The 107,184-nt window shown below is 40.0% G+C and overlaps 1 protein-coding gene across 1 annotated transcript; it reads left to right on the top strand.

Moving 5' to 3' along the window:
• The first annotated feature begins 13,180 nt into the window (after nucleotides 1-13,180).
• On the top strand, nucleotides 13,181-67,456 carry aldh7a1 (aldehyde dehydrogenase 7 family, member A1). Its single transcript, XM_073069664.1, has 18 exons — nucleotides 13,181-13,366; nucleotides 21,588-21,641; nucleotides 21,757-21,822; nucleotides 27,412-27,492; nucleotides 30,348-30,471; nucleotides 34,256-34,388; nucleotides 46,742-46,786; nucleotides 47,682-47,759; nucleotides 51,519-51,616; nucleotides 51,738-51,779; nucleotides 55,732-55,826; nucleotides 56,526-56,610; nucleotides 58,200-58,306; nucleotides 59,103-59,219; nucleotides 59,483-59,580; nucleotides 60,103-60,176; nucleotides 62,590-62,665; nucleotides 67,098-67,456. The coding sequence occupies exons 1-18, from the start codon at nucleotides 13,181-13,183 to the stop codon at nucleotides 67,150-67,152; spliced, it is 1,614 nt and encodes a 537-aa protein (XP_072925765.1). The 3' UTR covers nucleotides 67,153-67,456.
• Nucleotides 67,457-107,184: the final 39,728 nt, after the last annotated feature.

The raw sequence follows: 107,184 nt of genomic DNA, 5'->3' as shown, positions 1-107,184 counted from the left end.
TTGTAGAGCAGTGAAGGCCGTCACTCCAGCCTGGATGGGAGTGAACCTAAATGAGATGTGCCCTTTCAGTGGTTGCACTAGTGAATGTAAGGACACTCCAGGAGAAGTCTTTGGGGTGATATCCTTACCGCTACTCAAACTGAGACCACCCCCAAACCATCTTGTAGACACATCAGTAGACTGTGAGACTTGTGATTATTCTGACAATTTTCTATCATGGCATGGAAAATGTTGACAAAATAAGTTACCTGGCTCGTACCCTTGGTCACACAACAATTACTGACAGCCAGACTGTCTGATAGTTTCAGTTATACAGAGACTAAGTGGGCAAAGATTGTGATGTATACTGTGATGGCAAGGAAACAGCAAGGAATGTGTTAAGAGAGACTGCATTCTAAAGACTGATTAAAGTTATCAAGGAAAAATGTATTCAAGAAAAAGATGTGATCAAAGATCTGGAATGTTTTTATTGCAATCACTACTAGAGTCTTCAACATAGCCAGTTAGGGAAGATGGAATGTGCAGATGTAGATCCACCGAGAGACATGTTAGTCGAGTAATTGGAAATTAGATTCTAAGCAAAGAGCATTTTTGCTACCCCTACTTAATTATATCCTCCTTGAAATTTGGCATTCTGGGGACAGATTTCTTTCCAGGGGTCAAGAATGGGATATATAGTAGGAATTCTGCAAAAATAATAGCTATTAATTCAAACAGGAAACAATGTTCTTAATGTAAATTGCCAAACAGATTGAAGTCGGAAAGGTTTATGAAGAAACAGTACTGTCTATAGAGACTGTTGGCCCACAGCAGGGAACTGGATGTTCAGGGGACATAGTTGCAAAGCAAAGTGACCATGAGACATCCTTGTATGTATTAGTCAAATATTAGACAATGGGGTCATGTTAATTGCTCTACACCAAAGCAGGCAATATAGGCTATGTTATTTTGCACCACTGTGACCAAATTCAAGGAAGCTTGCAGACCACATCAGACATGGTCACAGGTATATTTGATCTAACAACGGTTGGGATACTTGTGTACTCAGAGAGTCAGCACTCACATTAATTTTGGGTATCTGGGTTCTCAGCCTTCAGAAGCTTTAAGACCATTCTTGTGAATTATTTTGTCCCAGCAAAGATGTTTGAACATTCAGAGGTGTCTTCCATTACAGATATGTAACTCAGACTCAAAATATTGAAGTAAGTAATCATTGTAACTATGGAAATTATATTGAATTATTTGCATTTACCTTCGATCTTAAGGGTATAAAATGTGGTGCTCATTTTATACTTTTTCTACCAAGAGATTCTCTGACTGTTTGCCTACTTATTGTGACGAATAAAGACTTTTCTATCACCTGTTTCAATGCCTCTTCAGTGACTTAAGATCACAGTCACAACGATAACTATCTTGGCTGTCTATGACACCACCTATTTTAGTGTCATCTGCAAACTTAATAACCACATCTTGTGCATTCTCATCCAAATCATTCATATAGATGAAAAACAATAATGGGCTCAACCTGACCCCTGAGGCACACCACTAGTCATGGACATCCAGCCCAAGAAACAATCTTCCACCATCAGCGTCTGCTTCCTAGCATCAAAGTCATTGTATACACTGTTAGCTAGCTCACTCTGGATCCCAAGCAATTCCAAGTCTGTTATGTGAAAGCTTTATCCGTGTCCTTACTGAAGTCCATATAGATTAAATCTACTACCATGCCCTCATCCATCTTCTTGGTTACTTCTTCAAAAAATTCTATCAAATTCATGAAATACTATCTCCCTCACACAATGCTGTGCTGACTATTCCTAATCAACCCCTGTCTTTCCGAGGGCATGCATATCTAATTGTTCAGATTCCCCTCCAGTAGCTAACACAGATGTTGGGCTAGCTGGTCTACACTTCCCAGGTTTTTCTTTTCATTTTAAGAATCTTTTTATTGATACATAATCTTCTACAACTATAGAGTAATACAAAACTTCAACAAATTGAAATGTATACAATTAGTAAAGCTGAAGAAAAAAACTAATCATAATATATAAAAATGAAAAAAAATTATACAGAAAAAAGGGGGGGAAACCCATTAACTACAAAAAACCCCATTAGGAATCAACCCCCGGAAGCAATACATTTAGCGATCATCTAAATATATTTTAAAAAGTCATCAACTGCCAATTCACATTTTTTTTTTAAAAAAGATAATAAAATTGAAAGGAAACCATATAGAATAATTCAAATTAAATGGTAATAATTGGCAAAAGAACCCCATCTTCTCTTGTTACGTACCCCATAACTGGGTGTCTTGCCAGCAAAGATAGAAGTGTCCGTTGGAGTCCGGTGATGCTATTTTCAACAGTATTTATTAGCAAAAATATACAAAACAATATCAATGCAAATATACAGATAATATACGTTAGCAATACTAAACCTAAAAGTGCGGGGTATAATAATAATCAATAATAAAACAAGATCTATCGTTGCCGAGGGGATAATGAATTGTCAGATGGGAATATAAAGTTCAGTTCAGTTCATGCAGGCTGCGGTAGTTGTCGGTCGATGTGTTGCAATTGTTGGAGAGAGAGAGAGAGACGAGAGAAAGAGAGCGCGCAAATAGTAACAGCTATGGTCTTTGCCAACCTTCCTTTACGATTTCGATCCGTCGATGTGTCGTTGTTGTGGCCATTCAAGTGTGACCCCTCCGTCCTTTAGCTAGACCGTTCTTCCGTGGTGGACTCGTCACCCAGGCAAGGGTGGACGCACACACAAGCCCCCACCGGTCTCGCTATAAACACTGTGAGTTAAAATTTACCGACCCTTCGTTTGGTCTCCGATGTCCCACACTGTCTCATGGGTTTCTGCTGCTCACTAGCGTTTCTCCTGGTGCGTCTGAGGGGTGTTTACCCCAGACCTCACTTTTATCCCCACTCACGGGGTCTCAGGTGTCAATCAGGTTGGGATGATGTAACCCATCAAACCAGCCCACTCTGGTTGTCCCGAGGGGTTTCAATGAATAGAACAGTACCAAGTAAACAATCCTTCTCCAAAAGAGAATAGCAGTAAATCTCCTCTTTTGTCACTAGGATACGATCCACCCTGGGTAACTCTTAGCTGTGTCTCTCGCCCATTAACTTTCATGAGCTGTTATCAATAACAACTGCCCTGGCAGATGTCCTTTGTCTCTCTTACTTCCTTGATAACAGCATCGAAATAGTAGCAATTTGCGATTCTCCAAAAGTGGAGGGCATGGGTGACTCTGCACCCTTCTGCCCATCAGAGTTGTTCATCCTTCGTAACACTCTCAAAATCAAATCGAAGTTCAAGAGTTCTACTTCTAATTTTTTCCAAACTGAGACATAACATTACTTGAGAAAACCATTCAATTAATGTAGGGGAAGAGACATCTTTCCGTTTTAATAAAATAACCCTTCTTGCCAACAATGTAACAAATGCAATTACATGTTGATCTGAAGATGAAATACCCTGAATATGATGTGGAACTATTCCAAATAGAACAGTTAGTCTATGAGATAGATAGATAGATAGATAGATAGACAGATACTTTATTCATCCCCATGGGGAAATTCAACATTTTTTCCAATGTCCCATACACTTGTTTGTAGCAAAACTAATTACATACAATACTTAACTCAGTAAAAATATGATATGCATCTAAATCACTCTCTCAAAAAGCATTAATAATAGCTTTTAAAAAGTTCTTAAGTAGTTTACTTAAATACATTAAATACAATCAACCCTGGCACTTTAACATATCTTACTCCTGGCGGTTGAATTGTAAAGCCTAATGGCATTGGGGAGTATTGACCTCTTCATCCTGTCTGAGGAGCATTGCATCGATAGCAACCTGTCACTGAAACTGCTTCTCTGTCTCTGGATGGTGCTATGTAGAGGATGTTCAGGGTTTTCCATAATTGACCGTAGCCTACTCAGCGCCCTTCGCTCAGCTACCGATGTTATACTCTCCAGTACTTTGCCCACGACAGAGCCCGCCTTCCTTACCAGCTTATTAAGACGTGAGGCGTCCCTCTTCTTAATGCTGCCTCCCCAACACGCCACCACAAAGAAGAGGGCGCTCTCCACAACTGACCTATAGAACATCTTCAGCATCTCACTGCAGACATTGAATGATGCCAACCTTCTAAGGAAGTACAGTCGACTCTGTGCCTTCCTGCACAAGGCATCTGTGTTGGCAGTCCAGTCTAGCTTCTCATCTAACTGTACTCCCAGATACTTGTAGGTCTTAACCTGCTCCACACATTCTCCATTAATGATCACTGGCTCCATATGAGGCCTAGATCTCCTAAAGTCCACCACCATCTCCTTGGTCTTGGTGATATTGAGACGCAGGTAGTTTGAGTTGCACCATATCACAAAGTCCTGTATCAGTTTCCTATACTCCTCCTCCTGTCCATTCCTGACACACCCCACTATGGCTGTGTCGTCAGCGAACTTCTGCACATGGCAGGACTCCGAGTTACATTGGAAGTCTGATGTGTACAGGGTGAACAGGACCGGAGAGAGCACGGTCCCCTGCGGCGCTCCTGTGCTGCTGACCACCGTGTCAGACCTACAGTCTCCCAACCGCACATACTGAGGTCTATCTGTCAAGTAGTCCACTATCCAATCCACCATGTGAGAGTCTACTCCCATCTCCGTTAGTTTGTGCCTTAAGATCTTGGGCTGGATGGTGTTAAAGGCACTAGAGAAGTCCAGGAATGTAATCCTCACAGCACCACTGACCCCATCTAGGTGAGAGAGGGATTTGTGCAGTAAATACGTGATAGCATCCTCCACTCCCACCTTCTCCTTATACGCAAACTGAAGAGGATCTCGGGCGTGCCTGGTTTGTGGCCTCAGATTCTGTATTATCAGCCGCTCCATGGTCTTCATCACGTGCGACGTCAAGGCAACAGGTCTGAAGTCATTCAACTCCTTTGGTTGTGGTTTCTTCGGTACCGGGACAATACAAGATGTTTTCCACTGTCTGGGTACTCTTCTCTGCTCCAGGCTCATGTTGAAGATGCGCTGTAGTGGTTCTCCCAGCTCAGTCGCACAGGCCCAAAATTAATTTTCAAAGCTTTAGAGATTGTAGAAAATAAAGATTTCCAAAACAGTTTTAATGAAGAACATGACCAGGACATATGTGACAAAGTAGCTACTTCAGTTTTACATCTATCACAGTGATTATCTACACTAGGAAATATTTTAGATAGTCTCTCCTTTGTTAAATAATAACGACAGACAATTTTAAATTGAATTAAACAGTGATTGGCACATATAGAAGAACAATTTACGTTTTTTCAAAATTCAAACCCAATCTTCATTCACAAAGGTCATATTGAGTTCTCTCTCCCAATCTTGTTTAACCTTTAGTGATAGGTTCTCTTTTTGTAACAAAATTAAATTATAATTTCTACTAATGGAACCTTTCACTAAGGGATTCAATTTCAAAATGGTATTCAACAAATCTGATTCTTGTAAATATGGAAACTCAGGTAAATATTGTTGTAAAAAATGTCTAACCTGAAAATATTGCAAAAAATATGTATGAGGGAGAGAGTATTTATTAATTAACTCTTCAAAAATCATCAATCGACCATCACAGAATAAATCTGTAAAAAAAACGGATCCCTTTATTTTTCCATAGGAAAAAAATGGGGTCGATTATTAAGGTTTAAATGAAAAGTTTCGATATATAAAACTAGACAACTTAAATTGTTTAAAATTTAAAAAGTTATGAAACTGAATCCAAATCTGTAAAGATTGTTTAATAACTGGGTAAAACTTTAAATTTGGAATTTTAGAGAGCTGTAAAGGTAACGGAGCTCCTAATATTGAAGTTAAATAACATTGTTTAACAGCTTTTAATTCCAAATCAACCCAAAGTGATTTTTGGTTCTTATCGAGCCAGTATAACCAAAAACATAATTGTCTAATATTCACAGCCCAATAATACAGTCTTAAATTAGGAAGTGCAAGTCCACCATCTTTTTTGGGTTTTTGTAAATGATACTTGTTGATTCTTGGTCTCTTATTGTTCCAAATAAAGGAAGAAATAAGAGAGTCAATTTGATCAAAACATTTTTTAGTTAAAAAGATAGGTATATTTTGGAAAATATATAAAAATCTAGGTAAAAACATCATTTTAACAGCATGGATATGACGTATTAAAGAAAGAGTAAGTGGATTCCATCTAGAAAATAGTAATTTCATGGAGTCTACTAGAGGAACTATATTAGCTTTATAAAGATCTTTATATTTTTTAGTAATTATAGTACCTAAATATCTAAATGTATTAATAATTTTAAAAGGAATATCATTATATGTACTAACAGGAGCATTTAATGGAAATAATTCACTTTTATTCAAATTAAGTTTATATCCTGAAAATTTTCAAAAATCTCTAAGTGTTTCCAAAAGATTAGGAATTGATTCCTCAAGACTTGAAATAAAAATCAAAAGATCATCTGCATAAAGAGAAATCTTATGTATGGTTCCATTTATAGAAATACCATGAATGTTTTTGGCCTCCCATGATGTTATAGCTAAAGGTTCCAATACAAGATGAAATAATAAAGGGCTTAATGGACATCCCTGTCTAGTACCACGAGAAAGTGAAAAGAAAGAAGACCTGTAATTGTTAATAATGACTGTGGCAATAGGGTTCTTATAGATAATTTGAATCCATCTATTAAAATTATTACCAAAACCAAATTTTTCAAATACTTTGAACAGGTATGGTTACTCAACTCTATTGAATACCTTTTCTGCATCAAGAGAGATAACACATTGAGGTTGCTTAGATAATGGTGAATAAATAATGTTCATCAATCTCCGAACATTAGAGAAAGAGCCTTTAATAAAGCCCGTTTGATCCATAGAGATGATTTTAATTAAAATATTTTCCAAGTGGTTAGCCATTATTTTAGAGAGAATTTTTGCATCCACATTTAATAGCAAAATAGGTCTATATGATGAGCATTCAACAGGGTCTTTATCTTTTTTAAGAATTAAGGAAATAGATGCTTCATAAAAAGAAGGTAAATTACCCTTCTCAAAGGACTCATGAAATATTTCCAAAAGATACAGAGAAAGTAATCTTTCAAATTTTTTGAAAAATCCCACCAAATAACCATCAAGTCCGGGAGCTTTACCTGATTGCATTGATGAAATAGCTTTCTGAATTTTATGCTCGGTAATTGGAGTATCAAGCATCTGTTGATCTTCACCAGAAATTTGTAGAAATTTAATCTTATGTAAAAAAGCTTCCATTTTGGAGGAATCTGCAGAAAATTGAGATCTATAAAGATCAGAGTAAAAATCTTGAAAAGTATTATTAATATCCTCATAGTTACTTATTATATCTCCATTGTTTTTATGAATCTTTAAAAGTTGTCTTTTAGCTCTGACTGCTCTTAGTTGGGAAGCTAAGGGCTTATTATTTTATAGCCAGAAATATAAAACCATAATCAATTAAAAAAGAATTAATAAGTGATGCAGAACAGTTAGGAAGTTGATATTTGGATGATGACTTATCCATTAAAGGATTTAAGCAAGTATTAAAATCACCAGCCATTAATAACATATATTCATTTAAATCAGGTAGTAGAGCAAAAATGGCTTTAAAAAATGAGGAATCATCAACATTTAGTCCATAAATATTAACCAAAACCATTTTCTTATTACAAATTATTCCTTTAACAATTAAAAATCTACCATTAATATCAGCTATAATATCTTCCTGATTAAAAGGAATATTAGAATTGATAAAAATAAAGACACCTCTAGTTTTGCTCTGGGAATTTGCATGAAATAGAGGGCCCTTCCAAAATTAAAAAAATCGATTTTTATCACATAACCTGATATGCGTCTCTTGAACAAAAATTATATCAGGCTGGAATCAATTTATAACTTTAAATGTTTTCTTGAATGAAGTGATTCTAACCACGAACATTCCAAGTTAAAACATTTAACTGTTTTGATGTCATCATGAAACGTTGTATCTAAAAAAAGTAGATTGACGCATGTCAGGATAAAGTGATTGAAAATGGCGGAGATGAACAACAATAAAAATAATTAATGTGTGCTCTGGGATTCCATAATGGGGATAAAAAAAAGAAAAAAAAAACATCCAAACTACAAAGCCCAGAAACAAGTCGATGTCAATCGACGCAAGCCCCAAGAAAAGTATAGACGCAAATTCAACTCCACCTAGCTGAATAAACAAAATTTTAAAAAGTAATTTCTATCTCCCTCTACCGAGTACAAATCTCATTACAGTCAGCATATATCTCAGTATAATTAACTCAGAAGGAGAGTGTTTTTCTTGTAAAACCAAATTACCTTCAGTTTGCAAGTAACCTTTATAATATTACATAAGGGAAGAAAAACACATCCAAAACAATTTTTGAAATATTTGCACAAAAAAACAATCACCATTTTTAAATTGTCCAATCTGTCTTTAAAACACAGGGAAATCCAAATAATTACTTTAAAAAAATCTTCAATAAAGCCTACGGAATAAAAAAAGACAAATAATTCATTTAAATGCAGCAAAAAAAAGTTCTAGATGGTTCGAACTTAACTACAGCCTATCAACAGTTCTTGCACTATGTCTTCTAAGGTTAAAACCCTCCAAACCAGTCTTTTCCAAAAATAGAAATATATTTTAAAATAAAGACTTTCTGTGACCATCAAATCTTCCAATTTTATCAATCTTTACACCGCGAGACAGTCAAACTATTGTAAGTCATTCAACTTCAGGCTTCAAATTCGTCATCATTGAAATATTTGCACAGAAGAAAAAACAATCGCCATCTTTAAATTGTCCAGTCTTTCTTTAAAATGTAAGAAAAACCAGATAATGACTTAACAGAAACTTTACAAAAGCATACGGAAGAAAAAAAAACAGTTGGTACATTTAGATGCTACAGAAAAAAAAAGTCTAAATGATTCAGAATTATCTGCAGTCTTTCAACAGTTCTCCCGCTATATCTTCAGAGGTTAAACTCCCCCCCAACCAGACTTTTTCGGATAAAAATACATTTTAAGATAAAAACTTTTATAACCATCAGATCTTCCAATTTCTTCACTTTACACCACGAGACAATCAAACTATTATAAATCATTCAATCTTCAAACTTCAGATTCACCATCAGACTCGTCAGACAAAGAGTTAATAAAACGCAATGCTTCAGCTGGATCATGGAAAATACGAATTCCAGAATTTTTAATAATGATCCTTAATTTTGCTGGATACTGCAATATTGGAAAAAGCTTCTTTTCATAGGCTAGTTTCAAAGAATGACCAAAGGCAGCGTGTTGTTTTACAATTTTGCGTGGAAAACCTTAAAAGAAATGGACTTCTGAGCTTTGAAATGAAAATATTCTTTGTTTTCTTGCAAGCTTAATAATACGATCCTTATCTCTAAAATGGAGAAAATGTACAACTATATGCCTGTTTTTACCTTCATCCAAAGATTTTAAAACACTGGTTCTGTGAGCCGATTCAATCTCCGGGAGTTGCGGACAAACCTCTGGAAATAAAGACTGAAACATTTTAGCAAAATAATCCAGTGTGTCGGCAGATTCTGATTTTTCTTTTAATCCAACAATTTGAATATTATTCCGACGTGATCAAGCTTCCTAATCCACGATTCTTTTTTGAGCCTTTTCCAGGCGAGAAGAGAGATCAGCCGCATTTCGATTAACTTCTTTAAGATCGAGGCTCAAAGAGTCAATTTTTTCTTCAAATTTCACTTTTAGTTGTGTTATTTCAGTGCAGATACTGCTGATTCGAGATTCTAATCTCTTGACCCAAGGGGGTTCTTCTGCGTACTCGTCGGTCTTCTTAAATTTCCCATTAGACAGGTCCGGATTTCGTCTGGTGGTTTTCGAAGTAGCCATAACTATTGCTGTACAAATTCGACAGAATAAAGTTGAAATTTCAAAGTTTAAATCGGAAAAGGGAGAGATTAAAGGCGGACAGTAAGTAACTGAGTCTTACATGTCCGAAAGCGGGAGGCGGAGTTCAGCTTTTTCTTTACAACCCTTCTTAAATAAAAGCATAACCTTAGCCACCCAGCAATCCTGTGGTCAACAACTGGTGTCCTTCAATTCCTTGTCTTGCTTCTCGCAGTGTTCTGAGCAGGCCATGGAGATCTATTTAACTTTGTACATTTTCAGATGTCCAGAACTTTCTCTTTTGTAATCAGGATCATCCGTAAGCCATTCCCATCGACTGTTTCAAGTTCTGATGTTTTCTTCCACTGTAAAATCAGAAGAGAAATATTCATTAAGGACCTCACCCATCTCCTGTGACTCCACACACAAATGTCCACTTAGTTATTTAATTACTTTTTTTTCTAAATATACTGATAATTTTTCTTTTGGATTCTCTTAATCTTCTCTGCCTATACTTCACCAGCTGCCTGTACCTGACCTTTTCTTGACCAGAGCCTCAGTATCCCTCACCATCTTAGGTTCTCTGCTTCCACCAGCCTTGCCCTTTACTCTAACGGGAACATGCAAGCCTTGTACTCTTGTTATTTCACTTTTAAAAGCCTCTCACTTGCTGATCTTGTCCCTTTGCCTACAAACACCCTACTCCAATCAACATTTGCAAGTTCCTGTCTAATCTCTTCAAAAATTTTCCTTGCTCCAATTTAGAACTTTAACTTGTGGTCCAGATTTCTTTCTTTCCATTACTAATTTATAACTAATAGAACTATGATCACAGGTTTTAAAGTACTTCCACATTAACACCCCAGGCACTTGTCCTTCCCTATTTCTCAAGAGTAGACCAAACTTTGCTTTTTTCCCCTCTTAAGACCTTCTATAAATTGCCTGAGGAAACTTTCCTGAACATGCTTAACAAAGTCCACCCTATCTAAGCCCTTAGCACTATGGCAATCTCAGTCTATCTTGCTTCCAGCATGCTGCTGCCTGTCTTTAGCCACACATTTATGCACTATATCCTTCTATGCTTACACACACTAGTAAATGGCACTGGGAGTTATCCAGAGATTACCACACTTTAGGTCTTGCTTTTTAACCTATTTCCTAACTCTAATATTGACTCCACAGTCCTTCATCGATACAGCAATACAACACAGAAACAGGCCCTTTGACCGGTCTAGTCCATGCTGACCTGTATTTCTGCTTAGTACCGTTACCCACACCCGGACCATAATCTAATACGCTCCTATCATTCATGTACCTATCCTAACTTCCTTTATATATTGCAGTTGAACCCACAACCACCACTTCTACTGGCAGTTTGTTCCATACATCCTCTTTCACCCTATGATCTGTAATTCTAGTCTTGCTCAACCTTAGGGGAAAAAGTACATGCGTTTACCCCTCCATATCTCCATAAGATCTCCCCCCCCCCATTCTCTTACACTGCAGGGAATAAAGTCTAACCTATTCAACCTTTCCGTGTAACTCAGATCAAGTCCCAGCTATGTCCTTATATTTGTTTTCATTTTTCCACCCGTCATCCGTGCCAACGTGTGCGATGACTGCTGGCTGCTCACCCTCTCTTTCGTGAATGTTCTGCAACTGCTCAGAAAAAAAAACACCCTCAATCCTGGAGGCTTCAGGAGGGCAAGTTGTTATGCTGGAGTTCCTAAGCCACCATAAAATCTCCTATCTGCTCTCCCCAAATTGTGCTGCCCCATCCTGCCAATCAAATCTCCCACCACTGCAGTCCTGAGGTAGTTCACCTTTCCCTGCCGCGCCTCAGAGCCACTCTTGGTTTAAAGTACTTGGATACAGGGGCTGCTCCTTTTTTCTGAAGCGTTATTGATGCACCATCAATAACTCTCGGAGACTGGAAGTGAACGATAGGCTTTTTTTTAAACAGCGAAAAGGGAGCACGACATGTCTAAGACTGGGGGGAGGGGTGGAGGAAGCAGTGCCCCAATTGCCTTTATACAGGGGTCTGTAGGAGGAGCCACAGGAGCAGTCAGCAGAGGGGCGTGTCCAGACATAGTTTAGTTATACATAGTTTACCACAGTTATCCCTCCCCCATCAGTGTTCACAATAGTATTCTCGTTTTCAAGGTGAAAGGCCACGTGAGAATCCTGCACTACTTGCCTCGCCTCTCTACCTTTCTTGCTCGACTTGCAGCTAACTGCAGCCTGAACCTTAGGCATGACTTATTAAAACTGCAATGCTCCCTGGGTCGAGCTCCTGGACGCGCTCAGCCGGGTGTACTTTCCACAGACACTCGAAGATTCCCCGATCTCCCATATCATGCAGTCCTTCCCTCTGTGATTTAAGGTGTCAGATTCATTTGGTCAAATTCCTATTATTTTTTTAAAACAAAATATACTTTATTCCAAAATAAAATTATATACAATAACCATTCAAAGACTTTCAATTCTTTACAGTTGGTACCATTACTGTCTTTACATTTTCAAAGTTCTAATGTTTTGCCACCCACGTGGCACTTTATTCTTTCATATTTACATTCAGGGGGTATACCCCCAACCCCTCACACCTCAACTCCCACGGGAGAAGGACCCTAGACTGTGGTCCTTCCCCACCGGGCCCTTGCGGTGGCTGCACCGAGTTTGATTGCGTCCCTCAGCATTGTATTCCTGCAGCCGAGAATATGCCAGTCGGCAGCATTCCCCCACGGACATCTCCGTGTGCTGGTAGACCAAGTTTCGGGCCGACCAGAGAGCGTCTTTCACCGAGTTGATGATCTGCCAGCAGCACCGGATGTTGGTCTCGGTGTGGGTCCCCGGGAACAGCCCGTAGATCAGAGATTCCTATTATGTCTCTAATGAAGCAGTGTCTAGGAATTGACTAGTGTTGGAGTGAGGAGAATTTTGTGCAGGAAATGAGTTGTCCGAACGCACTTTAGTAATGGCCAATGAGCCGGGGGGGGGTGCAATTGAAAACAAATTTATGTTTATTAATGTAACTCCCCAGTACAGAGAAGTTATGCAAATTATATGGAGCTGAAGTATCATATTTTCACTCGAGCTACTGTTACCAAGTTCCGGCCCCTTTCAGAATCACGTCTTCCCTGTGGATGGGTGGTACTCGCCTCTACCAATCACAGATTCAGGGCTAGGATTTTTTTCGGCTTTACTACTAGCGAGTCCTCTGCCGTTTTCCTTGCGTGGGTCTGCCATAACGATGCAGAGGGTGACGCTGTCCTTAGCCTGGCCTCTGCTGCGAAGAAAGGCTTTCTGGGACTGGAGATCGTCTGCGGCCATGTCTAGCCTTCTCATTCAGCAGCCCAACTACGGCTGGCTGAAAGAACTGGGCCTGAAGGAAGACAACCTCGGCGTGTTCAACGGGAGCTGGGGCGGGAGAGGCGAGGTAAGCAGGGCAGCCAGCTTGCGCTGCGACGTGCACAAACCGACTGGCTCGGCTATTATTAGAAAGAGCACACGGCAGTCTCAGAACGACTAACTAGTTTGCTGATTTGGAACGGTATTTCTCTCCCGCTTTGTGCAATCTCCCACGAAACTTGAATAATGTGATTTATGGACCAACCCGCCGCCGCCTTCTCCAAAAATCCAATTAATAGAGCGAGTAAACAACATTTCGAAGCGCAAATTTTAGTTGACTTCAAATCAAGTTAGCTTTATATTAGTGGTGAGCTTTAGTTTGCAGCCAATTAATGTCTGCTGTCAACATGAGTGTTTTGTCTAAAAATCTTAATAGGATACTGTGCGATACTGTACCGATGTGTTGCTGTAAGTGTGAAAGTCAGCTAACCCTTGCGTTTAAACATTGCCAAATGCCATAAATGCTCAGATTAATGGTTAGAGTTACAGAATTCTTTGAATGTGTACCTGCTGGTAAAGTCAGTAACATTTTTGGTTTATGAATAGGAGAATGGAATCACTTAGAACTATTCGATGCTCATGGATAAAGCACATTAAAGTATAGGTTTGTCATTAAAATGTTAACATATCCATTATATTTACAGCATTCTCAACTTAGCAGTTACAAGTATACTTCAAACTAAAATACAATAATTCTTATTCAGGATTGATTGCAGACCCTCAGGCACTCACCTGGGGAGCCACTGCTCTCTGTTCAGGGACATCCAAGCATGACTGCAGCCTCAAGGAGGGGTAAGCGTTTGGTTGGGGCAGTGTTCTCCTTGGCCTGCAGCCTGGACTTGTGATGGCCAGTGTGAGCCAGAATCAGGGGCATCTGACAAGCAGGTCCCTTGATAGGCCTGGCCTCCTCCGTGCACTTGTCAGGGGAGTGCTGTGATGCAGTGGAAAAGAGGAGCAATCCCTTCATCTACTCGGAAAGGGGCCGCACCCTTACGTAATTGGACTCCTCCGTGCCCCACGCAGCCTTGGGAATCTGTGAATCAGCTTAACAACTATTGCCTGGCATTGCTCTGTGCAGCTGTCTTCACCCCAGACCTCTGATGTAAAGTGGGGGGAGGGGGGGCAGCGGAGGAGGAGAAAGGATTGCCTTGTAGAGAGACTTCCACTGGGGGACTGGGATACCCTGTCTGGTAGGCAGATGAGGCAAGGAAGTCCAGAAGCAGCCTCTACACAAAAAAATAAGCCTGTATGTGACATGAAATGAAACAGTGAACGTATCCGAGATACCCTCCTGTTAAGGACTGGCTCCTGAGGAGGGTTTTAAGATCTGGCTGGTGGCACGCAGTTCATTCCTATACCTTGTGGTTCGTCCCTTCATCTGATCTCCCTGGCAAGCCAGATCACCCCACTCTCCCTGGCAAGCCAGATCACCCCACTCTCCCCTGGCAAGCCAGATCACCCCACTCTCCCTGGCAAGCCAGATCACCCCACTCTCCCCTGGCAAGCCAGATCACCCCACTCTCTCCTGGCAAGCCAGATCACCCCACTCTCCCTGGCAAGCCAGATCACCCCACTCTCCCCTGGCAAGCCAGAGCACCCCACTCTCCCCTGGCAAGCCAGAGCACCCCACTCTCCCCTGGCAAGCCAGAGCACCCCACTCTCTCCTGGCAAGCCAGATCACCCCACTCTCCCCTGGCAAGCCAGAGCACCACTCTCCCCTGGCAAGCCAGATCACCCCACTCTCCCCTGGCAAGCCAGAGCACCCCACTCTCTCCTGGCAAGCCAGAGCACCCCACTCTCTCCTGGCAAGCCAGATCACCCCACTCTCCCCTGGCAAGCCAGAGCACCCCACTCTCCCCTGGCAAGCCAGAGCACCCCACTCTCCCTGGCAAGCCAGAGCACCCCACTCTCCCCTGGCAAGCCAGAGCACCACTCTCCCCTGGCAAGCCAGATGACCCCACTCTCCCCTGGCAAGCCAGAGCACCCCACTCTCCCCTGGCAAGCCAGAGCACCACTCTCCCCTGGCAAGGAGGTATTCGGACTGGAGACGACCACAGCCCAGACTCTGTAACGGTCCTCAAAAAGACAGGCAGCTCCTGCAGTGCAGTGCTGCAGATGCTTGCCACCAGAAGTTATCCTGAAGGCATTGCCAGGGAGAGAGAGAAAAAAATTATTGCCGTGCACACTCTCATGGAGGATATTGTTTGCTCTGTAGAGTACAAAGGCTTGGAATCTCCACCTGGGTGGGGATGCATACCAGTGACTTTATAATACCTCCATACTACTTGCATGTTGGTGAGATTTTTGGGTTTACTTTTATGTTAACTGCTATTCTATTCTTGCATACTGTAGTTACCAGCTCTATTTTCTTCCTTAGTCACCTTGCTGATTAGACTGGTTCTGGCTTGAAGGATTTGCTTGTCATCCATCTGACACGCCCTTTTTTGTTTCTTCCTATTTTCCATCTCCCTCATCAGTCAAGCATCCCTGGCTGTAGTTGTTGCCTTAACTTTCCCTCTTGTAGGATTGTGCTGAACTGGTAATATGTAACTAAACTATATCATTAAAGATCTCCCACTGATGATTTGTTAGATGTCTCTGTCAATCTTTGATTTGCTGTAAACTTAGTTAGGTCACTTCTCAGCTTATTGAAGTTAATAAGCTTGTTTTTACAATGTTCCTAATTCTCCTCAATTACTAATTTATAGTATGCAGATAATTTTTGCCGAAGTGCCCTTGTGCTGACCTTTTCTTTGACCAACCCCATTCCTGAATGACATTCCTGGCAATCCCTTCTTGCTAGTATGCAAAAAAAATCTACTAATCAAGGAAATTCTCCTAAAAAAGTTTCAGAAATTTCTCCCCCCCCATCTTTCTCTCCACTGTAACATGACCCCAGGCAATATCTGGTTAACTAAAGTACTCAAAATCACCACTTTGTACTTCTTGTACCTTATCTGCAATTCTGCAGATTTGTTTTTCTATTTCCCTCTCTTGCGGGTGTTTGGAATAAGCTGGGAAGTGGTCCTGCCCTTTTTACTTTTCGGCTCTAACCTAGTGGATGCTGTCCTTGTCCTTTTGCATAAATTCTTTCTTTTAACGTGACAATGTTTTTAACCAAACTCCCACCGCACTTCAGTTTTTTTCCCCTTTTTCTTGCATCCCTGAATACTGAGCTCCCCTGTCTTCTCCACTTTCAAGCCTTATTTCCACTACCTCACATTTCCATGGGGCTGTTTGTGTTTGTGGCCTACCAATATTAATTGCCCCATTTTGTGCTTACATGATAATTATGATCTTGTCTTTATGTTCCTCATGGTCCTGTTGATAGATTGTTACTTAATTCTCTATTATTATGTAGCCTTCATATATCTTATTCCTTTTTTCTACTTTTGCATGATCATCCCCATTCTTCTACCAATATAAGTTAAAGTTTCACAAACCCTGTTGATGAACCTTGAAGTTCTGCTTGCCCCTTATTGATTATGTACTTCTTGCCCCAGTTGGGTTGCAAAACCCTGTCGTGGTTTCTTGAAATAACCAGGAGACGCAGAAGATTCTTCGAGAAGTTTAAGCCTTTATTTGCAAACAAAAGCTGAGACAATTAATGAGCGAGTCACTAATTGTCCGCCGAACCCTAGTTCACAGTATTCTTTATAGTAATTTCTTATCTTAGTCGAATTAGCATACCCCGTCTCCTATCTCAGTTACATTATCATACCCGGTCCCCTATCTCAGTTACATTAGCATACCCTATCCGCTTGCAACGCTTATCACCAGCACATTAGCTTCTCCGTTCGCCACCAGTATTTCTGCTCAGTAGCCCATACTTGCTCTAGTCTACTCCTTGGAACACGTGTCCCCCTTCCTGGCTTTGACTGGTCCCCATACCATCACACCACTCCGCGATCCCGTCTACCACCGTTATCTCTACATTGCTTACTTTCACTGTTAGCTACATTCTCAAGGCATTGATTTGTTCAATAGTACAGAGACAATACAGAGATTTCATTCTCCTACTAAATTGGATACATACATAGCAAATAGCAAACACAAAGCTGGTTACATAGTTTTGGTTACACAGCAAACAATGCAACTTTATTCTCCAATAACCCCAAGGACCTACAGTCCTTGCTCCTATGCTATACCTCAAGCTATGCATTGATGCTACAATGCTCTTTATCAAGAGCAATCCTGTTTTAGATATCCTAAAACAACTGCATTTCAGTGCTTTACCTTGTGGCATTTGTTGTATATGAGTGGCATGGTTTGGAATTGGAATTGATTTATTATTGTCACATACACTGAGTTACCATGAATAAACATAGTTTTGCAAGCTGTTGTGTACTGTTCAGCTGGGTCTTTTAATGTACTGTAATAAACTACAACAACATTCAGTGTGTATCAAATTATAAGTCAATTTATTACTTGCAAGGGCAAGTCTATCTCCATACATTAAGTCGTTGGAAAGTAGCTTCAATCTTACCGCTCAAACCATTTTTATACATTTATAAAGTCCAGTAATTCATCAACTTCATGTCTTTGAGGTTGTTCCATCCCATAAATGCATTCCTTTCTTATCTACATCTGTTGCATCTGTCTTTAATGTCCATTTGTCCTATTTATGGCTTCTTCTAATACCCCCCCCCCCCGTGACACCTGTCTTCTCTGTTGTCAGAACACTCCCTTCCATTTACTCTGCTGTAAATCACATACACACTGCTATAAATGACACCTCCCACATGCAAGCCTTCCATCCAAATAAATCAACAAACCGGCAAAGCACTCTGGGATCACACGAGTTCCGTTTTGTCACATTACGTTGTACAAAAGTTAAATACTCATAAAGACTTCAAGGTTGCAGATACATTTACACAAAGCAATGCAGATTATATCAAAACATAAAGACATTGAGGTAGAACAATGTAAAAACAATAGCAGAATGCAGAAAATATTATCACAGTTACAGAGAGAGTACAGTGCAGGTAGGCAAGCAGGTGGAAGGGCCAAGACTTGGTAGATTATGAAGTCAAGAGTAGAGCCAGAGGAGCCAACACACTTGACAACTGTTATACAGGTTGAGTACCCCTTATCCAAAATGCTTGGGGCTGGAAGTGTTTTGGATTTTTTGATTTTTTTTTTGGGAATTTTTAAATATATAATGATATAGCTTGGGGATCGCCATTATTTCCAAATGAATTTATGTGCTACCAGTAAGCAGTCTTTGTCTTATATTGTTCATCACACGTATGCAGTTGACAGTAAAAATTATTACATACCATTAATATGCCAATGTGGTGTGTGCAGGGTAAAAAAGCACAGCAGCATCGGGAGAAAATTCCTGAATCAGCTGTTGAACAACAAGAAACTTTCAGTCTCCATCTACAATGCCATGTTTTGATTAAAAGGTTATAGTTCACCGTATTTGTATTTCACTTTTTTTTAAAGTTTCAAGTAAGATATAATAATAAGCGTTGTAGACTTGTTCTGGTTCTAGATTTTCATGTTCAGATGCTTTAAAAAAATTTAATGCCGTACCTTTTCTTAAATTTCTGCGACCTGCTTGCTGAATATTCACAATTTGTTGTGATAGATCTTTGCTTGTTTCATGATCAGCATACAGCTAAGCAGAATATGTTCACTCTGACACTGAGGATACATAACTAGGATCTTCATGCTTTGCTTTATGCAGTTTTTTTCTATTTTTCTTTAACTTCTGTTCATTACATATATGAGGTCACTTGTCAGAAATGTCTGTGGCGCGCAGAGACCTGTGCATCACCTGAGAACCTTCCCAGGGTTTTGTGGAATTTTCCATTTCTGACGTCATGTCAGCAATCAAGTATAATTAGGATTTCGGAGGTTTTTGGATTTTGAAATTTCAGATAAGGGGTACTCAACCTGTACCACCATCAAGAATGCTTACCTTGCCATCACACACCCAGTTTGGAAAGTCCGATCACCTGGCTTTACTTCTACTCCCAATTCACTGGCACAGTCTAAAGGCCATACCACGAGTGGTGAGGACAAAGAATGTATGGTCAAGGGAGGTGGAGGAGGGCTTTCAGGCCTGCTTTGCGTTGGTAGACTGGACAGTATTCAGGGATTCATCTTTGAGTCTGAATGAGTATGCCACAATTGTTACTGACTTTTCAAAGCCTGTGTAGATGAGTGTGTGCCTTTGAGAACATATTCAGACCAAAAGCCGTGGATGAACCAGGCGATTCATAGCCTGCTGAGAACTCAATCTATGGAATTCAAGACTGGTGATCCAGAACTATACAAGAAGTGTAGGTACAACCAATGGAAGGCAAAGTACTGGAGAGTTTAACATCGGTAGCTGAGCGAAGGGCGCTGAGTAGGCTACGGTCAATTATGGATAACTCTGAACATCCTCTACATAGCACCATCCAGAGACAGAGAAGCAGTTTCAGCGACAGGTTACTATCGATGCAATGCTCCTCAGACAGGATGAAGAGGTCAATACTCCCCAATGCCATTAGGCTTTACAATTCTACCGCCAGGACTTAAGAACTTTTTAAAAGCTATTATTAATGCTTTTGAGATAGTGATTTAGATGCATATCATATTTTTTACTGAGTTAAGTATTGTATGTAATTAGTTTTGCTACAACAAGTGTATGGGACATTGGAAAAAGTTGGAATTTCCCCATGGGGATGAATAAAGTATCTATCTATCTATCTATTTTAAGGGCAAAATATCAATTCTGATTGAGGTTAGACATGGAATCGTTTGCACACCATCTCTGGCAGGGTTTGAAGGCCGTTACTTCCTGCAAAGCAAAACATAATGAATGGCTGTGATGCTTTATCACTGAACCATTCCCACATATTGCGGACTCAGTTTCAAGGACTTTTCATCTCACTTTCTCAATATTCGTTGCTTAGTAATTTTTTTTCACTTTTTTTAATTGCACAGTTTTCTTTGCATATTGGTTGTTGTCCCATCTGGTAAAATTGCTGTCTCCTACACCAGGATGCTGTTTGCGATTTCAGCTCAGTGTTTAATAGGATCACCCCTCCAAAGCTGGTGGGTAAACTGGCCTCACGTGTCAACACCTCTGTCTGTAACTGAATCTTGTTTTCCTTGATAGAAAGACCACAGTCTGTCCGTGTTGGCAGCAACATCTCTAGCTTCTTCAAGCTAAGCACCAGCTTGGCCCCCCTGGGTATGCGTGCTCGGCTCGCTGCTGTTCACACTGCTGACACGTGATTGTACAGCTAGAACCATTTCAAATCAAATCAAGTTCGCTGATGACACAACAATGGTTGGCCTCATCAGCAATGATTATCAGACGGTGTGCAGGGTGGAGGTAGACTGGCTGGTAACATAACCTGAGTCTCAACATAGACAAGACTAAAGAGATAATTGTGGACTTTGGGAAGGTGCAGACTGGCCCCCCCTCACTGTACATAAGCAGTTCATCCATGGAGAGAGAACAAGATTCAGGGAGTGCGCATAACAGTCAGTCTCACCTTTTATTCAAGAAAATACAGCAGCATCTCCACTTCCTGAAGAGACTGAGGCCCCATTCTAACCAGTTTTTACAGAAGCACCACTGAATGTGTTGAACAGCTGCAACACAGTCTTGTACAGGAATGACAAGGCTTCTGACTGTAAGACCCTTCAAAGGATTGTGAAGAGGGGATCATTGGGTGGGGTTTTTCTTCCACCTATTTGAGATATTTATCAGGAGTGCTCCGTACACTGGGCCCTTAGCATTGCCGATGAACCCTCCCATCCATCCAACAAACTTTTTGCCCTGCCCCTCCCCTCCTCCCGACCATTGGGCAGGTGGCATCGTAGCATGATGGCGAGGATTGTTCAGATGGAAGACAGCTGCTGCTTCCATGCTGTGAGGCTACTGAACTCCCTGCCTGCACCCAGGTATCATCACATATGAAGTGTAATACTGTTTACTTTTTAAACTTGAGTTGTAAATGCACCTTCTTGTCTGTTAAATGATGTGTGGTGATATTACTTTGTGTTATGTACTGTGATGTGCACCTTAGTCCTGAGGAACGTTATTTCATTTGGCGGTAAACACCTGCATGGTTGAATGACAATAAACTTGAAATTGAAAGATGCATGAAAGCCTTTGCCTTTACTCCATCGTTATTTTTGTGCCTTTTTTTCTGAAATTGTTTCCAGCGAGTACATTAAAGGTGAAATGTATTTGGATTATGTTGATTCTGAGAGTGTAATGAAATGACTCTGCTTTACCACAGGTTGTCACTTCCTATTGTCCAGCAAATAATGAACCAATAGCCAGAGTAAGGCAGGTAATTACTTTTTATATATTTGGACTTGAAACTTATTTGATAACCTATTCCTATGCATTTGCTGGACAGTGATGACATCATTTTGTTCTTGGCTTTAACTTGTGTTATATTCTAGGCCACTTTGGAGGATTATGAAGAAACAGTACAAAAAGCGAAAGAAGCATGGGAAATTTGGGCGGACGTAAGTGTTCTGAACCAATACTTTGCAAGAAAAGTTTAACATAAAGTAGAAGAGGCCGTTTGTAATCTACGGCTCCATAGCTCTATGTATTAGTTTCTGACTGTCAATGTCCTGGGTATAAATATTATCCCTAAGCTTGGATAAGACATTTCCTGGTTTGATTTTTGTTAAAAAGATTCTTCAGTATAATCCTAAAATCCATCCTACATTCAATGCCAGTTCATCCAGAACTCTGTTTGCCTGCACTTATTTATTTCTTTCCCTAATTTGGATCCATGAGACAGGTCCTCCCCAGTTTCCATTCCTGCAGACTGATTGTACATTGATAATGGGGCCACAGAGAGCTCCCTGCAGCACCGCAGCAGCTGCTAACTCCGTACCACTGGTCTCTCAAGCGCTTGTTTATATGTATGGGCTGTGCATAAGTTGGGTGTTTGTAAATTGTCAACCTGAAATTATTAACCTGCTCAGTTGAGGAAAAACACCAGAGACACGAAATTACCTCTGAAACGGTTTTTATTTAGAGAGGAGTTCGCAGCCCCACGCACTTCGGGCGTAAGGCAGCCAACTCCCAATTTGTCGGTTTACGAAGGTCATACTTATACCCAAAAGCAGGGTACTACATTCGCAAATATGGTTACCGATTCGAATTCATCGATTGATTGGCTATTGCATAGCTAAGCATGCGAAATACTCAGAATTAGCAAAGGTTCAAGCGTAATTCTTGGAATTAATACAGACGCACTTCAAATTACCTTGAAATAGGTAATGCTCAAAATACTTTGCCAAACACATTGTCTTGTGGTCGCAGGTTCCCTTTTCCTTGTGGTCTCCATGTCTGGCCTGGCACCTTATTTTAGCTACCTCTCCTTACTTCCCCAATGACGTACCTCTCTCTTGTCCTGTCTACATATTTTGCTACACTTACCCCTCGCCCACCCCCTCTACACGTACCCCTTACCCTTTTCACAATCTCAGTAAGCTGGGGAGGACCTGTTGTGCCTGACTTTGAAACCTAAATCCTTGTTTACAAATACATCATCAGTCTCGCTACATCCTTTCTTTGTATTTTACTTCTGTTTGGCAAACTAACTGTGGGGCGGGGGGGAATAACATTGTGTATATACTTTAGAAACAAATTTGGACATTGCAAAGTCAATCCCTGTCAACTAAACTTGTGCAGTCCACATTTCAAAAATGTGGGAATTGACACTTAACAGCCTGACATGGTTAAAGTTCCACGTGACAACATCTGGAACCAGGGGTCAGTGTTTTAAAAATAAGTAGTGTTCTATTTACGTGACTTGTATTTTGTTATTCCAAAATATTTCCACCATCTCTAAGACGTGTAATATTTTACTCTCTACTTGAACAGCTGCAACCTCCTGTTACTTCCACTGCCATTTACAATAGCTATTCTGTTTGTCATCTTCATCAGTGGTCTCCAACTACCGGGCTGTGGACTGGTACCAGGCTGCGAGGAAACGACTCACATCATTTCATACCGCCAAATCATATTGTTTCCTTGCGGCTCGGTGGTTGGGGACCACTGATCTAGAATATCTCTTCCATTAAATACCAGAACAACATCACATAAACCCACTGTCTCTAATATTACAAAGGCCAGAGGGTATAGATGCATAGGTCACTACCACCACAGGCTCTTTTTCAAATTACATTCTGTGAATACTTGGAAAAATATTGCTTTTCCTTTCACATTGCTGCATCTGAATTATGGAATCTCATTCTACAAAGCATTTTGGGAGTACCATTCCTTGAAAGACTATGCAGATTTACGAGGTCTCTAATCAGTTCTTTCTCATTTTGGGATAAGCAGAGATGACTGTCTTTCCCTGTGATGTCTTTTACCCCAACAAATGAATTCTTATTTTTGAAAGGAAATGTATTTTAAATGTTTTAAAGATTTCTTTTGATATTTCAACTTCTACCTTATGTATGCATTTTTTATTTTGCAGTGAATATGACCTCTTAAAAAAATACACATTTTTGAGATTGAGTTAATTTGATTGATGACTTTGATTGGATGGTTTTGATCACTAAGATGTTACGGAAGTTTTCAAATCATTGTGTAAACAGCATGGAAAACAACTACCGTAGATTCCGGACTACAGAGCGCACCTGATTTTTAGCCGCTGGCACTAATTTTAGAAATAAAATCATTTTTTTAAATGTAAAGGCCGCACCGGATTTTAGGCCGCACCGGATTTTCGGCCGCAGGTGTCCCACGTTGTAATATGAGATATTTACACAGAAAGATATTACACGTGAGGATTTTTTTAACTTTTAATTAAATCCATATGGTAACAAAAACAAATACATATTGCAAATGCTTTTTTTCGAACCGTGCCCGTACGCGGCTACTTTTAAATATACGTTGCGTATACTTCTTTACTGAACAACATTCCAATATCTCCTAACGACTGGTAAAAAATATATATACTGCAGCCTACCAGGAAAAGTTATTGATACCTTTAACTTAAAAGCAGAGTTCGCTCGGATCCAAAGCCGCTCGCGTAATGCCGCTCCCCCCCCTCCTTTCCGTTTCATCGCAAACGGCATTTAAAAGCAGATTTCGCTTGGATCCAAAGCCGCTCCGCCGCTCGACCCCCTCCTTTCCGTTTCATCGCAAACGGCATTTTCCCACAAGACGCCGCGAAACCGGGTGTGTCGTCATAGCATCCCGCGATGTAGTACAGAAAACAAATATAGTTTAAACTAAGAGGGTAGGTAGCACAATGCTTCGAGTGTTTTCCATGTTGATGAGGGTGAGTACAAATGACTGATTTACAATAATTTAATTGTGAAAGTGCGCTTGATTTATCGTACAATTTCATTGGACCTCTGTGAACTACTCATCAATTTTATTGGTCTACTGTTACGAGGCAAAATGTTTACGAGGCGGCATGAAAAAAAAATGCATTAGCCGCTCCGGATTATTGGCCGCAAAGTTCAAAGCTGTTCAAAATGTGGGAAAAAAGTAGCGGCTTAAAATCCGGAATCTACGGTAACTCCTTCCCTACCCAATAGTTGCACTTTTAACTTGCCCTTTTACTTCTGAAATTAAGGTGTAAATCCAGTGTTAATGTAAAGGAAATTGGCTGCAGTGTTACTGGATTTTGAAAAGGCAATGAATAATTTAACGTTTTGCAACAGAAATTTTGTCTCTGAATTGGCGGTTATGCATTATTACAGAAAATTGGCTGAAGGACAGAAGGTGGGAAGCAGGAACAAATCAAGCTACTTTGGATGATGGTGGGGTGCAGTGATGATCATAACTGAACACTCAGCTGGTTATGTTGTTGTGTGCTGTCGAGTCGCTGTCGTCTCGTGGTGACCCTATGGATATTGTGGTTGCCTGTAGAGTTTTCCTGGCAAGATACAGAAGTAGATTGCCAGGCCTTTCTTCTGTGCAGATACCACTGCTGCCCAGGTTGGGACCCAGTCAGATTCAAACTCGGGAAAATCCACCTCGAAGTCCAGTGCTGATGCCACTACATTACCAACCGGCCCAGCTATATTAATGGAATTTAAAAAAACTAAGTGCAAGGTATCCCAGATTGTTAACAATATAAACAGGAATAGTAAGTTGCAAGGAGAGTCGATAAACCTGCAAAGAAATATGGATAGGTTAAACAGAAGAGAAATATTCACAGATCAGGCATAACGTGGAGGAGGCTGAGGTTATGACCCTCGGTCATAAGAACAGAAGCAGTATTTTTTTTTAATAACATCCTTGTAAGTTTTGATCTGCAGAGCAATTTAATTCACAAAGTTAGCCTGCAGGCAAAATGAACAATTCAGAAGGTGAATTGTATGTTGACATTTCTCTTAATGAAGTAGATGTAGAGGCAAAACAACATCATGTTATACTTAAGTGGAATTTTAGTGAGATCGCATTTGAGGACTTCATCCAATTTTAGTTGCAACACCTGAGGAAGGGTATGCTAGCCATGGCAGCAAAGCATGGTAGCTACATAAATTATTTTGCACTGAATGTGAGTTCCTAGGGGAGCACGAATGTTCCGTTGATGGGCAGGCCATGCGTGAAATATAGATGGATAGATTTCGAGAAACTGAGTTGAAGGACATGTGAATTAGGTAGGAATGGATTGGTGAATTTGACCTCTGCAAGATACAGCAAAGAGAACAAAAGATTTTAAATGGATTGTTGACATTACGATCTTCAGGTTAACATACGACCTAGGATAAATGCAAGTTAGCATTTCCTAGCTGAAGGTGTTATGGATACCTTTACAAGAAATACTCGCTTTTGCCACTTTCAGAGAACCCATTTTAGAAATCTTTATCACAGAACCAGCATGGTGAGGTGAAATGGCTACAGAGAAATGCAGTCTCGGGGGAGGGGGGTTGGAGAGACAGAACAGAGCTCTAAAACTATGTTTGCTGCCAATTTTGCTTTTACAGTCTAGTTCCTACAGAAATCAACCTTTTTTCCCCCACATATAAATTTTGAATGAATGTGTTTTTAGTAAATTGCCAGTAAAACAAAATTCAAGAAAAAAATAGTCTGAATTTGTTTGGTTTGGTCCAAACAAATACAGGCAGGCTCTGAGTTACGAATGTCTGACTTACGAACAGCTTGTACTTACAAATGGAGGAAGGAGAACGCCTTCCACCATTTTAAGATGGATCACGACGCAGTTCGCCATTTTAAGTCGTTGCCGTTGACACTGTGTTGAGTGTGTAACTTCGTATTTGGCTTAAATTTTTCTTAGCAAGATTCACCTTTTCCAGTCAGCACCGCCCCTACTTGTCCCATTTAACCTGTCTCGGTGTGGTGGATTTATAGGACCCAGGGAATTCAGTGCGGTGGACTTTAGGACCTGGCTCAGGGTCAGGACCCACCACCCGCTGCTGCTGCTGAATCCGCAGAGTTTCTGTTCCATCGACGGAAAACGGCCATGATTGAAAATAAAGTGGAAATAATAAAGTGATCGGAAAGAGGTGAAATGCCATTGGTCATTGGAAAAGCATTAAGCTACAGTTGGTCAACGATTGGAACAATTTTAAAGGATAAAGTGAGAATAATGGAGCATGTGAAAGGCCCTGCCCCAATGGAAGCTATAATTATTATTAAGCAACGCACTGATTTAATTATTGAAATACATACGTTTCTTAAGTGTTTTTTATGCATAGAAAGGTAAAATATATACTAAGATAAACGTTTGACTAACTGACGCTAAATAATACTGGATATACCTGTCCTGACTTACGTACAAATCTGACTTAAAGACGGACTCAGGAACGGAACTTGTTTGTAACACGGGGACTGCCTGTATGTAATGAACACAATCAAACACTGCATAAGTATATAATTTTTAATACCAGGCACAATTATACTTCCAGTAACTTTGAGTACAGAATCTGTCTTTATAAATGCAACAGATGATGGCATGTAGTTTATCTTTTTAACTGCTATTTTGATTCAGTGTCTTAAAATTGTTTCAAATTAAAATCATTCAGTGTTTTCAGTGAGCCAGTCAGTTAACATTTGAAATACAGGCCTAAGAGAATGAAATAGAATTTATGTTTTTGTATCTTGTTCAGATTCCAGCACCGAAACGAGGAGAGATCGTGAGACAAATTGGTGATGCTCTGAGAAAGAAGCTTAAAGTTCTAGGCAACCTAGTAAGTGTCATTTAGTAAAAATTTTTATATTTTCCTTTTAGGAAAAATGTAATTTGTAATTCACCATTTCAAGTAATTAACATTTTTAGTAGCCTTGTATCATTCAGCTTTATCATCTTGCATAAAAGATCAGCTAGAACAAGCAAGGAAAGTATGTAAAAAAAACTTAGAGCTCTTTTTTAAAAACCTTAGAAAGCTTTTGTCACAAAAGCTTTTACAAAAGGGTTTTGTGCGGGGGAGAGGCATTTTGGGGTCAATGATCTTGTTGAGTTTTGTGCAGGTTGAGGCGCTTGGGGGTTGATGATCGTGTTGCCATTTGTTTTTGTGCGGGGTTGGATTTGCTGTTGCTCTTTGACCTGGCTTCCATGTTTCATGGCTATCTGGAGCATACATACTTTGATAATAAATGAACCTTTTGAGCCTTTGAACCTTCGAGTAGCTGGCAATGTAAAGCAGACCAGTCAATAGAATTGACCTAAATTCCTTACATCTTATTACAGGGAGGAAAAGAAAACTTTTATAAAGGAGAGGGAAGCAAGTACAGCATATAAAAATATTAGATTACACTTCCATACTTTAGTTATTCTGTGTTCATTCAAGGTCGAATTTCCAAGGAAGCAAAAGTTTGACGTGATCAATTCAGGACTTTAAAAAAAACTCTTGTTTTTTTCAATCCCAGCATCCACAGTTTTCTTTTGAATTTTACTTAACAACTTTCCCGACAATAAGCTGAGGTGAGAAATCTCAGGGAATGAAATCTAGAACTCCAAACATAATGAAATGATCTGAATGTTATTTGTTATCAATTGCCTTTTTACGTATGCCAAATGTTTGTTAGCCATTTCTGCTTGTAGTTTTGTATTTTCAAAATGAAGATAAAACTAATTTTTGGGGCCAGTGGAAGTAACTGTACCTCTTATTAAGCAAATGTAGATCGACATGTGCAAGGTACTGTTTAGCAACAAAATGAAAGCTTGTGCTTGTGTTTTTTTTAACCTTAACATTTTGTTATAAATTACAAATGTTACACTTTTATGTGTTTAATGCTGAATCCAAAAGCTGAACAGTAACAAATGTAAAATTGGAATTTCTGGAATGGCTTTACCAATATTTACATTTGAGTAAGAGGTTTTAAACAAAAGACACAAATTTAAACACATCTGTCTATTAGTATCATAGAATGTTAATGAGTTACTAGTTAAAGTTTCCATTGAGGATATCTTATCAGAATATAGTAGCAACATCATCCTCTGCAGTAGCATAAATAACTGTGTAATTTTGTCTGAGTGTTTTCCTTGATGTCATAGAAAAAAGGAGGATCCTTAGAAATTGCTGTTGCTTTATTAAAGATGCATTTAATTTCTTTTCCTGTACAAGTTACACCAACCTTCAATAGATAAACTGTTGAGGTAAATAGCTACTCCTCTCTGTTACAGATTAATTATGGTAACAACAAATTTATCTAAGTGGAGATAAGATCTCATTGTAACAATTCCATTGTAACAAATACTAGTTATTTTGCTCCACACTTATTTAATTGCTGTAACTGGATTTAAATGTGAGATTTGTACACTTAACTTCTGGACCTTTAGTTCATCTCAGTGGATTATTGAGGTAACAAAAACTGATATCTTCTAAATTAGAGAAAGGCAGTGTTAGTGAAATGGTGAATACAAGGTTGGAAGCACGGGTTAGCATCATGTTGGCTGCTGAGAATGCACATAAAATTGCTTGATCCGAGATAGAGCTTTGGGGGGGGGGGGGGGGAGAGACGAAATGAATTACTATGATAAAGTTATGATAGGAAATAGATCGTTTTCAAAGTAGTAAGTGGCTGATATACCAGTTCAGACTTTTGAGTCAAATACATTCTTATGCAGTTGACTAGTTAGAATTGAGACTACAAAAGATTATTATAGACATTGTAGGTGTTTAGAATTTATATCTGAGAGGATAAAAATGTTCAGTTTCTGGGATATGCCATCTATATCATCTAAATACAGATTATAATCAAGAATTTAAAATTGTATAGAATCCAATAAAGAGTTGTTGCTGTTGGTGAACAAATGCTCACTTTAATTAGTATAAGGAATGCAGAGAACAAGTAAAAGACTGCAGAAGCCAGAAAGCTGAAATGGAAACAGAAACCAGGTTCTGATGCAACTAGACACTGTACTCTCCATCGTACATCTGTAGAAACTTGTCAGAGTTTTACAATACGTGCTGTATCTTTGCAAACCTTTCAGAAAATAGAGGCACTGCCTTGCCTTCTTTCTAATGGCACTTGCATGCTGGACCCCGGACAGATCCTCTGAAATGATAATGCCAAGGAATGTAAAGTTTCTGACTGTTTATCTGCTTAATGCAAACAAGCTATCACCTTTTCTTTATTAAAGCAATGACTGCATTTCAGAAAGTACGTTGACTGTAAAGCATTTTGGATTCTGCCTGATGTCCTGATGAAGGGTCTCGGCTCGAAACATCGACAGTGCTTCTCCTTATAGATGCTGCCTGGCCTGCTGTGTTCCACCAGCATTTTGTGTGTGTTGTTTGGATTCTGCCTTTTAGGAGATCAAGTTGGAATTGCATATTTCTAACTGAAATACAAGTTTGTGTGAAAATTGAAAAGGAAAATTGGCTTTGCAATGGTTACAAGAGCTAAGGATTTTAAGGATTTAATTGAAGTATCTATGGAGGCTGGTTTGTAACATAGTAAGGGAATTGCTTTACTTTTATTAATGTATTGTTGCATAATATTCAGATTAGATATCTCAACATTCATGACTGAGAGCTTGATATAGCAGCCACAAATAATTAAATTTCCTTCTAATTTTTTCTTCTGTTGACTTTTTTAGCTTTCGTTGGAGATGGGGAAAATTTCCGTTGAAGGCGTAGGAGAAGTCCAGGAATATATAGATATTTGTGACTATGCAGTTGGACTATCACGAATGTTCGGAGGACCTGTACTACCATCTGAACGTAAGTGACTCCCTATGTTTGAATGTGTTCATGTTGTTGTGAATGCCCATTGTATTGCTCTGTTGTTTTCCACCTGTTAAATGCAGTCGAACAGAAGCTGCAGTTAAGATGTAAAAATGGAAAGAACCCTAAATAAATTATCCAGATTTGGGTAATGCCTGTTCCACCACTGATGCCAGGATTCTGCTGTCTGACAAGAGTCTAGTTTCTTACAAGGGAATGTTTTTCACTTTGCAATGACCATCAGATTGTTGTCAACAACATTTTCTTGTAATTGTTTAAAGGTATTAATTGTTTAAAAGCAAGTAGCCAACTTGGTTTATAAGCAACAAATTGTAAAATTATTTTTTGCTTCTATCTTACTGTGTGGTACATGATCATTGGTAATTGTCAGCTGCAGAATATTTCAGATTAGATGAATTAATTCTATATTTATTAAAACTTTGGTATATTATTGTAAATTGTAACAATTTATAATTGTCTTAATAAACACCCTAATGATAATAATCCTTTTAACTGTACACATTTATCCATACTATTGCTATCATAGACATTAAATTTGGAAACTATTTATAGTTTTCATGTTTGGGGATGTAGGCATCACTACCCGTCTCTAATTGACTTCAAAAGGAGCTACTGAGCTGCTGCCTTGATATAGAGCAATAATCCTGGTGAAGAAACTTACTGAACCATAATAAAAAGCTGACAACATTCAGCGTGTCAGGCAGTATTGTGGGGCGGCACAGTAGCATAGTGGTTAGCACAACACTTTTACAGTACAGGCGACCTGGGTTCAATTCATGCTGCTGTTTGTGAGGAGTTTGTACTTTCTCTCCATGACCACATGGGTTCCTCCCACAGTCCAGAGATGTACCTGTTGGTAAGTTAATTGCTGATTGTAAATCGTCCTGTGATTGGGCTAGGATTAAATCGAGGGCCGGACGAGTCTTCTCCTAGTTGTACCTTAATAGATTAAAAATAGAAACAGTTAACATTTCATTTGAAGAACCTTCATTTGAACCAGAAAAGATTGAAAATGAGTTATTTTTAAGTTGAAGAAAATGTGGGGGTATGGGCCATGAGGATAAGTTGCTGAGATCATCTAAATGTTAATGGTGCAGTTAAGTGAGTGGGAAAAAAGAATTGAGCAGTATCTCTGACATGAAGGTAGTTAGAGAGTGAAAGTCAAACAAAAGAATGTGAAATGCAGGAGTATAGGACATCCTGGCATGGCATGCTGTGAAAGGAGAAAAAGTGACCCAATTTTATAGAGTTTGACTTGCATCAAAAGCTCATTTATGATACCAAAAGTAAGCTAATGAAGCTGTAGAATCTGGAGGGCCACAACATGCTCAGACAGAAGATGTATTATTCCTCTTTTACATATAGTAGGGACTCATTACAACAGTTCAGAAGACCACAGTTATCAGAATGGGTGTGGGATAAAAAGTGGTAGGGAGCATGGAGCTCCAGTCTCCCATCACGATAATCTAATTTGTGTTTGAATGTAGAATATCGAACAGTACAGCACAAAATAGTTCCTTCAGCTAAACAATTGAACCAGTGAGTGCTAGTTAATTGAATCCCTCTTGCCCGTGCATTGACCATATCCTTCCTTTCTTTGCATATCCATGTTACTATCTAAGAGTCTCTTAAACACTCCTATGCTATCTGCCTCTACTGTAACCCCTGGCAGTGCATTCCAGGCCACCACTGCTCCCTCTGTGTAAAACCAAAAACTATCCTTGTCTCAGATTTGTGCTCCCTAGTACTAGATATTTCAATCCTGGGAAAAAGGTACCAGTTGCTTCGCATAATTTTTTAAACCTCTAATAAATCTCCTCTCAGCCTTTACTGCTCTGGAAAAATAGACCCAGCAGTCCAAATTCTCCACATAGTACAGCTGAGTATGTGTTAAACATACTCTGTGCCCTTTCAAAAGTCTTCACATCCTTCCTATGATGAATTGACCAGAATTAAATGCAATACCCTATATGTGGAGTAATCAGAGCTTTACAAAACTCAAATGCAACTTCCTGGCTCTTGAACTTAATGCCTTGCCACCTTTTCTATCCTGTCAACCTGTACAGCCACTTTAAGGGAGCTATGTATACTTGCCTGGATTAAACTTCACCTGTCACTTCTCTGCCCAGGTCGCAGGCAGTTTATTTATATCCTTCTGTAACCTTTGGCAATCCTCCTTACAATCCACAAACTGGCAATCATTGTGTCATCTGCAAACATGCCCATCCAAAGCTTATATAAGACAACCATAGAGGTCCCAGTAGAGATCCCTACAGAACACTAATCACAGACCTTTTCACTTTGTTCATTGTTTACTGAAGGCAGTGCATTAGAATGGGCACGCAAGTGAATTGCTGTTTCACTAGGATAGATTATTTTGGACACGGGATTATAGGAAGTGAAAAAGCAAAAGGCGGGTGTGGCATCTCCTATAGCAAGGTGCCTTAAGGAAGTCGGTAGCTGCTGGAGGTGGAAGAGCACACTAGGGAGTCAGCTTTCAGAATGTTGAGAGGGGAGATGAAGATTTATTTATTTACTTATTTTATTTAACAATACAGAGCAGAATTGGCCACGCAACCCCACCAAACTTGATTTTAACCCTAGCCTAATCACGGGACAATTTACAATGATCAATTAACCTATGCGGTCTATCTTTGGACTGTGGGAGGGAACTGGAGCATCTGGGGGAAAACCCATGCACTCCGCTGGAGTTCGTACAGACTCCTTACACGTGACAGCAGAATTGAGCTCCAGACTGACGCCCCGATCTATTAAAGCATTGCACTAACCATTACACTACCGTGGTGCCCTAATGATGCGGTCGAATGTTGTCAAAGCTGTCAGAAACTGTGAAGACTGGACTGTTAAACCCAGAGACTGCTGAGATGTAAGGTGTGGACTGTCAGAACACTATCCTCCTTCCATTTAGAAGGAGGGTCGAGCATTTTGTCAACCAGGCATTTCTGTGGAAAGTCTCAATGGATCAAATAAAATGAAGGGACTAAAAGAATAGTTTGGAGTCCTTGCAAGAGGTAGAGTTGTAGGAAGTTCATAGCCTGTCCATTCACTTATCCTGTACCTTAATCAGATGACTGTTTAACTGCGATTTAATTCTTCATGGACAACCTGTTTTAATCTATTCTTAAACAAGTAGTCTTCAATTTGGGGTTTGTATTATAGAACTAGTAAGTTAAAAGGAAGATAAACTCATGGTGCAGTAAATTAGAATAACTGAATTAGAACATATTTCAGAGCAGGGATAGAATTTCTGTGTGGTTTCTCCCATTCACACACCAGAGCTTCAGTGGACTTGCCCCTGCTAAAACCACTACCACCACTCCTTCAAATTATGTAATATCTGGAAAATTTCAATGACATTGTACCTCTATAGGCTTCTCTTTATTTAGTTAGAGATACAGCCCTTCTGGCCCGACAAGCCATGCTGCCCAGCAACCCACCTATTTAATCCTAGCCTAATTGCAGGACAATTTATAATCAATTAACCTATTAACCAGTGAGTCTTGTGGGAATGTGGGAAGAAACTGGTGCACCAGGAGGAAACTCGTGTGCTCACTGGAAAGACGTACAGATGGACAGCAGTGGATTTGAACTCTGAACTCTGACACCCCAAGATGTAATAGTGTCGTGCTAACTGCTATGCTACTGCGGTGCCCCCAAATCACTGAAACAGAATCAATCATCACCTGTCTCCACTCATGATGGGGAATATTTTATTTCTTTTCCATTAAATCTTTTCAAGGTCCTGGACATGCTCTCATTGAACAATGGAATCCACTTGGTCTAGTAGGAATCATCACTGCGTTTAACTTTCCAGTGGCAGTATATGGCTGGAATAACGCTATTGCACTTATCTGTGGAAACTGTTGCTTATGGTAAGTTATGTTGACAGTGATCATCTTGAGCTGCATTCATCGTGCTTCTTTCTTGATGCATTTTAACTAACACTAACATTTTTTATGACCGTCTTACGTAGTTCATGAACATTCAAGAGGATGGGGTCATTCTTGACTTTTCCGAGAGATGGGCTTATTGGCTGATTACTTTCCTCTCCCTCTCTCCACTTTTTCAGGCTAAAAAATTCTGTGGAGTGCAGTGTCTTAATAAAATGGATTCCATGTTAATGCCTGGTCTATTGATCAGATAGGGTGAGATAAGATTTGATAAAGCTATTTATGTGCTTAACTGTAGAACGGAATTGGAAATACTTGATAGCCGATGAAGGGGTGAGACTGAAGTCTTGATGATACTTTGGAAGGATTGGGGAAAATGCATTCTTCAGTACAGTATACCTCATTAAAAATAATGTTCTTGGAATCCATTTCATATGCAGAATTTTGTCTTGTATGACAATTATGCAACAGTATTATTTATTAACACTACAATATGAATAAGGTACTGCTCAATTTTTAGCAAAACAAAAGGGAAAATTAAGATTGAGTCCTGTTGTTCTATGACTGGAATTGCACGTGAACAATTCCATAATTGTTTCCTGATACTAATCTACAAATAACTATTTATTCTCAGATCTGACAACAGACATTTACTACTTGGCTCTAACTGTCAGAACGACCGATTGTGTAATGGCCAATGTTTTGTTAGCCTTAAATGACCAACCTTACAATATTCAGTTATTAACTTGAATCTCTCAATTTGCATAGTTACTGTAGCTGTGATTATGCACTTTAATTAATGTGGATATCTTATCATATTTTGAGTTCTACATTTAAACTAGGGACCATTTTTTTCACTTGCTCCTGTTTGCACCACCATTTTGCAATTAAAATATTTAGCTTTTGTCTTATCCCTGTCTCTTGTAGTATGATGAAGTGTCTTCCTTGTCAGACTTTGATGTTGATTCCTCTAGCACTACGGCTCGATCGTTCACTCTTTTAACTCTAGCTGTTCTCTTTTATTTTAATCCTGCTAACAGTGACACAACAATGAGAATAAAATACTGAGATAAAGTAATAGAAACACAATAATTTTATACAGCTAGTTTACAGATTTTGGTGCAAAATCAGATCTGGGTACAAAATTAGCTTGGTATTGTTATTTTATTTGAAAGAGTGCTCACTTGAGGGCCTGAATAACTTTTTTTTTACAGTACGATTTCCTAGTAGTGGGTGGATACTGGAAACTTCAAGTGTATAGAACTGTCAAAGGGGTGTAAAGTCATTCAGCAAAATCTGTATTCAGTTTCTTCTGGGAGTTAAAATTCTGCGTGTGTTGTGTTGTGCAACACAAATAAAAACAAGATGGGTTGGAGGTTTGTTGTGTTGATCTGCAATTAAGGTTAGGTTGAGCAGTAAACTCCTGACATCAGTCATTTCCTGATTTTGGAATTGATTAGCTTTGTAAAGAGAAAGCTGCTCAGTTGTGTAGATTTGACCTATGAAGAGTATCAAGTGTTGGAAAACATTTAGAAAGTAGGTTAGAAAGGCAAAGGGAGATCACAAAATATCACAAGTGCTGGATTAAGAAAATTCAGAAGATGATTTATAAGAACATTGAGGGCCGAAGAATAATCAGGAGTAGAGTCCATTGGGGGCAACCTGTGTGTGGATCCAGAGGTATAGGTGAGGTTCGAAATGAATGCTTTATTGGTATTCACAAAGAAAACAGAAAACTTTTGGTGAAGGGGAAGGCAAATTCTAGCACAAACCTCCATGAATAAAGAGGAGGTACTCCATGTCATTGAGGGTTTAAAACTGGATAAATACTGTCGTGGTTACTTGAAATGACTTGGAGACACAGACAATTCTTCAAGAAAATTAAACCTTTATTTGCAAACAAAGGCTGAGGCAATCAATGAACTTGTCACCGAAAGTCCACCGAGCTCCGGTGTACAGCATTCTTTATAGTAATTTCTTATCTCAGTTACATTTTGGTTTCATCAGCATACCCAATCAATTTTTAGTTGCATATCGTCTATATATGAATTAATTAATCGCTTTTGCCTAGCCCGCGGTACGTCACCATTGTTTTTCACCCGTTCGCATTGGGGCCTTATTCGTGGCCAAGATTATGTTTTTCAGACAACCTCCCTCACATTACATTCCTGCTCGCAGCATCCTGTCCGCCACCGTTATCTCGTACTAAACAAAGGCTGAGTGTAATACATGGGATACATCGCAGCTAATAGTGTTGCAAAACAAGCAGGTGTACTGTAAGTGCCATAATATGCAGCTAAGAGAGTACAAAGTATCTAGTGAAAACAACACATAACAAAATGTGCCTAGTAAAATAATACATATTAATATTCGGTACCTAGAAGTGATTACATAGTATAGTAAATAGCTAATACATAGTGATTATAGTTCAGGTATATATAATGATTATATCAGGTATATTTCTCAATATAATCCCCCTTTTGAGACCCACAGGGTCTCACACAGAAAGAGAACACTCAGAGGCCGTGCACCAAAGCCAAAATAAAGTCCAGCATTTTAATCCCAAATTTGGGTCAACTACAATTTCCATACTCGGAGCTCAAAATGATCTCTCTCTGTTATCCTAGGCTGTTGAGCCAAAAACCTGTCCCTCCGTAGCTGAGACAGGAAAAAAGACTCAGACACCCTTACAGACTAGTGTCCACATTATTAACACCTTCCAGTCCGCTTGATGCATCGTGCAGACTGTAACAGTACATCATCGGCTTTTCTCCTTGTCTAGGGTCAGATTCAACAATTTCCAGGAGCATCGGGAATTGTTTTGCTGTCGCACGCATTATCAAAGTCTTGAGACATGGAAAAAAACAGCACAGAATAAATGCACAACTTATCAGCACAATGCCTGCAGTCATTGCCAATTTAATCAGCCACGCACCCCATCCCCCTAGTTTGCTTTCTAACCAGTCAAACCACTGATGCCCAAATCCTGCATTCTGTTTGACCTCCTTCCGCAGATCCTTTAATCTATTCATTGCTCTGGTGAAAGACCCTTCTGGGCTAGTATTGTTCGGTATGAAAGTGCAGCATTGATCTCCAAACATCACACACACACACCCTTTTTCTGCCAAAAGCCAATCCAGTACCTGTCTGTTTTGCCACGCCATCCTGCTAGTTGCATCCAGCTGTTACCCTAAGGCCTCCAGCGCATCGTCAGTGTAGTTGATGAACCTCTGTTGATTGTAGTATATATAATTTATCCATTCAACATTTTTGCTTACCCCATCACAGGTATGATAGCTTCCCAGTGAGCATCTCATGCGGTGTCAGGCATGTCACTCGATTAGTTTGCATGCGGTAACTCATCAATGCTAACGGTAAAACATCGACCCAATTAAGTTTAGTGTCTGCACAAATTTTGTTTAGTTTGGCCTTCAGAGTGCCATTGATTCTTTCCACCATGCCCTGTGACTGTGGGTGGTACACTCATCCAAACCTTTGTTTTATTCTCAGTACTTGTAATACCAATTTGACCACCTTTTGGATGAAGGCCGAACCGTTGTCCGAGCTAATCTCTGAAGGTATTCCAAACCTTGGGATCACTTCATTTGTCAGGAACCTTACCACTGTTCCTGCCCCTTGATCCTTCGAGGGTATTGCCTCTACCCATCTGCTGAACCTGTCAATTACCACCAGAATGTATCTTTTCCCTCTTACCGTCTTTATCATACCTACGTAGTCGATCACCAGATGTCAAAATGGTCCTTCAGGCACGGGTATGTGACCTATTGGGGTTGCAATCCCCCTTCGAACATTATTCTGTGCACAAACCTCACACTGTGCTAAAATATAGTCTACTGAAGCCTGTAAATAAGGCGACCAGAAACCATCCTTTTTTATTTTCCGTATTACTTCCCCCCTTGCACAATGGTCCACTCCATGTGCTTCTGAAATTAGGATAGTCAACAAAGGAGTAGGAGCTACCCACAAACCATCCTCTGTGCTCCACAGGCCTTCTAAGTTCTGCTTGGCCCCCCCGTCGCCTCCACATTGTCTGTTCTGCCAACGTTGCCCTACCTTGCATTTCAACCAGGTCCTCTATCATGGGTTCCGGCTCTAGGCTTACCTGGGGTGCAATAATAACTGATGTACACCCAGACGCTTTCCTGGCTGCTTTGCTTTTCCTGTGCCTGTCTCTTGTGTTAGAACCGCTGTGACATAACCCTCCTGTTGGTTGGATACATACAAATGAAAAACCTTCTCATAGTCAGGCAAAGCTAATGCTGGTGCTGACTGCAATTCTTGCTTAATAGTATTGAAAGCTATCTCCGCCTCTCCATTCCACTGTAAGCCGTTCTTCAAATTTGTATGTCCTGCTTCTTTCATTATCTTTCTCAAAGGTGCCACAATCTCAGCATATTCTCCTATCCAATCTGATCTATATCCTGTCATTCCCAGAAACGTCATCATCTGCCCTACTGTTTGGGGCTTTGGAGCCTTCGTTATCGCCTCAATCTGACTCGGCGCTACTGCCTTTACGCCTTTAGATACCATCCTTCCTAAATATTTCACCTGCTGCTTACAAAATTGCAGCTTTTTCTTAGATACTTTATGCCCTCCATACGCCAGTTTCTCTAAAAGTATCACAGTATCCCGTTCACACTGCTCTTCACTTTCAGAGCAAATTAACAAATCATCCACATACTGTATCAGTGTACTTTCCAACGAAATGCCATCCAAATCTTCCTTCAATACTTTATTAAAAACATGTGGTGAATGCTTAAATCCTTGTGGCATTCTAGTGTAGGTGTACTGGTTGCCTCTGTATGTAAATGCAAACAAATACTGACACTGTTCGGCTAGGGGAATGCTGAAGAAAGCCGAACACAAATCAATTACTGAAAAGTAGCTTGCTTCTGGCGGGATATTAGTCAGGAGTGTGTGTGGATTTGGGACCACTGCTGCCAAATCCTCCACTACCTCATTCACTGCTCGTAAGTCATGCACCAGTCTCCATTTAGACCTGTCCGCTTTTGGGACAGGCAACAGCGGAGTATTGCAGGGGCTGTTTACTCTCTTAAGAACTCCTGCCGCTATCAGTCCCTGTATTGTCGGCGCTATACCTTCCTCTGCTTCCGGTCTTAAGGGATATTGTGGTCTCCTAGGTGGAACTGCTCCTTTCTTTAACCTTACCTACACCGGACTGGCTGTTTCTATTTTCCCCACGTCCGTGTCATGTTGCGACCACAGAATAGATGGCAACTTATCCAATATTTTATTTTTCTGCCGACCCCTTGCCTGCCCCAACAACAGCATGTGTGGCTGAGGAGTTTCCAACAACAGCATGTGTGGCTGAGGAGTTACTTCAACTTCCTTCATAGTTCCTGTCACATCTATGTTTACCCCTATCTTAATGTAGTTGTTGTCTCCGGATATCCTTACCTCAGGCATAACCTTTCTCCAAACCGTTACGGTGCTTACCTGCTTTACCGGGGGTCCTAAGTCTTTAGACTGGTATCCCTCATTTACCAGCAAGGTTATGTGGGGTACAGCTTCCGGTATCCTGTACCATTCTTTCAAGAAGGTATTCCACCTGACTTGCAGGGCTGCCCCCTGCTTCCCAATTACAATGGCTTCCCCTTTTAGGTGTTATCGAATATCTGTCCTCATGTTCCATCTCCTCTCTACCTCCTTATTCTGAGTCTCATCGAAAATTACAGTGCAATGTAACTCAGATTTGGGCGCTATAGCCTCGGGTAATATGGCCTGCACGCCCTGATTCCACTTTTCTCAGGTATCCCAGATCTGGTCTTCTATGTCCCCTATCCAAAAAACATTGGCTCTTTTATCTTCTCGCACTATCAATTGAGCCCCTGCTCTTTCCACACTTAACCCATTTCTGGTGCATTCTAATTTTAATTCCAGTTTCAATAAAGCATCTCTGCCTAACAAATTAATCGGAGTTCCTTTAGATACTAGTACTGGTAAGACAATTCCTTTATTTCTCATTTTCAAATGCACTGGAGCCGTGCACTGTGTCAACTGTGTTTTCCCCGAGAACCCTACCGTCTTAATAAACTTTCCTGACATGGGAAGGTGAAGGGCATACTGTGGCTGTACGCAAGTGTACGTGGCTCCAGTATCTATCATCATTGGTGTCAGTTGCCCTTCTAACATAACCTGAACCATAGGTTCCTCCTCTGCCTCCCTCGTTATCATTGGGTAATGTCCCTTCCCACTCGAGTTCTTGGGGCACCCCTAATACCTCGCATAGGGATTTACAGGTCCGCTCGGACCCCCAGGAGCCGGCATGTGGCCAAACTGTGGCTCCCTTGCCATCGGCTCCTGCTGATATGAGGCAGGCCATGGTTTAAATGGGCAGTCTTTCTTCATGTGTCCAGGCTGGCTGCATCCCCAGCACAATCTTTCTGTCTCTCTTTTCCCTCTGTCTCCTCTCTAATCCTCTTTGCCCATAACTCCTCTGCCCCCCTCCTTGGGAGTTCCAGTCCTGTCTGGGCTGTTGCTTAACTCTACTCTGTCCCCAATAGGGCATCTGTGGAAATGTTCTGCCGGAGACATTCATTATTGGCATGGGGTTTTCTGGCCCTTGACTGACAGAATGACCGGTTCCTCCATCTAATGGTGTAATGGCTGTACTCACACTAGTGATGGCTGGCAGCATCTTTTTGCTTTTGTCTTTGTCCTTCTTTTTCAGTTCTTTGAGCTGGATTTGCAATAGCTTTCGCTGCACCTCTTCTTGCTGCTCAGCCAGTTTTCGTTTGTCTCTCCGATATTTCTCCACTGAGTGGACTACGTGATCACTGAATGCTTGTGGGGTCAGTGACGACAGCTCAACCACCTCCTCCAATTTAGACTTGACCTGCGGAGGCATTGCATCCAAAATGCTCTGTCGGAACAGTGAGTTCAGAAACAAGTTATTTTCCACCTCTTGCTCAGTCTCCAGTCTCCACTTTTTCAACTGGTTTTCTACATAGGCTGCTGGGTTTTCAGTGTCTCCCAGTAGTTCCCCCTTTAAGGCTTTGGGGTCTACTCTGGGTGGATAAAGCTTCCTGAGGGCCTGCCATACCCTCTGTCTCACTGGATCAAAATTGGCCCCATCAGTCTGTGGACTGTCCACATTCTGTAAGCCAGCCATCTCCATCAGTTCTTTCAACTTGGAAGTTCCCATCAATCTTATCAGCAGTGCCTTCAAATCTCCCATAGCCAACAATCGTCCCGTTGTTTCCTCCTCAAAGGCTCTAATCCACTTTCCTGCCCCCTCGTGCAGACTAGGCAGAGTATTTTTCAGCCCTTCCAGGTCCTGGGATCCCCAAGGGATATACTGTACTTGTCCTGATCCCTTTACCAGCAGTGGCAGCATTTCCTTCTCCCCATTCCATGTAATCAAGCTTCCTTCCTCACTTGGTTCTTTATCTATTGCTGGCCCTAGTACTACTGGCTGCCACTCATACCTTCCTGGGGTATACCTTCTTCCTTGCTCCTTCTCCACTCTAGTCCCCTCTTCCATCTCCAATATCTGCTTCTCCGTCCTCTCTCGTATTTCCTCCAAACTCTCGTCTCCTACCTTCCTCCAACTTCCTCTCAACTCACTCCATTCTAGCTGTCTAGATGATTCCTGTTCTCTTCTAGTCTGTCTGTCTCTACAGTATAACCGATACTCCTCATAATCCCTCTTCTCTCTCAGCTGCTGTAGCCTTTCCACTACTCTTTCCATCTCCCTTCTTTCCTGTTCTATCTTATCTTTTCTCCCTCTATCTCATTCTATATCGCCTCTTTTTTCCTTCTCGTATTGTTTTATTTCCTCCTCATCCCAAACTTGGACTTCTCCCTGCATGTTTACTGTTCCCGTCAGCAGGGGGCACTGCTTAGGGGTTCCTTCCTCATTATCGGGAGGGGGTTTTTCTGTTTCTTTCGCATCCGGGTACGGATCTGAAGCCAGCTTCTCACCGTACCCTCCTCTCTCTCTAACAGGCTGTTTTTCCAGCACCTTAGTGTCTTCCTCGTTTGTAATCAATATTCTACCTGTCCTCCTCAGCCGTTCTCCCTCCGTTCTGAAGAGTTTTAGCACTTCCATTTCTCGTTCTCTTTTTTGCCCTCTTTTCTTAGATTTATCTTTTGGTTTGTAATTTTTTAATTAGTCCCTCCATTTCTTCGCACAAACTTACATCAAACGTTCCTTCTCTTGGCCACTTTGTGACCAGGTTTTTGGTTCTTTTTTCCCATTTTTCTGAAGTTTTTGTGATCTCATATTTAATTAACGGGAATTTTTTGCTCAGAATCTCTACTGCCGTTCCTTCACCTGTCGTGTTATTCTCTCTTTTTAAGGTATTTCAGAGATTCACAGTTCGTTTACTGGATAATATTATTTACTCTAATTCTATGCCTAGTCTATTCTGTTCTGCCCGAGCAGACCTCTATTCAGAGCGGTACCCACAGAACTTGCTCTTTGCACCTCGTCTGTTCAGACCCTTATCTCTTAAGGCGGTATCCACGAGGATTTTCTACTTTAATTCTATTCTATTTTTCCTTACCCTGCCCGTGCAGCCCTTCGCTCTGTGCGAAGCGGTATCCACAGGGATTTACTCTATTTTTCCTTACCCTGCCCGTGCAGCCCTTCGCTCTGTGCGAAGCGGTATCCACAGGGATTTACTCTATTTTTCCTTACCCTGCCCGTGCAGCCCTTCGCTCTGTGCGAAGCGGTATCCACAGGGATTTACTCTACTTTTCCTTACCCTGCCCGTGCAGCCCTTCGCTCTGTGCGAAGCGGTATCCACAGGGATTTACTCTATTTTTCCTTACCCTGCCCGTGCAGCCCTTCGCTCTGTGCGAAGTGGTATCCACAGGGATTTACTCAATTTTCCTTACCCTGCCCGTTCAGCCCTTCGCTCTGTGTGAAGCGGTATCCACAGGGATTTACTCTACTTTTCCTTACCCTGCCTGTGCAGCCCTTCGCTCTGTGCGAAGCGGTATCCACAGGGATTTACTCTATTTTTCCTTACCCTGCCCGTGCAGCCCTTCGCTCTGTGCGAAGCGGTATCCACAGGGATTTACTCAATTTTCCTTACCCTGCCCGTTCAGCCCTTCGCTCTGTGTGAAGCGGTATCCACAGGGATTTACTCTACTTTTCCTTACCCTGCCCGTACAGCCCTTCGCTCTGTGCGAAGCGGTATCCACAGGGATTTACTCTACTTTTCCTTACCCTGCCCGTGCAGCCCTTCGCTCTGTGCGAAGCGGTATCCACAGGGATTTACTCAATTTTCCTTACCCTGCCCGTTCAGCCCTTCGCTCTGTGTGAAGCGGTATCCACAGGGATTTACTCTACTTTTCCTTACCCTGCCCGTGCAGCCCTTCGCTCTGTGCGAAGCGGTATCCACAGGGATTTACTCTACTTTTCCTTACCCTGCCCGTGCAGCCCTTCGCTCTGTGCGAAGCGGTATCCACAGGGATTTACCAACACCACGTGGAATTTTTCTTAATTTAACTTCTTGTTAACTTATTTGTACTTACCCTCACTGCAGTGTTCTTGATCAATCCTCTGAGCTTCCTCTGTTAACCCCCAATTCTGCCAGATTCTTTGGACCGGAGAGACCCTTCGGCAGTGGTTCCACACTTCTGAGACTCCAAGACCTCCCCAAAGCCAACAGAATTCTTAGTCCAAATTGTCGCAAAAAGCGCTTACCTTTTGTTTGGGTGCACCCTTAATTCTGTTAGCCTTATGGGGGTCCCTAGAGGACTGGGAAGCATCCACAATCTGCCGTTTCTTTTCCGCGGGTCTCTTTCCGACCCTGCTCGCGGTCGCCAATTTTGTCGTGGTTACTTGAAATGACTTGGAGACACAGACAATTCTTCAAGAAAATTAAACCTTTATTTGCAAACAAAGGCTGAGGCAATCAATGAACTTGTCACCGAAAGCCCACCGAGCTCCGGGGTACAGCATTCTTTATAGTAATTTCTTATCTCAGTTACATTTCGGTTTTATTAGCATGCCCAATCAATTTTTAGTTGCATATCATCTATATATGAATTAATTAATCGCTCTTGCCTAGCCCGCGGTACGTCACCATTGTTTTTCACCCGTTCGCATTGGGGCCTTATTCGTGGCCAAGATGATGTTTTTCAGACAACCTCCCTCACATTACATTCCTGCTCGCAGCATCCTGTCCGCCACCGTTATCTCGTACTAAACAAAGGCTGAGTGTAATACATGGGATACATCGCAGCTAATAGTGTTGCAAAACAAGCAGGTGTACTGTAAGTGCCATAATATGCAGCTAAGAGAGTACAAAGTATCTAGTGAAAACAACACATAGCAAAATGTGTCTAGTAAAATAATACATATTAATATTCGGTACCTAGAAGAGATTACATAGTATAGTAAATAGCTAATACATAGTGATTATAGTTCAGGTATATATAATGATTATATCAGGTATATTTCTCAATAATACCAGGGCTGGATGAGAATTATCCCAGGCTAATATGGGAGATGAGGGAAGAACCTGTTGAGGCTCTGTCAGATTTGTTTAGATCTTTGCTAGTGAGGTACTGGGAGAACAGAAAGACAGCAAATATGGTCCCCCTTTTCAAGAGGCATCAGTGAAAAGCCTGTGAGCCTGGCAATAGTAGCAGAGAAACTATTGGGGAGAAAAGGATTAATGATAACTGGGGAGGGCAGGGACTAATCGGAGATGACAAACATGATCTAGTCAAGGATCGATTCTGTCCGACCAATCTGACTGGATTCTTTTGAAAAGGTAGTGAAGAGCATTGAAAGATTCCCTGCAATAGATATAGTTTCAGTAAGGCCTTTGATCATTTCTGCATGGGAAACTGGTTCAAAATGTTAGGGCTTATTAGATGCAGGGCATGTTGGTAAAGTAAGATGGAGGGCTGTGTGGGAGGGAAGGGTTAGATTGATTTTGGAGTAAGTTAAAAGGTCGGCAGGCACAACCTTGTGGGCCGAAGAACCTATACTGTGCTGTGCTGTCCTGTCCTGTGAATCTAAAATTGGTTTGGCAATAAACCAAGGATGATGGAGACGGTTGCTTTTATAGTGGATGCCTGTGACCTGTGACATTCCACAGAGACAATGTGCTCAGACCCTTGCTGTTTGCATTATACACTAATTAATTGGATATGGATGTAGGAGGCACGATCAACATATTTGCTGGTGGAGTTGTTAATCATGCAGAAGGTAATCTCGGATAACAAGAGTGAAAATCAATGTGCTGATAAAATAGTCTGCAAAATGCCAGATTCACTTTAATCTTGATAAATGCGAGGTGTTGCTCCTCCAGAGTACTGATGAGGCCATGATATACACAATGGCCCTACGGAGTATTGAGAACATGTGGAATCTGATGTATGTCCGTGTATTCTTCAAGGTGACAGCACAGTTAAATGCCACAGTTATTCAAGTTATATTGGATATTGTCTTCATTAGTCCTGGCTTTGAATACAAGAGCAGAGAGGTTATGCTGACACTTAATAAAAATTTAGTCAGACCTCAGCTGGTGTACTGCTTGCAGTTCTGGTAGGAAACATTAAATACCACTGGAGAGATCGCAGAGGAGATTCACCAGAATGTTGCTCAGAGCAAAGTGTTTCACTTATGAGGAGAAATTGTGCCTGTTTTCCCTGAAATGAAGGAGGCATAATTGAGGGTATGTAAAATTGAGGTGTGTAGGAGAGACTACAGAAAATTGTTCCCCGAACCAGTGGTAGATAAGGCTGGAGGACATAGATTAAGGATAATAGATTTAGAGTGGATCTATAAAATTATAGACATAGGAGCAGAATTGGGCCATTTGGCCCATCAGGTCTCCTCTGCAATTCCATCATGGGTGATATATTATCCCTCTCAACTTCATTTTCCTGCCTTCTCCCCATAACCGTTGACGCTGTGACTATTCAAGAACCTATCAACTTCTGCTTTTAATATATATATATATATAATGACTAGGCCTCCACAGCTGCCTTTGGTATTGAATTCCACAGATTCAAAAGATATTCCTCCTTGTTTGTCTTCTAAAGAGATGTCCTTAAATTCTGAGGCTGTGCCCTCTCGGCCCTAGACTTCCCAGTGTAAGATACATGCTCTCTATATCCACTCTGACTAGGTCTTTCAATATTCGATAGGATTCAGTGAGATCGACCCTCATTCTTCTAAACTGTAGCAACTACAGGCCCAGAGCCATCAAACACTCCTCATCCCACTGATGTAATTTTCCACCTTTATCCATGATTTTCCCCCTAGTGGCTTTTTCTTGACAGTATAAGTGCATTGAGGATTTTTATACATTTATTTTATGTTGTAGGAAAGGAGCTCCGACCACACCACTCACGAGTGTAGCTGTAACAAAGTAAGTATTTTATACAGACATTGTTTTGCTCTTCTTCATGTAGTATAAGTTCTGTGTTCTAAAATAGTTTAATGTGTAATGTGATCTTCATGCATATTTTATTCTTTGTTAAAATTAAATATAAACAGAACACAGGAGGAATTCAGTGGGTCTGATCTGTAACTTCTCACCTTTTTAAACAAAACTGGTTTAAACATATTGATCAGTTGTGTCCGAAGGTCTAATTTATTGAGGTTTAAATATTAAGCTTAAACTATGTTTTCAGGTTAGTTTTAATGAAGTTTTGTGTATCAGTGAATTCCTGTTCTGCTCAAATTCCCATTTTAAAGTCCAAACTCTGTCCTCAGATAGCTCCGTTAGCATCTTGCAGTTAGCAGTGTTCTGATCCAGTTTCTGATCCAAAGTTATATGAAATTGATTGAATTTTCTAAGGTTAATTTTTTAAATCAAGTGTCTTTCTATTTTGTTATTACAGTGCACTGTGAGTTCCTTATGTGGCTTGTTTCTATCAATTTTGCAAAGCTTCAGAAAAATTCACATTTTAAGGCAACTAAAATAATCTTTTTGTGAACTTAATATACTGCACGGTCCCATGCTAGCTCCCAACAGAACAATCATCTGTCTTCCATTGCCCTGTTATTTCCCTGTAGCTCTAAGACTGAACTTGCCACCATGTTTTAGAGCTGGGGGAGGGTGCTGGAGCATCCAGGGGAACTCCTCACTTGGAGAACATACAAACTGCACAAACACAGTGCTTGACATTGGGATCATACCTGTACTGCTAGAACTATGAGGCAGCAACACTGAATGGTATACTGTGCATTCTTTAATTATTTTACACTACCTCATATTAAAATTAGACTTCATTTACAAGATGCTCTTTCTTTTTTTTTAGAATTATTGCACAAGTTTTAGAAGATAATAAATTACCTGGAGCTATTTGTTCCCTAACCTGCGGCGGTGCTGACATTGGGTAAGTGAAGTGTGAATACTAACTATGTGCCAACTCTAAAGTTCATTCTCTTGAAATGTATTGGGTTGTTTTCTATGTGAATAGTGTTCGACACAGCAGAGTAAAAGTACCTAAAGAAAACAGTATTCTTAAATACATCTCTTGATCTCTCATGGGTACCCTGGATGTTTGTAGATGCAGGGTGTAAATAATCATTTTGCTCCAAACTTAAGTTAGAAAAGGTTGCCTGCTCCTCCATTTAGAAATGCCTTTAAAGTGGCTGGCAGTTCAACCAAGGTGGGAAAGGACATTAAGGTCCTGACATGGATAGTTAGATATGAAGTAGGACAGGAGTGAGAAGGAGTAAAGGTAACCAACAGAAATCAGATAGGGGAAGGCTAACAACTGGGATTGATTTGATGGGTAAAATTTCCAAAGCAGTTGATTTGACAAAGTTTCTTAAAAGAATAATAATATGGGTATAATAAATTAATCAAAATATGCAACTTTTGAATGTAAAATGCAAACATTACTGTGGATTCAGTTAATTGGAACACATCGGAACCAGTACGTTTTGGCCCAAATAAGCAACTGCCTCAATTAGCCGGTTTCTTGGAAATAGTTAAAAAGGTTTAAAAAAAGACAAACTAAGTAACAAATTATGTATTTACATGAAATACAGAAAAAATTAGAACACTACCAATACTAATGCTACTATAAAACTGTGTATTAGTTCCTCATACTTATCGACGGAGGAATTCATCTGCATCATGCTCTTTTGACTGTAAATGAAAAGTGCAGTCACCAAATGCAAATAATCGGCTACCTTCATGTAATGCCTTCAACGATTGCGTCTGAGCTGAGCGAAGGGCGCTGAGTAGGCTACGGTCAATTATGGAAAACCCTGAACATCCTCTACATAGCACCATCCAGAGACAGAGAAGCAGTTTCAGCGACAGGTTGCTATCGATGCAATGCTCCTCAGACAGGATGAAGAGGTCAATACTCCCCAATGCCATTAGGCTTTACAATTCAACCGCCAGGAGTAAGATACGTTAAAGTGCCGGGGTTGATTGTATTTAATGTATCTAAGTAAACTACTTAAGAACTTTTTAAAAGCTATTATTAATGCTTTTTGAGAGAGTGATTTAGATGCATATCATATTTTTACTGAGTAATTTTATGTAATTAGTTTTGCTAAAACAAGTGTATGGGACATTGGAAAAAATGTTGAATTTCCCCATGGGGATGAATAAAGTATCTATCTATCTATCTATCTATTTGAACTGAATTTTCATTGTAATGTTTAAGATGGTTGTCGACACCTTCAAATTCTTCATAGTTTGTAACTTGCTGAAGTAGTGAAATTGTTTCATTTTCGCTCTCGGCTGTTTCTGGCATCTCCAAGTCCAAAAGCTTGAAACCATGGTGAGCAAAACGGTTCTGAATTGCCTTACTGCTTATTTCTCACCAACTATCAGTGACAAAAATCACTGCTTCTTGAACACAAACACAAGCAACTGATGCTATTTGAAAACCGATCGCTCGAAGCATGGTGTTGTGTCTAACGCCGTGCAAGCACATGTGACTGATGCTAGTCAGAAATCATTCGGCAACCGTGTCCTGCCCTAATGTCCCAAGTAAATTAAAGGAATCTGGCTATTTTCTCAATTAGTTTTTGTTCTTTTAAGAGTTGTCCCAAATACATCTTGGTGAATTGTTGGCCCAATTAACCAGAATCTAATGTATTGTGGGGAAAAATGTATTGGTGTTCACCTGGCGGAGAATCTCACCTGGTCCTTCAACGCCAGCTCCATAGCAAAGAAAGCCCAGCAGTGTTTCTACTTTCTGCGAAGGCTGAGGAAAGTCCATCTCCCACCCCCTCATCCTCATCACATTCTACAGGGGTTGTATTGAGAGCATCCTGAGCAGCTGCATCACTGCCTGGTTCGGAAATTGCACCATCTCGGATCACAAGCCCCTGCAGCAGATGGTGAAGTCAGCTGAGAAGATCATCGGGGTCTCTCTTCCTGCCATCATGGACATTTACACTACACATTGCATCCGCAAAGCAAACAGCATTATGAAGGACCCCACACACCCCTCATACAAACTCTTCTCCCTCCTGCCATCTGGGTAAAGGTACCAAGCATTCGGGCTCTGACGACCAGACTATTTAACAGTTTCTTCCCCCAAGCTATCAGACTCCTCAATACCCGAAGCCTGGACTGACACCTTACTTGCCCTATTGACTTGTTTATTATTTATTGTAATGCCTGCACTGTTTTGTGCACTTTATGCAGTCCTGGGTAGGTCTGTAGCCTAATGTAGTTGTTTTTTTCTCTCTCTCTGTTGTTCTTTACGTAGTTCTGTCTAGTTTTTGAACTGTGTCATGTAACACCATGGTCCTGAAAAACGTCTTGTTTTTACTATGTACTGTACCAGCAGTTATGGTCGAAATGACAATAAAAGTGACCTGACTTGACTTGAAATGCTACAACCCAAAGGAAAGTCTGTGCAGTATGTGTCATGGACGTATTGCCAATTCGAAGGAAGTCCACAATGTCATAGTTACTGCCTCTATTGATATATTGTCAAATTTCCTTTACCAAATTGCATAGATGTCTTCATCATTTCTGGTCAAAAGTGATTCATTTGATTGCATATCTCCTCTCTTCCTGTCTCCAGCTGGAATCAAAATCTAATTTGCTTTTTATTTTGAGTAGTTTATCTGGCATCATTCCCCAATCCCCCTCCAATTCCCTGCTCCAAAGTCGAGTAGGTTCATAACCTACTCTTTCTTATTAAGTTGTATTTTTGCTTCTTTTCTCACTGTCTTCCCTGCAGCTTCTCTCCAAATCTTGTCGCCATCCACACCCCACAAAAGCACTGCTTCCTAATTTGAATCAGCCACGATTTCCTGTATGCAGTGCTACGTGACATTATACATTCAAAAACAACCACGCTGTAGATAAGGGAGAACCAGTGTTCACAACAGGTGTTTATGTACTGTATCAATATATCCCAAAGCACTGCGGGGGGGGGGGGGGTTTAAACAAAATTTGACATTCAACATTAATAGAGGATAATAGTACATCCGATTGTAACTCTGGTCTGAGACCTTTATGAGATGCAGTTAAAGCATATTGATGGGTCGAGAGGTTTTTGGAGGGAATATTTGATGAATATAATTGGCAGTAGTGGTAGAGTAGTTAAATTCACATATGATTGCTTACGAGACTATAATTGGTTGAGGGTGGATATATCAGTGGTGTGCTTCACTGCTTGTGGAAACTTAGCAAGATGGAAAAGGATAAAGATTCTAAAACCCAGTATTGCTTAATCTGGACTCGTTGTTGGTCTTGTTCAGGCATGGACAAAATTATGATCTCAGTACTATCCCTGGAAATATAAGAGAATTAAAGCAGACAGTATGGTGCTGGAGAAGGCAGTGGTGATTAAAGAGAAGGGCATTTATTATAAAGGGTATTTATTATAAAGTACATTTAGGATGGCCTTGTGACATTAAAAGTTGATTTGGTACTGTGAGTGGAATCTGAAATGACTTTGCAAGGGTTTTTTGGGTACGATTGGCACTACTCTGGGAAGTGACAGAATGTTCCAGGGATCTTGAGAGCAAAGGCAGATTGGAGATTTGGAGAGAGTTGCTCATTGGATTAATTAAACTTGCCAGGTGCCAACTAGGTAAACTGTTTATGAATTCATAACTGAGTATTCTGGAAGGTGATTGACGTTCTAAATTTCTCTTATTACTTTCAGTACTGCAATGAGTAAAGATGAGCGAGTAGACCTCCTGTCCTTTACTGGAAGCACAAATGTTGGAAAACAAGTATCCTTAGTAGTTCAAGAACGATTTGGTAAGAGATTATGACAGCAGCCCTAAGGAAGCCTGTTTTTTTTTAATTGAAGCTGGCAATTTTAGTTCATGATTTAACAGTTTTGTGAAAAAATAATTGTATTTTATTCTTTCCCTTTCAGGGCGTAAGCTTCTGGAGCTTGGGGGCAATAATGCTATCATTGGTAAAGTATTGAAGTATTTGGTGGTTTGTAATACTTTAGTCCAAAGCCACAAAGTCATGTTGGAAATTCAGTGGATTCTGGTTAATTGGGACAGCTGCTTATTTGGGACAACTCTTAAAGAGCAAAAACAAATCTAGAAAATAGCTGGGATTCCCTTTGTGTATTTGGGACATGTTGCTGCTTAATTGGGACAGGAGAATGTTGCCGAGCAATTTCCTGGATGAATTTGGCTAGGCTTATGTCCTTTGGAACACTGGAATGCATTCCTCTGTCTGTAACTATTATGAACTAATACACAATTTTATAGCAGTATTGCTAATGTTATAATTTGTTTTGCATGTAATTTTGTTATTCAACTAAATGGTAGTTTGTCTCTTTATACCTTTTTATTTACTTCCATTAAACTTCAGCTAATTGGGCAGCTGCTTAATTTGGCCAAAATATACTAGGCCCACTGTGTTCCAATTAACTGGAATCCACTGTATTTTTAAAATTATTTCCAGTTCCTCTGTTTGCTAGACCATTGTCAGACTGTCAAAGGAAAGATTAATTGTGAATCCATAATGCTGAGAATGAAACCATCCTTAAAGAAGGGGGTGAATGAAGAGACGTTGCCCGGGTTGGAATGTTTCAGTTGTGAGGAGAGACTGGGATAGGCTGCATTTGTTTCCCTCGGAAGAGCAGAGGCTAAGTGCAGAAACCAGAAGAGGTGTATAACATTGTGAGAGGCATATGCCTGGTGAGGCAATTTTCATTGACACAGTGACTGCAATCTGGAACACACTGTCTGAGAAGGTGCTTGCAAGGAGATGGTTTCACGAGATTTAAGAAGCATCAAAGTGAGGTACTTGAATTGCCAGGGCAAAGTAGGTGATGGTCGAATTGCTGGTAAATGGAATTAGTAGATGTGGACTTGATGGTTGGCCTGGACGTGGGGCTGAAGTGTCTGTGTCTGTTCTATATGACTCTCAAAGGTGGAATTAATGTTAGTTACTGTATCATCAGATAGTCCTTCAAACACTCTGTTAACAAGGATCATGTGCTCACTGAAGATTCATTGCCAGATTGGCCTTTTAGTTTGCTTGTTAACTTTTTTGGACTTTAATCTAACTTACAAGAAGTTAATTATAACTTTGGGAAAGGGTACTTGTGATGCTTTTGTCTGCCTGCCAGACGTTTTTACTACAGCTGTGGGAGATCTGGCAGGGTGACTCTGGGCCCATGACGGGGGAATAAAAGGGAGCAGTAGCAGGGACAAGAGGGAAGAGACAAAGTGTGGTTGTGCAGAAAGTCAGACTCTCCGTGAGTCTTCATTGGGAATAATTGACCTGAAGAGTCTCCGCTCACGAGGGAGGCTATCAGAGCTATTTGGCATGCAGCTCTCTAACTTGAACCGACAACCAGGCAGGTTCAGCAGCAACTTTGCTTGTCAAGGCCGTCATTACACCTAACCTTAATGCCCTGCACACCTTCCAGTTTGTACCAGATAACTCAAGTGACTTGGAGTCATGGTCATGAGTGCTACAGTGCAGAAATAGGCCCTTCAGCCCATCTAGTCCATACTGACCCAATCTGCCTATTCCCTCCATTAGCACCCACAATATTCTTTTGCACTGTTTATTTTATTTTTATCACATCATAGCAATGTTTTGTACCTTGCACTCTACTGTTACCAACAAATTTCGTGACTTGTCAGTGAGAATGAATCTGATTCTCCAAACCCCTCTCATACATGTGCTTATCCAAACTTCTCTTAAATGTTACCACTTTTACTGACAGCTCGATCCACACTGATACTACCCTCTGAGTGAAGAACTTTCTTCTCAGATTCCCCTTAAGTATTTTACCATACACCCTAAAACTATGACTTCTAGTTCTAGTCTTAGCCAACCTGAGGCTGAAAAAGCCTCAATTGCTCTAATTAAATATAGAATGTTTAATACGTATGGACAGTTTTATTTAATTACGTACCAGCAATTTGGGAAAAAAATGTCTCTATCTACCACACAGTGGAAAGATCAACTGCTGGGTTGGGCGAGCCCCTATATTTTATTTAAATGTCTAATGTCATATTGGAAAGGTAGTTGCCTAACTGTCAGAGTTACCATCTTTTGTACAGTTTTTTACAGCAAAGTTGTGTGTGCTCTCCCAGGTGGATGTATATCATCTCATTGTACTCATTTGAATGGGAGCTGGAGTATTATCTCTCGGTTTATAAACAATAGGTATTCCTTAACCAAGACTATCATTACCTTGATCATTCTTGACCTTTTTTAAGCAAATTGGCTTTAGGATTTCCCTATATGAAAGTAGTAACTATCGTTTAAGAATGCGCTAACTCTGCATTCTGTGGCACGGCACAGTAGTATAGCATTGCTTTACAATGCCAGTGACCCACGTTCAATTCTGTCACTGTCTCCAAGGAGTTTGTACGTTCTCCTCATGACTGTGTGAGTTTTCTTCAGGCGCTCCAGTTTTCCCGCACACTCCGAAGACGTGCAAGTTGGTTGGTTAATTGGTCACGGGGTGTAATTGGGTGGTGTTGGCTCGATGAGCCAGAAGGGCCTGTTGTAGTGGAGCATCTCTAAATGAATAACTAACTTGAATAACGTCGAGGGCAACTTCTTCATACAGAAGGTTTGCATTAAAGGAACAAGCTACTAGAGGAGCTGATTGAAGCTGTTACAGTAACAAACAAGTAAAAGATAAAGGCTAAACAGAGGCAAATGGGACTGGCTTTGTTGGCATGAGCCAGTGGGCCAAAGGGCTTGTTTCTGTGCGGTATTAATCTGACTTTAGGGCTCTAATACTTGATCATCATGTAGATTATTTTGAGATGCATAATACATTAAGGTATTAGGAATTCTATACAACTTTGTTTCCACTGCTGCTCTATCTCCTGGTGGTGTAAAAGGAATTCTGATTTTTTTGGAGATGGAAGCATTTCAAGGAGCCTGTGTGCCACCTTCTGGTCACGATAATGAATTGCAAGACTTCTAAATTGAAATTGGAATTGAAGCTTTTGTCAATTTGTTCTGTTTTGGAAATGCTGATGAGAATAATTCAATAAATCCTGTATCTCCCACTTTGTTGGAAATGAATGCAATTTATTACATTTTCAATAGTCTTTACAATTTTTAAAATTTCTTCCAGAATGTGAACAGCATACAAAGTTTGGATCTATTAGATATTGTGCAAGCTTTTATAAATAGAAGCATTACAAAACATTACACAAAAATTACCATATGTCACGTGTGGGTTGTACTGTAATTCTGAACTCTAGAACTGGTGTGGTTTAATGTTCTCAGCTTTCTGTTTAATTATAGTCAGTATTTTAAATAAGAAGAGCCAGTTAACATACTCTAGGAGAATATTTCACCTTGTATTTTTAAGTGCAATTGTGATTGTCTGCAAAGTTTGATAATTCAGAGAATATGTATGCAATTGGCTAATCAACTTCATAATAATTCATCATCATTAGGAACCCAAATATGATGTTAACTGTAAAACAAATATGCACACAGAAGAGAAATATACACTAATTATTTAAATATTGAAATGAAAGCAAGATTGTGCAGTTGGTGTTGTAATTTATTGTTTTTCTAAATAGTTTTATTCCTAAATGCATGATTTAAAACGTTTAATTAATTCTCTGTAGGTCTCAGCATTAAAGCATCTGAGTTCAAATATGTTCATGGGTCATCCTTTAGGACAGGGCTTCCTAACCTTTGTTATGCTATGGACCCCACTGAGGGGTCTGGAGGCCCCAGGTTGGGAACCCCTGCTTTAGGTTATCAAGTTAGTCTTCAGGTGCATTGTCTGGAGACCAAATATCTGCTGGAAAACTTTGACGTGCATCAGAATGTGTTGGTTCCTGATTACTTTGGTGATGTTTGTTCTCTCATTGTATTTCTTTATGGGATTTAACTGGTTATTGTCTCTTTCCTGGCAGTGTTTGATGATGCTGATCTAAATATGGTGATTCCATCTGTTCTGTTTGCTGCTGTGGGAACTGCAGGGCAGAGGTGCACAACAACCAGACGTCTGGTGAGTTGTTACACCGCAGTTGGTACATGTTTCCTAGTAAATATTTTCTGGACCAAACCATCAGTCATTTTTAATGTAGTTTTACAGGGATGACAGTGCCAATTGGCACAAGTTTAAGTTTAACTATTGCAAGTTAGTAACAGTGGAGTGCAGTCTAACTGGCTGCATCAACGTCTGGTACAGGGGTGGGGGATGTACTGCACAAGATCGAAGTAAGTTGCAGAAACTTGTAAAACTAGTCAGCCCCATCGTGGGTACTAGCCTCTGTAGTATCCTGGACACCTTTAGGGAGTGGTGCCTTAGGAAGGCAATGTGCATCATTAAGGGCCCCCACCACCCAGGACATGCCCTCTTCTCATTGTTACTGTCAGGAAGGAGGTACAGAGGCCTGAAGGCACACACTCAGTGACTAAGGAACAGCTTCTTCCCCTCTGCCACCCAACTTCTAAATGAACACCGAAGTGCATGAACACTACCTCACTACTTTTTTATATTTCTTTTTTTTTGCACTACTTATTTTAACTTCACTATTTAAAAGAGGTGATTATAATTAATGTAATTTAAAAGTTTTTTTTCTCTATATTTATCATGTATTGCTTTGTAGTACTGCTGTAAAGTTATCAAACTTCATGACATATGCCAGTGATATTAAACCTGATAATGATTCTGAAGTTACCTTTTTGGGTTTTTTTCTTACAGTTTTTACATGAAAGTGTTCACGACGAGGTGGTGGAAAGACTTACCAAAGCTTATAAACAGATCCGAATTGGAGACCCATTGGACCGTAAGTTTAAAGGAATTTTGTTGCTCAGATTGAAAGCCATCGTGACCAATAATTTGTTTAAGTACTAACTTTATAACTATGATTTGTCTGAAATTGAGAACATGTTTTATGAGGAAAGGTAAAATGAGCTCAGGCTCTTGAGGAGACTTGATAGAGATGCAGAAGATGATAGGAGACGTGGAGTGAACAGCAGGGTGGCAAAAGCTGATACCAGAGGACATCTGTTTGAGTTGAGTGGCGAAAGGTTTAGGGGTAATGGTTTAAATGTAGGAGCCTGGAATGCATTGTTGGGGGCGGTGGTAGAGGCTGATAGATTACAGATATTTAAGAGACTCTGAGATACGCACATGGATGAAAGAAAGATGGAAAGTTATGGGCTGTGTAGGAAGGAAGGGTTAGATTGATCTCAAGAACAGGCTAACTGGTTAGCACAGCGACGTGGGCCAAAGGACCCATTCTGTGCTGAGCTGTTCTTTGTTCTGTGTCTCTGGTCAAGCTGCTCAGGGAATGCACTGAATCACTAGCTTTAAAAATGAAGTGATGAAACCAAGCCTACCATGCAAGAAACTTACAAACCAGAATCTCCATTGAAGGCAGAAAGCTACCATGTTCAGAATTTAGCAGGCACTTACATGGGCCTGGAGGAAAGGCTCCACTCTCTACAATAAATAGTTACTAAAATTATTTAAATTCTTCTGGCCATCTGTGATTAAGGTCATTGGCAATATATTAGTTTCTTTTAAAATTCTTCTACTTACCTCTTGTCAGGACTGTTTCTAATTGTTGTAAAAGTAATAAAATTTTGTTAAGATTAGATACTGAAATGTTAACTCTTGCTTTCATAACTATTTGAAAGATAAGCCTGTAATTTCTGCCGTTTGGTCTTCCCGTCAGAGGTGATGTGAATCAGCCAGTCACAGTAAACTACCAGCTCGCTTGCCTTGCCCCTGACAAACTGTTTCTCGTTGCTCGTACTTTCCTGCTTCCTATCCTTGGCCACACAGCTCCCTACCTCCTTGGCTGTCTCTGCCACCGTCGAGTGGCTGTCAGTACTCTTATCACCTCTTGTGTCTTAGTCAAAAGCAGGAGCAGGTGGAGGTTATCAGCGGTAATAATAGGTGCTGTAAATGTGTGCCAGCTGCCATTTTTTTTGGTCACATTTCCTATCTCTCAGCTTTTGTCCAATATGGCAGCATGCCAACTCTGACACTATGCAATCTGATCCCAGACCTCAACAATCTATAACTACATAGAGCTTAAGAGAGCACCAACTGATTGCCCAGATTTACAGGATAGAGCACTTCATACGCACATAGCATTAACATTAGTTGAAACACATACCAGGTAAGCTAAGATCACGTGTGTTCAGGAACAAAATTAAGGGGAGATAAGTATGCAGATATTACAAAGATGTTTATTTTATATCTCAGGTTTTTAAAATAATTATAGCACCATATGCAGCAAAGTAATTATTGATTGGTGATAGTTATCTGTTGAAAAATGAGATAGTGTTATAACAAGATGTATTCTGCACTTTAGACTACTTTCTTCCCAAGTCGAGTAAATATTATGCTTTTCTCCCCTTTTAGCTAATACCTTGTATGGCCCCCTTCACACTAAGCAAGCAGTGGATATGTACAAGAATGCAGTGGATCAGGCCAAACAGCAAGGTGGCAAGGTAGTTTACGGTGGAAAGGTAAGGCGTTTGCTACTAGAAAACGAGTATTTAAGGCGAGAGGGGAAAAGTTTTAAAGAGATATGCAGGGTGGATTCTTACACTCAGAGTGACAGGTGACTGGAACAGGCTGCCAAAGGTTTGGTCGGAGCAGATATGGGGGCTTTAAAGAGGCTGTTAGACACATTAATATGCAGGGAAAAGAGAGCTATGGATCACGTGCAGGCAGAAGAGATTTAGTTTAATTCAGCATTGTGTGTTTGACACGGACATTACGGTAGCTGTGATTTGAACAAGTAGTTTACAGTGTGAACTGAGGAAGAGGAGCTTAGGGATAATTGGCTGCTGATGAAGGATTTTGGCATCCAAGAGAGTGAAGTAAAAGCAGAAATGAGCAGTTCTGGGGAGGAAGTAATGAGCATGCTTTGTGAGGAATGAAGAATTTTGACAGGTCTTCAAATTGTTCAACTGAAGAATGTATAGTCGAAGTCAGACAGGTAATCTGACAGTAAGAGGAGTATTGGTTTTCACTCATTGTTCAGTGTGTTCAATTATAAGCACACTGCCTTTGTGCTGTTTCTTATTAACTGGGCTGTCTTGTCCTGTAACTAAATTCAAATTCCATATTGCTGCTTCAGGAGGACAGTATACCAATCACTCAGTTTGTTAAAACATTGTCCAATTGACTTGGACTGCATTGGCAAACTCCTTCTGCAGGAGAAGCCAAGGAGAGGAATATGTTTTCTTTGCATTTTGTCGTCTGTTTTAGCAGAAGCAAACTATGTGTACTAATATTGATTTTGTTGTTTTGTGATAGGCCATTGATCGTCCAGGAAACTATGTAGAACCAACTATTGTAACTGGACTGCCCCACGATGCAGCAATTGTTCATACTGAGACATTTGCACCCATTTTGTATGTTCTCAAATTTAAGGTAAAGTGAGTTCATTATTGCAAAGAGAGCATTTTAAAATGCGGTAAAATGGAGCATTGAACTCTTGAAAGTTCTAATTTATTTGCATGTAATCATATGGCTCTATTTGAATAAAATACTGAGTCACCGTTAGTTACAGTTTTTACAAATGAGCATAATTAAGCTTACTTATTATAGTGTATGCAAAAACAGGGTTATCTTATAGTACCTAATTCCAACAATAATGTCATGATTTATTTTTCTTTCTTTCTTTTATCTTTCAGTCTGAGAAAGAAGCATTTACATGGAACAACGAGGTCAAACAGGGTCTTTCCAGTAGCATCTTCACCAAGGATGTAGGTCGAATGTTCCGTTGGCTGGGGTAAGCTCTTTAAATTTATTTTTGCACAAATAATTTGCAGTGATTTACTTCCAGACTCAGAAGCACAGCGCTAACTCAATAGTTCTATAAGCATTCATTAAAAAGGCACATACTGATACCTTCACCCAATACTGATTATTTATTTTAACAACCCCTCCCCCACGAAGAACGTAAAGGATTAGAGTGTAATCTGCTCTTAACTGATCTTTTTGCTGTTTTTACATCTGTTGCTGCAATGTTGTGAAATAAAAAGATGGAAACCCTTCAGGCCATTCAGTACCTTTTTGCTTTAGTTGACTTCTTGTTGCATGATTTTATTTTTTTCTTTACAGGTTTTCTTTCAAACCTTGATTATTTTGTTTTGCATTTGCTCTGATGTTGTATTCAGTAACTCTAGAGATTCAACTCAGTGTAGAAAGTACAGTGAAAAGTGGATGATTTTTAAAAATAATCTCTGTGATAAAGTTTTTACTTATTATTTGTTTCCCGTTCCTGATAATGTTTTTTACCTCTTCTGCTCAGACCCAAAGGTTCAGATTGCGGAGTTGTGAACATCAACATTCCAACCAGTGGTGCCGAAATCGGAGGAGCCTTTGGTAATTTTAAAATTACATTTGTAACAGGAACTTTCTTAATTTACAGTTTTAAAATCGGTTTACTCGTAAATTTTTAATGCACTGATGGGAAGTGTGTTGCAAGATTAATAATGAGCGGATCAGTCAGACACAGAATTGTTCTTTGTCATTGAAGTATTCATGGCAGAAAAAACACATCTGAATTGAATGGTTTAGTAAGAAAATGCAGAATGTACAAGACTATGGAAACAAGTCTCTGGTCCAACTAATTTGTTTCAAAATATCCTGTGCCTTGCTGAACAATGATTCCTTGTTACTCTTAACGTGATATTAAACAAGATGATTTCCTACATATGTGGCAATTATTGCATCGCATGGCTTTTCACAATTTGACGGCAAATAATTGTACAGAAATGAAATCAAATTTGTTACCTTAATTTTAAAAATTGCATTCAACAATGTACACAGAAACAAAGGAAAGTTTTCTTGATTTATCCTTTGCATAATTTTTAACTCTGCCTTTACATTTTATAATAATGAATTCTAAATGACTGAGATCTTGCTTCTACTTTATTCTATCCTTTCTTAATAGAATGGCTCACTGTTCTTCACTCTGCATGCAGAGTTGGGTGGGAAAATCAGTCACAGATTAGCGATAGTGCTCATTTTACACTCCACTCTCAGGTGGTTATTACTTATTGAATGCTTTGAGGCCTTGTTTAAATAATTAATCCTTTGATAGTCAGCATCTTCCTGGTTTTAGATTTTGGTCACATTGAAATTCAATAATTCCTGAGGAAATCATAGGAAATCTTCTTTGATACAAAGATGGATGAATTTGTACCCGACACTTACAGATTTTGAGAAATGGCTTCCAAAGCTGCTTTTAAACTTTGATTCTGGCACAGTCCTGATCTAAGCAATCAGGTGGTGATTTGGTGACACTGCGACCTTGTTAGAGATGATACCTCTGTCTCACAATGGATGTAGAGTGAAACTGCTAATCCACTATCTCACTTTCTGTAAATCCTAAAGATTCAGCATCTGACCTGTCAATTTCTTTTTTTTCCAATGTTGCCTTTATACATCGTAAAATTTGCTCTTTATACTGGCTCGGGCCCTCATTTCTTGTGCTCCTTTTAAATTCATTTGGTGCAGTGGAAAGGTGTTTCTAATATTGTAGCCACCCTTTTTAATTCTCCTTTCCATTCCCGTTCTAACGTGACAGTTCATGACCTCCTCTACTGCAATGATGTGGCCGTTCTCACGCTGGAGAAGCAACACCTCATGTTCTGTCTTGGTAGTCTCCAACTTGATGGCATAAACATTGATTTCTCTAACTTCTGGTAATTTCTCTCCCCTCTCCCTTCCCTGTTTTTTTTCTTTTCCCCCTTTCTGGTTCTGTTCTTACATCTTTTCTCCTCCTCTGCCTATCTTTGGTGCCTCTCCTCCTTCCTGTTCTCACGTGGTCCACTCTCCTCACTTATCAGATTTCTTCTTCAGCCCTTTACTTCTTACACTTAACCCCTTCCAGCTTCTCACTTCATTCCCTCCACCCCCACCCACCTAGCTTCCCCCTCACCTATCACCTGCCAGCTTGTACTCCTTCACTCGCCCACCACCTCATTCCCCCTTCCTTTCCAGTCCTGATGAAAGGTCAATAGTTCATTCCCCTCCACTGGTGCTGCTTGACCACCTGAGTTCCTCCAGCAATTTGTGTTTGTTAATTAAAATTATATTTGTGTATTAGTAGGAGTACTGTGCATCCTAAAACATCTGCTAGTCCAGTGCCACTAAAGTCCCATGTTGATACGTTATTGGAGAGTTACTGAATTGTTGACATCTCCAGAAGTTACTGATGCAAAGCCCTGCTGCCTGTTTTTTTTTCCTTTTATAACCTAAGAGAGTTGTAAGCTTAGTCAGCTCCATCTTGGGCACCAGCCTCTGTAGCGTCCGGGACATCTTCAAGGAGCGATGCCTCAAAAAGGCAGCATCCATCATTAAAGACCCAGATCAGCCAGGGCGTGCCCTGTTCTCTTTGCTACCATCAGGAAGGAGGTACAGAAACCTGAAGGCACACACTCAACGACTGAGGAACAGCATCTTTCCCTCTGACAACCGATTTCTAAATGGACATTGAACTCATGAACACTACCTCACTATTTCTTTAAAAAAATATTTATTTGCATTATTTATTTAATTTAACTACTCTGTGTGTGTGTGTGTGTGTGTGTGTGTGTGTGTGTGTGTGTGTGTGTGTGTGTGTGTATATATATATATATATTATATACACACATACAGTACTTACTGCAATTCATTGTTTTTTTATCTCTCTGATGTATTGCATTGTACTGCTGCCACAAAGGTGACAGATATCTTGACACAAGCCGGGGATATTAAACCGATGCTGATTCTGAAACGTGAATGTTTTTAGGTGGAGAGAAACATACGGGTGGAGGCAGAGAATCCGGCAGTGATGCATGGAAGCATTACATGAGGAGGTCTACCTGGTAGGTAAAGGGACAATTGGGTCACTCTGAATGACTAGAATATGAATGGGAGGAATGGATTAAATAAAAATTAAAAACGTCTACAGCTTTAAGTTTAATTTTCAGACACGAGAAAGAGGAGCAGGATTACTTGAGCATGCTCTGTGATTCAGAAAGATCATGGGTGATTTGATCATTGACCTCAATTTAGTAAATGTAACATGTTTCAGGATTGAAGTCCTGAATGTTAATGTCTACATTTGTAGCTGGAAATCTTCTCATAATCTGTCAAATCATGAATTTAAAAAAAAACAACTAGCAGATATCCCATGGAACTTGTCACTGTCTACATAATGCTACGCTTCTAAGAACTGGGTAGCCACACCATTTCAGTTCCAATGTACTATTGTGCTGAGGGAAAATGCCTGCTTGTAACTTGGTATATCGTTGGGAGCCCATGAGGTGTAGCCATAACTCCCATGGAAGGGTATAGATGGGTAGGCAGATGTTCAATTCAAATAGAGGTCAGGCTGAGATACAAGGTCATTTGGAATATCGAGCAACATGCACAAATTTCTGGAGGAACTCAGCAGGTCAGGCAGAGCTTTGGACGGAAATGAATAGTCGATGTTTCGGTCTGAGATGCTGCCTGACCAGCTGAGTTCCTCCAGCATCTAGTGTACATTGTTTCAGATTTTGCAGCATCTGCAGTCCCTCTTACGTTGTCTATTAGAATATCTTTTTATAACAGTGTGTCCTTCCTTATAGAATGTTTCTTTGATGTGTTGCAGTTTGTGTTCTTCCTTATGTCCTTTACTTCATAGTGCTTTAAAAATAAAATACCAAGAAGTGCTCTGACATAGGTTGGCCTGATGTGGTCAGAGCAGAGTGAGTTCCCACATGCTGAGGCGGATAATCCTGCATTGTCTGTACTTTCCGACGTACACTCGTCCTGTGTGCAGAGCTCAGCATTATGCAGTACCTGGAATGAGCGCAGTAAGTTGTATAAGACATTGATGAGGCCAAATTTGGAATATTATGTGGCAGTTCAGGTCAGCCACCTACCTACAGGAAAGATATCAATAAGCCTGATAGAGAGCAGAGAAAACTTACATGAATGTTGCTGGGACTTGGGACTTACAGGGATAGGGTAAATAGGGTAGGACTTTATTCCCTGGAGAACAGGGGAACGACGGGAGATCTTGCAGCAGTATGTGAAATTAAGAGGGGTATGGACAGGAGCAGGTGTGGACTGTAGTAGCATCCATACCGGACTTCAAAGGGAATGGTCCCGGGTTCGAATCCGCAGGCTCCTTGCACACTTTCTGTCCGTGCTGGGTTGAGCATCAAGCTAGCAACTTGGCCTCGTTTTTAAAAAAAAAACACCAAACATATGCTAAAGGTTGCCACCCAGTGCGCAGAGGGGAACACAAAAGGGTGAGTGCATGCAGGCTTTTTTCCCCTCGTGTTGGGCAAAACCAAGAATAAGAACGTAGCTCTAGGGTGAAAGGTGGTGCCAATGTGGAATGAGCAACTTGTAGAAATGGTAGGTGTGAGTTGAGTTGTAACATTTAAGAGAAGTTTGGATAGCTACGTGGATGAGAGAGGTATGGAGGGTGCAGGGAGATGGGACTAGGGAGAAAACCAGATGGGCCAAAGGGCCTGTTTCTCTGCTGTAGTGCTCTATCACTTTATGACTCTAAAGCAGCCAGTGCTGAGTGGGTATCATGCCATTTTATATGCAGAGATTCTGACAGCACAGTAGCGCTGGCAACCTGGACGTGCCCCTACCACTTCTTGGCTCGTCCAGCAATCAGTTGGCCGTGGCGGGCAGGACAAGGCCGCTCACGGTAATGTTGGTGGACAAGGTGTGTGGGTAGAAGGGTCTGCAACAACATCGGCATGGTGAATCGGGCCTTTGCTGTGGACTGTTAGCAGCCCTTCTATGTGTTGATACAGCCGTCTCTCTCATCGCTGCCTTTTGGGTGTGGTGGAAGCGGCCCAGTGTTGAGCATGTTGCTGAGGAGAATTGCAGAGTGGTGGGGAAGGACACACCCTTCCCATCACATTCGACTGAAGGTGATGAGAAAAGCTGTAAGCATTGTGGATTGTAAACACAGGAAAGAAACGACTGTTGTCTGCTGCACTCCTGAGTTCTCCTCTTGGCAGCCCCCGCCGGACCCTCCTTTCGGCCGACCCGACTGTGAGACTCTCATTATAGGTTCCCAGCTCACTAGATGGTGGTCCAGGATGATGACTTTTTGTTAAGTATAAATGAGTGGCTACCTGTGGGTGTTGAGACTAGAGCACCAAAAGTGCTAAAGTGAAGCAAGGTAGTGCCATGCCGGATACACTAATGCCCCATATTTTGTGAAACAGCAGTTATATCATGTGGAACGGACTGACAACGTTGCCTTGGAGCCTGGGACACTTTGATTGAAAAACATGTTTTTTCTTGCAGATTCCTTCAAACCTGCTTTTTCCAGCTGCAGCTTCCCACCACAGTGGACCCCACCCCTCCCCCCTGCTTGTGTGCACTCCTCCCCTGCTCACTCCTGTTTACTGTGGTTGTTCCTTCAGCTTCTAGCCTCCATGCTCTGGGGATGACTAGAGTAACACCACTGAAGTGACCTGGGTTCAGTACAAAGGTTGTATGGGCTCCCCATGTCTGTGTGAGTCTCCTCCCACATTCCAAAGATAGGTGGGTGGCAGGGGCCTGTGGTGCCTGAAGATCCTGTTACTGTGCTGAATCTCTAGATAAATAAAATAAATAAAAAAATATCTCTTAAGGTACCCTCCATACACTTTCCCCTTGTCTTTTAAGATCATCCTTAAAATCTAGTCTTGACCTACCTGCAGTTCTGGCAGTGACTTTGACCATAAGTGTCAGCTAGCTCCATGTCTCATTCCACAGATGTGCACAACCTGCTGTGTGTTCACAGCATTCTCTGTGTTATTTTCTAATTTTTTTCAGCTTTAGCTCACCCCTCCTGATAACAATTTAAATGACTTGGTGTCTACTTCTTTCTCATTATGCTATGTGAAATGCCTTGGACATTTTTCTGCATTAAAAGAACTTCAAGAAACCAATGTATGTTTCGTGTTGAAGTTTGCAAATACCAACCTAACCTGTAGGTGTCAGCAAAACAGTAGGAAATTTTCCTGATTTGGTGGGTTTTTTTGGGGTTAGGATTTTTTTGTGTAATTTCAGAAGAAAATTTTTTCAGCAAACTTGCCCAATCATCAAGTATGTAAAATTGAGTGGGTGTGGCTGAAATCAGGCCAATGAGCCAAACACTCGGAAATCTTACCAATCTGAGGAAAATTGTTAGTTCTGAAACGTCCTTAATCTACAGAACATTTATTTCCCTTTAGGACTGAAGAATCTGAACTTGGATGGAGCTCTTCATGATGTTAAAATTTGTATTGTTCGGTGTTTTGAACTCTCTAATTCTTTATATATCATATTGGTTACTCTTCCCACTTTTTAAATCAATTTTCCAAATTGGGTATGTCAGAATAGCACCAGTGTTCTGTGAGCACAAATGGAGTTTCTAACTTACCAAATTACTAATAGCTGTTGCGGATTTCTCAGATGCTGCATAATAAATCAGAGGCCAATGTTAAACAGTTCCTTTCTTCTGAATTACGATTTCATCAGTTACTGTTTCTGCAAATAGTTGTTTTGAGGGTGTTATCACAAATGTTTGGCTCCAGTACTTGTTAAACTTTTCATGCAATATCTTGATTCTGATATAAAAACAGAAAATGCTGACAGTGCTTAGTAGGTCGGGCAGCATCTGTGAAGAAGAAAGTACAAGCTAGGTCCTGGTCCACAGAAATCTGTCATTAGCAACTATTGAAGCTGAGCTCAGTGCAACGGGAGGGGACAACAGTGTTTCTGCAGTGTACTTGTCCGACTGGTACAGGCAACAGGTCTTAAGCAATCAACCTCAAAAAAAGGGTTTAGCTTAGCTTCTGGTTTTGCTTCCTTCTATTAATAACCTGCCTTTACAATGGTTTAACCTGTTTTAAAGTCATTATTTTAAAATGTTTTAATGTTAATCCATTCAATTGTTTCAATTGCCCCTGAATGGTATCCGAGGAGAGGATGTGGCTGCTGCTTCCATCACCTGATGTCTAGTTGCCACTTGTGGCCTGTTACACTTTAAGGAAGGGTTATAACCACAGCCAATGGATGAAGAGTATCTGGACCAAGAACGGGTTGATGAACTATGACCATGCGTAATGAAAAGTTATCAACTTTCCAGCATTTTCTGTATATGTTTTCATATTCCTAGCCTCTGCAGAATTTTGCTCTTGATCTTGATAAGTAATCCCAAGACAGCAAAGGCATAAATCATAAATTTAGTTGTTGTTTTCATACAGTTTCTCAGCCCAGATCATTTATTCTATAGACTGAAACTAACTCTCTTTCTCCCCATTGTTTTAGCACCATCAACTATAGCAAGGAACTTCCTTTGGCTCAAGGGATCAAGTTTGAATAAAGATAATTTGTGATATTATATCAACTATCAAGACTTTGAATGAGTGAGGATGAAAGATTAGAATAATTTTCATAAGAGGAATTAAATCATGTTGTGCAAACTCTAAAATCTGAAATGATTTTACCTATGAACTACCAGACTTGGATATTTGGGATTTTGCTTTTCTTCAGACTTTCAGAGATGGAACTGTGATGTAACACATCTGCTTTTCATTACTAACAGGATAACCTCTGTATAGAACATTGGATTAGTTTCCCTCCAATGGCAAGTAAAATGAAAATAAATCCTCACACTTTGAAATGAATTTGAGCCAGTCCTTTATTTTCTTTGTTTAACTGATTTTTATAATGATCACTTGAGCACTTTACAGTAATAATTACTATTATAGCATCTATATTTGTGTAGAACTAATCTGTATTTGGGGTCTTCTATTTTTGGATGCAGTGTTAATTTGGAAGCATTTGTGTAATATAGCGTCTTTGAAGTATCAAGCAGTACAGTCACAAATGTATAAAACGATACATTGTGGAGGGAAACAATGAGAAAGAAAGGGGCCTCTATCCTCCAGGAATATTCTTGATAAAAATAACCCAGTGGTTATTATTAAGTTTAACAAGTAATTTGATCAATAAAATTGTTAAGTTCTTACTGGTTTCTTTGGTTGAATCTCTGCCCTGTGTAATTGATCTTGTATCATTTCTGCATTTCTCCAGCCCTAGAAAAGGTTGGTATGATGATTGTGGGTAGAGAAAGCATAAATAATCTGGACTACTAATATTGCTAAACATCGCAGGATCTGTAACATCCTCTGGGGTGGGAGGAAGCAAGGTTAGAGGTGTTGAATGAGCCCATGAAACAGCAGAAAGGTAATTGCCAACCACTGAGGTCAGGCAGCCTAGGTTATTTTAAAGAGCAGCTCTTGGCGCAGAAGCTGTTGCTACAAAAGTTTAGCAAGCCAGGTTCAGTCCTGATGTTGATTGGTGTCTGTCTGAAATTAGCAACTTCTGTTCTGGATTAAAAAGAGAATATGCATCGATCTGTTGAATTCATTGGAACAGTATGAATATAATATTCATGTAAATCAAACTGCATTCAAAATCTATTGATGGTGTCTATAATTTGCAGTGGTTTAAAATGAAGTCCATTTCCTATTATTTAGCTGCAGTTATTTGATGTTATTGATGCAAGTGCACTGTCATCTTGACTACATTCCAGCTTGTGGACTGGTTAACTGTACTAAGGTGGGTAGTGAGAGGGAAGATGCTGGGGTTTTAGAACTTGTATATTGAAGTCTACAAGGAGGAAATTTGGGTGGACTGCAAAATAGATAAATAGGATACCACTTGTTTAAATGATCTCATCTCTCTCCTTGACCCTTCAGCCAAGACCAATTAAATTATAATGAGTGTTCTTTTACGTTATTCCCATATTGGAAAAATAGCCACTGTTTGGAAAATGCAATAAAAGTGATTACCTTGTGCATGAAGTGCTGTACGGTGTCTGACATTTCTGTAGTGCTGCTGTTTCAATGGAAAACTGGAAGTTTGAACCACCTTCTCCCTCGTCTGGTTTCACCTGTCGGCTGTACTCCTTCCCCTTCCCCCACCTTCTTATTCGGGGGTCTTCGATTTTCCTTTCCAGTCCTGATGAAGGGTCTCAGCCTGAAATGGCGACTCTTTATTCCCCTCCATTGTTGCTGCCTGTGACTTGCTAAATTCCAGCAGTATTTTACATCTGCACAATCTCTTGTATTTAAATTTGAATTAGTTTTGTTCTTCATTCTATTGGGATGTAATGGTAAAGATTCATTTAGTTGGTTAATCTGTGCAAGAGAATCTTTGGAGATTCTAACTTCGAGAATCATTTAATTAAGGGAGCAATATAAAATGAAATCTCTCTTTGAGATGACACAGAGACGTGTGTGTGTGTGTGTGTGTGTGTATGTATGCACGCACGCACACTCAAAAATTTGGGCACCCCTGGTCAAAATTTCTGTAACTGTAAATAGCTAAGTGAGTAAAAGATGAGCTGATTTCCACAAGGCATAGTTAAAGATGACACATTTCTTTAATATTTTAAGCAAGGTAACTATTATTTCCATTTTCAAAAAAGGAAAAGGGCCGGAAGCAAAAGTTTGGGCACCCTGCATAGCCAGTATTAGTAACACCCCCTTTGGCAAGTATTACAGCTTGTAAACACTCTCTGTAGCGAGCTACGAGTCTTTCAAAGGCAACACGAGTGAATCTGCAGATGCTGGAAATAAATAAAAACACAAAATGCTGGCAGAACTCAGCAGGCCAGACAGCATCTATGGGAGGAGGTAGTGACGACATTTCGGGCCGAAACCCTTTATCAGGAGTGAAGTAACATGGGATGGTCGAGGGAGGATAAGAAGTGGGGGGAGAGATGAAGTAGAGAGCTGGGAAGTGATAGGCTGGAGGGAAATGGGCTGGGGGGAAGGTGGAGAATTATGGGAAATAAAAGAGAAAGAAAGGTAGGGCTGGGGGGAGATTATAGTGAGGGGGGAAAGAGAGAAAGAAAGAGAACCATACTAAAATTATAGATAGGGATGGGGTAAGGGGTGGGCAGGGGTATCAATGGAGGTCTGTGAGTTGGATGTTCATGCCGGCGGGTAGGAGGCTACCTAGGCGGGAGATAAGGTATTGCTCCATCAACCTGCGTGTGGCCTCATCTTGACAGTAGAGGAGGCCATGGACAGACATGTCGGAGTGGGAGTGGTCTGTGGAATTAAGTGTGTGGCCACAGGGAGATCCCGCCACTGCTGGAGGACCGAGCGCCGGTGTTCAGCGAAACGGTCTCCCAGTCTGCGGCGGGTCTCCCCTATGTGTAAATGGCCACATCAGGAGCACCGGATACAGTATATCACCCCAGTTGACTCGCAGGTGAAGTGGTGCCTCACCTGAAAGGACTGTCTGGGGCCTAGGATGGTGGTGAGGGAAGAAGTGTGGGGGCAGGTGTAGCACTTGTTCCGTTTGTTCTTTCAATTCTTGTTTGGGAGATTTTCGCCCATTCTTCCTTGCAAAAGGCTTCTAGTTCTGTGAGATTCTTGGGCCGTCTAGCATGCACTGTTCTTTTGAGGTCTATCCACAGATTTTCGATGATGTTTAGGACGGGGGACTGTGAGGACCATGGCAAAACCTTTAGCTTGTGCCTCTTGAGGTAGTCCATTGTGGATTTTGAGGTGTGTTTAGGATCATTATCCTGTTGTGGAAGCCATCCTCTTTTTATCTTCAGGTTTTTTACAGACAGTGTGATGTTTTTTTCCAGAATTTGCTGGTATTTCATTGAATTCATTCTTCGCTCTACCAGTGAAATGTTCCCTGTGCCACTGGCTGCAACACAAGCCCAAAGCATGATCGATCCACCCCTGTGCTTAACAGTTGGAGAGGTGTTCTTTGCATGAAATTCTGCACCCTTTTTTCTACAAACATACCTTTGCTCATTGCGGCCAAAAATTTCTATTTTAACTTCATCAGTCCACAGGACTTGTTTCCAAAATGCATCAGGCTTGTTTAGATGTTCCTTTGCAAACTTCTGACTCTGAATTTTGTGGTGAGGACGCAGGAAAAGTTTTCTTCTGATGACTCTTCCATGAAGGTCATATTTGTGCAGGCGTCGCTACACAGTCGAACAGTGCACCACCACTCCAGAGTCTGCTAAATCTTCCTGAAGGACTTTTGCAGTCAAACAGGGGTTTTGATTTGCCTTTCTAGCAATCCTATGAGCAGTTCTCTCAGAAAGCTTTCATGGTCTTCCAGACCTCAACTTGACCTCCACCATTCCTGTTAACTGCCATTTCTTAATTACATTACGAACTGAGGAAGCAGCTACCCGAAAACGCTTTACTATCTTCTTATAGCCTTCTCCTGCTTTGTGGGCATCATTTATTTTAATTTTCAGAGTGCTAGGCAGCTGCTTAGAGGAGCCCATGACTGCTGATTGTTGGGACAACGTTTTGAAATTTGCATCACCTGACCTTTCCTAACAATGACTGTGAACAAGCCATAGCCCTAACAAGCTAATTAAGGTCTGAGACCTTGGTAAAAGTTATCTGAGAGCTCAGATCTCTTGGGGTGCCCAAACTTTTGCATGGTGCTCCTTTCCTTTTTTCACTCTAAAATTGTACAAAACAAAAATAATACACTAATCTTGCTTAAAATATTGAAAAGAATATTTCATCTTTAACTTTATGACTTTTGGAGATCAGTTCATCTTCCACTCACTTAACTATTCACAGTAACAGAAATTTTGACCAGGGGTGCCCAAACTGTTGCATGCCACTGTGTGTGTGTGTATGTGTGTGTGTATATATATATATATATATATATGCATTTTGTGTGTTACAGTGGAAACACATTCATCTTTAAATGATACTTGTGCATTATGCAAGACGGCATAACGTACATCATTTTGTAAATGTATAACTTAATTATAAAATGTAAACTTAGCAGGTCAGGCATCATCTATGAAAAGAGATCTTAAGTGCGTACTCTGTGTCCTTATTTGTTTTATAAAAGTGAGTTTATAAAATTTAGTGATTAAGGAATATGGACCCCAAGCTGTTTATAGTAAGCCAAGGATCAGAATGGATATGTGATATATCTTAAAATGCACATCAATTTTCCTAGTGTAGATTGTTTATTGTTATACATTGTTAAATCCTGGTGGAGTACTTGGTTCTTTGCCATTTGTCAAATTGCCATACTAAAAGGTTTAAAGTTAATTCCTTTATTATACTTGGGCATTGACTGTCAGTAGATATGTTTACTTGCATTAGAATCAAAACAATACTACATCTGAGTCAGAAAATGTGGATTTAAATTCAACCCCAGAGATATAGACTCGAGTTTATATGCACTTGAAATAGCATTAGAAACATTGGTGTAGAAATACTATTACAGTGCTGTGATGTTATGGGCTTTATGGCATTTTTATCTGAATCTAACTATGATTGACATGCCATGTACTCCTACTGTTTTTCTCCATTTGTGGACTTAAAAATGTAGCACATGTGGATGATATGCCCATGTGCAAAGTTGTCTGAACATAAGCAGTGTGCAATATACAATTCATACTGCTGTGATTTTAAGTGAGCAACATCATAAACAGAGCTGTAGAAGTAACAGATCTTTATTTGGCACAAGCAGGTCTGCAGAGAAACTTGGTGGAAGAATCTTCCTGATCTTGAATACGTTGCATCCTTCTGCCCTTAAAGTACGAAGACAACAGCTCCATGATTTAATACAATTTCAATAGTAACTACGGCATAGCTTACTTCAGTATTTTGGATGTCGATAAGTGGTTCTGTAGAGTTATACATTTACAATGGGACCATTCCTTAATTGACAAGACCAACTCTAAATACTGCCACTATCTGTAAGGAGTTTGTATGTTCTCCCCACGGCAGTGTGGGTTTCTGCAGAGTGCACCGTTTACTCCCGCATTCCAAAGATGTATGGGTTTGTAGGGTTAATTGGTCACATGGGTGTATTTGGGTGCAGCAGGCTCATTATGCAGAAGGGTCATTTACAGTGCTGTTTTACAAGAGCACAACTTGGTCGTGGTTTGGAGACTTGCATGTCTCAATGCCCTGGACAGCTATGTTGGCTGGAGTCAGGGCTTTATCTCTTTGGAGGGTCACCCATGCCAAACAGGCCAAAGAGTAAAGGCCAGACGAAGAGTGGCCCACTAGTCCACCAGGTTTGGAGGTTCAGCTCAGGGCTAACAACCCTGACGGGTAAGAAACAGCAATGAAAGAACCTTCTACATCTGACTCCTACGGTATTCCCGAGTCTCCACCTGCATGACCGACAGTGGTGAAAACCAAGAGGAAGCTACTGATACGATAAAGGAAGCAATGAATGCTGTCAGAGGTGGAGGACTTTCATCGATGCCCTAAAAGCCAGTGGTATAACAGGCCGTAAGTAAACAATACAGGAATCCCTTGATATGGATCCCTCTTCAAGAAAAGTTTAGACACCGTTATGTCATTGAATGGGCTCACTAATGGGAACTTAGTCTAGAGCATTGAGACTTTTTTTAATGAAGACTTCTACAATAGACAGATACCTTGTGGCACTTTCCCTTTAAGCCAACAAGTATATGAATATTAAGGTATCCATTAGAGTATTAATGGATTTGTGGCTAAATTTGCCAATGATACAAAGATAGGTGGAGGAGTGGGCAGTGTTGAGGAAACAGAGAGCCTGCAGAGAGACTTAGGGGAATGGACAAAGAAGTGGCAAATGAAATACAATGTTGGAAAGTGTATGGTCATGCACTTTGGTGGAAGAAATAAACGGGCAGACTATTATTTAGATGGGGAGAGAATTCAAAATGCAGAGATGCAAATAGACTTGGGAGTCCTTGTGCAAGATGTTCTAAAGGTTAACCTCCAGGTTGAGTCAGTTGTGAAGAAGACGGATGCAATGTTGGCATTCATTTCTAGAGGTTTAGAATATAAGAGCAGGGATGTAATGTTGAAGCTGTGTAAAGCACTTGTGATACCACATTTGGAGTATTGTGTGCAGTTTTGGGCTGCTTATTTTAGAAAGGGTATACTGACATTGGAAAGGGTTCAGAAAAGATTCATGAGAATGATTCCAGGAATGAAAGGGTTACTGTATGAGGAATGTCTGGCAGCTCTTGGGCTGTATGACCTGGAGTTCAGGAGAATGAGGGGGGAATCTCATAGAAACATTCTGAATATTAAAGAGCCTGAACAGATTAGATGCGGCAAAGTTATTTCCCATGGTAGAGGAGTCTAAGACAAGAGGGCACAACTTCAGGATTGAAGGACGTCCTTTTAGAACAGAGATGCGGAGAAATTATTTTAGTCAGAGGATGGTAAATCTGGAATTTGTTGCCCAGAGCGACTGTAGAGGCCAAGTCATTGGGTGTATTTAAGGCAGAAATAGATTGGTTCTTGATTAGCCAAGGCATCCAAGGGTATGGGGTGAATGCAGGGGAGTGGGGATAACTGGAAGAATTGGATCAGCCCATGATTGAATGGCAGAGCAGACTTGATGGGCTGAATGGCCTACTGCTGCTATATCTAATGGTCTAACATACTTACTACAAAGATGTTAGACGTTGCCATTTCTCCAATTATGGCCACTATTCCACTCCATTGTTAAATGTCATGTTAACATGACAATTTTCTGCATTTCTGGGTTAAGTTCTAAATGGTTAGCGAAACCTGAGTGCCAGAACAGTTGGTGGAGAGGTTGTGGAGACAGATGTTGGAGGGACCTGACAGATGTCAGGAATCAAATGATTGAGCATGGGCAACTAGTGTCCTGAGCTGTGTATATTTCAATGCAAGAAGTATCATAGGAAAGACAATGAGCTCAGGACATGGATCAACACTTGGAATTATGATGTTGTAGCCATTAGTGAGACTTGGTTGTAAGAGGGGCAGGACTGGCAGCTTAATATTCTGGGGTTTTGGTGTTTTAGATTTGATAGAGTGGGAGGGATTAAAGGAGGAGAGCTGGCATTACTAGTCAGAATATGTCACTGCAGTACTCCATCAGTACAGACTGGAGAACTCGATTAGAGAGGTGTTATGGGTGGAACTGAGAAATAAAGGTATGACCACGTCAATGGGGCTGTATTAAAAACCGCCCAACAGTCCGTGGGTTTTAGAGGCACAAATTTGTAAAGAGATTGCAGACTGTTGCAAGAAACATAAGGTTGTTATTTAAGGTGATTTTTTTTAACTCTCCACGTATTGACTAGGAACCCATACTGTGAAAGGACTAGATGTGATAGAGTTTGTCAAATGTATTGGGGAAAGCTTCCTTCATTAGTAAGTCGAAGTCCTGAAGAAAGAGCATGTGATACTTGATCTGCTGTTAGGGAATGAGACAGGGGAGGTGATAGAGGTTTGTGCAGAAGAACACTTTGCATCCAGTGACCATAATGCCATTAGTTTCAAAGTAAATATGCAAAAAGATAGGTCTAGTCTGCGGGTTGACCAAAATTGGATCTAAATTGGAGAAAGGCTAACTTTGATGGTATCAGAAATGATCTGGTAAGTGTGGATTGGGACAGGCTGTTTTCTGGCAAAGGTGTACTTGGTAGGTGGGAGGCTTTCAAAAATGAAATGTTGAGAGTACGAAGCTTCTGAGAATAAAAAGTAAAAGGTAACAAGTGTAAGGACCTTTGGTTTTCAAGATATTTTGGGGTCCTTGTTAAGAGAAAAATTGAGGTGCATATCAGGTATAGGCAAGTAAGAACAAATGAGGTGTTTATGGAGTATAAGAAATGCAACAGAACACATAAAGAAATTAGGAAGGCTAAAGTAAGGCATGAGGTTGCCCTAGCAAGCAAGGTGAAGGAGAATCCTTGGGTATTTTACAGAAATGTTAAGAGCAAAAGGATTGCAAAGGACAAAATTTCTCTTCTGGAAGACCAGAATTGTAATCCATGTGTGGAACCAAAACAGATGGGAAGATCTTAAATGAATTCTTTGCATCTGTATTAACTTGGGAGACGGACACAGAGTCTATAGAATTGAGGCAAAGTAGTATCAACTTCATGGACCCTGTACAGATTACAGAGCAGGAGGTGTTTGCTACTCTGAGGTAAATCAGGGCAGACAAATCTCCAGGGCATATCAAGGTGTTCCTTCAGACCCTGTGGGAGGCAAATGCAGAAGTTACTAGGGTATTAGTAGAGATATTGATATCAGTCTTAGTGACAGGAGAGGTACCAGAAGATTGAAGGATAGTCAATGTTGTTCCACTATTTAAAAAACGGCTCTAAGCATAAGTCAAGAAATTATAGGCCAGTGAGTCGGACATCAGTTGTGGGGAAAGTTATGGAAGGTATTCTAAGGGACTGGACTGATTAAGGATAGTCAGTATGGCTTTGTGCATGGTGGGTCATGTCTAACCAATCTTAGAGTTTTTCGAAGAAGTTACCAGGAAAGTAGATGAAGGCAAGGCTTTAGTAAGATATTTGACACGGTCTCACATGGGTGACTGGTCAAGAAAGTTTAGTTGCTTGGCATTCAGGATGAGGTAGTAAATTCAGTTTGACATTGGCTTTTTGAGAGAACACAGAGAGGGATAGTAGAGGGTTGTCTCTCTGCATGAGGCCTGTGACCAATGGTGTGCCGCAGGGATTGGTGTCGAGTGCTTTATTGTTTGTCATCTATATCAATGATCTGATTAATAATGTGGATAACTGGATCAGCAAGTTTGTTTTTGACACCAAGATTGGTGAGTGTAGTGGACAGCGAGGAAAGTTATTTTGGCTTGCAGAGGGGATCAACGTCATCTGGAAAAATGGGCTGAAAAATGGCAGATGAAATTTAATGCAGACAAGTGTGATGTTTTGCATTTCAGTAGGACCAGCCAGGGTAGGTCTTACACAGTGAACTCTGTAGGGCACTGAGGAAAGTGGTAGAACAAAGAGATCTGGGAATACAGGTCCACAATTCATTGAAAGTCGTGCCACTGGTAGATGGGGGTAGAAAGCGTTGGGCACATTGGCCTTCATAAATCAATGTATTGAGTGCAGGAAATGGGATGTTGTATTGAAGTTGTATAAGATGTTCGTGAAGCCTAATGTGCAGTTTTGGTCACTTGCTACAGGAAGGATGTAAGCAAGGGTGAAAGAATACAGAGAAAAGTTACAAGGTTGTTGCCGGCTCTGGAGGACCTGAGTTACAGGGAAAGATTGAATAGGTTAGGACTATTTTTTTTAGAACATAGAAGATTGAGAGGAGATTTGATAGAAGTATACAAAATTATGAGGGGTATGTATAGGGTAAATGCAAGCAGGCTTTTTCCATTGAGGTTGGGTATGTCTACAACCAGAGGTCATAGGTTAATGGTGAAAGGTGAGAAGTTTAAGGGAAACATGAGGGGAGACTTTTTCACTTAGAGGTTTGCAAAAGTGTGGAATGAGTTGCCAGCAAAAGTGGTGCATGCAAGCTTGATTTCAATATTTAGGAAATGTTTAGATAGGTACATAGATAGTAAGGATATGGAGGGCTATGGTCCTGGTGTAGATTGATGAGAGCAGGCAGTTTCTTTTCTTTTTACAATATTTTTATTCAGAAGAAAAAAAACAAGATTTACAGAGTGCAACACATAGATACATCTCAACATAACTTGTGTACATTCATATATTGTAATAAAATTGATCAAAATGTTATAGCATAACACATAAAGGTATACCACTCTGTAATCAAAAATTTAAAGATGTCATACATCATAAAATAAATTTTTTATATAAAAAAAGTTAACCCCCTACCAACTACCAAAGAAAAAAGCTGATGGATAACAATGGATAATTAGAAAAAAAACATTTACTTAAGAAGAGAAGATAAAAATATACATAAAAGTCTGTGCACTGTTAAACTTTATAAATTGGAAAAGTAATTTAGGAAAGGTCCCCAAATATCATAAAAAGATTGTTTCGAATTTAAGACTGAGCAGCGGATCTTTTCTAAATTTAAATAAGACATAATATCACGTAGCCATTGAAGATGTGTAGGAGGGGTAGACTCCTTCCATTTAAGCAAGGTTAAAAACTAGGTAAAAACTAAAACCTGTAGGTTAGGAGTATTTAAAGTTATATCTTCATTTGCAATAATACCAAACAAGGCAGTAAGGGGATTTGGGTTTAAATTGTTTTGGCATTTAGATGGGCCAAAAGGCCTGTTTCTGTTCTGTACTTCTCTATGACTTTAAATCAAATCTTCCATATGTTTTCTGCTGATGGACTTGGAAGCTGTGTCAATACTATGACCCCTACCTGCTGTTTTCTCCTTCAGTGACACAATGTTCCATTATCCTTTGTGTGGTTCCTTTCCCCATTAATCAGTTAACACTCAAAGGCAAATCAGACTCAAGCTAGCACCACCAGTTCAGGTGGCAGTTAAGATCTCACCTCCGGATGGGAGATTGTAGAGGAAGGTTGAAAGTTTTAGAACAACCATGCATGGCTAAATGCACAAGGATCAGGATTTGTAATTAACTCATCTTTTTCATTGCCATTTGATGGCATATGCGTTCAAAGTTTAGCTTCTAGTGTCCATTCCTAATACAGTACTGTCCTTGCATGTTGAGGTGTTCCTAGCATTTGTCTTTTAAACAGACTTCAAAATAAACCTGCTCTTCCAGCCTATTAAATAGATATACAGTAGAAGAAAACCTAGTGTTACTGGCAAAAAGGATGTTCTTCTCAAACAGCAGCATTTAAGTAAAACTGATTTAATTATCTTCCTGTTATTGACATGGATTCAATAGGCCAAACCTACTCCTTTGAGCTATAATGGGATTGGCTGCAGTATGTTACTTCATTAGTTATATATTAACCGTACTTCATTAGCCCCAGGTAATGAAAACAATTAAAATTCATTTCTGTGTGTAAATAATATAAAAATAGCAAAGAGTGCTGATGAAGCAAAAGGAACTAAATTAAAATCAACCAACAGAGCAATGACTTTTCTCCAATCTGCCAATTAATGGCCAGAAGTAACCACAAAATTGACAAACCAAATGAATCTTTTTATTGTATTATTGTGGTATTTGCCACATAAAGCTTAAAGATAAAATTGTATCATGGATAACTATCATAAAAAGAATCATGTTGCCCAAAATGCATTTGTTTCCATGCTTGAGGTCTTTACAACAGCAGTTTGCTTGAGCCAGTCCCAGTGTTAAAGGTCTGTGATTTGAGTTTTGGTGCTCATCTGCTGTTTGATTTCCTGGTTGGACCAAGTTGGCGTCCCTTTATTTTATTTTTAATTTGAATCTTACTGTCTTGCCTTCAGTTATTTGTGGCTAATTTTGTTTTCGCAGATATACATGTGCCCTTGACTGTTTCAATGTGGTTTGAATGCATTTTTTAGAAAATTAATCTATGCTTTGTGTATGCCAAGTGATCTTTCACCTGACCTTATGTAAAGGTCATCCTCTGAAACATTTTAATACAGAGTTCAAATGGAGATTTCCTCCTGATTCATTTGCCCGCTCTATAAAGCCTGTGGCTAAAAACTTCCAGCAATGTTTCACTTGATATCATTATTGTTTCACTTTGTATTACAGGAATACTTAATATAACATAAAACATAAACATAACATTTTAAATCTATTTTAACCTAATAACTAAACTAGAGTTTTATTTGAAAAAACCCCCCACTAAATTTGCATTTCATACTAGGGTGGGATAATGCAGGAAGGAGAACTGATCATAAAAAAATTAATATGTGTTCAGAATTTTGAAGCAGAAACTGTAGGACTCCTTTTCAGCCACCAGCCAGACACTCAGTAAGCTTTCTCTGATTACAATATCGAGGCCAAGACAATTAGTGTCATTGTTTTTGAATTGGACCAGTTTATGCCTGAACCTAATGTTTTAATGTACCACGCATTTTTTGTTTTGCCTACGTAAGGTTTATTTAATATTTAATCATCTCTGTTTATTACCATTTCAAGTATCAAGTAGAAAGCTATCCAAAAAGTAATATGTAATGGGATCAACCTGTGCTTTGTTTCCTGTTAGGTTGTATTTTGCTGCTGTACTAGACAACTTCTTGATGATTGACTAGTTTTTTTTTGTGTATTGGTTAATACCTTAGTCACCTGGATGTTCTCCAACAGTTGATTTTATTTATGTGTACTGAATAATGGGACATTGGGTCAGAATATTTGTTACTTTAGCTGATAGTAACAGTATATTTTTGCCTTTTATTCAAAAACCTGTATTCAGTACAATAAATATGCTCGTTGCAAAATATCATCACCTTGGTTGAAGAGCATACATCATATTCTCATATTCAAATGCCTGATTATAAATCAACTGCAGGCACAACTGGAGATGCTCATTGCTAATTTGTGCAATCCTAATTTCTGACTGAAATCAGATTGTGACACAATCTGAAAATTATTAAATTGCCAATGTCTTTACTCTCATTCTGAGGGCATTGAAGCAATAGGTATCAGCGAAGTTTGCTTTAAGAAATCAGAGCGAATTCACTTTATTACAAGTATTGTTTCTACCCTGAGCCCTATGTATTGAAGGGGGTAAAAGGCTTGATCTCCAATATGTGCAGTGACAGAAGTGCAATAGAACATTGTTATTTATTGCTGAGCATGTAAACGGTGGACACAGAGGTTAAATAGTAGTAATAACAGTAAGAATAGAAAATTCCTTATTGACAGAGAATGTGTGTGAAGCTGTTTGAGGATGGCCTTGATCTTTTTTCCTACAGATGGAATTTCAAAGTTTGCAGAAGTACCTTGTCTTTAACTATTTTTATCGATTTTTATCTGCCATCGTCTCCTTTACTGATACATTTACAGCTTCCTTTCCTCCAGTAAAGGTAATTGCAGGGTATTCAGCTGGGATCTAATCCACCACAAGGATATATCATTATGGTCCTTAATTATTCCATCTTTATTTTAGACTAACCTTGTACTATTGACAGGCCGTTGCCGGGTAACAGATGGTTTCCATTTTTGCAGACGTCTTTAAGTCAACATTTGTCCAACCAGTTCTAGAATTAGTAAATAGCTGTCCACAGGAACAAATATATGTATATACGTCTGACTTTAAACCTAGTACCATCTAATTTTAACCCTGTATATCCAGGGTTGCCCTTCTGTTGCCCAGATCTATCTGAACCATCAATCTAAATTCTAAATGTTTTGATCACTGTTTGCCAAATGTTCTGGATGAAACGTTTCCCATGTATGCCAACCCATTCCCAAAATTTGGATACAAAATTTTTCAATGGTATTGACAAGACACCAATCAATAAATATCTCTTGCATACACTTTAGGAATTAGACCTTTCCTTGCTCTTTTACATCATTACAATTCCAATCCACATCCAGGTAATTATCACGGTGAATTCTGCAGATGCTGAAAATCCAAAGCACATATACAAAATCCTGGAGGAACTCAGCAAGTCAGACAGCATCCATGGAAATGAACAAACATTCAACGCTTTGGGCCGAGACCCTTCGGGATTGGAAAGGAAGAGTGAAGATGCCAGAATAAAAAGGTGGGAGGGGTGGAGGGGAAGACTTATAGCTAGAAGGTGATAGATGGAGCCAGGTGGGTGGGGAAGGTAAAGGGCTGGAGAGGAAGGAATCTGAGGGGAGAGGAGAGAGGATAATAGCACAAGAAGAAAGAGGAGAGGTACTGGGTGGAGCTGAAAGGCAAGTAAGACAAGCCAAGAGGCCAGAATGGCAAATAGAAGAAAAGGGGAGGGGGTAGGATTTTTTTTTTGTTTGGAAGGAGAAATAAATAATTTTGCCATTAGGTTGGTGGCTACCTAGACAGAGTATAAGGTGTTGCTCCTCCACCTTGAGGGTGGCCCCAAAGAAGAGGAGGTCATGGACAGGCATGTTGGAATGGAAACTGGAATAATTAAAAATCTTATCTGACGAACTGCTCCTTTCCATTCTTCTCACTCTTGGGTAGCCTATACTATAGTCTCATATCTCTATATTTTTATATATATATATTCATATATCTCTATATTTACCTTATCTAAAAATCACACAATGAAACTATTTTTCTGCAACACCTTTATCAATCAATGGGCAGAATGCCTGATACTGATTAATTAAAAACATTCCAACTTCTTAAAAAATTGCATGGCCATTTGGAACTCTGATTGTCTCAAATATAGCTTTCAGTAGAATGCACAACCATGTGAAATAGGATGAAACATGTACTCCCTCTGGTACTGATGATCTGAGCTCACCTTTGTTTTCAGCGATGTTACAGGTGAAGCCTCGTGGTTAATATTGTTTTAATATGTAAGTTTACACCTGTGTCCTTAGCATTAGTTTTCAATATCTTCACTCCTTACTCTGCTGAGTACTTAATTCCTGAAAATTGAGTAAATCTCTTTTGCGTCAACCACGCCTCCAGATTAACATTGACAATGGGGGACATATTGTTAAATTGTTTCCAACTGAGAGATGGTAGAATAACTTAAGCTATTTAGAGACAGTTGCTTTTAAATTTTTCTTAATACAGTACTCAATTCCAAAATACTGCACTTAAAGCAGCTGGTTTAGTGTTGATTGGATGCCATGGAGCAGACAGAAATGCACTATTCTGCAGCAGCAGTACTATGATAACATTCCAATTATACATGGTAATTTACATATGTAAATTGGTTACAATGAATTCACATCCATCTTCCTCACTGCTATAATTTGAATATCTTTGAACCGTTGGCTACTTGAATATGTGAGAACAACTGGGGGAAATTACTTTCAATAATTTTACCTGGCGCTTCTGTCAGTCTCTGATGCATGCATATTTTAAAATCATATTTCTGAGGGTTCTAAATTTAATTGTGAAAGTTACAGCAGAATAATCTTTCCCCAACTGAGTATATTTATTCAAAACATTTAGAATATATTATTATTTGAGGAGGAAAAGAGCTAAGAAATATTAAGTGCATGTTACATGCGTTCTTTTTCTCTGTCAATCTTAAAGCTAAAATTGATCACAGAGCTTTTGAACCATATGCATTGCTATACATCTAACTATATGCTGTACATTCCTAGTTTGGGGTAATTCTCCAGTTAGTGTTGGTGTAATATAGCTGTTTGCTCTGTATGTGATCTAGAGCAGATATTGTAAAGAAAGTGATAGTATTGTTTACTTCAAGTTCAACCTTATAAAAGAATAGAAACCACAATCTTAGGCGCACAAAGAAAAAAATAAGCTTTATTTTGTCACCTGTACATTATGATATTGAAGCGTGTCCTTTGCAGCAATGACGAACACAGTCCAAATATGTTGTGGAAGAGCCCACAAGTGTCTCCATGCTTCTGGCACCAACATAGGATGGCCACGACTTACTAACACTAACCTGAATGAAACCACTTCACAGGTGTACTTTATTAAACAAAATGATTAAAATCTTTCTCCACTATTGCTTGTAAAATGTCCAACAGAGGTTTCCATTTCATTATCATGGATAGGACCAAAAACATCCAAACACATTTGAATTAGGAGTTAAAACAAAAAAATAGCTGAGAAAACTCATCATATTAGGAGCAACTGTGAAAAGAGAAGCAGCTGACATTTTCAGATCCAGGAGCCTTCAGCAAATTACAGTTTTGATGGAGCACCCCAGACCTGAAATGTTTACAGTGTTTCTGTTCACATATACTGCCTGACCTGAGTAATTCAGTTTTTTTTGTTTGTTTTATTTTCTATTTCCAACATCTGTAGAATTCTTAAAATTTATGTGTAGATTAGGAACTGACTTATTTTCAGAACTGACCTACATTGAATGCCTTGGGCTAGTTTTGAATTCTAATAATTGTGCTTCAAAAGTCATTCTAAATTTTTGCTTCGCTGATCATTAAGCAAGATCCAATGTACAATTAAGGGTATCTAGGTCCTCAATTTAGTAGTTGTTACTTACCGGTAATTTATGCAACTTTATAAATAAAGTCACTTGACTCCTCACTAATTAACTGTATCCACATGGCTAAATTCTCATACAATTGCTATAAAAACAGGTTTTTAATTGACATTAAAATTGTAAACATTTGGTACAGTTTATTATGTTAATGTCTTTTTCTGTACCACTTTTTAAGTAATTTAAATCAGTCTATATAAAATTATAATTGCATATCTTGACTCGTAGACAAAAACAATTACACAGGAATGACTTACAAATGAATTAATAACAAATCCATTCATCCAAGGACATAACTCAAGATTTCTAATTATGAAACAAAAGAGAGCAATGAAAATTGACATTTCCTGTACAAAACATAATTATCATCCTACAGCCAAGAGATTAAATTGCTAAAAAGAGAATTAGTCTGTATGAAGCTGGAGATAGGATGTCACTCCAAGCTTCATGATGATTATACAAACCCAGAAAGGTAGTAATCTTCTTCAACACCGAGAGAGTCAAGAATACAGCTGAGTGACTTTATAAGAAGCTGGAAGGAAACACTAATATGCCTTTCATGACTTAAGCATGTCCAATAGCTTTATGGCAAGGGAAGTATGACTATACTGTGGATACTGTTGTGCTGACAAGTTACAATATCTTTTAAATGGGATTAGAAGTGAGAATGTTTTGAGATGCAATTGTCCATATATCAGACAGAAAATTGGGAAATAGATACATATCAGACATAATATGTACTTAATGGTAACCCGCTACCTTGGGTGACTTTCATGCTAAAGAGCAAGCAAATTAAAGCTTTGCTGTGGCAATTGTCACTAATGGGCACTAATGGGGTACGTGATTGGTAAAGGGTATCAGAGCAGTGTGTCTTCTGGCTGAAATGCAGTTCTGGTATTTCTAGAACTTATTTTCTGAGAATGACAAATGAAAATTTTCAGAGGAATCTGTGACTCTGATCATGATGAAGGAGGACAAAAGACCCATGATAAGACTTCCAAGTGAGAATTGAACTGGATTCAAAATCAAGCCCTCTGTGGTCCAAACAAAAATGGGCCCTGTTCCATTAAAATTTAGTTTGGTCATTGAAGCCAGATACCCGATTAAACAGAACTGATTCGGGTTGCAGGGGAACAAAACAAAAGTATTATTGTTCGTCTTACAGTTTCTAGACACATCTTTGTGCAGTCTCCTCGCGCCCCCCCCCCCCCCCAACCCACCCACACCACACTGCATTTGCTATGTATTGGCACACTCAATACATTTCACAAAACAATCTCGAAGACTCTTTGCGTCCTCCTTGCAGTCTCACTGAGTTTCATATCATCATAAAACTTAGAAATATTATATCCAGTTTCCTCATCCCAGTCATTGCTACATAATGTCAATAGCTATGGCCAAACACTGGTCCTGCAGTACTCTGCCAGTCTGAATATGATGGGTTGAGCCAATCACGGGAAGGATGATGGATGGGGATGGGGGGGTGAAGGGTTAAGTGTGTGGGTGATGGGCAGGTGAAAACATGTGAGGGAGAGGAAAGAAACGGAGAAACGTGGTTGGGGGAAGTGGGCTAGAAAGAAAGAGGGCATGAGAGAATGTGGATGGATCAAAAGGGGAGAGAGAAAGGAGCACAGGTACCTAAAACTTCTTTTTTCCTTTTTATAGTTCCACTCATTACCTTCTTGACTTCTCAAGATTCTTTGCACACTCCACATCACCTACAGCCTCTGTCCCTATTTCCCCCCATTCATATCCCCTTGTTGATGAAATAATATTGAACTTTGGTGACATCCTTTTTCTACTTCTGTATCCTCTGTAGTCATTTAATAATTCTTGCATATTGTCTTCACACCACCCTCAGATGAGGGTCAAAATGCATCTGGCATTGTTTGATAAATGATAGTGCAAAACTGCGAGGATTTCCTAGAATACCAATGTGGTAACACAGGAAGTAACTGTATAAACAGGCACTCAGATAATCCTTGAGCTCGGCCTCCAAAAATAGTTTGGATATTGAGTGGATGTGGCACACTGATACTAAAGCTTTGTCCTTCCAAACCAAAGTCAAGGAGTTTTGCTGAGATGAAACAAAGTTAGTTCTGTTAAAAAATGCCATCCTTTGTATTGTTTCAGGTTTTCATTTTAATATTCCTGTTGATTTTACTGCATTCAAATCTGAAGTATGGTCAGGAAGAAATTTGTATTAATACACAGAGCAAATGCATAAAACTATTGCACATCGCAATTCAAATTTGTAATATATTTCAATGTGTTTTCAAGATACTTGATGTGGTATTCTATAATTTGAAATAAGAAGTGTAATCATTGCTTAGACATTTAAAATGGAAATCAACACCAATCATTTGTTTACCTAGGAAAAATATCTATTTATCTTTGAGATGGCGATTTCCCAATGTTAGCGCAATCTTTCGCTGATGTCACAAACCCTGTCGACTTTAACTGCACAAGACTCTAAATATTAACTACTCTAATTATTTCCTATGGCAATAAATAATGATGACTGGTGCTGATTTACATTACACAGACTTGATGAGATAGTAGATTAGTGGATTATGCAAATAAAATGTAGTCATCTGTGTTGCCTTGTCACCTGTTTCCTTGCAATTTTTTAAAAACTTTCCCCAATCGTTCCTCACACACCTTTTAAAATCACTTTATCACAGATATTTTGGAATTATCTTTTAAAAAAGACAAAAGCAGATAGATGTTGATTAGTGGAAAGCAATTGACTGTTAATGCAAAATTTACATTATTTATTTTGAAAGGACTGATTACCTTGATGGCTATTCATAGAAACATAGAAAATCTGCAGCACAATACAGGCCCTTAAGCCCACAAAATTGTGCTGAACATGTCCCTACCTTAGAAATTACTAGGCTTACGCATAACCCTTTATTTTTCTAAGCTCCATGTACCAATCCAAAAGTCTCTTAAAAGACCCTATCGTATCCGAATCCATCACTGTTGCTGGCAGCCCATTGCACGCACTCACCATTCTCTCCATTAAAAAACTTACTCCTGACATCTCCTCTGTATCTACTCCCCAGCACCTTAAACCTGTGTTCTCTTGTGGAAACCACTTTAACCCTTGGAGAAAACCTCAGACTATCCACACGATCAAGACCTCTCATCATCTTATACACCTCTATGCCTCTATCAGGTCACCTTTTATCCTTCGTTGCTCCAGGGAGAAAAGGCTGAGTTCATTCAAACTGTTTTCATAAGGCATGCTCCCCAATCCAGGCAACATCCTTGTAAATCTCCTCTGCACCCTTTCAATAGTTTCCACATCCTTCCTGTAGTGAGGCGACCAGAACTGAGCACAGTACTCCAAGTGGGGTCTGGCCAGGGTCCTATATAGCTGCAACATTACCTCTCAGCTCCTAAATTAAATTCCACGATTAATGAAGGCCAATACACCGTATGCCTTCTGAACCACAGAGTCAACCTGCGCAGCTGCTTTGAACGTCCTATGGACTCGGACCCCAAGATCCCTCTGATGCTCCACTCTATCAAGAGTTTTACCATTAATACTATATTCTACCATCACATTTGACCTGCCAAAATGAACCACTTCACACTTACCTGGGTTGACCTCCATCTGCCACTTCTCAGCCCAGTTTTGCATCCTATCAATGTCTCGCTGTAACCTCTGACAGCCCTCCACACTATCCACAACACCTCCAAACTTTGTGTCATCAGCAAACTTACTAACCCATCCCTCCACCTCCTCATCCAGGTCATTTATAAAAATGATGAAGAGTAAGGGTCCCAGAACAGATCCCAGAGGCACACCACTGGTCACCGACCTCCATACAGAATCTGACCCATTTAAAACCACTCTTTGTCTTTTGTGAACAAGCCAGTTCTGGATCTGCAAAGCAATGTCCCCTTGGATCCCATGCCTCCTTACTTTCTCAATTAGCCTTGCATGGGGTACCTTATCAAATGCCTTACTGAAATCCATATACACTACATCTACTGCTCTTCTTTCATCAATGTGTTTAGTCACATCCTCAAAAAATTCAATCAGGCTCATAAGGCACGACCTGCCCTTAACAAAGCCATGCTGACTATTCCTAATCATATTATACCTCTCCAAATGTTCATAAATCCTGCTTCTCAGGATCTTCTCCATCAACTTACCAACCACTGAAGTAAGACTCGCTGGTCTATAATTTCCTGGGCTATCTCTACTTCCTTTCTTGAATAAAGGAACAACATCCGCAACCCTCCAATCCTCCGGAACCTCTCCTGTCCCCATTGATGATTCAAAGATCATCATCAGAGGCTCAGCAATCTCTTCCCTTGCCTCCCACAGTAGCCTGGGGTATATCTCATCTGGTCCCAGTGACTTATCCAACTTGATGCTTTCCAAAAGCTCCAGCACATCCTCTTTCTTAATATCTACATGCTCAAGCTTTTCAGTTCAGTTCAGTTTCAGTTTATTGTCATTTAGAAACCACAAATGAAATGCAGTTAAAAAATGAGATGTGTTCTCCAGAACGATATTACAAAAGCACATGACAAAACAGACTACACCAGAAAATCCACATAACATTTGGCAATCCCCAAATCCAGAGTCCGGAGAGGCTGCTGCGTATTAATATCGCACTACCGTCTTAGCACATTCCCCGGAAAGGAGCTCCAATTCCACCAGACAAAACAGGACTACCCAGATACACCAAATCAGGAGACCAACTCTACCACCCAACAAACCAAAAACTAAAGCTACAAGACCTACACAAAACCACATAGTTACATATAGTTATAGTTAACATATAGTTACAACAGTGCAGACAATACCATAATTGATTTAAAAAAAAAGACCATGGGCACAGTAAAAATAGTTCAAAGATGGTAAAAGACTATAAGTTCGAAAGAAACCACCACAGTCCGCTCCAAGTCGTTACTACAATCACCAAGATCCTTTTCCATTGTGAATACTGAAGTATTCATTCAGTACCTCTGCTATTTCCTCCAATTCCATACACACTTTCCCACTGTCACACTTGATAGGTCCTATTCTTTCACATCTTATCCTCTTGCTCTTCACATATTTGTAGAATGCTTTGTGGTTTTCCTTAATCCTGCCCACCAAGGACTTCTCATGGCCCCTTCTGGCTCTCCGAATTTCCTTTTTAAGCTCCATCCTGTTAGCCTTATAATCTTCTAGATCCCTAACATTACCTAGATCTCTGAACCTTTTGTAAGCTTTTCTTTTCTTTCTTATTACAGCCTTTGTACACTATGGTTCCTTTCACACAAATATCCCCTGAACATTTGCCATATTTCTTCCGTACATTTCCTTGAGAATATCTGTTCCCAATTTAAGCTTCCAATTTCCTGCATGATAGCCTCATAATTCCACTTACTCCAATTAAATGCTTTTCTAACTTGTCTGTTCCTATCTCTCTCCAATAAAGGAGATAGAATTATGATCACTATCTCCAAAATGCTCTCCCACTGAGAGATCTGACACCTGACCAGGTTCATTTCCCAATATCAATCAAGTACAGTCTCTCCTCTTATAGGCTTATCTACATATTGTGTCAAGAAACCTTGCTGAACACACCTAACAAATCCCACCCCACCTAAACCCCTTGCTCTAGGGAGATGCCAATCGATATTTGGGAAATTAAAATCTCCCATCACGACAACTCTGTTATTATTACACCTTTCCAGGATCTGTTTCCCTACAGAAGAACAAGAGTAATTAGGAGCAGGTGCCCCCCTCTATGCTATTATTGTGGCTCAACTCATCCTCAGACCAAGTTCCCAATTGCTTTTGATTCCCCGATCTTTCTAAAGTGGACTTGTCTCCACCTCTGGTGATCCAGCCTCTGTAATCCTCTGGCACAGGGAATTCCAGAGATGTGCTACTTTCTGTGAGAAGAACTTTGATTATTTTTCTTTTTAATTACCCCCCCATTTTGAAACTATGCCCCCTAGGGTAACTATGCCAACTAGAGGATGAGTATCAAATGCAAAACATTAGAGGAATTCAGCAAGTCAAACAGCATCAATGAGGTTAAATGAGCAGCTGTCATTTGGGATTGAGATCCTTAATCTGTATCATCAAATGTCAAGAGTGTCAAATCTTAGCTGCAAACCATTAATTACATGAAAATCTAAAATTAAAACCAAAATATTATTCCTACAAACCAGCGAAAAGATTTTAGTTCCTAAATTAGGTATTCTCTATTTGAATATTTCAGTTATTAAATTTTTTTCAGATAAAATAAGGTTACTAAAATAGTTTTGATTTCTGAAACTGTTGTGTATTCTATGCAAGTTATCTTGTACAATAATAAACCTCTGTATACAATATAGAAATATTAGTTTCAAACTAGATTCTTTCAAATCTGTCTCTGTGCATTCTTGATGAATAATTGTTCTGATAAAGAATCTTGACATATTATTAAATATAGTTGGAAGCCAAGTGTATTGATGGCAGAAGTATTGTGTATTGTGTTGTAAGGAGGACACAATAAAACTGCAAAATGATCCCAATAGTTTAAGTGAGTGGGCAAGATGTAGTATAATATGGAAATATACACTTTACAAGAAAAAAAATGAAAGATTTAATTGTGATGTAAATGAAATGAGACATAAAATGTGCTAGGGATTCTAGCACATGAAGCACAATGATGGCATTCTGGTACAATGAAAAGTTAGGATGGCAAATAGAAAAATAGTCTTCATTTGCAGTGGTATTAGGTTTAAAGGTAGTGGCTTGTTGATACGACTTTACGGGGCAACACGAGTTGAGTGTTGTGTCCAGTCCGAAGGCACAGTTTAGGAAAGATGAAAAGGCTTTACAAAGGATGCAGAAGGGATCCCCGGAGTGAGTAAAATTAATATTTTAACTAGATTGGAAGAGATGGTTTGTTCTTATTGCAGCATAGGAGGCTGTGAAAATATCTAACACAAGTATGTATTGTAGATCATGAATGGTACAGAGAGCAGAGAGAAACTGTTCCCGTTGGCAGAGCAGAGAGAAGGCGCTTGACAAAAGAACAAAAATCGACTTTTGTTTTCCTTCTGCAGTGAGCTTTTAGCTCTGATTGTGTATTCTAAGCTCTCTAACCATGGAGGTAGATTCAATTTTAGGAAACTGGATAAGTGTTTGAAAGGGGAGAATTTGCAGGGCTATGTGGAGAAGGTGAGGATGATTATTGACTTCAGGAGGAGGAAACCAGAGTCCTCATTGGAGGATCAGATGGAGAGGGTCAGTGAATTTAAATTCCTGTGTTGTTATTTTAGAGGACTTGTCCTGAGCCCTGTAAGTGTAATTACGAAGAAAGCATGACAGCGCCTCTACTTCCTTAGGAGTTTGCGAAAATAAACATCTAAAGCTTAGATGTGTAGTGGAGAGTATATTGACTGGCTGCATCACATCCTGATATGGAAACACCAATGCCCTTGAAAGGAAAATCCAACAAGACATGGATACGGCCTAGTCCTTCATGGGTAAAGTCCTCCCCACCATTCAGCGCATCTACACCAAGTGTTGTTACGGGAAAGCAGTATCCATCATCAGGGACCACCACCACCACCACCACTCAGGACATGCCTTCTTCTTACTGATGCTATCAGAAAGAAGGACCAAGAACCTCAGGACTCACAGCCCCAAGTTCAGCAACAACATTACCTCTCAACCATCAGCCTCTTCAACCAAAGGGGATAATGTCACTTGCCCCATCACTGAGATGTTCCCACAACATATGGACTCACATTCAGGAATTCTTCATCTTTTGTTCTCAGTCTTTCAGAACCGGGTCAGGTCACAGATCTGTCAGTGGGTGAGCATCTGGGGGACAGTGATCACTGCTCCCTGACCTTTAGCATTATCATGGAAAAGGACAGAATCAGAGAGGACAGGAACATTTTTAACTGGGGAAGGGCAAATTATGAGGCTATAAGGCTAGAACTTGCGGGTGTGAATTGGGATGATGTTTTTGCAGGGAAATGCACTATGGACATGTGGTCGATGTTTAGGGATAAATTTGTCCCGGTGAGGAAGATAAAGAATGGTAGGGTGAAGGAACCATGGGTGACAAGTGAAGTGGAAAATCTAGTCAGGTGGAAGAAGGCAGCATACATGAGGTTTAGGAAGCAAGGATCAGATGGGTCTATTGAGGAATATAAGGTAGCAAGAAAGGAGCTTAAGAAGGGGCTGAGAAGAGCAAGAAGGGAGCATGAGAAGGCCTTGGCATGTAGGGTAAAGGAAAACCCCAAGGCATTCTTCAGTTATGTGAAGAACAAAAGAATGACAGGAGTGAAGGTAGGACCGATTAGATATAAAAGTGGGAAGATGTGCCTGGAGGCTGTGGAAGTGAGCAAGGTCCTCAATGAATACTTCTCTTCGGTATTCACCACTGAGAGGGAACTTGATGACGGTGAGGACAATATGAGTGAGGTTGATGTTCTGGAACATGTTGATATTAAGGGAGAGGAGGTGTTGGAGTTGTTAAAATACATTAGGACGGATAAGTCCCCGGGGCCTGATGGAATATTCCCCAGGCTGCTCCACGAGGCAAGAGAAGAGATTGCTGAACCTCTGGCTAGGATCTTTATGTCCTTGTTGTCCACGGGAATGGTACCGGAGGATTGGAGGGAGGTGAATGTTGTCCACTTGTTCAAAAAAGGTAGTAGGGATAGTCCAGGTAATTATAGACCAGTGAGCCTTACGTCTGTGGTGGGAAAGCTGTTGGAAGAGATTCTTAGAGATAGGATCTATGGGCATTTAGAGAATCATGGTCTGATCAAGGACAGTCAGCATGGCTTTGTGAAGGGCAGATCATGCCTAACAAGCCTGATAGAGTTCTTCAAGGAGGTGACCAGGCATATAGATGAGGGTAGTGCAGTGGATGTGATCTACATGGATTTTAGTAAGGCATTTGACAAGGTTCCACATGGTAGGCTTATTCAGAAAGTCAGAAGGCATGGGATCCAGGGAAGTTTGGCCAGGTGGATTCAGAATTGGCTTGCCTGCAGAAGCCAGAGGGTCGTGGTGGAGGGAGTACATTCAGATTGGAGGGTTGTGACTAGTGGTGTCCCACAAGGATCTGTTCTGGGACCTCTACTTTTTGTGATTTTTATTAACAACCTGGATGTAGGGGTAGAAGGGTGGGTTGGCAAGTTTGCAGACGACACAAAGGTTGGTGGTGTTGTAGATAGTGTAGAGGATTGTCGAAGATTGCAGAGAAACATTGATAGGATGCAGAAGTGGGCTGAGAAATGGCAGATGGAGTTCAACCCGGAGAAGTGTGAGGTGGTACACTTTTGAAGGGCAAACTCCAAGGCAGAGTACAAAGTAAATGGCAGGATACTTGGTAGTGTGGAGGAGCAGAGGGATCTGGGGGTACATGTCCACAGATCCCTGAAAGTTGCCTCACAGGTAGATAGGGTAGTTAAGAAAGCTTATGGGGTGTTAGCTTTCATAAGTCAAGGAATAGAGTTTAAGAGTCGCGATGTAATGATGCAGCTGTATAAAACTCTAGTTAGGCCACACTTGGAGTACTGTGTCCAGTTCTGGTCACCTCACTATAGGAAGGATGTGGAAGCATTGGAAAGGGTTCAGAGGAGATTTACCAGGATGCTGCCTGGTTTAGAGAGTATGCATTATGATCAGAGATTAAGGGAGCTAGGGCTTTACTCTTTGGAGAGAAGGAGGATGAGAGGAGACATGATAGAGGTGTACAAGATATTAAGAGGAATAGACAGAGTGGACAGCCAGCGCCTCTTCCCCAGGGCACCACTGCTCAGTACAAGAGGATATGGCTTTAAGGTAAGGGGAGGGAAGTTCAAGGGGGATATTAGAGGAAGGTTTTTCACTCAGAGAGTGGTTGGTGTGTGGAATGCACTGCCTGAGTCAGTGGTGGAGGCAGATACACTAGTGAAATTTAAGAGACTACTAGACAAGTATATGGAGGAATTTAAGGTGGGGGGTTATATGGGAGGCAGGGTTTGAAGGTCGGCACAACATTGTGGGCCGAAGGGCCTGTAATGTGCTGTACTATTCTATGTTCTTTATTGCTTCCTTACTTCTTATTATTTCTTTCTTTTTGTATTTGGTCTTTGTTGTCTTTTGCACACTGGTTGAATACCCAAGTTGATGTGATCTTTCATTGATTACATTATGGTTATTATTCTATTATTAATTTATTGAGTATGTCTGCAAGAAAATGAATTGCAGGATTGGATGTGGTGACATATATGTATTTTGATTAAAAAAATTTACTTTGAACTTCAGTGTTTTAAACTTCAATAAAGTCAGTTACAAGAGCTGACTGAGGCGGACTGGAAACTAAATTAAAGAGAAGAACAGTAAATAGCTGGTAAATGTCAGTAAAGGTTTCTGCAATTGTGAAAGGAAAACCCAATGGGAATGATGCAACATTGTGATTAATTAGAAAGTTTAGGGTGTATTACATGGAAAGAATATCAGACAATGTTAAAATATTAGATTTAAGCCTGAGGATTGGGAAAAATGTGGACAGCAGCAAAAGATGACAAAATATATTATAAGTTGGAAGAACATAGAGTATGAGAGCCAAGCAGCTAGTATCATGAAAACAAACAGAATAAGTTTCTCTAGGTATATAAAAAGGACATGAGTAGAGGGAACTTGATTCCTTAGTGGGTGGGAATTAATAATGGGAAATTAAGAAAAAGCACATTGTAAATAATCATTGTGGATAGATCTTAATTGTAAAAGACTCCAAAAGCATTCAATAAACAAACTATCAAAGGAGCTATATGGAGGAAGAAACATAAAACAATTACGAGACATATTATAAGCAGACTAAAGCACTCAAGTCTGATAGACACCCAGATATGATAACTGCATCCCAGGATATTAAAGGGCACTATATTGGAGAGACTTGACACAACTTGGGGGACTGCTTCATCGAGCACCTCTGCTCCATTTGGCCAAATATCTTAATTCTGATTTCCATTCCCATTCCAACATGTTGGTCTGCAGCCTCCTCTTGTGCCAAGATGTGTTCACCCTCCGGGTGGAGGAGCAACATCTTGTATTCTGTTTGTGTAGCCTCCAACCCAGTGGGATGAATATTGATTTCCCCTTTTGATGAGACTGTCCCCCCTCTCCCCCACACTACTTCCTCTATTCCCCACTTCGACCTTTTACCTCTTCTCACTGCCTACCACTTCCTTTTGGGTCCCCTCCTCCTTGCCTTTCTCCTATGATCCGCTCTAGTCTCTTTTATCAGATTCCTTCTTCTCCAGCCCTTGACCTTTGCTACCCACCTGGTTTCACCTATCACCTTCCAGCTAGCCTTCTTCCCCTCACCTGACCATTTAATTTTGGCATCTTCCCCCCCTTCCTTCTCAGTCCGGAAGAGGGGTCTCAGCCTGAAACATTGGCTGTCTTTTCCTTTCCATAGATGCGCCTGACCTGCTGAGTTCCTCCAGCAATTTGTGTACTTTGCAGAGACAGTAGATGGATTAGTTGTAATCTCAATGCAATGCTATTTGGAGAGGGTCTCATCTCCAGTATCTGTGTAGCATTGCTCGAGAAAGGAAAGGAAGAAAGCAAGAAACTATTATATCTTACATAACATCTGTCACTGGGGAAGATGATAAAACCAGTATTAAAGAGGCCATCACAAGACATTTAAAGATATTTGAAGAGAAAAGACTATTTGATGAGTTTGCTAGAGATCTTTGAAGATTTAACATTCAAGTTCAATAAAGAGGAATCAATAGATGCAGTGATAGAGTCACAAAACACAAAATCCGACCCTTTGGTCCAAAATCAAAATTGTCAGTCATAATCTTCTTGAATAACAGTGTTGGTCTGAGGGGCTGGTTGCGCTAACCCTGCTCCTTATGTTCTTGTGTAACAGTTCTTTTGTAACTCTGAAATATCCATAAGAATATAATGCAAGTTTGCCATTTGTGGTGTAATTAATATCCTTCAGTGAACATAATATTGGATGAAAAAAACAGATGAAATGGTTTATATAAATATATCAGTCATTATGCTCTTTCTCTGGTATGTGATGAGTGAAAGAGTACTACCAAGTGCTACCAAGTATTTATCCTGCTCTAAGCCTTGGGTTTTTGTGGTTTGTGCTTGATGGAAGATTGAAATACAACATAGAGGTGCTACATAATATGAGAAAGTCTGCAGATGCTAGAAATCCAAAGCAACAACTACTAAATGATGGCCAAACTCAGCAGGTCAGGCAGCATCTGAGGAAATGAATAAACAACAGTTGATGTTTTGGGCTGAGACCCCTTTTCAGGACTGGAAAAGGAGGTGGAAAAGTGCCGGTATAAAAAGGTGGGAGGAGGGGGAGGAGGAAAGCAAGAAAGTGATAGGTGAAGTCAGGTGGGCAGGAAAAGTTAGGGGCTGGAGATGAAAGAGTCTTATAGGATAGGACAGTGGACCAGAGGAGAAAGGAAAGGAGGAGGGGACAGGGGGTGGTGATAGAAGGTTCAATACAAGCTTTTGATCTCGGGATATTCATTACTATTAGTTGAGTGTGCAGCAGAAAAAGGAATTTAAAGCAAATTTTAGAATTAGGACTGATTCAGTGGAAGATATTTAACTCTTTCATTTTTAAAAAGCTTATGTTGTTCAAAATTATCATTATATCCTCTAAAATACATTCTATTTTAATTTATTCAAAGCTCCATTGAATAGAAATTAGATGCCACTAATATTTTGGCATATAATATATTAGCATTATTCAAATGTATTGGCATGAACTATTAGTTAGACTTGGTGAGGCTGGACAATTAAAATGAAATCAAGATTTCTTTCCCATTTATTGGCATTTTGGTTCATTTGCTTTTAGTGTTATGTGAGTGAGGAGATCTACTGAAATTTGATACTGTAAGATATTTTCATGAATAATCCATTCAGTTTTGTTGTTTTGAACGTGTTGTGCAATGGCCACGTGGAATAGTTCATTACCCATTTTTCTTATGTCTTTCAGTCAGAAAATAAACCAGCAAATGATTCCTGAAATGGAATAGTTTCTGTCTGCATTGTTGATTGTTTTTCCCTGGACTCTCACTAATGCAAAGCAGTCAGCTTGTGACTAATGAAGTGTCAGGCCCCTTCAAACATGACAAATATCACCCCAAAAAATTTTATTCATGCCAAAATGATGGCATGGTTTGCAGCACTGGATTAAACACAATGTTAAATGGCCTTCACCTAAAGTCCAAGTATGCATACTGTGAATTGATTAATGGTTTCATTAAAGTGAAAACGGCCAGGTTATCTGCTGGGATAACATTTACAAAGAGCGGGCTTTATTCGCAGGCATAATGGGATTTTGTATGCAATTTAATTTAGATGTGAAAGAACTGATGACTTGACAGGCCACTGGCTGTCCAGGCTGCTGTGATTTAATAACAAATGATGCTAATAAGAACTTTTGTGGTAGGAGCAACAGAGAGGAAAGACAGGTCTGAAAGATAGGTTGTATTTATTCAAGGTTCAGGGTTATCTGAGAGGAGTTTAGAAAATACAAATTAGAAATAAAATTATTCCTTCTTGAAATTTATATTAAGTCTGGATGCCAGAATACACAATTGCATTTTGTTGTGTGTGAAAATAAAATTATGTCTAATATGTGGTCAGGAAAAAGATGGCAATTATTTAAAGATAGAATGTAACAGCATGTTTAAAAAAAATTATTGCAGCCTGTTGTACTTTTTTGGTGTTGACCATATTTATTGTAATAAATAATTACTCATTACTGCACTAGAAAAATACTTGCCACCCTCCCTGTTTAAAACTAAGGAATAATTTCATAATTGACCATTACAAATTGCATTTACACTAGTATCATTTTCTAAATTAACGTGTGTATCTTATTTTATCTTACTCCTATCAGTTGTAGGGATTAATCGGAGCTGTGATGAATAAACTGTTCAGCCCCAGGTTTTCTCTATACAATGTTAAAGAACATAAGCTGCAGTATTGGGAACGTGACCAGAGAAAATATTCCACTATCAAGCCGTGCCTAGAGTTTATTTATTTCATCACTCAATTATGTGGTTCGGGCAATATTGTTAAATGAAGTTTCAGTTTATCTTTGGAAAAGGTGAATTTTTGTTGAGAATATCAATATAATTACAATTGATTGGTGTTAAATCCTCATAAGATACTTGTCAAGGGATTTGGAATATTTTACAATGCTACAGTAACGCAAGTTGCTTGGTCAGACTCCTCATTATTAATATAATCATTGGCTGTTTAATTATGTCTGTTCCTTCCGTGATTGTGCTAAGCTGTGGATGTACTAGCTAATGCACTGGTTTTGGGTCCTCTGTGTGCTTGCAATAATTGCCTTAACATTCATTATAATATTGGCCACCTTTATTAATGGGATTATAAACTGTACACCTACCCATTGAACCTTAAAATAAATTTCCATCTAGGACCTAGAACAATTTACTAGATTCTCTAGTTTCTTTATAGTGTTAAACAGCACAAAAACAGCTGCTTTGGCCTAGCCAACCAAGATGCCCATCCAAGCTAATCCCTTTGCCAGTGCTTGGTTGTAACCTTCTAAAATGACATTTGACTTCACATCACCGATTAAAGCTTCCATTGTTTATTGATTAAAGTGATGAGGGCGACTGAAACTTTGAGGCAACGGTAGAAGGTGAGTGTCAGCTGCCTTTTGATCTCTGGGGAATCGCTCTGCTACTGAAGAGGGGAGGGCCTGCTGCTGTGCCTGAGAATGTTACCCAGGTTTTCTGCATTTTAGATACAGACTTGGACAATAGGCTTCTCTCAGTCTTACAGTTTTTTATATTCCGTGTTTTTCGCTCAGTCTTCCTTGTTTTTGTGTATGTATTTTATGGGAGGAGGTGGGGGGTAGGGGGATTTGGGGTCAATGTGCCCGTTCCATTTTTGTGTGCAGAGGAGGAATTTGGGTGTTTGTTGATCATGTTGCCATTTTTTTTCTTTCTTGGGTTTCATGGCTATCTGGCGAAGAATTTTAGAGTTGTACACTTTGGTAATAAATTAACCTTTGACCATTTCCAACCCATGTACTTGTCTGATTTTTTTTTAAGTTGTTATTGTGCCTTCCTTTGGCAGCTGACTCTGTGTAGATACCGCTCTTTGAATATTCAAAAACAGTTGCCCATCAAGTTCCTCTTAAATTTTTCCCCTCTCGCCTTAAACCTCTAGTTCTTGATACTCTAATTACGGGGGAGAAAACCGAGTTCATTCACCCTATCTACAGCCTATGTTATTTTATACACCTCTGTAAGATCACTTCCCAATCTCCTATGCTCAAACGCAGGGCAGCCAAATTGAGAATGCTTTTTGTAGTGTGTGCTCAAATTGGGAATAATCTTCTAAAATTCTCTTGCTTGTCATGGTAATCTTGGGCAGAGATTATCATTGGTTGATAAATTAGTAATAATAATTATGGATTTTTTTAAAGGAAAGAGTTCTGTTGCTTATTTCTGTGTTTTTATTGTTTTACTATTAATAAAAGTATGACAGAGACAGATTGAAATGAACAAAGCATTTTAGAAAACCAGTTCAATAATTATTAGTATTAATTTATTAAAATACAATTGCAAAATAACATCATTTCTAAATAGTATAGTTATTGTACCTCAGATATAACATAAGAAATGTGAAAACACAATTATAAGCTTTGGTACATATTCATAAAAGATCAAGGAAAGGAAAATAAACACACTCTATTCTCAGACTTTTATTACTACACTATCGATGACAAGCTTTTGTCTATATCAGGCTTGGATTTGTTGCTTTGAGAGCTAGGCACATAGCACTGGTTGCATCAATGACATTAGTCCAATAATTAGACTTGACCAAGGTCATCATTGAAAACAACAACTCACATGAATGTGTTGATGAAAGTACCTTGCTCAGTAACTTCTGAACTTGTCTGATTTGGTCACAATTTTCATCATTTCTCCAAGTTCCTGAAGGCCCGATTTTGCACACAAAGCCTCTTCATTTATGATACAAGGCAAGCTTATCCAATGGATGTCCAACATATTTTGCACACAGATTGACAAAACCTGCTTCTTTACCAGTCATGTCAGGTGCTCCATCAGTTGGAAAGGCTGGCACAGCTGATGATGTAGCACTAAGACGAATAGAAATACATTTCCATGAACTAGTATCCTTTGTTAGCTGTTCTGCTACATTTGTTCCCATCATTAATATTCTACTTTTTATTGTGTTTCTGCTCTCTGACAAATCCATAATGTGCTAGTAATTTTTGTGTGTAAAACCATCAAAAAGAAAGGAGCATACTCAGCAATAATTCTTTAACATATTCCCCACCACTGAGTGGTTTTCCCATGTCGAGCAATAAATCCTTGAAACCTAGAAATTATCTTTCAGGTTTGAACTACCTGAAATAAATGCCATCAAAATAATGGACTGCATTTTTGTTGCTGATTTCTCATGAACTTTGTTCCTTTTGTCCTTGCTCACTTTTGTGATCAGTTTCACGGTGCTTTCACGGTGCTGCTTTACGGTGGAAGACCCACACACCACTGTTTTAGAACATAAGGTGCATAATGCTTTCTCATAATTTGCAAAATGCTAATGATAACTTATTTTATCATGTCAAATCTTGACACTCTTGAAAATCTTTGCCAGTTCTCCCATCATTTAAACATTTTTATTTAATTGAAGGTGTATCTGATTTTCTGAATGAGCTGAAAAGGTTAAACACAATTTAAAGATATCTCAACAAAAAACTTAAATAACATGGTTTTATTAATATAAATAATTTTTTTTATTGTGAAAAAATAAAACTTATGGAGGTGCTAAATTACACAGAGTACTTACCATTATTATACAGAAGTTCCAGTGTTCACTCACAAATGACAGAAGAAAAAATATATAAGAAGAGCAAAGCCAATGTCAGCTGCCCCAACAGTTTACTATCTAAATACTGATCTGTACACCAGGTCTTTAAGAATTTCAAAATGGATCATCCAGTGTCAAGTTTTCATAACTGTCTGACTAAAGTCAAGTCTCAAGAAAAACCATCTCTTGCTCTTGGGCTGTGAAAAAAACATTTGCTGCTTCAATTAGCAATGAAGATAATCATTCTGTATCTTTTTGATATGGGTGGGGTTTAAAGAATCACGGGGTAGCACTTCATGTCTGTGCCAACAAATTGTTTGAACATGTCTTCTTGGGCACATGTGCTTCAGGCTCAACCCCTCTCCCCAGCAAGAATAAAATCTTCCCCTTATAATTCAGTCCTTCAAGACCTGGCAGCATCCTTGTAAAACTTTTCTGTAGAAGGGTGACCAAAACTAAATACAGTACTTCAAGTGCAGCCTCATCAGCATCATATATAACTGCACCATTGCCTCTTAACTTCTATAAGCAAAACCTTGACTCATGAAGCCAGAAGCATTCCTCATCACATTGTCTACCTATGACTCCACTTTCAGGAAAAATATTCTTGTACTCCAAGTTCCCTCTGGTTTCAACATTCCCCAGAGCCCTCTCATTCTCTGTGGAAGTCCTACCTGAATTTAACTTCCCGAAGCACATTGCAGCGATCTGAATTAAAATCTCCATTTGCCGTTCCTTGGCCTATTTACTCAACTGATCAAGAACCCCTGTCATTTTTGATAGCGTATATGTTCTCCACATCACCACCTGCATTACCTGCATTCAACATTACCTGCAGGCTTACTAACCATGCCTTGCGTGTATGTAACATCCTGGTTAGGATTTTTACTGCTATGCTGTAGGTATTTCATTTTAGCAGTTCTGTAAGAGCAGTCTGTTCTGCTTTCAGCTCGTTTGGGTTTGAACAAAGGGGCTTGTTATTCAACTTAGGAATGTGCTGTCAGCCAATCAGGACAGTGGAATTGGGAGAAGGTTCTGGAGAATGCTGAGTTGAAGGTCTGTGTCGGCGGGAGCTGGGGGAAAACAGGAGGAAAGATGGCTGAGGATGCCATCCCTGTTGTACAAGGTGCTTTGTGTAGATGAATGGCTTCAAGGAGGAAGGGCTAACACTCCTGTGGGAGACCTGTTTGTTGGAGATGGATTCTGAGCGACATTCAGAAGGTGGTGTGTGCCTTCATGCAGACCGAGGGTCCAGCGCGTGAGTAACAGACAAGTTCAAGATGAGCTCCAGCTTAAGTGCACATTTGACTGTTTAAGAGTAATGGACCCTTTTTATTTTTTTCTTTCTTTCATTTAATAACTGCTTAAATTAATGTTCTTAAATATACTTCTTTGTAATTGTATGCAGTGTACGATCTGTTATTTCTTGTTGGGGTAGTAAGTCACACTGCATTCACACAAACTGGGGTCCGGATGGGCGAGATATCCCAACCTCATGGATTTGGCAGGATGCAAGTTGTATACGCCCCAGACGTATGACGCCTGAGAAAGGTGGGTTTCTTCGCAGAATCCAGTGGCTGTTAGCAAGGGGCCAACAGGCTGGTTTTCCAGAGATGCCTACTGAAAATGGGGTTTCATGTATATTCTTGTCCAAACATTGATATACTAGATGACAGACAGAAATGGGACTGGCACTGATGACTAAGGCACGCCACTAGACATGGGTCCCCAGGAAGCAACCTTCTACTGTCACTCTCTGCCCTCTACCATCAAGCCAATTAGGCAGCTCTACCCGAATTCCATGCAATCTAATCTTCCAGAGCAGCCTATCAGGTGGAACCTTATTAAAGGTCTTTCTGGAGTCTAAAAGCATGTCTGCTGTCCCGCCCTCATCAACTTTCTTGGTTATCTCATCAAAAAAAAATCAATCAGATTAATAAGACATGATCTCCCATGATTGCTTTGAAGATTTTTGTTTGCTTTTGTATTGATTATTGTTCAAAAGATTCATGGCTCCCTTTTCCTAAAGGTGTCACTGTTGTGCAGGATGAGAAGAATACTTATTTCTAATGTCATAATTGACTTGTGCTATCTACTTGGATAAGTTTGACAGTAAAACACTAAGTCATAAATAATCTAATCGGTCAAATTGTATCAGTTCACTAAAATGAAAAGAAAATTTGCTAATGAAACAATTGATGCAAATCAATGGTCATCAAATACAAATCTACAATTCTCCCGTTGGTGATAGAAAGGTCTAATTTAGAACGGAAACCTAATTCTCTGATGAGATTGAAATATTCTGGATGCTGCTGGGTTGGTTGTTTGGTGCTTGAATGAGTTTTGGTGGAGACAGCTGGTGCAAAATTAAAGAGCTGTTTATGACTACAGCAGTAAGAAATCAGGGGTCCACGAGGGTGGAAGGAGAGACCGGTAATTTTAAATACCTGGGCATTATCATATCTGAGGATCTGTCCTGGAATCAACTTGTAAGTGCCATTTAAAAGAAGGCATGGAAGTTCCTCTACTTAGAGATTTGCGCGGATTTGTCACGTCATCCAAAACTTTGAGAAATTTCTATTGCTGCACAGTGGAGAGTATCCTGACTGTTGGTATCACGGCCTGGAATGGGAACACCAATGCCCAAGAAGGCAAAAGCCTACAAAAAATAGCGGATATAGTCCAGCCCATTAAGGGTGCAGCCCTCCTCACCATTGAGCCCATGTACAAGGAGTGCTGTCACACGGAAGTAACATCCATCGGCAAAGAGCCCACCATCATTCCTTCTTCTCACTGCTACCGTCGGGGAAGAGGTATAGGAGCTTCAGGTTCTTTACTAGCAGGTGTAGACACTTCAACCATCAGGTTCCTGAACTAGCATGGATAACTTCACTCACTACAATACTGATCACTAAACACAACCAATGGGCTTTCTTTCAAGGACTCTACAATTCATGTTCTAAGCCCTTTTTCCATCTTTCTTTCGCTCTTTCTCCTAGTTTTTAGTCTTTAGTAAAGTCCTCCCCACATTGAACATGTATTCATGAAACATCGTTGCAGGAAAGCAACATCCATCATCAGGTATCCCCACCACCCAGGACATGCTCTCTTCTCGATGCTACGATCAGAACAAAGGTACAGGAGCCTCAGGACTCCCACCACCATGTTCAGGAATGTTACTACCCCTCAACTATCAGGGTCTTGAATCAAAGGCCCATCATTGAAATATATCGCACAACCTATGGACTCACTTTCAAGGACTCTCATTGCATGTTCTTGATATTTATTGCTTATTTATTTATTTATTTATTATTATGTCTTTCTTTTTGTATTTGCACAGTTTGCGTCTTCTGTACACTGGTCGAATGACCAAGTTGTGTGTCTTTCACTGATTCTATTGTGGTTTTTATTCTATTATGAATTTATTGAGTATGCCCATAAGCAAACAAACTCAGGGTTGTAAATATGTTCCTTGATAATAAGTTTACTTTGAACTTCCTGAACCTCTCTTTCTTTCTCTCTTTCTTATTTGTTTTTTTTGTCCTTGCAGTTTGTTTTCCTTTGCACATTGGGTGCTTGTCAGTATTTGTGTGTACTTTTTCATTGCTTCTATTGTATGTCTTTGTTCTACTCTGAAAACCTGCAAGAAAATGCATCTCATGGTTCTAAATGGTGATATATATGTACTTTGACAATAAATCAACTTTGACCTTTGAACTTTGAGATTGTGAGTATTAGGGGGTATGTATGTAGGATGAATTTGCTCTTGACAAAATTCCGAGGGGCAGAGTAATGTGTGCATTAAGTGACAAAAGAATGCAAGACAAACTCTTCAACATGCAAGCTGTCATTGCATTTTTCCCACAAAAGTCACAAAGTATGCACATATGATCTAATTTTTGAGAGGGTAAGGAGAATAGCAGTTTTGATGGAAATGGAATTGAAAAATCATGGTGCTGATGTGAGATTACAAGGCTGATGTCAACACTTGCCATGTTTCTCAATCAGGAAGACATTTGCACGATAGAGTAGCTGTTAGCTTAATGCTTTTGCAGCACCAGTGACCCAGGGTCAATTCTGTCTCTGTCTGGAAGGGATTTGTATGTTCTGCCTCTGACTAGGAGCTGCTCCAGATTCCTCCGACATTCCAGACATATGGGCTAGCATGCCGATTGGTCAGATGAGTGTAATTGGCCAGTGCTGTCTCGTTGGGCCAGAAAGGGATTGGGCTATGCATGCCGGGCCAGAAGGGGCTGTGAGCATGCTGTATCTCTAAATAAAATTAAAAGGCGCTTTTAGTAAGAAACCAGCTAGTCCCAGAAATATGAGAGATGGGAAATCTGAGTCACATGATACCATGTAGTTCTGTCTGCATATTTAAAGCAGCCTGCTGTCACATTTGTAATAAACCTGGACATCTGCTATCAGTTTGTAGGAGCAAGCAGTGGCTGATACTGAAAAATAGTATCCCTAGTCTGCTTGAAGGCAAGGGAACACACTGACCGAATGCGCCCTGAGAGATGCTCTGAAGTTAATGAAGATATGGAAATGTGCATGTTGAATGGTTTCCCTGCATCTGATGGCAGAGTGGCTAAAGACTACAGTTAGCCTGTAAGCACCATGGTTAGGGTATCATTGTGAGTGTGGGTATCACAAAAGTAATGTTGTAGGCTTAGTGTATGTGAACCTACTAGTCTGCTGACAGTTAGAGAGCAAAGAGAACGAAGAGGATGGTTGTCTTGGGGTTAGAGGACTGTGTGTGTGCATGGGTGGGTGAGTGGGAGGGAGGTGCAGGACTTGTTTTGTTGTTCAGAAAGAAGAGACTATAGCAGATGCTGGTGATGCACCATCAATAACTCACTCTGAGACGTAAAGGTGAGGTATCGGCTTTTATTGACTGGAAAAAGGAACGAGCAGTGAGTGACCACCATACTACATCCTGGAGACTGAGAGGCCGGGCTCAGACCTCCATCACCTTTATACAGGGGTCTGTGGGAGGAGCCACAGGAGCAGTCATCAGGGGGCATGTCCAGGCAGGTATAGGTAGTTCACCACAGCTGGAAATCCAAGGAACATGCACAAAATGCTGGAGGAACACAACAGGCCTGGCAGCATCTATGGAAAAAAGTACAGTTGACATCTTGGCCTGAAATGTCGACTGTACTATTTCCCATAGATGCTGCTAGGCTTGCTGAGCTCCTCCAGCATTTTGATTTGCTGTTGTTGCTTTGTTGCTAGGTGTGTTCTGTGTTGTTCTGCTGAGCGTTGTGGGCTCACGATGTTGGCACCAGAATGGGTGGTGACACCATAGGTGTGTTAGTGATTAACGCAAATGACATACTTCGCCATATGTTTTGATGTACGTGTGATAAATAACTCTGAATCGGAGTCTGAACCTGCAATGCGGAAGTGGAACTGGAAAAATTATAGTAGACTGTTCCCAGGGACCAACAGTCTTAGGATTAATTTGCAATAGGGAACTTGGATTTGTTGGTTTGGAGGGCAACGTGCTCTCTGTGTGCCTAGTGGAGAAGTACTTTGCTTTCAGTTTGACCATTGCCTTCGACTCTTTGCAATGGGATGGGAGAGGAAGGAAATGAGCTGTCTCAGGCTAGCAGATGCTGTAACAAGACTGCAGAAGTGAAAACCTCCCAGACTTAGAACATAGTACATAGAACATGGAAATCTACAGCACATTACAGGCCCTTCAGTCCACAATGTCGTGCTGACCATGTGACCTACTCTAAAAACTATCTAGAATTCCCCTAGTGCATAACCCTCTATTTTTCTACTTTGTCACTTGTGGAATGAATATGAAAGAGAGATAAATCTTGAACTGCTAGGATACAAGTCCTGTAAGCAAATAGAATGTGTCTTCTACTTCTACTTGTCACAATGAATGTACAATGTTATATGCTTGAAGATTTTTATGAATAAAGTGTACTTTTTGGAGTGAGGGGCAAAAGGTTCACTGGCATAGCGGGGGTGACTGATCAGTGACCAGGAATAACAATCCAACAAAGAAGGACAGCAAAGTAATGATTGAAGAGAGCCATTTTTAATGATAGAGACTTACAGTCATTATGTAAAGTAGAGGATGCAGGATTAATAACCCGAACCATGAGACCTCTTATGCAGAGATGGTGGCCGTGGAGAAACTGTAAGAAATTTAATGCAGCAGCAACAGACCCAGAAATAGAGAAGAAAATGGGAAAAGATAGTGAATATTGAACACTTTGCAATACACTATCAGAAACGTGTGAGGCCTAATTATGATGAATGGAGGAGATTGCAAGTGCATATATACAACTTGCTGGGAAATTGTAACTCTGTGCTTCCACAATGTGTTGCCCTACCAGTACATTGTATATCAGACAATTTAATGCAAAACCTTTCTAGGAAGACTCAACATGTTCAAGATTCAAAGTGCATTTAGTATCAAAGAATATATAAATTATACAACCATGAGATTTGACTGCTTACAGGCAGACACAAGTCAAGAAACCCAGAAGAACTCAATTAAAAAAAAAGACCAGCACCCGATCCACAGAGAAAGAGAAAACAAAAACAGAAGTTATGTAAACAATAGAAGTTAGCAACAGCATTCTGGACCAGATTGAGTCCTTAAGTTGAATCCGCGGAGTAGGCCCAAAGCCTTGGTCTCAGTTCATCATATTAGCAGGGTAAATCACCGTGAAGCTCACAGACACAA

This window comes from Hemitrygon akajei, chromosome 2 (genome assembly GCF_048418815.1).
Source record: "Hemitrygon akajei chromosome 2, sHemAka1.3, whole genome shotgun sequence".
Lineage (NCBI taxonomy): Eukaryota > Metazoa > Chordata > Chondrichthyes > Myliobatiformes > Dasyatidae > Hemitrygon > Hemitrygon akajei.
Note: the sequence above shows the minus strand (reverse complement) of the source record. Positions and strands in the feature narration are given on the sequence as shown.

Excerpts from the sequence above, each read along its gene's own strand:
- aldh7a1 (XM_073069664.1), top strand. The coding sequence starts at position 13,181 with ATGCAGAGGGTGACGCTGTCCTTAGCCTGGCCTCTGCTGCGAAGAAAG. Across the intron at positions 27,493-30,347 it reads TTAAAGTTCTAGGCAACCTA|CTTTCGTTGGAGATGGGGAA; the intron begins GTAAGTGTCATT and ends TGACTTTTTTAG. Across the intron at positions 60,177-62,589 it reads CGAAATCGGAGGAGCCTTTG|GTGGAGAGAAACATACGGGT; the intron begins GTAATTTTAAAA and ends GAATGTTTTTAG.